This window comes from Trachurus japonicus, chromosome 16 (assembly GCF_045865225.1).
Source record: "Trachurus japonicus isolate A0001 chromosome 16, Traja_1.0".
NCBI lineage: Eukaryota > Metazoa > Chordata > Actinopteri > Carangiformes > Carangidae > Trachurus > Trachurus japonicus.
Genome location: NC_140922.1, coordinates 18,726,021 through 18,856,273, shown reverse-complemented (window position 1 = coordinate 18,856,273; position 130,253 = coordinate 18,726,021). Strand labels below are relative to the sequence as shown.

Sequence of the window (130,253 nt, the reverse complement as noted above, 5' to 3'; positions counted from 1 at the left end):
CACTGAGGCCTTACTTCCACTTTTATGATAATGCTGTAGTACCTCACGTCTTCCACGAGGTGTCACTAGAGCCCACAATTGACAATAACAGAAAGGCATTAAATGTTAACAGGTTGGTTGCAAAACAGATATGCCTATACAATTACAGACTATTAAACTCCCTGTAGGCTACATATACATACTGTTTGTAAAGAGGAAATGGTTTATCAAAAACTAAACTGTGCTTATGAGATTAAATCAACTCTTGTCATTACAACGAACCTGGGCCAGAACTCCTTAGAGAAAACAACCATTTTTACTCAAAAATAACTTCTACCCATAACCACAATCCATCCAGAGAGCATCTGCTCAAAATTAGAGTAGTTTCTATAAAATGTGAATAAGATCTTTTAAAATATTATAAATAAAAAGCCTACGCAGTAATGTCTTGAAGTCAAAACAAAGACTGCTTCTTTAGTAGACTTGATTGCAAGAATAAACAATGGAGGATAAAGAGAAAAAGAAGGGGAAAAAGAAAAAGCTAAAATAAGTTTATATGAGTTGAAAGTTAAAAGATAGACTCGTGTTCATTGCTGGGGTTTTTTGTTTTTGTTATTATACGTTTCCTCATTTTTAGTTATCTGAATAGTGTGTGGTATTGGTGTTGATGGTATCTAAGCTAATGTAATTATTACAATAGAAAGGGGCGGGTATACATTTTTCTTCTTCCTGCTCCTTTTCATTTATGGTGTTATGTAGATAAAGGAAAAAAAATGAAGTTAACATATGTAATCATGTAATGTATGCATGTATCCATGAATGGAATAAATATGAAATGAAATGTCCAAAGCAACCTGGCAGAGTCTGCCATCATTTTGGAGGGGGTATGCAGTAATAGTAAATATGGTGTTGGGTTGTTTTGTTCATGTAGTTCTCCATTAGGGTCTTTCATGTAAAATGTGTAATGTCTGTTTCATTATATAAAAAAAGGTTTATAAACCAGATGAAAAGTAGAAAATATTTCATGTGGAGGAATCTAGATCAAGGAAGTATTTGACTTTTTAACAGAAGTTGGATTTTCTGATAATGAACCACATCAATTCTTGGTAAGATTGTTTTGAATTGCTTTCAAGCCAAGAATCAACTTTGAATCCATACCTGTAGAATGAAATGGAAAGAAAGTGTTCAAAGTGATTATAAAAAAAATGTAGATGTGAACATCTTTAGCACCAATATGTCTGAGCAGACTGATGAAATACATGATACAATCAAAACCTCCAGAATCAAAACCACAACTGACCATGTGTTTATGTTGTTTTTGCCATTACCCAAATTGCTAAAAATACAGAGTTTAATTTAACTCAAACACACCAGACAACAGATTTTAATCACAGAACTTTTATTTTTTTCAAAAGGGAGAAAAATCCACGTTCTCGGGTAAAGAGTTGTGAGGAGGGAGTAGGATCGAGGTGGGAGGGAAAGAAATGTGGGACAACGTGAGAAGCAGGAGCCATTAAATACAGCTGCTGGAAGGTTATACAGAATGATCATATGAGCCAATAAGCTTTTTCTACAGCACCGGCAAGAGATTTGACACAGATCTGCTTTAGTCAGGATTTTAAGAAAGAGCATATCAACAAGGAGAAGGGGCAAAAAGGGCGGGCTTCATACATAGTTTATCTCTCAGATTCTAACTTTTGGCCAGCAGCAATAGTTTTGAAGTAAGAAATCAACTTTTGAATTAAAAACTGGATAAACCATGGCACCCAAACGGTTTGAAATGGAGGGGGAAAAAAATAGGGGAGTAAAATGAAAATCAAGTGGAGGGGGTTGGGCAGTGGAAGAGCAGCCATTTTGTGGGAGGAAGCTGGGATCTGATCCACATGAGTTCAGGAGACATCTGAAACACATGAAATGATTGATGTTAGACCACCAGATGATGCTTTTCAACTCGGCAACAAATGAACAAAAAAAGTTGACAGCACAGTACTTACAACTAGCAGGCCGGGCTCCGTATCTTCGCATGATCTGGTCTTGTGTAAATTTCACAAAAGATTCATATTGTTCTAGAAGAAGAGGAAGAAGAAGATGGGGTGAGGCTTCGTGCTGTAGATTCAAACACCAGATGGAGCAGAGGACTGAGTGCATGTCCATGACTAACTATCAAAACTGTTTTTTGTCAGAATAACTTGCATCTACATCGGTGTTAGCAGGTCTATTTGTACAGATCTCTGTCCACACTGGAACATGTGGACAACAGGAAGGAGTACTAATAAATCTTTCCCTTAATTTACTTTTCACTTGACAAACAACAAGACGACACTTCATAGTCAGTATCTCGTAAGGTAAACCTATCATCAGCCTCCTCCTACTCCCTGTGCTGACCTACACAACCACGCCCATGATATACAGTGGTTCCTTATTCATGTCGTTTTGTTTTCTGTGGTCAGAAAACAGAACAATTGCAGCTCATGAATTCTCTTGTCCAGCAGTCATCGTAAAGTTGCTGTGCTCATCTGACAGAATCTACCAAAATACAACTTAGTGAGAGATCAGAATGGACATTTTACACTCTCCAGAGACCATTTTGGACAGATTCTGTTACTGGGTCAGGACATTAGCTTAGTGCAGACAGAGGGCATGAAGACACAGAAAAATATGTTTTCTCTTAATGTAACACAATTGACAATAACAGAAAGGCATTAAATGTTAACAGGTTGGTTGCAAATTAGATATGCCTATACAATTACAGATTATAAAACTCCCTGTAGGCTACAGGACATTAGCTTAGTGCAGACAGAGGGCATGAAGAGACAGAAAAAGATGTTTCTCTTAATGTAACTGGCTTAATGTGGACATACCATCAATAAACACAGTTTTGCTTCAGAGGCCAAGAGAATTATGACTTATTTTATGGGACTTGTTCTCTCCCACTGCCATAATTCATTCTCTGCCCATTTACAGTCTTGGCATTTGGAAGCTCATATAAACCCAGAGCAAACCACGGATGCCAGCACAGCAAGTTATCGGTTGTGATGTGAAAAGATTCTCCAAGTATAAGGAGACGGATGTTTCTCATTACTGTGACACTTGAACTGATTTGCACTGTTGGATATAAAACAATGGGACCAGGTAAAATGTCACTATTGAAAAGAAATGGGGTTTTTATAGTTTTTATTCATTTCAAAAACAAGAATGATTTTTACCTGCAAGTTTTGTGTTAAGGATCTGTTCGTACTCCTCCCGGATCTTCTCCTCGTGATCTTTGAGCAGGCGCTCACAGAGGTAGCTCACCTGCCTCAGTGTGAACGAAGGCTGGTCCTTCCTTGAGGCACCTATGAAACATAAAACCAGATCAGCTTTAAAAAAAAAAGAGCAGAATTACCAACCTCTCCTGTGCAATGATAAGTCACCTAGACTGAAGTGTCCTCTCTCCAGAAATAGGCGCTCGGCCAGGTGCACATTTACAGCTCCTGGTCTCTGTTGTCCCTCAGCTCTGCAGGACAAATGCGGCACTAATGTTGTCCCTTTCTCTGACTCTCATCAATGTGTCCGTTACAGCACACCTGGAGCCGCCTTTAGTGAGGTGATTCATTACCCAGTGGTCTATAAGGTCTGCTATGTGCTGGCTGGACTAAAATGTTTCTAAATCACAGGCAAGGATGGCAGGGCAAGGATGAAGGTTTAACAGCCGTCGCAGACAGAAAGGGGCCGAGTTAGCAACAGTCCAGTCAGTGTGATGTATGAGACCGCACTGGTACGAGTAAAAGGAGAGAGGCACAGGAATCTGCAGGCCTAAGAGTTGGGTTACATGTCACACCTCGACTACAACACTGTGCCCGACGCATCAAACTGCACCACTGTTACTGCTGTACAGATTTGCTTGCAATGAGGAGCAGACCAGTCTATGGGGATGTTGATCAACAGAGACAAGCTATAGACAATGAGAAGCCAGTATACGGACGGTGCCACAGGGAGTGGGACTCGTTCACTTCAGCAATACACTGTCAAAACTAGGCATGGGCATTTCCAGTAATTTTCTAACTGAGTACCCTAATCTGGTCTTACTCGAGTAACCGATTACTTTAATAAAAATAGAATGACTCATAAATGCATTTATGCCCCGGCTGCCTCGGAGGGGAAAACTTTTTTTTTTTTTTACCCCTTAGCGGTGCTTTTTTTATTAGTCCACACTACATTTTAACTCAGAAATAACTCGGAAGGTTTCAGAATGTTTGAAGGCTGAAAGCCTATTTTCTAACAGACTTGATGATACCTATCGTCTCCCTTCCTACGGCTTACCCCAAGGAAACCACCAGAGATTCTTATAAAAGGTTTGAAAGTTCAAGGTTCGATCCAAAAATGCTTCTACACAGCAAAAAACCACGTTGCTTGATCCGAAACTGTTTAACAATACGAAAAACCCGAACCATGGCATGATTATCTTAGGTTAACCAGGTAATAATTCGTAACCGATTAGCAGATTGCCTACTCGGGTACTTGAGTACCAGGGTAACCATGGACATGCCTAGTCAAAAACATTAATGCACTAACAAGTTACCATTTATGGTTTGCGTGAACTGCCTCTTCAGACTTAAGTTAGCATGGCTGGCAGCATGAATTACATTGTTTTTAACTGTTGTTGGACTAATAATCATCATGGCCTCTAGAGTTGTAGAGCTGATTAAAAAAGAAGAAAAAAACTGTATGGATTTGTGTGCAGTCCTCATTTAATTCTCCTACCTGGTGGGGAGCTGGGAGCGTTAAGGGATGAACTGGGGCTGGGGGCGTCACTGGAGCTACAGGCCTCAGTCTGGTTGAAGGCCCCTTCCAGCTGCCGCCGCCTCTGGATCCGGCTGTACTCCTGACGGAGGTTCTGGAAAATCTGCTCTGTAGGGAGCAAACAGGAAGAAGGTCAAAAACCAAAAATGGACAGAAGGCACTCACTTACACATGTTCCATCTGGGGCTGTATCATCAGAAATTCCTCAGATATGTCCAGAGTACCGAACCACAAATTGGTCAGCACAAGTGGCTGTTCACTGATCCGATACCATGGAACATACAGACGATTTTAACCAGAATATCTTTTCTAGCTTTGCAGTGGTCACATGATCCCTCTCAGCCAATTGTTATGACTTCAGTCAGTGAGTGAGACACACACACACAGCAATATTAAACAAGAGGCATTACAAGTAATAAGTCAGAGCAAACAGTAACGGCTACAGCTTAAAATTCATCCATGTAGTTAAGTATGAAAAGGCCAAAAACACTGTTGAACCATTTCATTACTACTGTAACTAGTACATACCCTGCTGACTGTAAGCAGATTTCACTGGTATTCATGTATTTGTTCTTGTTCACTTAAACATATTGGTTCAGTCAGTGATTCATTGAAGGAATGAAACAATTAACAATCAACCTTTATTGCATGTGCTTCCAATTCCACACCCACCATTACTACATTCATACAATGTTGAACGTATTCCAAGAAGAACTGGGACTTTTACGGGAATCTGTAATCATCCACTGTTTTTAAGATAAACTACATGTGCACTTCCTCTGTGCTATCCGTCACCTAAAATGGATTCCAAAACAAAACATTTTTGACAGGAAATAGAGGTCTCGCATCAACATACCATCCACAGCTGTAGCAAACACACACAGCTGAGTTAACACACTCTGTGATCTTGTGACTGTTTTACTTTCACTTCTCTTCCTTGGTTTTTTCATGGCGATGGCATCATGCCAATCTACAGCTGGTGAAAAGGCTCAGGTATAAGCTGTGACTTAAATCAGTTCTACACTAGGCTGTTACAAATAAAAGCTTCTTATTCTTCTAGTCTGTGTAATGGATGGACAGATTCTCAAAGATTTGGTGGATGTACAGTTTTGTGTAGAAACATGACATCTGTGCAAAATCGCTGCAAAACCAGCAATGATTGGTACAAGTGTAATACATTATGAACATTCATATGATCTATATATAATCGTCCCTCCTTTCTTCCTGAAGTGCATGCCCTTAAGATCTGCTGTTACATTCAGGATGTAGAGAAACTGCAATTACAATATACTTTATTATTCTGACTTAGTAATTGAAGCTGCAGCATAATATAACAGCAGGTTAAAACACATTGTCACCTACAACTCCACTGTGACTGGCACAGATGTTTTACAGATGATAAATAATCAAGACAATTATGTTTAAATCAGACAATGAAAACGATTGCTCCTTACAGCCCTATCATTTTTAGCTGATTTATAAAGAAGTATGTAAAATCAGACATATGGATTTAAATTCATTAAATGTAGCCTACAACATGTGCATAAAGCTATGATGGGTCAGGAAAATGTGGTTTCGGCGCAACAGCCGTTTCCGCTACTGCCTTGCTGTCCACTGTGTCCAGTGTCAAAACATGCTCAAAATACAGATCACATACTGCACCACACATGTTTGATTAAAGGAGTTCACGTTCAAAAAAGTACTTTAGGAAAAAAAACGCCACTGCGTCAACAAAAGCTGATAACCAAATGTAGAGGAGGGGGCGTTATCTTGCTCAATTCACACAGGAGGTGAAGCTGCTATACATGTTACACCTCTATCTGAGGACTGTGCCTCATTTATCTTGGGTGGGGAGAGTTAGCCATATTGCCACTTCAGCTGGCTCACCAGTTGGTTTGTTTGGATAGTGAGCATCTTATGCCATATCCATGCACCAGAAAGCACTCGTACAAATACAACAATGCCTCCGTCCTACTCTTATCATGCCATGTTTTATGTGGTTATGCATTACTAAAATGGGTACCTTCACTGAGACCCTTCCTCTTGCTGCATGCGACGTCCAAAAGTTTTCAGTTAGAGCTCTAACCCAACAAGCACTGTTTGTTTAGCTACTACTGGGCTCTTAACTCTAATAGAGCTATGTCACTGCAGTGGTCAACGTCATTCCCAGCCCAAGAAGGGGCCCCACCTCGAGCTGACAAGGATTAACAGCTGGATTAAAAACCAACAAATTAAATTAATCATTCACTTAAAAAGAAAATCAAATATACACAGTTTATGCCTCCTCACTCAAGTCTAAGGATTTGCTGCAATTCTCCGTTTTTTAATAGCTCTAAATTGGTCCATTGCTGCGTTCTACAGTCCGTTATTTGTGTATAATGACCGTCATCAAGTATAACAGACCGTTGCTAGGGACGCTGCTCTGAAGCACAGAAAAGAGAAACTATGCAGGATATTTACCATATGTTTAATTTTTACCGTCATTAAACAGCTTCAGACTAATTGTGATGTTAGATAAATGACGTGTAACTTGTTACAGGGAGAGTGGAGGCTCCTTCCATCGTGGCTGGAAACCAAACCTGCATCAGAGCCTCTGACCCGCGGTGTCACAGCTCTCCTCTCGTCTCGGTGGCACCGTGACTCAGCGACACAAACGCACCCCGTAAACAGTCAAGTTAAAGCAGAAGTAAGCGGAATATTTGTGTTAATATAAGTCTTAAATAGTTATATCTTCCGACAGCAATCACTTACATAGAGTGTTTGGTCCGAAACACGGGTCTGTCAGTCCCTCTGCTCTGCTGTAAGCCGAGGAGAAAACTTCTTGTATCCTACAACCTTTATCCAATGAGGAGAGAGAACGGCATGAAGGCCTGTGTGTGCAGCCAAGGGATGCGCGTGAATGTGGTGACGTAGGGACGAGGACCAATAGATCCATGATGAGGCCGAGGGCTGGGGCTGCTAACTCCATCGGCTGACAAGAACGACCGGATCGCTTACTTCTGCTTTAATCTCTTGTTTATGACAGATACCACTACACACAATGCACACATCGTAACACGTGTGTCCATCGACCCCTTCAGGATGGATGTTCCATACAACCTGTCGGGGTTTATTTCTCCATAACAACCTCCAAACTATACATTATCCCTTATTTATTGAATGTAGACCTAGCATAACAAAACGTGAAGATGTTTCCTTTAGCTCTGGGGAATTATGATAGGTAGGTTGTCTAAAGAATGTCTTAAATATTTCACAGGTAAATTGAAAATGATGGGATTTGATTAGTAGACTAATTATATTGATCTATATGTGTACTCTGCAGTTTTATAATTAACTAGTTGGGTAGTACACTAGCTGCTTATTCCTAAATTGGCAGTTTGATCAGTTTGCACTGCAAAGGGCATCAGCCATAAAACTTAAATAGAATATAGGGGGTAATTGAGAGACCCCACCCCACCCCCAAAATTAGATCCCATAATACTGTAGTATTTTAAGCCCATTCATAGTTTTGGATACAATAGTGGGGATTTTTGTGTGTGCATCATCAGGCATTGGCAGTGTAGTCTTTTGTTTTTTGGTGTCATTGCCAGGGAACAAGGAATGGGTATTGCAGATTTTACCATCTCCTCTTTTCGTTTGGGGGAAACCCTGTATTAGATCTGGGACTCATTGTAATTGTTGGTAAAACAAAGACTCTAAGCAGGTGGGCAAGAGAGAGCATCCTGACTCAGAAACTAACTTTGTCTGTTATCCATAATTCTGTGCATTTCCATAATTTGTGTTAATAAAACACAACAGTTACACAACTTAAATCACATATTAGAGATCTCAAGTCTGTAAATGCAGACATGTCTTAGACATCAGTCTAATGGATGGAAGGTTTATCTCCTGTATGACACATGTACAGTACAGCTGCATTGTGAATGTAATAAATTCATGTTGCTGGCTTAAGCTGGTGGGACACAGTTAGACATTCACAATTATCAGTACTCCCGTGTTCAAGACAGACACATAAAAAACCCTCTCTCGCTGCCTGCCACTTCCAGTTTCTGCCAACTACTGGTGGCTCACCTCTGGGCGTTGCTTGGCAACAATGACCCTGCAACAACCAGGCCAAGTAATCAATCACAAGGACTTCCGGGAGCCACGGGAACACAGTGGAGAAAGCCTTGGCTAAAAAGGCTTAGGCACAGGCCAAACAGTGAATACGACAGGAGATCGACCAGATAGATGGGACATGGGGGAGAGAAAACAATGCTGACTCATTTCATTTCACCCTCCGCTTCTATAGGATTGAGGGGGGAGGGGGGTTTCGAGTGTCACAACTGCCACGACAGTGGTTCTGATGTACTATGGGTCGGTTTAAGTCTTAAGACTGAACACTACTATCACAGATACAAACTCAGTAATGCACTACTGCGCTTGCCTTCCCACAGAAGAATACATTATTTCCAGTCTCCCAGACATTATTGATGAATTCTGTTGGGGCTAATGTAGCATTAAGTGGTCTTAAATCTGTGAGCTTGTCTTTGTTCACCTTTAAAACCAATATCCACTAATGGGGTATATTTTTACTAGACACTTTCCCACCTCTACTTATTACATAAACTACAACATTACATTTTTGGAGGAATAAATCTTCATTTGAAAATGATAGCAACCCCCATACCTCTTGCTACATTATGCACACTTGTATAGTATCTCTAACATGTTTCATATAGGCTAATGTCTAGAGCAAAGACAGAGCTTGTTATTTTATCTATCAACAGATTATCAAATTTCCAGAAACTACAGCAAGTGATAGACAGAATGAAAGATAAGGACATTTAAATTTGGGGGAAAAAGAGGGCATCATATTGTTAAGCAGTATCAAGAGAAAAGGTTGGAGGAGACTATTCCTACCTATTGCTATTGCTAAATGAAATCACTTGTATATTTAGCTTACGCCATATAGCACAGTGCTACTTAGTAATAGGTGACTTTCTGGGTCTTGTCCAGATTTCATTTTTACCCTCATCACCACACACCATTGACTATGTTTAGCCCATCATATAATTGAACACTTACGAAGCAGGACATAGGTTTTAGTTCTGCATTACAACCTGTGCAGCTTTCTGTCCAAGCTAAACCAGAAGAGTCAGCCAGCCAAGCTTTTCAGCAATATCATATCCGAGGAAAACACCAGGCTCATCTGTCATTTGTGGGAATTTTACCAGAGAACAAGCCCAGGCTGGCATCATAAGAAGGAAGCAGAGCAGAACAGAGTGGGTGATCCCGTTTACTCTAAGAAAGAAATTACCCAATATTTTCATATCCCTGTGTTAGGGCTGCACACACAGGCCTCCTAACGACGAGCAAATCTGACTAGCTGGAAAGCTAGAGTAGGTAGAGACCAGTGGGCGTGATGACAGCTGACCTTTTGCTAAATACAAAACTGCTTTCACTTGGCAAACCACAGCAGAAAGGCAGGCTCACAGCACCAATCCCACAAGGGGCCTCTTTCTGGATGAAGGTGAGCATAATACCTGGTATCTCGACCTCATGTCTGCAGCAGACAAATCTACACGACTTCACCCCTGCAGCTGTTGTGCTTTAAGTCAGATAGGCCGTCAGGGTCTAAAAGAAATGGAGCACACTTAAGGCCTGTTATATTGACATAAAACCCTGTGAAGATAAGCAACTTCAGTCTTCAGTCCGCTCAGATAAACTAATCCTAATGATTGATTTTGTATTCTAATACGCAACATAACTACAGTGCAACTCCCCTCTGTTTTAGACATAATACGTAAGTCAGATTGCAAAAATAGCATGAGCAGTGACAGGAGTAAAGAAATATGTCTTCATCTCCTAGCAGCTATGTGGAACTGCCTTGCACATTCTTGGAAACAAAAAAGCTCCTGAAAAGATTATGACACTTTGGCTAACCACAGTGACACTTTCACCGTTCCCCAAAAGGCATAAATAAATGCATTTAGCATGAAGCCAATTGTGATGACATGAACATCTACTTCTATGCTTGTATGCCAATGCTGTCATTAGACCTTTCCTGGCTTTCTTTGGGAGTAAGGTCTTTTTATAAATGGGTCCAACTACACTGCCCCTATTATGCCCCATTTACACTTAATCTAACAAAGCTGGCACAATGCCCCCAGAGTGTGAATTTAGATAGGACCCCAGCATTTCAGAATCAGAGGTGTGACATGTAGCAACAGCGTTGGAGTCTGTCCCATAATACCTTTACACAGAAATATGGAGCTGGCTTTTCAAATGTCTGTCTGCTCTGTGTTCATACTATTTGCAGATGTGTAAAACCTTCAAATTTCCCCCGATCATCTTGCACTAATGTGCTCCATGAAGCTTATTTTTCTTACTGTGCTTAGCCAGAAAAAACAGACCAGGCTTGGCCCTTTGTCTTGAAAAACGATGTGCAAGGCACAGTGCAAATTGGGACTGTGTGCACTAGTTTGTACCAATGATAATTATCTTGACTGACAGGTTAGATTATACTTTCTTTTCTCAGGTATATGATATTACCCCCTCACTGCAAGGAAATCTTCCATGAATAATGACAAATTTAGCCAGGAGCACATAAGGGGAGCATGCTGTCTCTAAGGCACACAGCTTGCCTGACTCATGACAGTTAGAAATAAGGAAATTTAAACCTCTTTGGAGTTAACTAGTTTGTAGAGCAGGGGACACGCAGCTCAACTCACAGTGACTGGATAGTTATGGGGGATGTAACACTTCTAAATGATAACATATCTTTTCCAAGCAGTTACATGCCTGTAAAACTGATTATGAGGAATGCATAGGCCTATGTATTTTTGATTTCTTCATTGTTATTGGAATTATTTTTACTTGGTGGGAAGATGAAAGACAAGTTTAACAGAGAGTTGACATGCATTTGAGGTAACCCTGTTATGGTATGCTGTGCTACAGACACAGGAAGTAGAGCTTTCTTTGTCTTTTATTCCTCTCACATATCATCTTCTCAAATAAATTCAACTGTGTCCAGCAATTGTATTAATTAGAATTCAAGAAGTGTAAGGATTAGGCCTCACTGCTGTCATGCTGGCCGGATCTCAGTGACTGGCACATACAATAAGCTACTAGCTCGCTGTGGAGACATCTAGGTAATTATCTTGTGAGTACTGAAGCTAGTGTTGTATGCGCCCCACACCGTCCAAGCTCACAGCGGAGCTGCATTTTCAAGTCAATGGTGGAGAGAGAACAGACATAAAGGAAATGAACAATGCCTCCCGGGCCTGAAGAGGAACAGAAATGGTTATGGTGCATAATGATAATCCCCACCTCAATGCAGGACAATTGTGGCACTGAAGCAAAGGGACATTACCCAGGCAGTTCCTAATTAGCAGCCTGCAAAGATGTGCCTGCTGCTGTGATGCCATTTGTCTTGGCAGGAAAGCCAACAGACAAGGCTGTCACCCAGGTGTTAAGAGCAGAGACTGGTCTTTTGTTTAATCCAGTTTTCAATTAATGTTTAATTGAATATATCAATATATTTATGAGCCATCATAATCCGCACCGAAGCTACAGATTGATAAAGTGGACCTGATAATGGCAGTAATATAGCAATATCCAACTTTTCCAGTGTTCGAGGTGGTATGTGAATTAACTAAGCAAAAACTTCTGTTATATTAACAAATTAACATGAGCCTCAAGTTAACTCCGTCAACTATGCAACACTACAATGGGCTGGAAAGAGGCCATCAACAAATACCTTCACAGCCGCCTCTACGCTTGTGCGTCTACTGATTTATTATGAGAAGTAAAATTATCTGTGTCGGGAACTTAGCAACGACGTTCTTCTTCCTGTCGTTAGCTCTGTCGGCTAACGTTTAGCCTCCAACCCCCATTCTGATTCTCTCAACAAGCTAGCTATCCACTCCACCCAAACCCCCTCCCCCATGACACCCACCCTGAAAGGCAAAAAAAGACGCCAAATCTGGTTTAATCTCATACCTGGAGTGAGCCTGTGTTCGCCTCCTAAGGCCGGAGGGGACATCGAGTGCGTTGGGCTGTCGATGGGGGGACGGAGGTTGCATCTTTGCGGGGACGGAGTGCCAGGAGTCCCCGGTAGTGGATTGCACCTTCTCCGCTTGGGAGACTGGGGACTGAGGAGGGCCTCAAACTCCATCGACCGTTTTAACGTAGCTCCACAAGCCATGTTAGCTAAACAAAACGGGGAAACAAAACAAATTGGAGAAAAAACGACCCGCAAAAACTGGGGCTTAACGGTCGTACTTTAGGCGTTTATCGTTCCTCGAATGTGTTCGGTCTTTCTTCCTCTCCACAACAACGGGTTTTCTTCTCTGAGTGGTGAGCCAACGACCGAGCCTGCCTTCTGAATTTTTAAAACGTCACAATGGGAGAGCCTACCACTCGGAGGGAGGGGGGTGTTTAAATATTTACAACATTTTATATTACTATCTAGTTATTTGAATTACAATTGTTACGAATTCATACTTTTTTCTAACGTGCTATGAAATAAATACTAGAATCAGATGTGCTTTTGTGATTTTCTCTACCGTATTTACGTCGTGTTTTCTCAACGTCCAACCCTATTGTTGTTGTTGATCGCTTTCCGCTGAACTCAAATTGAGGGTTCACGAGACGTCTGGTGGTCAGGTAACTCAGGTAGATTACAAATGATCTCCAGTGATTTTAGTCTTTAATCTGCATCACAAAAGTAGGTTGTGTTACTACTTGTTCTTACATAGCCTACGGTCTATGAAAAACCGACAACCTCACGTTTTTGTATGTGCGTCCCTTGCAAACAACACGAAGTTTATTATTTATGGATAATAGCCGAAAACGTTTAGCACACTTGAAACGTTTCAAATAATTAAAATGTATAAGAATAATTTATTGAACAGATATGGAAAAAGCAGTTAAACCGTTTTCTTCAGCTGTAGCCTGTGTGTTATTGGTTTTTCTATATGTATATTTATTTATTTATTTATCCAGTTTCTACTGCCGATTGTTCCTTAGGTTATGCAGTTTGACTCTCTCATTTGCATTAAAAGATCTCAAAATACATACAAAAAAACCAAACAAATAAGCTGTACCCCCAAACATTGCTGTTATCAAATCAATAATGATTGCCTATCATAATCCTTTATGTTGTATTTTGTGCTGTGTGCATAACATTGCAACTGCACCCAATCTGTTCCTCATATCCAATCTATGGAAACAATTTTGAATTGAATTTTGAATTTTGAATTTTACAGGTTTTTATTGAAATACAAAAGCAGTAAACAGCCCCAAATGGAAACAAAAAACAAGTTGGTTTTACCAAAAACTGAAAAGTATTTGAAAATAATTTATGAAATAACCAATATTTTTTACTCTATAGTGACAATAAATGATGTAAATTTAAATAAAGTTGAATAAATGGAGGTGTTCTAAAGCTTTTGACCAACAGTAAGCCTATATCTTATTTTCGCTGAATTTTAGCATCACAAATTCCTTGTATCTTGTATGCCCAGTCACTCCTGGCAGTAAAGATCCATTCAGATGACTGATACTGATACTTGCATATAATTGCAAACACAAGAATGCTAGAATTGATGACAAAAGGAGTAAAACTGATTACATTTACTTGAAAACCAACACATACAGAGTGAAAACAGGATAAGGTCAAGTATTACTTTGAATCAGTTGATACAAGGGTTGAAACGTGGTAATACCATCCACTGACCTTATGTCAACAAGCATTACAAGACCTACGTGATTCTCTATGTAACCCCATGTGCAGCAGTGAATTTAAGTCAGTGTGCTTTACTGCAGCTGCCGGTTGTCTCTGTTACAAAGAGTGTTCTAGTGTCTGTGCTCATTTTCTCTTCCTGGCATGTGCCTCATTTACCTCAGCACACTGCTTGGATTCATGTGGTGAACATTGTGTGAAATCCTCCCATGCATGGGGCTTTTGTGGAGTCCTGGCATTCATGTGCAGATAGGAAAGGCAACCCACAGAATCCTCTGTTCCTGCACGCTCAGTGACGAACACTCAAACATAAGCAAGCATACGAACAACTCGTTGTAAACTCAAAAGGTAAGTCAGCAGTTCAGTTCAGAGGACACAATATTTCATAGGGGTGAGAGCTTTAAAGCAATGACATGTGACAGAGAGGTTAAAGGTTAGGGGTCAGATGGCCATATTACATCACCTCACTTAAAAAAGCCCTATATACACTAAACCTTTGCTTGACCTAAACAAATAGATATTTCCACTGAAATATATTACTAATAGTCCATCCAGACCTAGTTATTATAAGAAACAAAATCCCTCATGTACTGCTTGCAAATACACTGAAATCTCACCATGTTAGTGAACAGTAAACCAAAACCTAACAAATACCCAGTGCTATAATTATTGTGATTAAAGTACTGTGTAATGGTGACAAACTAATATTCAGGCTTAACGTTTTCTCCTCACAATCAGTGTTTTATAGATGTTATAATTGCATGTACAACACAACATATTTCCTATATTTCATAAACTCCCATGTTTCTGATTACTTATACTAACACTATTTAAGTCTGATTCAGTTTTTGCCACAATAGTTATGCCAGCTCTTATTTTGATGATAATGGATGCTACTACTGTATTCTGAATTTGATTCAATTTCTTAATGTACTGTGATATTGATTTGAATCACCATCTTCACCACCCATGCATTGCAATGAACATTCCTTAGACATTTTTTCCTTCTTTGTACTTTCTCATTTCAGTTCTCCACGTCCTTCATTCTCTGTTGTTCAGCTGCTGACCGTTGACCGTTTCTGAGATTGAGTCAAGGTGGGTGCTGGTCCTGGGCTCATTAGGGTTGTTGTCTTCTCTAGATGCTGGTCCTGGGGTTAAGTCTGAAGACGTTTTACACCTCCCAGTTTCGCACAGCTTGTGTAGGAACTGCTGCAGAGCAACTCTTAGCTCTCTGCAGCGTAGGGCGTACAGAAGTGGATTTACTGCAGAGTTCACCAGGCAGAGGGTGCTGCAAAAGGCAAAGGCCCTCTGTTGGGCGCGTGTCAGAATCACAGTGACATCAGCTAACATGAATGAAAGTGCAGGGAGCCAACACCCCACCAATATGAGCAGGATCAGACCAAAGGTACGAGCCAGACGGATGTCCATCCTCATGCGGGCATGGCCTGACCCTGCTGCTCCCTGGAGGCTGGTCATGGAGGATTCATGCCGGTGGGCTTTCCACAGGATGAGAGCGTAAGCTGCCAAAATAAGGGCAAGAAGCACCAGGATGAAGCTGGTCCAGCAAGCCAGATAGCTATAATTGATGTAGGGAAACAGGCGTGAGCATGGTGAAGTAAGGCCTGTGGGACACCTCCAGCCCATGAGGGGCAAGAAGGAGATAAAGATGGTCGTACTCCAGAGGGCCACAAGGCTCAGCAGGGCTCGTTGGCGGGTCAGCAGTGACTTATAGCTGGAGGCCTGGTAGATGCAAAGGTAGCGGTCCAAAGCAGTGAGCAGTAAGCTCCCCACTGAGCTGGTGAATGCCATAGTTACGCCACCCAACTTGAAGAGGTAGGCTGTGGGGCCATCGCTGCGACGAAAGAGGTGGAAATCCAGGAAACTGGTGGTGAAGAAGCAGCTGGCGAAGACATCAGCCAGAGCAAGGCTGCCAATGAACAGATAGGAGGGGCGCTGCCGTAGAGATGCTGTGGCAGCAATCACACCCAGCACAAGAGCATTTTCAAATAGTGTGATAGGACCTGCCAGGAAACAGATGGAGCCGATGGCTGTCTTCTCTGGTATACTCAAGACCATGTAGCAGTCAAGATTCTCACAAGACCTGCCAGCTTGGAGGAAAAACACAGGTTATGTGTCAACAAGTGAGAAGAAATTACAACTGTCATCTTTATTTCATTTGATAAATAATATGAAGGAGTAAGGTAAAATATTTACCAAAAACTGCGTACCTATTGGTGATGAGCTGTTCTCTTTGGCTTCTGTGGGTCCTAAAGAAGCAGTTATCCCCCATTCCTCCATTTGAACTATTTCCCCTTTGGGCTAATAAGATAAATTGCGATTAGAAAATGAAAGTATTATTTAAAGTTGTTGTTTGACTTGACATGGCAATAATGAAGGCATCTGAAAGAATCCATCAAGATTTTAACAAAGAAACATTAACCAAAATAAAATACAGCAATAAAAAAACTTTTTTTATCCTTAAATTTCCATTTTTACAGTAGCCTAACTGCTATAAACAAGATTATTTCTTGGAACATTGCTTTGAAATCTTAATATTTTACTGATAACGAACCTTCACCCAATTGGGGTTTTTGCTTGAAGTGGAAAAAGACAAGAAACTTCCTGTCAAGAAAAAAACTGGTGGTTGATGTGGTTAAGTAGAAAATGTGATTACTTTTTCTCTTTGTCAATATTGAACTTGGTGCTTAAAAGGAACATTAGCATTTGTGAGTCAAGACAGCAAGTCATTTGGGGGTCAGGGCAAACAGACAATGGTCATTATGGTGTCAGCTGATGACTATATTGGACATTTCAAAATGCCTGGCAAGCCATGACGTCCTACAACTTTCTTATGTAGTATATTACATTATGGGGGGAAATAATGCAACTAGGTCAAAGTGTTTTCAATGTGATCCCTACTGTTATTATTTTTAAAATAGCATAAGCATATGTTTCTTATACTTTTTATGTGAAGGAAATAGTCAGCTTATTGGAGCCAAAGCCAGAGCTAACCATTTTTGATGATCAGCCATTTTCAAATCAAAATTTAAATCTCTGTTGTGAATTTTGAATGATTCGTTTCTGTATAATTTCCCAATTTTGTTTGAATTAGTAGCAGCTTGCATTTGAAATTGCAATGGAACTCTATTTATTTGTCTAGGTTTACTTTCTTTGTACATACTGTTGCTATAAGTCCTTCTAAATGTTATCAAATTTGATAGGATGAAGACTGCCCCCTTATGGAATTAGGTAGGATTGTATTTTAACAGGGTAGTCAATGGTAATAGTGGGTGAAGGTCACCACTGAATTGAACAATCTGCTGTAAGTGCATCACCTGTATGCAATTTATAGATTAGACTCAGTGGGAGGCTGCTGTTAGAGGATGTGATTAAAGTAAATAATGCTGTTATAAACTGGAGTGGCCACCTATAACGGTTTGCACAGATCGGCTTAAACTTCTTCTTTTTTTTCTTTCTTTTTTTTACATGCAAACGTAAAAAACACACTGAAATTACCCAGGAAGAAGGGGTTTCTGGAGAAGCTGGGTAATGATGTGAAAATTTTGTCACACTACATGAAAATTGATCAAGGAAAGTAATTAAATAATGCAGCGAGATTACTCTCCTGGGCAGTAGACTAAAGGGAATGTTTTCACCCAGTCAGGTCACTGTGCCCTTCATACCCTAGTGTATCCTATTTCCAGTGAGCATTATTTCTATTTTTCAAATAAATTGCCCCCTCATTTACCCAAGAGACAATATTTCTCAATTCTACTATGAGCCATAAGGGTGCACTGTGGATATTACACCACCTCAGGCTTTCTCCTTTTCTCCCTTGTGCATTGGCACACTGTTCTGTTTTTTCATAATTCTCATAAAAATAGCAACCACAGCGCATACAGAAAACTTGTTTTATAATAATAAAAACATATTGACAATCCATTTTAGTTACATACGTGGCAGCATGTACACTGAAATATGATGTGGCAATAATCCCTTGTGTCACTGTTGCACCACGCCACATTGTTTCAAAATTTCAGAAGTCATTGTGGCCTAAGTAATAGTTACTGAGGACATTTCTGGTTTTGTTGTAGCAAGAGAAAAAGATGCACTGTGAAAAAGGTCAAACGTATTACACAAATACTTTACTAAAACTTCTAAAAACATCTCTGAATAGTATTTGCAAAGATGCATCATCCCAACAGCAGGTCAAAATTTAAACCCTTACTGAAACAAAAACCTTTAGGAGCTTACCTTATTCTCTTTTATGATTTAAATGAGCTGATTTCCTGTCTCTCAGCTTCAGTGCAACCACAGACTGCTGAGCAAGAGAAGATATGGCGGCTGGCTGTAGTGAAAGAAGAGAGAGAGAGAGAGAGAGAGAGATTGCAGGAGAGGGAGGGGAGGCAACAGAGAAAACACACAGAGAGGGGGATAACAGACGACAAATAATGCACTTTTGAAGTGTTATGACCACAGCTGGGTGTAAAATTCAAGTATGAGCTCTGCCTTTTCTTGATCTGTGTGGTTATATATCAGCTACTGTATATCCATCACAAATCCACACCATAGTGGATTTGTCAAATCAAACATCTCCATTGAGAAAAATGATCATGCATCCCTGAGTGTTGTGTCCTTCAATTGCATGTGTTTCAAACACACAAGGTCATGGACTCTGGAGAGGAGAGCACTTAGACATGGTACTAGGGTGTTGGATGCTAGGTGTGAAAAAAACATGTCAATAAATAAGGTGGAAAAAACACACCATAGCCTACATTAAGTTTTTAAAAAACTATGGATTGAGTATGAATTCATTACTGCAATTATCTTGTCATACTTGATCTCCCATTCTTAAATTCATAACCTTATTACGGGCTATTTTTCCCCACTCAGCATTAGACGTCTTGCTATTGGATTATTTCTGTTTGTGCAGCAACAGTTTTTCCTTCCACCTCTTTTGCTAATTACTTTCCACCATCTTCCATCTTCATTTACAGTAACAGACAGTATCTACCATCACATACGCATGCATGTTTGCACATACACACCCTTTCATTGTAGGATGACAAGGTTTATGCTATTTTGAAATCACTTTGCTTGAGGGATTGCAAGAACACCTTAATTGCTTTCCTTCTCTGCATGGGAGCACTGAGAGGATAATAAAAAGGGTGTTTTAATCATGTCCGCTTCGTTAGTTCAAAGCTCGTGAGTGTATGCATTAGTGTAGACGATGTAATAGTTGTTTTGTAATAGAGAGACAGTGACATTTCATTTTTTCACTATCACAATTTCTCACTCTTATGTTGATTCTGAAATCAATGTGTTTTATTCTTTCATTCACTCATTTGTTCAGTGGGATATTTAAAATTTGACAGAGTCAGACATGTTTAAGCCTGGATCCAGGCATAACGAGGAGCCCCACTCGCACTATTTTCACCAATTTATAAAATCCAAACTGACAATAACATTGTAGCTTTCACGTTAAATCATTTTTTGTTGTTGTTGTTTGTTTTTTACATATATTATACAAGTGCATCAGTAGACTAGAAAAATACACTGGATTGGAGATTGCTGTTTGATATACCAGCACACATAGGTATGAAACATGAGGGGGAGAAGGTGGATTAAAAGTTAGATATATTATAGGCTCCTGCTTCCATTTTAGAAAACACACAGTGTCTGTTCTTGTTTAAAGTCCCAAAGAGGACTGATAGATGATACAGTATCAAATTTTCACAAAATCACATTGTCAAGTGACCATCTCTTAACCCCCCTTAGATACAGAGGTCTGTATCTTTAAAAAGAAATGAAAAAGAAAGACAGATACAGAGGTCTGTAAAGCAAGCCCACATTGGTGTTGGTGCACCAGACATGACTGAAACCACAGTTTACAAGCCAGAATGCAATACTTGTCATAGTACAGTAGGGGGCAACGCTAGGCAACACTGAATTAGTGGACAGCCGATCAGAGGTTTCTATGCCATGGCCAGGGTGTATCATAGAGATGGTGTGAGCTAAAAGGTCCACCAGTATTTTGTCCTACAGTCTGCTCTGCAATTAAGGTCATTTAATTTAGTTTATGGTCCTCTGGTAAAAATAAAGTATAATACTTCAATAACTATTTAATCAGGTCACAAAAATCACATACCGGAGGCATTCTGAGATAAATGAGCAACCTACTTTAGCCTCTCAATTTAAGAACAGTTGCTGAACAACAGAGTAACTGGGACTTACAAATATTTCAAATTACATGACAAGAAAATAGGTCAAAAAGATATGCCTTGACATAATTATATTGAGACATTATCCAAGTACATTATTGATTTGAAATGCAAAAAATAGAGAACAACTGGTCCTGAAATAAGACAGTGATATCTGGTGCAGTGGCCAATGTCCCCTCTGACATGATAGATCCATGCAGACCAGAAGGCAGGAAATGTGATTAGGCGCAGACAGCACAGCTTCAATAAGATTTCTTCTCAGTCATTGTCTGACCAGGTGCAGCACACCAGAGCAGAATGAGGCCTGAAATATTCAATTATCAGCTGAATTGCATCATCCTGTTACACAATCCCTTTTTAGATATCACCCTGGACACAAACATCAGGGCACACACTTTGCTGCTTCAGATTGATTCAGGCTGAATCCATTAATCAAATTTCCTCTCCTCATTTCCAGATCGCCAGACCTCCAATGAGCAGTATCAGATCATCGAAAAGCACTGATCCAATTATTTGATACTAAATGATTTAATTAATAATGCTCAGTTATTTACTTTACTGCAATGTTTGGAATCATAAATAATGTAACTCTAAAATTAACACGTAAGGAATTCACAAAAGTAAATAAAAACATGAAAATATAAAGAGTCACAATGAAAGACACTCAAACTTTCTTTTAACCTTTATTGTACATTGATAACTGTAGGGAACTAGTACAAGACTTGATGTTTTAGCTTTCCTCATTCATCAGTTACAGTTTAAAGCAACATTTAGGGTAGGAGGATTTTGTAAAATTCTGTCATATGTCCAAGTCCCAAGTAAATTTGGATTTTCTGGTATTTTAATAATTGTATTTGCTCAGTTGTATTGGTTCAATTATATTTTACACAATATTTAAGAAGAACAGTAATACTAAGGACATACAAAAATAAGCATATGTTAATGGAGACAACTATAAGGGAAAAGACTTAAGGCATTGTTTATTTACTCTAATTAGGATCAGATTACATTGTTCTCTCTGGAGAATGCCTGAGGACATTTCAGACCCATAATATAAATAGCTATCTTCTTTTTAAGCCACCACCACCACCACCACATGAAGGCCCTGCTTTTGGCAGGCTTTTTTCCGCAGTAAAACCTAGTGTCTAAAATAGAGGAATAAAGTGCCAAAAATCTTAAAAACATGTCCTCAGTATTGGCCAAGGTCCTGTTTGGTCTGATGTAATGTGAGTTTTCTCATAGCTCTTCACTGCTCCTCTACCAAAGAGCACAAGGCGTGTGTTGTTTGGAAATTTCAAAATAAAGGATCTTTGGTTAGAGACAGACCAGACATCTCAGCACCTCAGTAAATGAGTTGAGTAAATGATTCAACAACTTTATCACTGTGCTGTAGGCCAGTAAAAAAGACTGAGGTTCCTTTATTCTTATAGGAACTGATATATTATGAGACGTGCGATAATGAGTTTTCTTTTTTCATGTTTAAAACACAATTGATAGTCTTTAAACATCAGTGTTTATTTTCAAATGTTCATGTTCAATGTTTAATTTTTCCTTATTTTCTCTGCAGTCATATGGCATTAAACCTTCAGCTGACAGACAGGCAACACAAATACAAATCCACAGCCAATAAGGGGTATTGGCTGTGGATTTGTATTTGTGTTGCCTGTCTGTCAGCTGAAGGTTTAATGTTTTGTTTTAAAACCCGATTTTGACATCTGATTTTTAGATGAGTTTGTATATTATTCAAAGTGGATGTTCCTTGCATGAGCATATTCACATGCCCCACCAAACCAAACTTGACAATGAAGAAAAGATTTTATTCAAATGTCTTTGGTAGTGCAATCGTTTGCGTATTTGCTGAGTGGTGTGAAACCATTTCTGCTTCTGTCCTTTCCAACGTCACTATGTGGGTGTGTTTCACAACACATTTCAGGCTATTGAAATTCATGTGGAACTCCTTTTATCATTTCCTTTTGACTTCTTACACCCCAAAGCAATTACAAATGGCCAGTGAGTCAGAGAAAGAGGGACCAGGAGAAGGTGTCTGATTATCTGTGTGCTCTAGAGAAAGAATGAGCCTGACCACTGTTGTTTTTAATGTGTTCCTATCCAACTTTCCATGGTGGCCTTTTATCTGTTACATGTTTACATTCCAAGCTTTTGCAAACAGTCATATATGGAAAGTTGTACATCTCCTACATTCTGTACAACCTACAGAAGCCTACGTGACCTACTTTCCATACATAGATAGCTGATCGGCACAGCCCCCTTCACATGTTGCTTTGGGGTGTGTCCTTCCATGGCCTTTAGCTGAGAGGACTGGCTGACACACTGTGTTGTGCAACTCTTTTAAAACCCAGCCTTAATACAAGGTAAGGAACACTGGCCATGGACTCTGATCTTAGTTAATCAGTCATAGTTGTTTTTGAATCCTTCAAAACTGGACCAGCAGACTCCTATAAAACCTACTAGAAGACTTTACAACACAAAAACTACTGATAATGTCCATAAAGCCATGAGAGTTAAGTAAGTTGCTTCTGTAAAAAAAAAAAAAAAAGAAGAAGGAGAAGGAGAAAACACTTACATAAAATAATAATAATGATGTGGAGTGGACAAACAACAACTCCAGAGAAATGACACAAAAGTAAAAGGACAGGTTAAACATAATTGAAACAGGTTCAGCCTATCTCCAGAGTGAAAGGTAATAATTATTTTTAACATTACCACCCAAGCTTTTGTTCTTCTTAGTAACCCCATACATCTGCTCTCAAGGACGCAGGAGTCCCCTGTAAACCATGAGGTGTTGTAGCACTAGGTTAACTCAACAAAACATCGGGGGAAGGAAGGTTCCCACTCAATTACACTCAGCTCAGCCACATGTTGGTACAGATTTATAACTACAGTAAATTTATTTTACTTTACTAGCCTATGTATTTACTCTGAGTTGGATCTTTGTATCACACTGAATGGCACAGATGTGTAAGTAATATTATTGATTTGAAAATTGATCTAATGTCAGGAAAAGAAGTCTACCTTTTTCTATTTAAATGTCACTATTCTTCCAACAGTAGGCAAATGATACAAGGGCCAAACAGTGGGGATGGGGAGTAGTAAGCAACACACCACAATTTTAAAATAGCTAAAATTAAAAGCATGTATTAAAAATCTTACTGATATAAAAGTAGGCTATAGATATATAGACAGCAAATTTAGTAACGATAAGACAGTTTAGTAGGCCTAAGTAGCTATTGTTACAATAGGCTACAAATCTGAGACAAAGTTAGTTCATTACTACTAAGAGGAACTAGCTGCCAACTCTTAGGCATCTAAACAATGTTGTAAATGGACACGTATAGCCTACTCAAGTAAAATACAAAATAAGCACCTCACATTGTAGCTACACTACAGCTTCACTCATTACATAACTTGGGTGAAACTAGCTAGTTATCCTAAATTAGTGGGGTTAAATCACCAGCTTTAGTAAAAAGGTTTTGATTTAGCTATGACGACAGAGGCTGTGGGGGATGGGCGGCTTACAGACGAGCTGTTAACATTACAGCCTGTTGCAGCTGTTTCAACCATAAAGTTCAACCCAGAAAACAGGTTTCATTTGCGGTAATAGTAAGTATGCCATGAAAAACCCGTTCCCTCGTCCTCAAAAAAGTCCGAGGACTTCAATACTTTTGAATTACGGACTTGTTTACCTGTAATTTCAAAGAGGAATTTCATTACATAACACCAACCTACCTTTAATGTTAATATAAACCTTAATACTGTGTCTTATGTAACGTTAGCGTATTTTCCCATGTACCATTATTTGGAAATTGTTGGTTTTCGCCGATCGAAAGTGGTTGTTTTCTTTCAATATCTCACTTCTCTCGGTCAGTACACACAGCCCAACAAAGGACAGGAGCGGTGGGTTGGCGATTGACGTCACTCGTCTGGCAACAAGCGTGACTGCGTCTGCCTGTCTCGTCGCTGATTGGTCGTTCGGTTCGAACTCGGCATGTGATTGGTGCGCTCTCCGCTAGAAGCAGCTACATATCTGCGCTGTAGATTCCATTTTGTTGCAATCGAGAGGAGTCGGGAGAGAGAAGTGGCGTTTGTTTGCGGCCACTGTGACCACCACATAACACCCGAGGGTGACGGATTTGTAGGAAATATAGCTTGCTGTACTTCCTACAGAGTCCGCAGGGAGATTTCCAGAGGCTATTGTCATATATTTCTTCTGACGAAAGGCTTCAACAACCGAGCCTGAAGAAGTCGGTAAGTGAAGCCGTTTTTGCCTCGTCGCCATATTGAGCACTCTTTCTTTGTTTTGGTTTCGTGCCAAAAGTAGAGTGACCCAGATAGTGTAACAGTAATTTATTTAACCAGTAGCAGTAATCAGTAGAAATCGTTCGAAGCGGTTAAAATCAATTCGGTTTATGTACTAAAAAATGTCGGCTAAGCCTTTTGGTCAGGACAAAGGGACTGCAGTTAAGCCTAGCTTGAAGCGCAAGTACAAGTGGGAAAACGTCACTGTTTGCTTATGCAACGTATTGTTATGATACTTGCCAGCAGTTATACTCTTATATGCTGATATTGCTCATGCGAGAAGACATTTAGCAGGTATTTTGCCACGTATTGATGTATTTTTGTTGGACAGGATGTGATGACGCACTCGAAAATACGCCACCCCGCCTCGCAGAGAAAATAAACGCTCTCACTCGACGGAATAACACAAAATATTGCGGACAGCGATGATTTGTGGTGTGTACTTTGCATAGTGCAGCTCTAACTGATATTTCCATCTTCAACCCGATAGGTCTAAGGCTTCTTGTAGCTTCGTGTGCCGAGGTGAATTGATGTTCAGCTCGGCTTCACGTGAAAACAACGCTCATTGGCACATGAAAACTTCAGACCTTGCTGGACATAAAAGTGCAGCGAGAAGTAGAGAGAAAACTACTTCGAGGACCTGGGGCCCGATTGGAGGCGAAAGATTGAAGAGAGATATCGGCTTCATCAACTTTCTGACAACAAAGAGGTGAGCAGTTGTTTTGCTCCGGGCTCTGTGTGTGGGGGAGGGGCGACGCAGGACTGTCTGGTGTTCCCGCACGTAGCCCCCTGTGCTTGTTTTCATTCAAGCGGTGCAAGTGTACACGTAGTATGCGTACAGTCAAGGCAGAAGCCTTTTTGTTAAATTTATGCAGATATAATATAATAATACTTTATTAAGGACACAATCCAGAGGTCCATAGGGACTAAACAGCATATCATTTCAGTGCATGTATCATAATTAATGCCGAGGTTTGCAGTGTGTTAATTAATATTTTCTTGTAGGTGACACCTAGTGCAAAAGCAGTATGGGAGGTGGAGAGAGGTACAACATTCCAGTTTCCCACCCCGAGCGCCCTTTGCCTAAGAAGAACCATCAACTTGGCCGGGCTAAGCAGAGAAGCCGTGACCAGAATGCAGCAGCAGTATCTGCAGGAGGGGCAGTGGGCCTTCACCATCATGGCCACCGCCGGAGTGACAAGGGCACAGCCTACCACAGGTCTCCAGAGGCGCGGCAGGCCGCGTCTGCAGAGAAAAATGCTTCTGTCCGTTTTGCCACCAACTATGATCAGAACTGGGAGGGTGCAGTGTCTCACCTCAACACGCTCCTGGCAACCCAGGGAAGTCCAAGCTACGCGGGGCCCAAGTTCAGTGAGCCACCCTCACCCAGCGTTTTGCCCAAACCCCCTAGTCACTGGGTGTCCTTCCCAATAGGCTCCTGTGACAACCGGGAGATGATGGCCTTCCAGCTCAAAAGCCTACTTAAAGTGCAGGCCTGAGAGGGATACCCACACTTGATAGTTAAAAAAACAAAGCCAATGCATGAACTGGGACTCTGTTGAAGGCACCCACCCACCAGGAACACCGCAGTGCTGTAATACTTTTAGCTGTTTTTTAAGATTGACTACCTTAAAGGTTAGGAGGCATTTGCAGCAATGTTTTGCTTCTGATGTTTACACCCTTTTTAAACCAATATTTGGAAATATTACAGCCCTGCAGCCTTGTTGGTCGGTGATGCCTTTAGCGGAGTCTGTGACGAATGAGAAACTGGATATCCTTTGTACTTTTTGTTTTGTTCTTTTTAAATGTTGGCTGTTAAAGCAGATGAGTGTATTTTCTTTTCCAAACAAGGTTTATAGAATAGGCCAGGTAAGATCCAATCCGTTTTACAGTCCATTTCTCTGGACAGACTAGCTTTTTATTTACATACATTTTATGGCAATCCTTTTGGGAGTCCCTTCTGAAGCTTCAGGTGCTAAAGCAAACTCACCTTTGTAGCATTTAATGACAAGAGCCCATCACTTTTTCTTATGTTTTTGTTCCTTGTTTGGGTCAGAAAAGACATTCAACTGCAATTCTGCAGGGAAAAAACGAACTTACTGTAGATGATAAGCTGTAGTCAGTAAGTACAGGTCAAAGTATAACCTCAAAGTGAAGGGTAAAAAGAGACCATGGCACACGGGCCTTGGCATGTCAACTCCTGTACCTTTTTTATTGCGCTGTGCGCACATGCACTATAGGAGTCGATCGTGTCCAAGACCCATAACACTCTATCATAGCATTATTTTGTACAAGTCCTTTTTGTTGTGGTTTAAAAACATGTATGAAGTGCTGTGTGTAACCAAAGCAATGTTTTTGCGGTAATTTTTTTCCTTTCTCTAGACATCATCTATGCGTGGTTGGCTTTGGCATTGTCACTTGGACCTTGTCAGCCAAAGTGGTGAATGGGTTGGAGTCCCCCGGGCTAACTTCTTAACTAGTCATCTGTTCCAATCAGCACTGTTATTGCTCCATAGTCTCTGCCTATTCAGGATAGTGCTGCAGCTTGAACATGCGGAAGAGGGCCAGGTTTAGATGTGGGACTATTGAGTTTCACTCTCTGAATCACATGATATGGTCCTGTTGGCTGCATGCATTTGAAAGCAAAGGTAAGGCAGAGCTTAAGATAGTTTCTGAAGTGAAGTGGCCCTTGGGACTCCACATGGGGCAGGAGGCTGGTGTTTGTGTTTACAAAATAGGTCTGTTTGACCACCCCATAATCAACAGGCACCTGCTGCCTCTTGTTTACCCTCTTGCACTGCAATCTTTTGTTTTCATAAGTTACAGGCCAAGATGCTATTGAACTGATGGAGGCGTAAATGACTATCTCCCTATGGATTCTCTATTTTTGTGATTCAATCCTCTATTGAGGCTCTATTTGCTTTCCCTTTGCAGAATTGGAGCTGTTTATTGCCAGCCTAAAGATGACAAAACAAAGTATAAGCTTGTGAGTTCAAGAGCCATGTAAATAATGAAATGTATAAAGTACTTGTAGCATATGTACATTTGCAGACCAAGTTTGAGGCCTGCCTGACAAAAGTATTTTTAGTAATAACACTGAATGTATAAGACATGCTAAGGACATGTCTTGACTTCAATACTGAATATTTTTGTTAAAAAAATCTGCCTAAAGCATTTGTCAGTACCCTGCACTGTTATCTTTCCAGAGATCTTGCACATGTTTTTTATTGTTTTGTATTATGCAGTGTAGGGTGAAAGATGCTAAGTGCAAAAGACTGCAACAAATATCAATTGGATTTTAGGAGACTTGCATATGTATGAGTTTGAGTTCTGAATGTGCTTACAGTATGTAAGCCTGATGCTTTTAATCTTGAGTTGACCTGTTTGTGCCTGAGTTGAACCCCACGACAAAAACAATTTTCATCATGTGGCACTGCCACAAATTGACCAAATGTTTTTTTTATCAGAACCACTTTCATTTCTCAGCTGTTCTTCCGCCAGCTGACAATTGAATTTGGCCCCTTACTGTTTAAGTATTACCCTTTGTTGGTTGTTCATGTAGATTTTCTTTTCTTGCCCTGATTGAGCCATGCATGGCAGTCTCCTTACTCTAAATTTGTAACTTGTAATGAATTGGCTGTTAATTTGTCCCACTGATACTATGTCACCGAAGAAATGGAAAAAAAATGTGCCCTGTTTTAAAGATTGGTATGAATTGTTTAAAAAAAAAAAAAAGCAAAGCAAATGCACTCTGAATTGACTTCAAAATTTGATACAAAAAAATAATAAATCCCTTCCCTCTCCCCCTACTTTTGTCTGTGTTTGATATCTTTTGACAAATGTTTAGCACAACATAGGATGTTTGTCAGCATTTCATTGCCAAACAAAATATAGCAATAGCAACTCTCATGCTTTACAAGACAACACAACTCAGATGTTCAAAAACAATTAGAATTTCTTTATTGATCAAGCATACCAAGTAAAACCATTGAAATGAGGATAACTATTAAGGAACACTTGACTTTGTTTCACTCACTGATGTACATGAGAAATGAGTGCAGCTTATCTTTAACATAACACACAAAATACTGAACCAAGTATAAGATAGCAACTGACAGCGTTTCATTCATCTTCCACTAACATGGTAACTACATAAACTGATTCTACAGTATACAGTTGCCTGTTGTATCAGCGTCCCTAAAACCAGGTTGGTACGGCCAGGACACTTAAAACTAGTAATACTGGCCTCAAGTTCAGTTTAAGTTTTATTCACGCTCACATAACATACTAAACTGACAGGCATATTAACAAACAAATGTAGATATTGCTAACTCTGTAAAAAAAAATATTGGCAAAGGCAAAGCCAAACCGAAACATTATCTCCTCCTTTCAACGACCCACATCACACAAGTTCCAAAAAAACCCAACCTGGGAAAACTTTCCAGGGATCAGCTGTGCTTCATTACATAACAAACCTTTTTCCACTATCCTTGAAAAAATATCTCCACTCCAGTCACTGCATTTTTTTTTTACCTTTGGCAACCATAATGTGATGATAAACAGATGCAAACATAGAGCATAACACTATAGTTATCATAGGTTTGAAAGCTGAACAGAAACATCCTCAGACTGATAAATACAGGGCTTTGGAAGACCAGACAGTCAGTGACCTCCAGACTTGCGGCCAGCCCAGGACCTGGAGCGAGAGCGTGACCGAGACATGGATCTAGAGTAGGAGCGGGATGGAGATCGCCCCACCGACTGTTTCTGGGAGTTCGAAGTTGGGTGGAAATCTTCAGCGGGGCTGTGGGACCTGGACTGGCTCTTTTTGCCTTTGGGCCTGGATCTGGGGGGCGAAGGGGAGCGGGATGCAGAGTGGCTACGTGACCCTGGTTCATGGTGCGGTCGGTGATGATCACGGGGAGGACCTCTGTACCTGCTGGGAGAGATATTATTAACCCTTAGAAGGAGGAGTAGTTATTATATAATTACTGCAAGGTAATAAACAACCCTACTTTTCATTCTCGTGGCTTCTGCTCCGTCTGTGTCGACTGTAGGACCGAGATCTGCGCAGGGAACAAAAACAACAGGGTGTGATTCATTATAAAGCTGTGGTACAACTACATAGACTGTAGCATCCGTAGAGTAGGTGGTCCTTCACTGTGTGCATCTCACCACAACAGTAGTGACATGTTTTTAAGTTGTGTGTGTTAAAGCAGAAGTAAGTGGTCCGGTCGTTTTCGCTAATGCTGCGTTCCAGGTAGGCTTTTGAAATCGTAAATTACAGCTTCAAGTCACAACTTACGACTTTGTAGCGTTTCAGGCAACCCACTCGTGTTTTTCCGACCTGTTTTACCGGTGAAAGTCACTATAACGGCCACTCGTAACTTCCGACCGGTGAACTCGTACCAGATCGAACTGGTACCACTTCACGGTCGGAAAAATACGAGTTTCCTTGAACGCACCATAACAGTCCTCGTCGCTACGTCACCACATTCACAGCGTTCCTTGGCTGCACACACAGCCCTGCATGCCGTTCTCTCTCCTCATTGGATAAAAACTGTAGGATACGATAAATGTTTTCTCTTCGGCTCAGAGCAGAGGGACTGAGAGACCCGTGTTTCAGTCCAAACACTCTATGTAAGTGATTGCTGTCGGAAGATATAACTATTTAAGACTTAAATTAACACAAATATATCACTTACTTCTGCTTTAAGTTGTGTTGGTTCTGTCAGAGTCTTGAATCAGAACCCTTGCTCAAAGCGTCTAGGGATGCACATGATTAACCGTTTAACCGATAACAAGAACGTTGACCGATTAATACTATTGGTTAATTTTTTTTAATTAGCTCCTTGTGTCGACATGGGCAGACTTCCATATGCCTTCAGTCATATTTCGCAGCAAATGAATGCAGCAGAGACAGCTCCGTGACACTACTGTGTGAGGCTGACCGCCTGTGAGTGCTTTGAGACGGGGCGGGGCTCGCGGCAGCACCGCTGCTCGTTGAAAACAGCTGTGATAACGTGCTTTCAGGTCCGAGTCTCCAAACCAGAAACCGTCGCTAGATTTGTTGCTAGTCGCTTTTGACAAAAAAAGTCGCCATATCTAGCGAGAAAGTCGTATAAAAACAGTTCAACATTGGATGATCTAACCTCCATCTGAGCGCAATTAGAGATGCACCGATCCAGTTTTTTCCGATCCAATCCGATACCAATACCTGGGCTAAGGATATCGGCCGATACCGATCCGATACTACTGTTGAATGGATGTACCGTATACCTTGCCATGTGAGTAAAGGCATCAGGCTTGACATAAACATTTAGCCTTTTTAAAAAAAAGGTAACAAATTAACACAGACAGTGTTTCCCCCAGAAAATTTGTTAGTTAAGGTGGTGTCTGACCTGTCCACGGGGGGGGGGCGGCGGCGGCGACGAATATCGCTACATTATTTATTTTTTTATGACGTTAGTTTAGGCGGCAGCTCTTTGTTGTTAAGGCAGCCGCCTTAACAGGAAAGCGCTGCGGGAAACCCTGACAGATATAAATGTACTAAATATCATTTATTAACAAATTAAGTGTACTTGTTCTTTTCCGACTGCTCTCATCCCTTACATCAACAGTTTCAGTTTTTACCATCAGGTGCACTGCTGGAAAAGGTAGTCAGGGTGAAGTAGCCTTCCCTCCAAACTATTGCGTGTATCGCGATTTGTTATTTATTGTAACTTATTATGCCATGCGTTCTGTATATTTTGCTTTGTGTGCTCCTGCTGTTGCAAAACTAATCGCCCTCTTGGGGACAAATAAAGACATTGATTGATTAATTGGATCGGAATGCTGGATCGGCCTCATTCATCCGATATCCGATCCAGCTAATTAGTCAATATTGGAGCCGATATCCGGCATCTCAAAGTGAAATTAGCTGTTGCAGAGCACAATGGATGTGGCGCTGATCAGCTGTTGCAGCGCATATGTGTGTGTGTGTTTAATAACGGCATAAAAATTGCTCGCTTGTGTGTGTGTGTTTTATAACGGCATAAAAATCGCTCCTGCGAGCGTTTTTCAATCTTATCGGTTAACGGTTAATTATCGGTAAAAAAAACAATTCTACATGTGCATCCCAAACACGCAGTCACTACAATACAGTATTTTAGTACTATTTTATTACATCTGCTGCTAAATCATTTGCTTTCTTTTTCCAAACGTACATGTAAGTCTTAGTCTGAAATAAATACCATCTAAAGTTAGTACATTTTCCTGATTTAGATTTGATTTGCATGTCTATTCATTGAATTGACATGTCCTAGTAATCTGACCAAGCATTCAAAGCCATCAATCAACCCTGTGGACACAATTTGGTTGGTAGTTAGTTAAGTATTCAGGCTTTTAGGATGCACATATCTTTCAGCAGGCTGATTTATAGTGATCAATACAGCACAGTTTTGTAGCACCAGAAATCACAAGTTCTAGTGATAAATGAAGTAACTAAAGAAACATAAATTATACATAAAGTAAGCTTGGCAACAACTCACTCTCTGGGGCTTTCAGACCTTCGAGGGCGACGTTCATAGGAAGGGCTCCGGGACCTGCGGCGCTCATAGCTGCGGCTCCGAGACCGCCTTCGGCGGCTATCCCGATCATCATCATAGCGGGAGAAACTGCGAGGGGAATGACGCTCCTTGGACTTCATCTGGTTCGGAGCTTGATGGCAAAATTCATACCAGAACGTCAGGTTACAACAAAGTGTATTTCACAAGCAAAGTAGCATTAAGTATAAGAGTGGTTATACTTAGAAATGCAAAATGTACATACTTTTGCGGTCTCCCTGGGCAAACTGGATCTCTATCTGACGTCCACAAACCCATTTACGGTCCAAGTTGTGAAGAGCATCTTCTGCATCGCGGACATCCTCAAACATGCTGTATTGTTAAGGTCTTTTATTTTGAAATTTGGGAAAGATGGGGCAGAAGGCTGCACACATGCACAACAATTACAAAGAAAACGTTGGAACAAAAGTTGACAGCTCCAAATGAAAACAGACACAGCTTCTGGATCTGTGTGTGTGTGTGGTGAAAAATCAGTTATTTAAGGTAACAATTTTAAAGTAAAAAAATCATAATGAATTTTCTTGGCATAATTTATTGTCTTCAGCAATACCTAGAGCAATTACAATAACATAAAACTGAATCAACAGGCCCAGTTGTGATTTCAGATTGTGAAGACAAGACAAATATTGATAGTGATCAGATTCAGTAGGATACAAAAAGTTTGGCTTGTTACCTTTAACATGCTTGACCTCTGACCTTCAGCTTGATCTTTATTGTCTTGGCAGAAGAACTTGAGATTTCCTGCTTGTCTTTGCCCAATTAACACTTTGCATTTCCTCCCTTTGGTAGACATATGGAAGCCTGGGTGCTCTCTTTTCTCCTCTTTGTATCTTCATGCTTTTGCTCTCTCTTTATTTTCCCAATTCCACTACTGCTTGTCGCCTGGGTGTCTTTGGCTTGAACCTACTCTATAACTTCAACTTTCTTTGGTGTGGGGTCTCCAGAACTGTATCTTTACCATTCTAAGGCAACAACAGAAGAAATATTGGTTAGGGATATGTTAAAAATTTGAATACAGTTTACTAGATAACAAATAACACTTAAAAAAATACATAAAATACTCCCATGCAATGGGATAAACATTTGTGAAACAAAAGTGACTCTTCCCCCAAAAAGTCAGTCCAGGTGTCACTGCAGCCAGACTTGACAGATTTAGTACTTTACAATTCTTCAATGAAAACACCATTTAAATGTTAAAAGAATAAAGGATATTGAATGTAAGCAAATCCTCTTGCTCGGCGTGTATAGAAGTCAAGTGGAATGTAGACATCTACAATAGGCCCATAACGACCAAACTCACGTCGTAAATCCTCTGGCCTAAAGTGTCATGAAATAAGCACATTTATTCTGCTGGCTGCTGTATGAATTTAGCCTGGAGCCTAGAGTAGAAGGTATACGCAGGTGCAGGTGCAGGTGCCAGCACAGTATATGACAACATTTATTGGCAGACAAATTGTATCACTCTCCTACTTCAAAGGAAAGACTCATTTAAAAAGGTATACCAGTAATTGTTCAAATGAAAACTGTGAGAATACATCTTTAGTAGCCCAGAATCCCAAAACCCATAAGTAACGTGCATTATCTAGTAACAGCAGTTGCAGAGTTACTCGTATGAAAACTACTTGGCTGACTTACATAATAGTAACCTCTTGAGGCTCAAAGTTATGGAAAAGGGGCAGCAAGAAAAGGCAATATGATAATAAAAAAATTATAATATAAATATAACAGAGCGCTTTCAACAGTCTGTCTACTACCAGAAAATGCAGAGTCCATTTTCTCAATTAACCTATGAAATGTTTAAGTGAGTTTAAAAAAAAAAAAAAAAGCCCTATAGAGATTATTAAGAATAATAAACAATGATTTAAAAGAAGATACAGATTTGAAAACAGACGGTTGTCAGCTTTAAGACCATTCAAATATCAAGTGTCAAGAAATTTCCATCTGAAATTAATTATTTGGGAAAATACCATGTTGTCTGGGCTTAATGGTTATCCTGGAAACCAGGAACAGTGCAATGCTAGTTTGCAAAACAACACCACAATGTGTTGACTGTTCATTTTTACATCAACTAGAAAATAGTAGGAGACAGGTATCAAATAGTTAGCTAACTCCACATACAGGCCAGTAACTTCAAACAAAATCCCATGCTGTTGTTGTAGTAACATCAGCACACGAATTAATGTGCAAGGTGTAAAAACAATTTGCTCAGACTTTAGATGCAACGGCAGTTGTTGCTACGTAGTAACGTTAGTATATATTACGTAAGAAAACGTCTGCGATAGCTGCTAATAGTTACCCCTTTCAATAATAGGTTAAAAATAGAAACGCCTACTGTGCCTCCTTGTTTGGGATCACTACTCTGTAGCCACTCTTTATGGTGGTGTCAGATGTTTGCTAACTAACTAGCACCCCGTTAGCTTGGCCATGCTCACAGACATGCTAACTTAGCAGGGTAAAAATAACACGTACCTGGACTCGTCGGCGATGTTTCTGACGAAGAGAGAAGTATTAGGAGGCCTCAGGTACCTCGCCATTTTCACCGGCCCGTTGCAACAGCTTTGGTGGCCGCAAATGTGTTTATTACAGCTGTTTTTCCACAGACTCTGACGTTTTGCTGCAGCAAACACGAGCTAGTAGCTACGTGGTCAACGCGTTACTGTCACGGTGCGCATGCGCCGCCACTCGAGCCTTCTTCTTCTCCAGAGTTTCACGGCAGGTGGATCCTCCGCCTGCTGCCGCCTCCCTCTGGCTTTAAACAAGAATATATGTTATCTTTTCAACCGGGCTCCCATCATTTTCCAAATAGTAAAAAGTATTTAGAATTATATAAATTATATATAATTTCATGTGACTGTCTTCCCTTTGTCACACATCTAAATACTAACTGGTGTTGAGGACGGTGGACACGGAGGGCCTTTGACCTCTTGGCCACCTGGGTGAGAGGATCTTTGCAAAGTAGCTGTAAATGCTTGTTGTTTTGACAGGCACAGCTATTGCATAGAGATGCAAAACAATCGCAAGCATATGCAAAGCCACTAAAAGACAAAAACAATCACTAAGAGATGTAAAATGACCGCAAAGAGATGCAAATCAACCAAGTTTGTAAGTCTGGTGGTCTATAGGTGGGGCAGGGGGCCTTTTACTCATCTATGCTAAGGGTTGTGGTGGCAAAAAAAATGTTACTTCGTTCAATAAAGAATTAAAAAGAATATCTTCACACGTCAGCTGTCTTTCTTGAGTTTTAATAAACATTCATGAATGGAGTCACACAAACACAACCGGACAGCAGCACAGTCAGTGAGTGAGTGGCCTGAAGATGTTTCTCAGTGCCTCGCTCTTATATAGTTCCAAAACACATGCCAAATAGACAAAATACGATACTCTCTCTCACGGGATTATCTCCAGCCCGAGTCTTCACCTGCCTGACACTTACCCCCCGTCACTGTAGCTCACACAGCTCTGTCTCCACAGGGGTCAAATGAGCAGCACATATCATTAGAAGAAACGAAAAGCATATTTATATGTTGTCTACATGTGTTCTCTCAGTTCACACAAAGGTTTCTTACACAACCTTAAAAGGTGTACATAGGTTACTTCAAAACTTCATCAAAAATAGACACACAGTCTTTGGTTACACAGTCTCGCATAGGCACACATGAGTTATCAAAATGTCCCATTACAGGGTCCCATTGTCTCATAATCATCCCATGCCAGGACCCAGATTAAGTGACATAGAAATAGTGAAATAATGAAGATAATTCATTAATATGTTGATTCAAATTTGGAGTTAATTCTGAGGCTTTTATGATCATTACTATGTAGGGGGCTGTATGTTTTCAAGACCTGTTTATACCCATACACAGCACCAGTGGGGGACTCAAGACAGCAAAACAATAACAGAATCCTTCATTGCAAACATCTACTCCACTGTTTGTCTGATTCATGTATGTACACTACAGTACAGTACAGTACAGATGTCAGGCACCTGAAGGGGGTAGGCCAGTGCAAACAGAGGCACGTGTGGGCATTCGCACAGACAGATGACACAAACCAAGCTTATTAAGGCAACACTTTTATTAGACATTGGTTACTTCACTGCCAAGTTTACATCTTCTTGCTCTTCCTGATGAGAGTTGTTGAGCCCATGGTCAAACTCTGAAAAGGGATGAGAGAAAAAAGAAAACACATTTAATACATGGACAGGATACATTACATTATCTAAGCTGATATGAAGAAATTAAGCAGTAAATTATCTTCTTGATTTTGTTTGATTTGTGAAAGAAAGAGTGACTGCTGGTACCTCAATCATCTCTCCTCCCTTCAGCTCTTGGATGTGGCAGAACTTGCCGGTCTTGCAGACCAGTTTGCCGCCCTCCAGATTGACGATGCACTGTTGGTCAAAGTCAGGAGAAAATAGATATAATGAATCCTCCATGACAGGCTCAGAAACAAAACAAACTAAACAGACATCTGCAAAATTATCATCATGACTGGAATTTCCGAGACACTGGCTCATTATGAAGTATTCCCTTTTTCAGAAAGACTTTTGCTTTAAATATACTGTAGATACCTCACTGTTTGAAACATACAAACATACACGGAAGACTAATACATTATAACTACATTACATTAAAGTAGTTCTCAGAGGCTCCATTATTTGCTAAATCAAAGATTATTTTAGACAAACCTTGAGCTTCTTGCCATCCATGGTGGTGATGTCAGCCTCCTTGCCAACGGTAAAGGAGTTGGTCACAGACTTTCCTGGGGTCTTGGAGGTGACAACAAAGTCATTGCCGGTCTGCTTGATCTCAGTGACTGGCTTGATGTCCTTGGCCATCTTGATGATGTCCTCTGGGAGTTCTGTTGAGAAAAGTGCACAAATTATTATTAATTCTTGCCCAGTTGAATTTAAAAACTGATCAATCTCAGTGTTGCAAAACTGCACTGCCTTTATTCTGAGGCCTTAACACAGTCAAAATAACCATTTTGTCTTAAGCGACCAAATGTAGGTTTCATTGTTTTCAGGTGTGTTTCTCACCCATGGCTCTGAGAAACTCCTCGTAGTTCTCCTGAGCGTAAACCTGCCATGTTCCATTGAAGTCCATGTTGTCTAGAGGGTCTGGATCTCCTTCACCAAAGAGGGCTGGAGGCTGGGACAGCTGTGTGAAGCTCAACACAATGTGGAGAATGTGAACGTGCCCCCAAACCTTCTTATAGTGCACGGAAAAGGGGTTCCATTGCAACGTGTAATGAGTAACAAACCCCTGTGAAGTAATCGCTGTTGTTTGAACAACCTGAAGTTCACTCACTCCTGTATGACCAAACTTCAACTTTCCCTGAATATGAAGTCCGATTTGACATATTTTCTATTTACAGCATTGTGTGCAGACATACAGCATCTAGCACAAACAACATTTGTTTAGCCTACTCGTTGCCTTTCTGCATTGCTGTTATCTGTAAAAGATGCAATAAAGAACGCAGGTGGCTTTAGCCAAGGAATAAAACATTATTGTCTTTTAGTAGTACATAGTTACCTAAGAGATCAAAGGAATAAAATACTAAACTGATTCAGTTAATATACCATTTTCACATGTATTTTATTTATAGACTTGAGGTTATCATGAGATGAATGAACTCTCATTCATGTTTGCAAGCTTCCCTGTTTGTCGTTGAACCTCCTCATGTGAATCTACCTGACTGACTGGGACTTGGTTGTCAGGTTATTGACACTACGGACTGTTTGCTTTTACAACCACCATTTCTATGAGCATGGTATTCTTTATGAGTTGTGGGACTTTGCATGGAACAAGTTCTGTCTCATCAATGAAGTGGAATTAGCTTGGATGCACAGTGCATTTAGGAACTGTTCTTTTTTTCACCTTTTGCAATCTAGCAACTTAACAAAAAAAAAAACCTCACATCAATTTGCATTGCAAAATATTAAAATATGAATAACTGGAATATCACTCATTACATATTCAGACCTTTGCTGTAGTAATTGTAACTTTGCGTAGATGGCCCCTATTTCTCTATATCATTGTTGAGATGTTTCTACACCTTGATTTAAGTCCACCTGTGGTAAAATCAGATTCAGGTCCCAGGACTAAGACTCCGATGGTCACTGATGGCCACACACTATACCAGCTACAGAGATCCCCGATAGAAAAAACTTTTGAAGAGCAACCACTTCGAAGCATCATGTCTGGTTTCTTCCAAACACAGTGTTTCCCATACAATTGAGGCAACACAACTGACCAGAGCCTTGTCCTTCAGGTGCTTCTTCTTCTTATTTATTCTTTTGCTTTTTTACAAAGTTTCGTAAGGGAGATGGTCACTTTAAAGCGGAAACATGTAGTATCATCTGCAGAAATTTCATAAAGTAATAACTTATTTATTTGGAAATGTAACAACAAATGAGTTACCAGCCTGCATTGTTAAAGAAAGATCCAATTTCTCAGTTGATTTCTGCAACTTAAAAAAAACAAAACATTTATTGGATTATGGTTATCTGATTATTTATAAATGCATCTGACCAGTTGATAATACATTCACACTGCTAAATCATTTCACTCTATATTTTATCCCATAAACGAGGTAGGTTGTCTGTATGCTGCTGCTGAGTGGACATCTCTTTCTTAATGTTTGGCTTTGGATGTAAATCTCTCCTTAACTAATAGTTCTTTATTATCTGTGTGCAAACCAATATCAATATGACCCAAATGTTAGACATGATTTCTGCTTTGAAAAAAATGTACGCAAAACGATAGTCCTCATTTGCTGTAATGTTTCTCTCTCAGACTATTTCTATTGCCCCTAAAAATGATACACCAGAGAAAATGTGTCACAGAATTTGCTTTATTCACTTCAGGCACAAACTGATGACACGTGTGACACCAAAAGCTCAGTCCAGTGGCCGAAGCATTTGCAATTTGTGTGTTTAACAGTTGTTTTGTGAGCACTTGAAGTGAGACAGTCACGTCTGCTGAACAGTGGTCACTGTAGCCAATTATCAGATAAGAGGAAAACACAGTGGGAGGCCTATAGTTACTGTATGTTATCTAACAATAGCACAAGTAGATCATTGTCAAAGTCAGCAAGCTGTGTAACTAATGTTAGCTGATATAAGCTAATGTTGCCTGAGCAGACTGTTTGGTAGCTTATATTAGCTAGTAGCAGCAAATCCTGTGAGTGTACTTAACTGAATCCATCCATCTATCTATGCAGCTATCTATCTCTATCTTCAAATCCTATAGAAATCACTTCCTGACTCAATTTGCAGCCTTAACCCATCTCCACAGCGTTTGCAGGGGGTTTGTCCCCATGTTTGTACACGCTCACGGTCACCTCGACTGTCTCAGAGCCGTACTTGTTGCGTACAAAGACGCTGTATTTTCCAGAATCCTCCATGCTGACATTGTTGACAGTGATGGAGCTGGATGTGGGCTGTTTGGTGATGGTGTAGTGGTTCTGGTCGACGAGCTCCCTGTCGTTGCGAAGCCAGAAGCTCTCTGGTGCAGGGTCACCCTCGATGAAGCATGTCAGACACAGAGACTGAGGAGAGAATAAAATACGAAATGATGAGAGACAGAGAAGATCAAATCTGCAACAACAGAACTCATACAACCACAATATAATTATACACACGCTATGACATACACTATGATATCTATATTTTTGACATCTATAGGCCTATTTCTATATCATGTGTATGAATGACATACCTTCCCCTCCATGATTGCGACCACATCAGGAAGACCTTTTGTCACTTTAGCGCGATCTGAAACAAAGCAAGCGAATACCAACTGTTGACATCCACAGTAAAAATGTTTTTGAAATTTCTCAGCATCAACACATCATCTGTCACTCACGTTTCTCAGCAATGGCCACTTGTCTGAGGGATGAAAAAAACAGGGTCAAATCAATATGACATTGCACAGAGTCTCCTCAGATGTGCAACAGTGAAAAGTGTTGAAGTACAACAACAACCTCTGTGTAGGGCTTTCTGGAAACAACCTGTTACCTCCGACTCCTCAGTGTTTTCTGTTAGTGTCACAGCAAGCCATGCTCGGTGCCGTGTGGTGCAGCACTTACTTCAACCTCTGGTACTCCAGCAAGGCATCATCAAAGACTGGAAATGATCAAGAGAGACAAAATCCAGTTGCTTTTACACTGAAATTGTGCATTAGATCAATTTAAACCAGACATGTAACAAACAGTATTATTCCCACTCACCTTGTCCGCTCAAGTCAAGATACCGCTTGTGTGTCTCTTTGCCGTCAAACATCTCCAAGGTGTATTTGCCTCGATCGTTCTCTGTCGGGTTAAATATTTCAATCCAGACCTTCTGCATAGTGCTGCCAGTCTTTGTCCTGGTTTCCTGGTCAATGCTTTTCTCCCTACAGGGATAGGAGCACAGATATACTGTTTCATACTGTTATGTACAATTTAGACAAATGCAGTTACCCTGCCAGATCCTACGGCACACCCCAAAGCTCTAGCCTTGGTCTTAGAGATGTTTTGATAAAGTTAGAGACACAAAAGAAGGTGGAAAATCAAACTGAAGAGAGTCTTACAGTTTCAGTTCAGACAAGAGTTATATTTACTGACTGTCCTAGTATCACAGTGTGATACTTTTCAGTTGTCCATTCTTACTAGGGCCCCAGCAGATGGTGCTAGTAGCCTTAGTAACGCAGATGGCTTCAGCCTTCAGCATGACTTGATCACGTTTTACCTTACATAGAGTGAGTCCTTTCAAAGATTGGTAAGGTATTTAAACTAATATCACTGAATCTTTCAATTCCATGAAATGCACGTGCATGCAAACCCTGCTTTCCCTATTTATTAAGATGTTCCCCAAAATCCAGCCTGACATCTTTGCAGTTAGATGATTACTTAGTTGATGTGTTGTGCAGCACTGAACAGATTTCAAGTACGGATGAACCACGTGTTTCAGCGCCCAGATGTGTCCCCAGGTGCTGCCACATGGGAACATTTGCGTGAAAAAAAAAAAAATCAAGATCCAGCTGCACTGTCACATTTTAGATACTGAACTTTTCAAACTGTTATGAGTTGAACTTTAATAAGAATTTCAGAGGCTGAACTTTAATCAGGAGTCTTACACTCTGCCACCAGGAAGAAAAATGTCACAGTAGATTAAAGCTGGGCTGTGGGACTTTAACATATAAATGAACGTTTGTTACATTCAGAGCTTTGCCAAATGAGTTCACGCTCTGCTGATTAAGCCTATCAGCACCAGGTGAATGTCTCTGTATTTCTTTAGAGAGTTTTAACTCTGGTGTCTGTGGTGACGTTTCTGTGCTGGCCAACTGGTAGTGTGTGACTGTAGGTAGGTCGCAGTCAAGAAAGGTTTCTGATGCTCCAGATTTTAAAAAAAAGTGTTCAGCAGAAGGAAAACAGCCAATGGAAGGATCACCATTGGTGTTGCTTTCCCCCTTGTGTTTGCAATTACTCTCACTGCCATTAGGGGGAGACAAAGTATCTGCACTGCAATTGAAATACAATATACTGTATTATTATTACTGTCAGTGTTTTTTTATTGCATCTTCTACCGATTAGTAACTTTTGGTGGTCTATGCTGTGCACATGCACGCTAGCTCTAGCTGGGTACATGTGTTGGTTGGAGCCACAACGCTAAGAGACAGCGGTTATACTGGTGACATTCAGGCTGCTGGAGTGTTGCATGCATCTTTCTGTCCTTTAATGTGGCCTTTTCTCTGTCACACGTCTGTGGCTCGCAGTAAACAAAGTGACCACACTGTCAGATAGTGCTGAAGCCCAAAATCAACTTTGAGCTACTTTTCATTTGCTCAACATTTTTGACTTTGACTTATGACAGAGACTTTGAGTAAAGTTTTGAATTCTTGATTCTCTGCACATAGGAGGTCAGACAGGTGCTGTGCATGTGGACTCACTTGAAGAGCCAGCTGTTCTTCAGGTAGCTGATGTAGTATTTGAGTGAGCAGTAGAGCTTGAAGCCTTCAGCACTGCTCTGAATGTTCAATGGTCCAGCTGACAACGCTGCAGAGACACACAGAGAGAAGGCACCGTCTGCATATGCACTACAGTTTATCTGACAATTGGAAACACTGTGTGTGTTTTGTTTTTTATCTAGGGGGCTAAACACATTATTGTTTTCTGAAACTACACACACCAAAATTAATTATCATAGCTTTCAGTTGCATTATCCTCATCCCAACCCATCAGGGCTGGTGTAAAAAAAAACAAAAGCCACTGGCAAATTTCACAAAGGTTGTTTCTTCCAACTGTGAACAACTCACCACACTGTTTACTCAGCTGCTGGAGAAGATTGTCATACTCTGTAAATAAAAAGAACAATTACGCGTTCATTCAGTGTTTTATCTTGCTATTAGAACTCAATAAATAATGCGAGATCAGACGTGGGAAGCCGAAAGCTGAGGACACATGATGAGAAATCAAGGATAAAAATAAAAACATATTACATCTCTATTACTGATAGAAGGTTTGTGTTGGCTCAAATGTAAACAGAAACAATGGTGCCAGTGTTTGTGAAGAGTTGTTGATGACATCTCACCATTATCCAGCAGCTCTAAGGTGCTGACGTCCTCTCCTCTCTTGTCAGACACCACGGCTCTGTATGAGCCTGCCTCTTTCCTTGTAACCTAAGGAAAAACAGTCATTGTATTGAAGTTAAATTCATTCATAAATTCTCAGATGAAACATTGATATCTCTGGAGAGCACCCGAATACTTGATTCATCTTTCTTTTTTTTTCAACTCAATCTTAACGCATGCCAAGGTGAACCTCAAAGAGTAAGACACGTCCAGGCTTAATCGTATAAACATCAGCTGTCTGTCAGACTGTTTATCTCATTTTCCTCTCACTGCACCGGCTGCCATTTATGAATGCTGATTCCTTAACTCCCACGCCTTGCGGCCTGGAAACAGATCGGCAGCAGAATCGTCTTGGATACCTGTGCGATGGTTAGTGTGCTGTCCCCTGACGACTGCTCGTACACGACTTGTTTTATCTCCATGCCGTCCTTGAACCACTTGAGAGTTGTGTCCTTGGTTGTGTTTGTCACCTGTGTGAAGAGAGATCGGCCATATCTATATATTAAAAACATGGACAGATGATTGTTTGAAACCGCTACAGCAGAAACTGTGCGCTCTCTCTTCTGATGATATTTTGGGGCATGTGTTCATTTCATTTACGTGGTTTCTGCCAAACTCTTATTAAAAGCTCTTTAACGCCACATAGAATCAAATTTAACACCTATTAAAAAAAAAAAACTGGTTTTAAATTTCTTCACAACACAGTCATCCAAATCCAGTTAAGCAGCATTAAATATGGACAGATTAACCAATTAAACATGATTTAATCATTTTAATTCATTTAGAGTTTTTGCTCAAATCTACACCACCAGTCAATTATGAGCAGAGGAGTTTTTCTCCACTGCAGCAGCAGCAGTGACTGTGTCTGATACTCTTTACTAAAAAAAAAAGGATTAAACAGCCTCCTGTGCTCACAGTCCAATGTCACAACAACCCAACTCTTTAATTATAAGCTCATAAAGTCTCCTGACAAACAACAATCAGATATTATAAAACAATCCAGAACTGAAATTAGTGCTAATGGTTGGCAAGAAAAAACATTCAATCTTATGTAGGATGTTAATAAACATCCTCCGGCCTTATTCTGAGGAGACAAAATTCAAAGATTTTTTTAGACCCTTGAAAACCCTGATTAAGATGAAATTATTATTTAGGTTGGCCTTGGGTTATATGGAGATATGTTGGAGATTTTCATGTGATTGTATGATTGAAATAATTTATCATTTTTGCTTTAGACTTTAGACTTTTAGTTTGACTGTGACTTTCATTGTGAAACAAAAAACACGTATAAAACTTATGACAAATATGTGAATTTTTGAATAATAAGTAGAGCATTTCCTGGATTCCTAGTGTTAGTTTTATGATTGCTATGATTTGGTTAGTGATAGCTAAAGTACAACATTTCTTGTATCCCATTAATATTGCTATTATGAAGTGTAGTTCAGTTTATTACCTATTTTATACAATATAAAAGTACTAGGCTACCTTGCACTTTATGACGAGTTCACAGTCCTCATTTATCCTCCACGACAAGAATTCCTGGAAATATGGTCCTTCAGAAAGAGAACAAATTATTATTCATCTGCCTTGAACCATAGCAACGGTGATCGTCAGACAATCAATTCACTCAGAGCAACCAATGACACTGTAGGCTAAAGCACAATAATATGTCAGTACTATGTAAACAGCATGCAGTGATTGTAAACATGTCCCACTTAGACCTAATTAAATGTCTCATCAGCATCATCAACAGAAAAAAAAAATGTGTGTATGGACTTTGAGTCTCACGTGGACTCTGAATAGTGGCCATGGAGCGAGGTAGTTCATTTAAACAGGGACACTGGCCTCTACACACAAAAGAGTTCTATAGCTGCTCCTTATCACAGCTGAACCGAGGTGGAGTTCAGTGGCACAGGAGGCTTCTTCTCTTTCTTTACAGGACAAGACAAAGCAGCTCTGTCAGTGAACGCAACATGAAGCTCAAAAAGCTTTTGCATTTGTCAGATGTAATAAATTCACCTCAGAATGACGAGAGAGAGAGAGGGAGTCATGGTATCACTCTCACTATACGACGCACTGATGCAACACATGTATTGTTTGAGCAATAGGTTCAACACCCTCAGATGATCTACTACGAAGGGTGTGACTTGGATTTGAACACAGTTGAGTTGTGCTGGAACCAGGGAGGCATGTTGGAAGTTTTCTTACCCGACTTCCTCTGATGGTCACGTCGATTCGCTTCTGCCAACGCCAGAGTCTGATGGAACTCTGACAAAGACACAAAATGTTATGTCAAAACATCAATACAGACGCCAGAGTGCTGCACAACCGCAGAGCCAAAAAGCACCGGAACAGGTGACAATAGCCTGTTGTTCCAAAAGACTCTTATTTCCAAGATAATATTTACTGCCAAAATACACATGAACATTGAGCATAGGTTGCTATAGTGGTTTTTATACAGCAGGTCACAACAGAGCCTATAATCTTTTATAATTATATAAAGTCTCACAAAATGGGGAACTTCGCGCTGACAGTAATAAAAAAGTAAAAACCAATTGCAGCGAAATAAAACCAGCGTTAGGCCTTCCATTAAATTATGCTTCGATACATGATTTAAAAGATAAAGCTTGGGCCTTGGTTTTATGTGTTTATTGAAACAAGAGTTACTGTGGTGCAAATCAGATCCTCTAATCCCTGACGATGGCACGATGAAGATGTAATTAAGTAGAGTAGATCTTTGGCCGTTGCTCCTGCGCCGATGCCCTGTTATCATTCAGTTTTATAGTTTTGAGTAAATTTAGCTTAAACCACATGAGAACCTAAATATTGAAAACCTTCTCCTCTCTGGGGTCAGAGTGGAACAAACATGCAGTGGGGTGGTGGGAAAATACTGAATCATTGATTTATTATTGATATTTCATTACAGTTATTGTATTTGACTATAAAATATGTTGCAGAATGGTTGTCAAAATGGTGAAACATTCTATTTTTTGTATGTTGTTGTTCTCTGTTGTATGTAACAAAAGCCAATATGGCGGCTGGGTGGGAGGCGACTGAACGACTTACTCTGATCCACGAAGCACAAAGTGAACTGGTTCTTGGCGCGGCCGTCTCTCATTTGAGCCGTGTACGAGCCCTCGTCCTCCTCACAGAGTCGGTCGAACAGGATCTCCACCAGACCTTTGGCCTTGTCGAAGTTGATCTTACGGTGCTGCACAAGAGCAAACAGGCATTGCCACATATACTGCACACAGACAGGGTGCAGATGGCAGGCAGACATGCTGCTTGCTACAGTGTAATATACAATATGGTTAGTCATACAGAGGGAATCTGGTGTGAAGCAGTGCATGAAAGCAGCCTCAACTGACATGCATGCTGTAGACGAAATATAATTTCTTTTTCCTGAAGCACGCACACACACACACACACACACATATGCACAATGAAACGCTGACAAACAAGTACATAGAGGAAACAGCCTTTGAGCTCATTTTCATGGCTTTTATGTTCATCAAGATAAGTGTGTGCCTTGCATGTTGATAGGCCTCAGTGGTGGATGTGATTTGTGATGTATGGCAAGCCTCGGGGTTTTAATCAGCTAAATGGCTTTTGAATTTGCAAACCTCAGCTGTGATCATTTAGAAATAACGTGTAATCAGTACTGTTCAGATGGAACTCTGATATTGGAAAATAATGGAATAAATGAAAATGAAATACGAGCGATAAATGGGAGCTGCTGAATATAAAGCAGTCGCCCGCCTCACACAAAACACAGACGTACAGAATGCAGCCGACGGAGTTGCGAAACCGTGATAAATATACTGTGTTGTATTTGTTTTTCTCTCTGTAGTGAGGACACGTTGGTTCAATAACCTTGACGACAGCGCTGATTATCTCGGTGTCATAACGTATACGAGTGCTGAGGAGGTTTGTTCACATTCAGTTTATGTTCCTCGGTCATTATATTGTTTCTTTGTTTTGAGTCATCTGAGCGCAAATTGCACCTTAAAATGGCAGGTGAAACACCAGCGTGTCTCTGTTTTCCATATTACTGCTTGCTATAGCATTACATTATTTTGTCAGGGAGGAATGGTTATGAAAATGCTTCTTGTTTTTTTTTTTAGCAAATAGCTGTGGCTTACATGAGCTGGTTTGTGAAAGTAAATGAATATGGAGGTCATTTTGAGATATATGCACAACATAATAAAGTTCAGGTCCACAAACTTCAGCATGAATGAGTGACTGAAAATTCGATTTCTCATATTATGCCTTACACGTGTACAATTTTCACTAGTTTGCACTGAAGACCCACTATTATATCGACATCCTGTTGCTTTACCCTGAAAGTTTCATGTATCAATCTCTGCCTCTCCTTGGTATCTTTGGTACCAGAATGAACAAATTAACCAGATGTGACTCCCTCTTCACCTTCAGCTCTGTTGATCCTTCTGTCTCACAGACTTTGTGAAATTAGCTCAGCTCACAGACCTTTCTGCTGCCTTGCACACCTGCTCTTCATCTTTGCTGGCAGCCTCAATTTCCTGCCTTCCAGGATATTTATTAAAACACTAATTGCCATCTCAGATTCGTACCAACTTGTCATGGAGACAGATGCATGCAGCAACACACTAATGTTATATAAGCTCTGTGGAGTTTCATGACATTTTCCTGCTTTTTGAACTTTACTCCACCAAAGGAGGGCTGTAAGGCTGAAAACAGTTGTTTTCTTATCAAAATTTAATTTAATTCATTATGTCTGAAAACTGCTGAAATGCCCATTTTTATTAGTACTCCCAAGGTAGTAGGTTCTATTTTGATTTCAGCTGTCAAAGATATAAAGATGCTGAGTTTACTATTTCTAGAAAAAGATGCTTTTTTAAAATTTATTTATTTATTTATTTTTTACAGTTTTCCTTTACAAAAATACTTACTTTTAATTATTTACCAAACTTGTTCTCAAGAAATTTTTCCACAGTGGAATAATAGATCACTGAACAAAAATGGTTAGTTTCTGGGAGCCTGGGGAAATAATGAAACTGCCATGTAAATTGGGAGCCAGTAGGCGGCCACCAACAAACCTTGGCCTTGGGGCCTCAGGTGATAAATTGCTTTTTAGAGGGTGGGAAGATTATGAGGCTGCAGTAAGTGCTCATACAAATAGAGTAACAGTAAGTAGCCTTTGTAAAACATTCATTAAAACTATAGAAAAAATAACATATTACATCACACTATCCTATCAAAAATACTTAGCTACAGTGTGCTGGCAACGAGGGAATCCGAACGTGTAACCCTGTCAGTGTTTGTGACATGCTGGGCTTTGTGTAGCACAGGACAGCACAGCCAAGGCTTCTTACCGCAGTGCTGGTGATTTCCCGGTCATTGAAGATGAGCCGGAGCTCGGCAGCGTTACTCAGACTCTCAGTCTGAAGCCAGACACGGACGTCACCTTTCTCGGAAACCTCCACCTGCCAGGCCGACTTCAGGGCTATCACTGCCAAATTGGAAATCAAACACAGCAGAGTATTGCAGGCTGAGCTGAATTAGCCAGATGATGATTAAATCAATGAGGAATACTTAATGTGTGTTTAAACTACTGACTGCTCCCAGTCAGTCCACTTATCACACAGTACGACATCTGTGGGTACATACGTGGGTTCATGATTTGCCAGCTGAGCTCTTTGAGACGTTCAAGGTCTGCAAAAAACAGTAGCTGAAGGTTAATTACACTTTGATCAGGACTCACATTTTGTAATACCTACATATTGTTAAAGCAGCAGTGAATAGAACAATGGCTTGCGCAGCTCTATTTTTAAAGCTGTTAAGCTGGAAAGTTGATTGAGAACATGTGCTTCGCTGGATGAGTGACCTTATGGAAGTGGCTGTGAGGGGCATAATTATTTGCTTGAGAGAAAGGCTTGATAACCCTTAAAATGAAAAGTTCCTTCAATAACACAAGAGACAACTGAGCTGAACTGTTCTGCTTCAGGCCAGACGTGAACTGGTCAAGACCATTTCCTAACACTAGACTTCTACTTTTTATACATTTAGGCAGATCAAGTCCTCAGTTCACCTTCAGCGGTGAAGTCGTAGCTGGACGACAGGTTGGCGTTGTCGCTCATCTCCACTGTGTAGAGACCCAGATCCTCCTCAGAGGGGTCGGTGAAGGTGAGGATTGACCTGAGGGATGAATCGAAAAACAGACAAATGCGTCTAGACAGCATCCTCAGCCTCACATTTATCCGCCCCCCCTGCAGCAAAAGCCACTGTAGGTGTTGCTTTTGCGCTGTCAGCCATCAGATCTCACTGTGCTTCCAGGCCTTAAGCCTCCCAACCAACTGGACTTAAAATGAACCTATTTTTTTGTTTTACATGCTATGGATGTGAATGTGAGAGCTGGCGGGCAAGGCAAGCCTCCCTCAAGCTCAGATATCGGATAATCCAAAGAGCCTGACATTCAGTGGGAATCCAGTTAGAAATACTCCCAAAGTGTCAACCTACAAAGTGAATCAATTTAAACCACATCTTGTGTTTGAAAAGCCTCTGTTAAAAAAAAAAACCCACTCTTTCAAAGTGTTACACAATTTGTCTTATCATGTTTTGTACATCCACAGTCTTGGTTAGTCTGAAATTTTCCCACACTTGCGAGAGCTGTGAAAGGAAAACAGCATTTGTTGCATCACTGCTGAAAAAACAGGAGATGGCACTCGGAGTGTGAAAAGCACAGAGACGCTGGGGGATTGACAGGCAGAGAGTGTCACTGAGAGTGAGAAGTTTAACTGGGTCTGAGACCAGAGATATCTAAAACCCCTCATTCACAGGCCACGTTGCGCTTGATCAACTTACTTGTTCTTCTTGGTTTGTATTTGGGCTCTGCCGGCGTCGATGGCCTCTGAGTAGTTTTTGCTCCAGAGGAATTTAGTGTCATCGTTCACCTCATTACATTCGTAGCCCAAGAATATGAAGCCATCATTATCCACACCGATCTCGATGTTTTTAGTGCCTGAGGAAGAGAAAATGTGTCACTGTGGCGGTGTGCTTCATGGGTTTCCATCAGGTGATATAATTATAGCAATATAATACAGATGAATAAAAGACAGTATGTGAGATAAAAGCTATTACCTCCTACACCTTGTCTCGATGCTTGATATTTTATAGATTTTTTGCAATCATTTTTATGAGATTTTGTCTACGAGCCATTTGCACCACCAAACTGCATGATCTGCTCGTGTCGGAAAACCACATAGACATAGACCAGTATGGCATGGGCTGGTTGGTTACATTTTAGTTATGTAAACCTCTGCATGTGTTATTGATGTCAATTTATTTGCAATATCTTATCATCAACCACTGCATTGAACTCACACTCTGAGTGATCAGCTGTAAATGTAAATCGCATCTAAAGGAAAAGTTCAACATACTGGGAAACATTACTATTTGCTTTCTTAGGGACAGTTAAATGCTGTGCTCAGAAGCCTTTGAACAGACCGAAGCTGCATATTTCCCTCTGTTTCACATCTTAGTGCTAAGCTAATGATCTCCTGTCTCCAGCTACCATGTTTATATAACAGATATGTGGTATCAATCTTTTGTTGTATTGTATTCAGTATGTCCAGAGTATTGGCCTGTTTGAAATGTTTCTACAGTTGCTGGAGCTGTGAAGGGATAAACAGCATTTGTCGCTTCTCTGCTGAGAAAACAGGAGATGGCACTTTAAGTGTGAAAAGCCCAGACATGCTGGGGGACTGACTGACGAGCAGAGAGCCTCACTGAGAGTGAGAGGTTTAATGTCAGCTTTAATGCCATACTGTATAGCGTGTCTTTGGTCCAGCACCTCCAACAAGCCTCAGGGGTGATTTTTTTTTGTTTTTATCACAGTATTTGTATATCAGTGTATTGACAGCTGACCTGGTTCAGTGTGAGCTGTGACTGGCTCAGAGGGCAGAGAGGCCATGCCCACTCCAGCCTCATTGACAGCCAATACACGGAGGCGGTAGGTCTGACCTGCCTGAAGACCTGACACCTGGATGTCAGAACAAACACATCAAATATTTACCAGTCATTGTCATAATTCATTATGATGAACAGTTACAGCCATAGGAATATAAAGGACTTAAATTCAGGACACTTTAAGTGCTGCTGGCTATGTGTGTATGATACTTGAAGTTAGAGACAAATCCTCATCATAAAAACGTTATCTCAGCCTCACAGCTCTACTCACCTTGTAATGTCTGTCAGTGACTGGCTCATCGTTTAAAGCCGTCCAGTCCTCCGATTGGTCACCGTGACTGATTTCCAGCAAATACCCGGTGACAGGGCTTTGTCCTTCATACAGCGGAGCTGCCCACAGCAGCACCAGGGAATTCTTTCTCACCTCTCTGAACTCCAGGTCGTAGGAACAACCTGAGGGAGAAGAGCAAGGGTCACGGCGTATCTATCATCGTCAGTGTTTTTGTGTCAGAGTGTGTGTTTTTCAGTGTTTTACACTGAATACAAACACTGTCCATTTTTGTCACAGTGTGAAACCCTAGCAAAACAAACCAGAAATCACAGTAAAGTCAAAAAGGAGTACAGTGACATTCCGTAATCTACCCCTGCTGACTTCATGGTGGCATATAGTAGTTAATTTGCTAAATGATTTTCAGTCGCTTTTAAATTATTAACGACATAGAGGAAAGCCCATTTGCCAAGATTAATGAGCTGCGCTTTAAAAGTGGCATGTGTGAGAGAGCCTCTCTCCATTTTCAATATTAATGTCACAAGAGGCTGATATGAGCGTGGCCAGGACTGCTGGGCCGTGTACTGAGCCACCACACACTGGAATGACTTTGTGCGACTTCTCTGTGTGAGGTTGTGTGTTTGTAATGACACAATCACGTTTCAAAATCCTATCAATGTCCCCTGTTATTTCCCCGCTTTTATTGTTTCGAAAGATTATTTTGCCTAAATCTTTCTAAATATTGTCCTCTCACTGTCCAACCAGGGACAGACCATGTTTGTTTGCCCTGGGTTTTGTCTCTCAGGCTATCTACAGCCAGCCCTAACTCATTGGTGGAGGAGGTAGCAGGCGAGTGTGTCCCTCATCAGAACACACTTAATCAACGCATGCTGCATGTCAGAGCTAAGTATCCCACAATTAACATGGTGTGCCACTCCACACCTGCTCCAGTAATGTAGACTGCCATCAGTCAACAGGCGTAATGAAGTCATGGCAGAACCTCCATGAACGGCCCATCCTGATCAGCCTCTGTATGTCTGTCATCCGATTCCATCTGCAATGTTTGATCCTTGTCTTGTTGTTTGTGTACTTCATCTGAATTTCACTGAGTGGTGTACAATATAAAGATGCAATAAAACATTATCATTTTTATTAAAGAGATTCCAGTATTTAATCTGTGACCATGTCTTTAACTATTGTTACAGCTATAAGATTACAGCATAGGTTATACTAGTAGTATAGAGTATGTTAATTGTTTATACTGTAATTACCTTGTTAAAATATACCTTATATTTAAATTTCTAAGACCAAACCCAAGCCTAGGGTCTTGTAATGATACAGTACAATAAAGGTGTGACTCTTTCCTGATTCGTGAGGTGAAATTAGTTTCAGTTTGAGGCCTTTCAGAGAAGTTTCACAGGTTCATCTATTCTACAGCGACTCTGTAGATGAATGTGGAATCAATGTCTTTGCTCAAGGACTCTTGAATAATATTGGAGGACAAGTCATACATATGTAACACATAATAAATGCCACTAACTACCTCAAACTCAAGGCTATTATCCTAGCTATTATTTCAGCCACTGTATTATGCACTTGACTGCTGACCTCTGCCTTTACTCTGTATTTTAATGGCACAATAAGCAAATAGCCTGTTTTTATTACGACACTTCATATGGTCTGTCTTTTTTCTTCAGAAATTACCATATGCACTTTTAATGGTGTCATTTTAGTGAAAATAACACTTTAGTGAGTAGCAATAGGTCCTGGATGGACAGTCTTTATATCACTCTTGCTTTCCTTTGTGTGAATTCACATCCATCTGCAGAAACTGTGAGTCAGGTGTGACATGACAGATGCTCAGTTTGAAAAAGAATAATTTCTAATGTTGTCCTCCACTCCACAGCCTGCTTTACAAGCTTTACTTGTCTGAAAGGCACTTTATTCAATATGAAACTTACACATGCACACATGTTTATAGTGAATTAGATGGCATATCATGCCTAGTGGTTAGAAATGACTCTGTATGCTCATAGCTTCTGGATTTAATAAATGAAGCAGAGGTGGTAGATGATGTTTTCTAACTATGACTAGGATTTTTTTGTGGAAAAACCACATTAAGCACAAATTGGTATTCAAAGCCGGGTATTTCATGTGTCGTAAAATAAGTCTGCAGGGAGCTTCAAATGAATATACCAGCACACAGATGGAGTTTTTTCGCCCTTATTTAAATGCCATCAGGGTTGACCTATCGTACACACTCCACACATTCAGATGTGCACAGACATTTTCTCTGTAATGTATTTGGACTGTAAAGGAAATCATCCCTCCTGAAAGAAGTGGTTCAAAAGTGGGCTGACATTTCTCCCTTTACCTGGCTCTGGCATCGTCCACTTCTCACACAGGAAAGCTTCACTGGCCTCAGACGCCACACCCACACCGGCCACATTGGCTGCAAACACACGGAACTGGTAGAAATGCCCACTAGCCAGGTTACAAACCTGTGGAAACAGACCAAGGATAAAGAGCTGAAGACAACAAATACAGATTAAAGGAGAAACGTTCACCTGAATCATTTCCAACATTTTACAAATAACTTTAGCTGCATGATTGAGAGCTGTTTTTCTTTCCCTGGCCACTGATTTTGGCAAATACAGAAGTATTCAGGAGGAAAAATAAATTGTGTGATCTGTGTGATGTGGATGAAGTGGAAAGTGAGTATTTTTTCTTTTGAACTCCACATACTCCACATACTGCTATGTGATGATATCAGAATGTCAATTTTCCATTTAATAGCCTGAAAAACTGTAAAATATTCTAGTGCACAGACGATTAAATACCAGAATGTCTGTTCGACTTTGATGTGTTTAAGTTTGCTTATTTAAAGCTCTGGAGAGAAGGGAGAATGGGCTATTTTATCTGTATTTATTTTGATATACACAACATGTGTCAGTGATCTGTCATTTTTGTTGTAGATGATTAAGGACTGACTTGAATCAGTTTTCTTTGTTACTACATGTTCCTTCTGTCAGTCTGGCTGAGTTCAAGGAAAACATGAATCCATTGTTACATCATACAGCAGCAAAAGTTTCCTGCTTGTACTTTCACACTTGTACATTTACACTTCTTGTCCTGGCTCCAGAAGGCATTTTATTAGGTATTAGCTCTGCTGCAGCCACAGCAATTTTTTTGCTAAGTCCCCAAGACATTTTTACCTCAGGAAGAGAAGGGATTCAGGCTCATTGATCTGTTCAATGATCTTCCTATTCACTGCCACTTAGACTCAAAGGCCCTTATCGCCTCTGTGAACAGTGTGAGCTTCTCCTGTTGGTCTCGGCCCCTCTCCTGACAAATAATTGACACAACCAGGGGGGTTTATATCAGAGCAATAGCAAACTCTATCTAAAAACCAATTTCCCCACACCTACCACTCACTTCATTATCTATAGATCCTTCTCTAACCACATTTAGGTAGAACGACAACTGTCTTATCAGATCAATATACAGTCCGCCCAGAGTAATGCAAAGGCCAGAATAAGTGGAATGAAGTACAGATTTCATCCACTAGATGGCGAACAGGCTGCATCCTATCAACGTGACGTATATTTGCATCCTCCTTTAGTCAACATTTGCTCAGAGATGGGGGTCCACCTTTTTGTCCAGTGTATCATACTCAGAGAAACATGAGTAAGTCCGACTGAGCTCATTAGCTGTGCTTCATTAACCTATGTCTCTGTAAAGAGATACTTTAAATTAAAAACATGTGAAACACTAATAAAATACAATCAAGGATGTCTAAGGTAAATAACTGATTGAAGATATAAACGTATTTCATAGAAATCATACATTTTTAAAACAACAAATAAAAAGTAATCATAAGACTGCAGAGTATAATGTTTCTGTAGAACCTTCATTTTCAAAGTACCTTCATTTCTGTTATTTGAGGTACATTTGGCTGATATGCACTTTTCTTGAGTGGGATTATAAAAGAAGGACTTGTAATGGAAATAAACAATGTTAAGTGTTTTATTATTACTCTGGTTTTACAGAGGCATTGTCATTTTCTTTCTATCTGGCTTTGTCTTTGTTTTTCCCAGAAGCTAAAAACAGCCACACACACACACATAACGCATTTGCACAGTGTCTAATTACGAAGCACCTGTAATCGGCCTGAAACAGGTTAAAGATTTAACTTTTCCCCTAGGTCTCCATGGACACAGCTTGTTGCCTAGTGACACAGCCGATGTGGAGGCTGTGGCCACTATTTTAAAGGCAGCTGCTTAATATAAAAATAACTTCTATTAGTATGATTATAAAGTAGGCTAGGTCCTTGTTGTTAGGGTTAGGGGCTAGAGATATCTTGCTGCTGAATTATTTTCTCTGCGTTCTCTTATGACGTGCTATTTTGAGAATCTTTTTCATCTGACAGCCTCATATCCAAAGTCATATAGCTACAGTAGCTATTGTACCTTGTGATTATATCAAGTTGTGATGGGCACTGTGCAAAAGAGCTAGTGACACTGCAAACTGCATATGATGTGACAGGAGCATTACCAGGAATAATTCACATTTAAAATCAAGATTAAGAGGCTTCGGCCTGTATTTAGAAACAGAAGTGTTTTTCAGATAGATGCTTACATCACACATGATCACAACAGTAAGTTTTATTGTTTACCCTGTTCAGTATCTTAGCTTAATGTGCTAGCATACTGACATTTGCTAATTGAGGGATTGTCATTAGTTACTGGAAATATTCTACAGCAAATTATTGGACCAACTGTAGTTTTAAATATGGGAGCATTAGATAAAAAAGTAAAGGGATCATCAAAGCCGGAGATTATCTAAATTTTGTGCCATTCCTACCAGTGGTTGTCGAGATACGTCACTGAGAGCCAAAAATGTGGAACTGCTGGTGGTAGTAGGAGAAAAGACAATGGCTCTCCAAAATCATAAGGACTCATTCTGCAGCGATATTAGAGCCTGGACCAAAAAGATCTACTGAGCGTTACATCAAAACAACAAAGCTTCACTGACCTTAAACTGCCGCTCTTTGACCGGCTTGATGTTGACCTCTCTCCACGTTTCTTTGCCCTTTTCCACTTGGTCCAGGTAGTAGCCACGTACAGGATCTCCCCCATTATAGGTGGGGGCCCTCCAGCCCAACACCATCTCTGATTCGGTGCATAGTAGCAGGGCGATAGCAGAGGGAGCAGAGGGAACACCTGGAGGAACAGGAGGAATTTTTCAAAAAAAAGAAACAGAATCTCTTCCAGGTCAATTCAACTTTCATTGAATCAAACAGTCTATATTTCCAAGAGAGAACTGAGAGCAAGAGACGATCACAAGGACATAAAACAGAAGCCCAACAATAACACAAAAAAACAGAAACAGAGTATAGAGAAGAACAGTAGCAAGAATCATAAAGGAATGTCAGATAACAAGGCTTTAAAATCTCTAAGGGAAGTGTAAGACTCTATCTAGTTTGATGGCATTTTGCTGTTAATTTCAATTTAAATAATACCGAGGCAGGACATGAAGGTTGACTGCACAGATGTCCTTTCATTTCATACAAAAAGCCTAGTTTGATCTTTAATTTTTGGAACTGTTGAATGTGAATCTTGAAAGGCTACTGCCACACCAAGAGCCTCAGCACTTTATGACTCAGCAGGAGTAATGCGGGTGCCATTTGAAGTTTTAATGGCAGGACGATCAGAGTCACTGTTGGAGGAAACTCAAACTCAAATGTGTCTATGATTAAGGAGTGATAGTTGGAAGGCATCAAGGGCAGACTGCAGGCGAGTGAGAGCCTGGGCTGAGGAGGGGTCTGTAGAATATAAAACTGTATCATCAGCAAAAAGGTGTACATTGAAATATTGATTAACAAAAATGTTATGTTATATTATGTTATTAATGCATAAAGAGCAACTGGTAACTGGGCTTGACTCAGAGGCATCAGCGACAGTCTGATTTCTGAGCTCAGAGTGAAACCTCTTAACAGAGGCCTCATCTAGACCAAGGGAATGTAGTTTATAGCCACAATAAAGATGCACACTTGAATGCTAACCAACGACTCCTGGGTTTTTGCAAAGAGGGGAAGCAAAGATATTAGATGCTAGGTATTCGGATGATAGATATCACCTCTTTTACACAAGGGCACTACAAAAACAGTTCTCCAAAAAGCTGAAATCAAACCTGTTAACAAAGTTTAAAGAGATTAAAGAAATGTGGACAGATCAATGGGGCACTTTGATGATGAGGATAGAGATAAAGATTATCTGCTGCCCCGTTGCTGCATGCTTTAAACATAAGCAGAGCTCTCTAAACATCTAAAAAGAGAATTTGCAGTCGGATGAAGCTGAGGCATCAGGGACTCTCTGCTGGATGGATATGGTAATTGTCAACAGTTGGATCAGCATACTCATTAAATAAGACCAGAGGAAATTAAAAGCTTCAACAATGACTGGCCTGTCACTAATATGGCCAGACTGTTGTTTGATTTGAGGTGCGAATAACTCCCTGACAACTACAACTAAAGTTGTTAATTATCAACTTTTTTTGCATTATGCATTCTCAAAATGAAAGAATCATTCAGCTGAAATTCTCTTTGATAAAAATGTATTCCTCACAAAGAACTGAACGTCTCTGCTAATGGCAGTCGTGGAATAGATATGAGAGTTTTCTGGCAGTCAGTGGCAACCAAAATGAGTCATCAATGTACTGTAGTGCAGGCTGCAGAAAGAACATTATCTGGTGGAAATACAACACAGGAAGTAAGAGGGTTGAGTAGCTCTTACAGCGTCACACGGCTTCAAACCAAGAACATTAGGGTGAACCATGAACTATGTGCACTCAGCGTCTGAGAGGCGGTGAGATACGGTGAAGGTTACATGACAAAACATATGGAGACTGACGTGAAAGACTGACGATGCTGGCGGCACTGAGAAGTGGTGCCACACACAAGATTAGAAATGTGACTTGCCCACACACACTTTTCCTCGTCAGTAAAACCTTTTCCCTAGAGATGCTTTGTTGTTTCCTGTAACGATGGAGACATGTGGAGGACACTCGATGACAAAAGTTCCTGCAAGGTCTTTATACCTGTTTCACCTCAGAGAGCCTACATGCTTTCTCAGCGAGGGCTCCTGAGGTGATGAAAGAAAAGTCCAAACTATAAACATGAATAAGTCTATTTGGCAACTTTACTTAACTATGTACTATGACTCAGTACATGATGGTAGTTCAGAATTTGAAGGCATCTGGTGCTAAATAGTTAAATATTTTCATCTCAGGTGCCATGAAAGATGTATTTTGTTCTAACTGTAACCTACATTTACCCAGACCACTGAGCTTTTTAGTATTAGCTCTATGAATCACAAATCTTAATGAAACCTTCAACAATAAATTGCATGTTAAAATACTTTTTGATGAATGTTTACCTCCGCAAGAGGAATTGTTTGATGCTAAGTTTGTAAAAGCATCAAACTGATTGAGTAGTCTCGGATACTTGGCTTGTGCCCTGAAGGAGAGTGAAACCTTGTGGCCACTACTTTCTGTATTAGCTGGCAGTCGCACTTACAAATGGCCGATTTGACGAGGATGGGGGCTGACTCCTCTGAGTAGCTGCTGTTTCCTGCTCGGCTCACACACTTCACCCGAAACACGTATTCTTGTCCGGTCTTGAGACCGTGCACAGTAAACCTGAGGAGAAGAGACAGAGATTATAGGCAGAGTGAAAGTTGATATCTGAAATACTTTCGCCTGCAGGGAGATAATAATAATGATCTATTGCAACCAACTTTTCCCTGATATTTAGAGACTGAGCAAAGTGGTAACGATTCTTCTTGCAGCCGACTAGAAACACAATAATAAACACATTCCAACACAAATGAATCTGTCACAGTTACCTGGTGTTGGTAATAGGCTTGTTGTTCACAGTCTTCCAGTCTTGTTTGCCAGTTTCATTGTAGTACAGGTAGTATCCTAGAATATTATCTTTGTCCTTGGGCTCCTGCCACTTGAGCAGCACCGAGGTGTCTGTGTCTCTGATGGACATCACCGAGCGAGCAGGAGCTGGGACAGCTGATGGGAGTCAGACGAAAACCAATCAGTTCAAACTATGACGGCTGAAAATCATTGATTAAAAATCATTAGAGCAGGACCATGTTAACTGTTTTAGTATCAATATTTAATATAAACCATAGGAGTGTTGGAGAGTCTGGTCACACCAGTATACAGCTATGTTTTCATGAGAGGGACCCATCTTTTCATGGTCCATTCCTACCAATGGTTTCATGTTGCTGCACTGACGGGCAGGTGACAGCAATGTGCTGAGAAATACAGAAGCCATTGTTGAAAAGTTTGTTCAACTAAAAGGGTACACACAACATGTTTGGGTAAGAACAACTGAACAATTAACATAACTTTCTATCAGCAGAGTAACAGTAAGGCTAAAACATAGTCAATAAATTCATTAGTTGGTTTGATAATTGACTGATTGGTCCGATCATTTGTAAAGCATTAGGATCTCACTTTTGGTGGTTTGCTGGCTGTAGGGTGAGGGGCAGGTTAGCATAGCTATAGACAGTATTTTGGGTTTTGGATGATGTAGAGCACTGTAAAGATTACACCTTGGCAATGGATAAATTGTCATGGGCCAATACAGAGACCAAACAATTATTGATTAGTTGAAATACATAATCAGCAGATTATTCTCTAACTCAAAAATGCAGTTGGCTGCAGCAGCCCTAACAGATTAGCTCTGAAAAATAAAATGTACTACAGGGATATACATGTGACTTAAAAACAACTTCAGTATCTGAATTGCGATCTTCATGTGAAAAGCTACAGGTAACACAGACAAACTACTGTACAGGGGGTGCAGATCAGGAGGGAAATGCTGAACTGGGATGGAGCTCTGCTCTGCTAAATCAAACTGACCTTTACAACAGGCCAAGTAATAAATGGGCAGGGGCACATGACAGAGCACATTCTGTCTCACCTTGTGGCGTTCCCAAGGAGATGGGCTCGCTCGGCTCGGAGGGGTCACTGACACCGTACTTGTTGATGGAGCGCACTCTGAAGCAGTACTGGTTGCCCTTGACCAGGTCAAACACCGGGAACCTCGGAGAGTTCACCACCGTGTCCAGACTGGCCAGATCCCAGCTGTTCTTCCCTGCCAGCGACTGATCCAAGCGCGGGATTGGAAAAAACACAAACATGATTTCAAAAGCTCTATCAACCTCAAGGACATGTTCATTACTCAGTATCCTTCAAATATGCTGGAGGATTCAATCTGTGCGAGAGCGAGGGACTGCCAGGACTGCCAAATATGTTTTTTAAAACGTCCCATAATTCATTCTAATTTTGTACCATCCCTTACTCTGTACTTAACTGGTGATTGTCGAGTTTTGGAGCGAACCACTTAACGTACAGACAAGGGCAGACAAAGAGGAACAGAGATTGGCAGTTTGGTGAGATAGGCAGAGAGACTTGAAGGGAGAAATATCAATAAATCCCCAGACTCAGACAGAAAAATGAGCAGAGAGAAAGGAACCGAAGACAGATATTCTAGTATAAAACCAAACAATGGACACGCAGGTAAATCATAGACAACCAGTGACTCATCTTTACACCTTTCCTTCATCTCTGTCAGTTAGTTTCTCTAAGATGATGACATACATAGACAGAAACATTGATGTTCTCTATTTTATATTCTGCATTTACTTTTCCTCTGGTTTGTATTACCATTATTTCCTGCCTGAGCTCCCTGTTTGAGGACGAAAACCTAACAATAGAGCGGGACATGTCAAAGAGATCAGTGATTATAGAGTGCTTGCTCAAGGGCGAAAGGGATATTTGAATGTTCCCTTCATTATATAAGCGGAAGTGTGGAGCAGCAGACTTTAGTAATTTCAGATGCCTTTGACAGATTTGACAGTTTTATTACCTCAGTAACTTATAAAAGTCCAATAAAAATCTATTTCCTGTGGCAGTTTTCTGATTATTGGAGCTTGAAGCTGTTGTGTGTCTGGGTTGATATTGGAGAGCTGAGGCCCTTTATTGTAAAGAATAGGTCAGTCCCCACACTTCGATATGTTGGAGGAAAACTTTTGTTATTTCACCATCATCCTGAACTTTGTATCTAGTCCTGGGGGAAAAACAACTACACATTTATTTAATTTTTTTGCTGTAGTTTTCTTTACAGATCTTGCTGCAATAGCGATATTGAAATACTGAGACAAGTCAAAAACCAAACATACTGTAGTTTAGACTAATCTTAAACCCACAAAACCTTCAAATCTCAGATCCAGGTAGAGTTAAATCTCCTGTTAGAAGTAAAAAAAAAAGAAAGTCTTTTAGGTATTCAAGCCAGAAAAATCAAAACCCCCAGTGTCTAAGTGCACAGCATGAAAGAGGAACATCAAGGTCTGTGTGCCTTTAATGAGTTCACAAATTCACAGTTAAACTGACACCACAGTGGTCTAAGTGTGTATGTTTGTGTGTGTGTTTTTCCTCCTGTCTCTTTAATTAGTACGGTGGTCTAGGAGCCTGCTGTTAATTTGGCTCATGTTCCAGCATCGAACTGAACAAACCCAACAAGCAAGTGGAGGAACTGATGATGCAAAAACATTGATCCCTGTATTAAGTGGAAGTGTATGTATTACTAATTAGAGTGCTGGCTTGTGTTTGAATATATTCATGCCAGTGTATGTGTGTGTTTGTATGTGAAAGAGAATTTTGTCTTTTTCTTATTCTATGTGTTCATGCTCATGTCTCTTTATAGCTTCACGTGATAGCATACAGCAGGTTTTTCGTTTTTTGCTGAAATACCACTGCACCTACAAAACCAGTCAGAGAGCTCAGAGAAAACGGACTGGAACAGTAAAGCTGCTGCCTGTTAAAGCAAAACAATTAGCTGAAAGATGTTATAAGGAGCTAAAGGGAGATGCAAACGCAAAGTATGGTTTATCACCAGAAGCAATCCCTTTTTACATACACAAATAGTTTTGTGCCCCATCATCATTATAAAAATATATTGATGATAATCTCTTAAAGGGAATACTTAGGGGCTATGATTTGGAGAAAGTGGAGGTCGAATGTTCCAGCCCATTAACTAAAAGTCATGCATTACTGCTGCTCATTTTCCAAAGCCAGAGTAAATTTTCAGACTAATTCCCCTCTTTCAAGGCTGCAATTGGTCTCTCTTCATTTCAATAAATGAAAATCAACTTGCACACAGCTAAAACTTGCATTAGAGGGATAATCAATGAGTCTGTTCTATTTTGGCTCATGGACATTTTGGTGAGGTCATGCATTCATGAGGAGAGAGTGCTTTATGAGCTGTCCATGGAGGTTTCATGTCCTCAATCCAAGTGGTCTGATGTCTGGAGAGGCTTGAATTTAAATCACTGGTGCTTTTATTTGAGATATTTTGCTGTTCAAGTAAATGTGAAAAAAAAAACTCTAAAAAAAAAAAAACTATTTAAAAAGAACAGCCCCGGGTGGTGATTTGGATTCAGGTTTCTCTGGACATCACACCACCTAAATGACTGAGATGAACCTTAATGGACATGTTGCTGCAAAAGAAAGCAGCAGGGTCCGAGACAACAAATCCCCAGTCCTCCTGAAAAGTTTGTTTGACTGAGTTCAGATGTCTGAGTTTACATGAATGCATCACCAGAACATAGAGCTTACAAAACATCATCCCTTTTCAACATGAATGTAAATGTTACAAAAAAAAAAGTGAATGACACATGATGGATTACCCGTTCCAAGCCAATTTCAAGTCCCTGCAACTTATTCTTGCAGTGTGTTGGTTGGAAAATGATCAGCAGTAATGTGATTTATAGCTAATGAGCTAAAACCTTGGAAATGGTAATTCAGGATAAAAACAAGTTAGGGTTGCATTGAGGGGTTTTGGGGACAATAAATGTGCTCTGAGATATTTAAGTACGAACATTTGCATGTGTTGTCTGTGTGTGTCGATGTGTGGGAGTGAAGACTGACCCGCTCCACATAGAAGGTGAGCGGCTCCCTGCCTCTGGGCTCAGGCTCGGTCCAGCTCAGCACGGCGTAGGTGTCACTCAACTCGCACGCGTGGACATTTGTGGGAGGGAAAGGAGCTTTGACCTGACCTGCAGAGACGAAGGGAGGAGGAGGAGGAGGAGGAGGAGGAGGATGTTGAAGATGAGGACCACTAAGGCAAAAGTTAGAACAAGGTCAATGAAAATGAAAAGCGCTGGCTGAGATCTTGCTTATGCCTCTCTTTTTTGTCAAGATCTTTGCATCAGGAATTTTCATGCTTTGTCTGCTGGATTTGAATAAAGCAGAGAGTGGGTGGGGGTTGCCTTACTGTCCCAATTTAACCTCCAGTCCTGATAGAAAAGCACACCAGATAACATATGGTAAAAAGTCTTGAGTCACCACAGACGCAGTCACACTCTGAGTCAGTCAAGGACAATGGAAGCATTTGGATCCAGTCTGAAGTCGAAGATTTTTGTGTCTGTCTCTCTCTGCAGGTCTCGTCTCTCTGCCTGCTTTCCCTGAAGAGTTTAGCAGAGCTGCAGCGCGGATCAGACACCAGCTCCAGAGCAAAGAGAGAAAGGAGTGAAATGAGAGCTGCTGATATCTGTGTTTGTGCGAGCACAGTCTGTAAGTAGTGAAGCGTTTCCCATTGTTCTATACAGAATCAAGTAACCTCAGAGATATTCAAGGCCAGAACAGAAGAACACTTTGCACATCTTTTTCATGAGACAGGTTGTGTAGGAGAGGGATGAATGGACCTGGACTGGCATACAAAATCCCAGCCTGAACACTGTGTAACTCGCTATGATAAATGTATATGTTGTGTTTCAGTGCTAGACCATCAAGTGAAGACAGGATGCTGGGACATTATGTTGTTGCTTTTTTCTGTGTGCTAACACAAAACCACTGGAGTTATTGTAAGTTAATGTTTGTATTTTATCACTGAACCTTAGAGGAATAGTTTTATACTGTGGGAAACCTGCTGAGAGGGTGATGTGAGGATCCAGACCACCATCATATCTGTATGTGAAGTGCGGCTTGAGGGCCAGAAGGCGATTAGCTTATCCTAGCATAAAATAGTCATTTACAGCACCTAATTCCCTGCAACGTGTTATTTAATAATTTTGAGATTTCTGGCTTTGTATGGAGTAAACCAAGAAGATATAACATGTTAATTGATCGACTGGAGGATCAGAGGTGGTAGATATACACACCCAGGGTCACTCTTTCCAGCTGTTTGAAGTAAATTGGTGCAGAAAGGCAGTAAAAAGCTGCTGTAAAAAGAAAATGTATGTATGTAACCTCTGAAAATATTCCTTCATGAGAGTAATGTAATGTCTGGAGTGTGTCTTATGTTATGATTGTTGAAGTGGATGAAGGCTGATGAAATGATTTATGTTTTATGTTCTTTCTCTTTGTATGCTTTCTCTTTGACCCTGAACCTAAACATATTTAGCACCTCCTGTCTTCCATTTCTTCTCTGGTTGCCTCCTCAAACGCAGATCCCTGTTCCTTTATCTCTCTCCGTCTGTGAGTTACGTTGTCAAGGTTATCAGCCCTCCTCACCGCCATTCACACTACCTCAGGCCATTATGTGCATTTGCCAGGACACCACCAGGGACTCTTCGTTCTTTTCACTTCTGTAAATGGAACAAATGCTTATCGCTTCAACCATACAATTACTGCAGCTCGTAGTTAAATATAATATGAAGATGCATTAAGCCACGAGCCAGAGGCAACCTGTGGGTGAGGAGGCGAAACCCTGGGTGCCAGAAAGACACGGCTGCAGTGTGAAATCATGGGTGGCGAGGTTGGAATGGCCCGTTTTTAATGACACAATTATACACTGGAATAAAAATACAGCTTTCTCACCTTCCAGTTCATCTTTTGTAATGGTGATGGTCCTCCCTCTATCCACTTTGACCACTGAGAATAGAGGAGAGACAGATAGAGAGAGAAATTGAGGGGAGGTTGAGGGGAAAAAGAGGGATGAGATGAATGGTGATGAAGTTATATGAGAGCCCATGATAACACTATTAGTGTTAATGTTAGAGGAGCAGACTCTGGTAAAACAGGCAAAAGCCAGGGACACACAAAGAGGTGAGAGAGAGCGACATGGAAGGGTGGACAGCCGGCTGGAGGAGAGTCAGTCTTCTGTCTGTCCTTCATCTGTGTTTAATGATCCTCAGCATCTGACCAGAGCCCATCTGTCCTCCCTGTTACACACATGCACACACACGCGCGCACACACAGACACACAGACAGACTCCTACACTCCATCATGCGCTTTACATCTCATTGGATCTTTCTCATTCCTCTACTGAATAAAGTATTTAACAAAACCTATCGCCTTAAAAGTAATATCATAGGTAACCAAGCGGTCAACTCTGGGATACAATTAAGAAGCTGTCGCAGTGACGGCACCAAGATCCTGGGGCTGTAAACAATGAGATCTGCATCTACCCACCTACTGGTATACATCTGTTTTCCCTGGTAGAGCTGATCTCTTTGCAGGTGTAACATTAAAAGTGAGGCAGATGAGGTGAAATAATGCTGTTAGCTGTTCTTTGCAGCAGTAGGGTGACAATTTAAAAAAAAAAAGAAAGAAAGAAAGAAGGATAAATGCGCAGAGAAGCATAACAACTGCAGATTTCTCCGTACTGGGCACAAGGGGTCAGTGAGTCGTTTGATGAGTGTGAAGGATGTGAATCTGATGCTATCATCTTCACAGTCACACAGTCTGAAAGCAAACTGAACACCTCTCTGAAAGATTAGTGTCCATTTCTCCAGTAGAGTTTCAGAGACTCGCAGGTGAACTTTTTGCAAATATAAAACCTTCACGGATTGAAAGAAATCACAATAGGAAGCCGTTGTTTAAGGTGGTCTGTGATCTATGAGGAAAGAGCATCTTGGGATGCTGGGGGATTTTTGTTGTAATGCCATCGGGTTGCCACTGGGGTACTTTAGCAGCAGTAGAGGAATGGCCTTGTAGCAGGGCCATGCTGATGCTGCACAGTTATGACACTATTTGTTCATTTATATTATGAGCTCTTGAAGAAATTATTAAATATGTGCAGTAAAGACTGCAAGTGGATCTCAAATATCATTATGAACAGGTGGAAATGAGAGAAGAAAGATGCATCAGATCAGCTATGTGTTACTGTGTGTGTCCACTGCATTCAGTCAGTTTTTAAGGGCTGAGGTTATACACAGAATTGAACACAATCTCAACTCAACTGTTTTTCACTTTCTGATTGATCATGTAACCATGGTTACCACACGATACTGCACAAGTGTATAGCTTTATTTAGGGTTTATGATCAGTGTATAGATTTAAAAGTGCCGTATCTTCTAAATTTAGACTTCAATTCAGGTATCCTCTATCAGCAAATCCTGCAGTTGTTTGTCTGTTTTGTTAGTGTGCGTCAGCCAGTGCATGAGATGCGTTACCCATGCTCCTGGTGTGCTCCAGGGGGTCTGCAGTGAGGACTGGCTCTGTGGCCTTGGATGGGCGCCCAGGTCCAGCCTTGTTTACAGCACGAACTCTGAACTGGTACAGAGTCCCCTCCTTCAGCCCAAACACTGGGTAGTGGCACATCTTCTGAATACGCACATTGCAGCACACCCACTCGCCCTGACCTACGTCATATCTGAGAGAGAGAGAGAGAGAGAGAGAGAGAGAAATAGGGAGATATTTCAGTTCTGCAGATACAACATTATTGCAATAATAAAGACAGATAAAAGAGAGAGAAGTGTCTGAATGAGAGGTAAACAAAGAACCAAATGCGGAATGTTCCAACCACTTTAGGTGCAGTCTGCTGGGTGCAAGATTATAAAACCAATTGTAAAACATTTTAGCCTCCACAGCAACACATCAAAGTCAGTAAATACCCTACCAAGGCCTATTATTGTGACCGCAGACCATCATGTGAAAATAATGGGCCTTCCAACACAGTAGAAACTGATTTTAAAATAGACTACAAGCTCAGATTATACAACATCAATAACAAACTGTTGCCATTCGCAGTAAACAAAGACAGAAAAGGGTGCAGTTTTCTAACTATAAGGGGTTGCTAGGGAACTGGGAGCTATGCTACATTTTTCTTTGCACACCCAATAACCAATAACACAGAGGAGCATCTTCTACACTGAACAAAGGACATTCAAGAGCAAACACACAAAAAATACAAACGTAAACACAAGTGAACACTGTTTAAAAGAGATGCACACACTTACGCACAATTGAACATTGACACTGACAGAAAACGCTTTCTCCTGCTCTTTCCACATGATAATCACAACACACACACACAAACACACACAAAGCCTACAGCATGATCCAGATTGATTGGAGTTGGTGATAAGTGCAGCACCTGTTCTCCTGTGGGAGTCTTTGACTCTGCTGTTAACATAGTGTTGAGGGCTGATAATTACCACGTGTACCATCCATCTCCTGTGAACTCTGCCAAAGGGATGTTACACCACTGCTGGTTGCTACCACCACCGTTGTTATCTCCCTCAATGCAATTTCCTCAACCAGTAGCACAGAGACCTTCAACACTGTAATCTCAGTGTAGGTCTATTGTTGGCTTGTAATAAAGGAAGTTGTTCTGATTAAAAAGTAAAACAAGCCAATTAAATCAATGTAATCTCATTCTAACAGGTTCTGGATATATGAAAAAATCAAATGCAGTTTAAAACAGTTTTAATACAACCTCTTTGTTTCTTTAGTAATGATCTCAATTCACTAAAAGTTTATGAGGGGGGCCGTAATGATAACACAATGACAGTTTATCACTGCATTCAACATATTATACACCAAAGGATTATTTGGCTAATCAAGAAGTAAACATGATCTTGTTAGCTGCTATTACTGTTATCATTATTCAGCCTTTTTCTGCCATTTTCAGAAGAACATTTTAGTCTTAATTTATCTGCTGATCCAACCTCTAGTCTAGATATTCTCCAGATGTTACAGACGCTGTCATTGGTTTAAGGTCGTGCATTATTGAAAGACTTGAAGCATATGAAATCATGAGAAGTAGATTGAATGGAGATATATATCTTATCATCACCTCGAGCGATAATCAGACTTAATTGACTCAACATTGACATTTTTATGATAACTGAGGAATCTGTTTATCATATGATCAAAAGCTACTCAGCAGCTACTGATCTGGATCGTGTGGTGAGAGTGTTTCATTTCCAAGATTGAGTATCGACCTTGAGTCTCAGTTACCATTGTGTTCCACCAAACCAATCCTCACCTTTCCACATAATAACCCTCCACAGGTGAGGCTCCATCAGCGCTGGGTGGCTGCCAGGTAAGGAAGGCATAGTCCTTGTTGACGTCAGATACCTGGACTGACAGAGGAGAAGCAGGACCTCCCACCACTGCAGCTGCTGCATCTGAGGACAGATGGGAGACAGTCTATTAGAGAGGAGAGGACATTAACCCAAGGTTGAAATGAGGAGGAGAAAACTGATGAGGCAAGATGAAGAAACAAGACATGATGATGGAGGGAAAGTGTGATGAGGGAGCAAGTTTTCTAACTCATGCAATCACAGATAGTTAAATAACAATATGTTAGCCAGATAGTGGAGGTGATGGCTAAGACAAGAGGAAGTAGAGGGGACTACAGGTCACTGCACACTGATGGAGCTCGAACAATTAGTCAATTAATCAACTGGTTGACCTGCAGAAAAGTATCTACAACTATGTTACAGCTAGAAGTCATATTTTAAGAAAACATTGGAGTTTCTCAAATGTAAACATTTGCTCCTTTTTACTTTGAGTATATACTGTACGGTCCAGAGAGACCTGAGCCCAGATTTTACAAAAGGAGCTTTGCAAGGAGATTTATTTTGCATTAAAGTATGTGTGTGTTTGTGTGTGTGTGTGTGTGGGTGTGTGTACATGTGTGTTAGGTCTGGCACATGTTAATGTTTGGTGTATGCGTAGACGATGCTCATGAATGATTCATTTCGCACTATTCTGTGGCAGATAAAACACAGTATATACATGAGTGCGCACTGGTATTATACTGAAACACATACACGTGCCAAGCATCCCTGCTGAACTGCTCTGACACATTTCAAATGTTTGATGAGTCAAGTGGGAGTTATTCTGTGGTATATTTGCATGCGGCAAACAATGTACAAGATACCGCAGACTGGCTTGATTGATGGTGCAATTTCCCCGTATGAATCAGGGTAGTTTGCTGACAGGAAATTAAAGTAGAGCCAAAATCTGCTGAATGCAAATAGTGTTTTGAGCAAAGGTTTCAGTCAAAATACAATTTATCCAGGCTGGAGGAGGAAATGAAGATTCTATCCTGAAAATCACAAGGTACTTCTCTACGCCAGGGTCTCAAGGTGACTCCTGAGCATTCGCCAGGTTCTTACAAATATAAAATGGATCATTTCAGGATGAAGCATATCACTTAGACGGCCGGCTGACAGGCTATTAGACAGGATATTTAGTATCTGAGGAGTTTCTGATATGATCTGACAGATATTTACAGGGCTGACATAATGTCTATGAGCAGGTGTGTAAAGCAAAGCACACCTGTTCCTTAAGCAGCAGCTTAAGAAGCAGTAGTAAGGTAATGCATCCTCTATGTAGTACTGTTTGCAGCAAAGCTGCATAAACTCCTTTTTTATTATTATTTTGTTTTCATTGGATCCCCAAGAGATGAAATCTGTATCTCTTTCTGGAATACACCGAAAGAGCACTAAAGCAATGTAATGTGATTATGTAAATAGAATTGAAGTAATATTTCATTCATATGTATGTAGAGAATCCAAGTAAAATAAACATGGTCCAGTACTAGCTTGAAATATAATCTGCAGGATACACATTGCGATAAACATACAGTTTGTGGAATTGATCATGTTTTTATATAAAATATATTTTAAAAATGTAGTTTGAATAATGTAACATTGTGATGTTCTGAACTCACTGTTTGTTGACAATCGATGTCGATTAAAAAAATGTGAAATCTTATGCAAAAATGTGGATGCCTTGGGGTTCTTGTTACCAGCTTTGGTACCTTTTGACAAGCTGGAAGTTTACCTCTGGTTTTAGCCTTTATGCCGAGCTAAGCTAACAGGAGGCTGTATATCCTGAACTTTCCGACATAACTCTATGACAAAACTGTAATTTTTTTAAAATTTTAATAATTTTTGAAAAACAAACCTAGCTCAAGGTTTACTTACTGGCCTTTACATTGTTTACATTGTACTAAACATTGTTTTGTCAGACTAGGCTAAAACTGGTTCAAAACTGAAACTTTACACTCAACACATCAAACATTTTATTGTGTACGACGTTAATATCAATACAATTTGGTATGAAAGAAAATGTTGAATGAAACAATTCCTCTTTTATTATTCTCTTTCAAACGCTGCATAATTAAAAGGCCAAAATAGCCTCGGTATTCACATCAAAAGCATTCACACGTTGTTTCTAATTAAATGTCAGAAAGGTTTGAATAGAGACTCACCTTTGACGTAGACAAAAGCACTGTGTTCCTGGGTTCCATCCCAGGTCTTCAGCCGGGCGGTGTAAACTCCTTCATGCTCCTTGTATGCAGCCCTTAAAGTGATGGAGGCCTTATTGTTGACTGACTTGATTTCCACAGAGCTGGACTGGTGCAACCTGATACCTGGAGAATGAAGAAAAGGAAACCTACAGCACCTGTCTATATTGCAAAAAAAAGTCAGCTCATGTGATTCATTTTTTATAGAGCCTACCATCTCTGAACCAGCTGACATCCTGCTGGAAGGCCAGCAGAGCTGAGGTGAAGGTGCACTGCAGGGTGAGGCTGTCACCCTCCTTCACCCACGTCGGAGGGAAGGAGGTGCCAAACTGGGCGTCCTCCTCAAGGGTCAAGGCTGGAGGAAGGAGGAGGTAAGCGTGAGGTTAACTGAAGGATCAGAAGTGGCATAGAATTAGAAAAAAAGAAACATGTTAAACAGAACAGAAAACTGGCTGACTAAAAGTAAAAAGAAGGTTGAAGAAATAAAAATGAAAAGGAGAGGCATCAATACACTGTTCACATATTCACTTTCCTCTCTGGTGCAGGGCAGAAATAAAATTGATTTTGAAAAAAGTTGGTCCACTCAAGACCCAGCCACACTTCACCGAAATATGTATATATAGTCCAGACGGTAATCATTCTGGGAGCAGATCTCCTTTGGATCACTATAGAAGCAAGAAGCAAGAAGCATGGCGAGTTAAGAGGAATCATAGAGCAGTGGATGGGCAGACAGGAAGCAGTATATTGATTCCTGATTATAAAAAAGAGAGCATCTCCCAAGATATGTCCCCAAACAAAAAAAGAAAAAAAGTCTCTTCACCAGTGAGTACCTTTGTGCTATAGCATCAGTTTCTTATAGTTCTCTGCAAGCTTGCAGTAACAAGCTCTTCCTTTACTCTTTTTCTTTCACAAGTGACAGGAAGTGAAACTGAACAAAGCAATTCATAGGAGCTTGATTAACTAAAAGAGACTATCTTATGCAGACTGGCATGGCTATAATAGACAAAGACCCTCTGCTTCATCCAAGAGAGCACGGAGACAAAGGACAGTGAGGAGAGGCAATCCCTGGAGGAAATAACCGAGGACAGCAGAGAAACTGAAGTTCTTCTTTTTTTTAAGTGAACAATTCCTGACAAGTTAGTCTTATACCCTGCTATTCTCTCACTAGTCAAAGCACTGACGCAAACAGAGTCTGAAAGTGACAGATACATGTGCCAAGAGGTCTCGTCAAACCCCACTCTCAGGGATGACTCCGAGAGACTGTGACATTTTTCTTATAATGATCTAGTCGTGCCTAGCAGGCCAGACCATCGCAGGAATGTTGCGTAGCTTTACAAAAACGCAACACTTAGATCTTTGTTTCCCATCATTCAAACGCACAAACTCCTGCTTCCCTCAGCACATATGGCGATTATGATAAATTTGCCACACTTTGTGCTTCTGTTTATTGAGCGAGCGATTTATTCTGCAAAATATGATCTGCTCCATATGAGCTCATCAATTATCAGTTACATAAAAATAGGCACATCTATGCAGTGAGTATAAGCGTCATTCAAAATGACGACGAATGTATTTGCTGGCACCTACACAGCACTTCTGAAGAAGTCAGCTCAACCATGACTCCAAAGACGAAGCCAACCAAATAAACTGTCAAATAAAAAAGCCACCCTGGCATAAGAAAGTATAAACTAATGAGATGTAGGTCATTATGTTCTCAGCATTTTTAATCCACCTCTCTTAATAAGTAGACTTAACGTGACACTGCAAGACGCAGTTATGCAAATGATAATCCATTAGGGTAAACTCTGCAAGAGGTCAAACAACCAGACTAACATTTAACAGATCTCTACTTTAATCCAGTTATGTAATCCACTAATTTGGACGTGAAAATGAAAGTGACTGCACCCAAAATGCATGTGATACAATGAACCAGAGAGATTAGGGAACACTGTAATGGTTGTTTTCCCTTCGAAATACAAGTAAGTGCAGCAAATTATATGCTTCAACAATGGCTATAAAATATTGTCTGGTCAGATCCTCTGGTTGTCTGCATTGAGCAATGAAGCTGGTGAGTGAATGTTTTATAATCACAATCATGAATTGTCAGGAACAAGAGCTAAACAATTACCATAAAACCCAAATTGTTAATAACACCCTAAGTAATAAATGCCTTCCAAAATATCAGCATCGTTTTTAATCTATTCAATCACTTCATGTGACACTGCAGTGTGTTTGGTTTGGGCAGAACATTCTCTTGGTTGGGTTTAGTTTAAATCAAAGAGCCACATTTAACTAAAAACCTGTTTAGTTAAATTAACCTGTTGTGTTCACTGTCAGAATAAATTACTGTTGATTGCTGACAGGAGATTGGACATGAACAGCTGTCTCCCCTGTCAAACTCTCATGCTTTGCTCACCGAGCATCAATCCATCCTGAGGATTTGGGCACGGTGACAACATCACACGCCTCTCCCACCCTCGCCATTGGGGGACCTTGTCAGGTAAACCAAATATTGTTTTCTGGTGAAAACTGTGCTTTAATCCTAAAATCAATAGCAGCATAGCTTCAGTAGGGCTATGAACAGCTAGCATGATCAGATACTGACCAAGTTTTAGATGAAATGTCCTGCTCCTTACACATGGTGGAGGGTAATCTAGGCCAAAAAAATCCAACGGCCAATATGGGATTCACCACAGCTTGGTGCAAAACAGAATAAATCCCCTTCTGTCCCTTGAACAAGATATACAGGACTGTCATGTCTGCTCATTTGGACACAAGTCTCTCTCTGCCTCTACAGCAACTATCCTCCATCTTTGTCTTTTTAAGACTAGCTACCTGTTGTGTGGCTGCTTTGCTTCCTGGCCTTGTGTGTTTTGTTCTGCCTGTAGGTTTTGGATTTTCTTTGTGGCGACACCTTCCTCCCCCTCATGTGTGTCTGCAATTGAGCCCAAAAATCATTGAACTGCCAGTCCCTGTATATCCACCAACACCCACACAGAAATATAAACTCAGTCTCCTTATCTTTCCATCCCCATGTCACAGTGTTGTGTCCCTATCTTCAAAGCCAAGCGGCCCACCCTCGACTGCTGGTGGGGGGAAGAACTTCAAAGGGTGGCGGAGGAAAATGAAAGGGGACACTTTTCATTAGGCCTTGGCGTGAAACTTACCGGGGGTTTGCCAGCACTCTGAACCAGCCACGGCTCCTTGATGCGCTGAATCGCAGAGCGACGGAGCACGACAGATTGGAAAAAGGCAGGGAGGGTCAGAGATGGAGACAGAAACAGAGAATGATATTGTGAAAGTGGAGGAGAAAGAGATAGAGAGAAAGAGCAGACAAATCAAATCTGATGATGCCACATGTATGCAAGTCACATCTAATACTCCCTTTAATCTATTTTTAACAGCTAAAAAAGCCTGTGAAATATAGATGACAGGGAGAACCCTTGAAGTGTCTCATTAAGGCCCTGACCATCTAATTGATTTACAGCGTTAGGGAACTTTACTGCCTGGCACTGAGCATGTTCAATGTTCATGTTGGTCATTTAACAGGTGCACTGAAAAGAAAACAGCATTATTATGAACGTATCTGCCAGAGCTGTAAGGTCACGATGCTCACAGTAGATGTTATTAGTCACCACTACACCCACTGTCCTCATTATAATTCATTATGCATGAGTGCTGTAATGGGATCTGTTTTTCTGATTATTTTAGTCTGGTGTTGATGCTCATCCAAATATCACATTTAAATAGAAACAAGGATAATGGGGGTAGAGAATGACACCATGCATGAGGGACAAAAGGAGAAAATAGCATTCAAACTAGAAATCATTGCCGTTGGGCGTTCTTAAACAAGAAAAATATATCTGTCTCCAGTGGTGACAAGATTGGAGAATATGTGATCCTATTTGGCCAAGACAGCATCAGCACCCTGAGGGCATAAATGAATGTCTGAAAAGTTGAAATGCTTATTTAATAGTCAGACTGATACTGGATTTTTGAGGCCATTACTAATATTGATATTTGAAAGTTAGATTTTTAAAAAATAAAAATCTGACAATATATCAGCTGATACTCCCATTTCAGAACTTAACGCATATAAAACTGTCAGACATGTTTGATTGAGAGCCTTGAAATGTGATCTGACAGGATTTGATATCTACTTAACAGACAGTTCAGAGATGATAAATAAACTCTGATGGACAAACTTTCTATTGCCAGAACCACTTCTGAATTATGTCAACTATATTTCTGTACTGCATTATTTACTGGCTAACATAGACTGTAGACTAAACTGACAGTCTGACACCAATACATTGCAGATAACCCGATTCCTCAAAAAGTTATTTTCCTAATGATTCATTTACATAAAACCAAAAAGCAGCAGTGGTGTAAATCACCTCTGCTATAAAACACTTTGGGAGACCCAACATTTAACTTACAATATGGACAGAAAATCCCTGGGACATGTTGCAGCTTTCTTGTTCCAGTTACTGTAGCCAGGGGCCTGGTAGTGAAGGGAACAGTGATAGCACCAGGGCCTCATTTGTTTGTATGTGCAGTTTTTAAATTTTACATTTGACATCTTTATCATTAACTATGTTGGCTGAAAAAAATGGCTGCAAGGGTATTTCGGGTTTCAAAATATGTATGAAAGCTACAGTCAGTTAAACAGTTTTCAGTTCAAATACTGGACTTTATATGCATATAAATAGAGCATTTAGTTTTTTAAAGTTTTATAATGCTTCTGTGTTTCAGCAGGGTGAGCTGAGCACTACTGGAAACGCTTTAGTTCTGTAAAGCAGTTAAGCTGGATCAGTCAGTCGCCCATTGTTTGTAGGGCCACAGTAAAAAAGGGTTTCTGCCTTTGCTTTATGCTCAGGGGATAGGTGCACACTGGTCTTCGAAGAACAAGGTGAAGTAACCTTTGTAGCTTGACCCAGATGTCAGCCACAATCAGCAGCAGCAGCAGACCATGAAAGCAATTTAAGAACAAAGTGCTATTATAAAAAACACCATTGTCATAATTCAGTCAAATCTTAACAGACATGCAAGACATTTATTATTTAATATCAAGCGTGACATACAAGTAGGCCAATTCTGATTTCCATGGCAATGTCAATATAATCAAAGCTATCAGATCATGGACCTAATGACCCAATCAAAATGTTCATTATAACTGCTGAACTTGCCTCATTATCATCATGTCTTTCGGTTTTTATCAGAATAAAAGTAGTTTTACCTAGTCTCATATTATAAGTGTATTATGTATTATATTACATAAAATATAACAAAAACAAAACATACAAAACACAGGTTCAGTGACCACCAGCTTGCAGGCCGGCAGGAGGCCGAGAACCTGGAGCTTCTGCTGGACATAGAAATAAAGGCTCATGCTGACCATGTGATAGAGGACATGCTCCTGGAGAGTAACCTGAGGGCTGCGATCGATGCCCTCTGACACCAGATGGCTGAAGAGATCAGCCCCCCTTGCTCAACAAAGATCATCAGGACCTGGCCCTGAAGATTGAGCTGGCCGAGCTAAAAACTCAGCTCAATAATCAGCTCTCACTCAACCATGAGCTCACTCTCTGTGTGACAGAAAAAAACAGCCTCCATAAGACAAGATCATCAGCCAGGCCAGCCAGCAGATCAGCCTGCGGACCATCCAGACCAGCAGGAGATGCCTGCAGATCAGACCCTGACCACCAGACTGAGGAGAAAGTCAGTGTGGAAGAGAGCTGCCACCTCTGGGGATTAAGGAAACCATAGGTGGAAAACACCAGGGGGCACCCATCCAACCAGCCTATCTAAACTAGCTTTCTATTTGACAACAGGACAGTTTTTTTCTCTGTCTTGATTGTTTTCATTATTTCGTTCTGTATTTCTTCAAATTAAATAGAAACAGTTAGTCTTGATGTATTTCCTGTTGTTGTACCTTTAACGTTTTACAAGACCTCTCTGTCAAATGTAAGATTGAGGGAATACCTAAATTAACTTTTTATTTCGTCATTCTTTCGTCAAGTCTATTTTCTGGCTTCTCGTAACTGACTGTAGCCTACTTGCAGTTGGGAGATGAGTGCAGGAGCGCCTATGGACTGAGTTTTGAGGAAACCCAGCAGAGTTGCTGCCCCTGAAGCTAACACCTGAGCGGCTAATTAACGGTGGACAGGTGCAGCTTGTTAGCTCCACTAGGCTACTCCCCGACGCCATCTTAAACCTGGAACATGTTTGACGGTTTTTATTTTTATTTTTGCACAAGTTAAAAGAGTGAAGAAGGGCGCTGAGGACTGCGGTTGTACAGTTTTGAACATTTTCTCTGGACATCAGGATCTGTATTCACTTACCTGTTAGTCGCCGGCCTCGGACCTTCTCTGACCGAGAGCTAGCCTAGCCTACTGCCCTGAGGCTTCAGCACAACCATCCACTCCCTTGAGCAAAAAGGTAAGACTGTTTTGATTATTTCGGCTACTTGTTTGGAACTGGTTTTGCTCTGGTTTGTGTTATGCCTACTGCAAATGTGCGCTGCCTGCTTGTGTGCACACATTTCTGCATCTCAGCAGATAGCAAGTGTATTTTTTGTTTCGTTTTGTTTTGTTTTTCCCTGGATGTTGTCAGTGGTGTTGAGCTGTGGATGACAGTGCTGCTGCTGCTGCTGTGTTGTGGTGGATGTCAGCTGTGATTTGGAAATGTTTTGGTCAGTGCTCTTGGTCACTGCGTTTTTATATGAACCTTGTTGGTCATGCAGATTTTTGATTTGCTTTGCTGACTTATCATATTGATATAGCCTATGTGTAAAATAATAGTGGCATATCAAGACAGTTTCCTTATGTTCAATCATAAAATCATAATTGGTTTTCGTGGATTTATTATAAATGAATATGAAATTTAGCTTTAAATTGAGTTTTCTCCATATAAGTTAATAATTCTAGGTTGTGTTAACAGAAATTTTGAGTTTTTGATTTTAAAAGTATATGGTCTCAAATATGAAAACAAACTTTCATTATTAATCATGTGTAAAATTACTGTTTTTTATGCTCGAATGAAACCTAAGCCATTTGGAGGTCATCAGTAAAGGGATTTGAGCTGTGTCTGTTGAGTTTCAGTGAACCAGTTGTCTCTAGTTGAAATTCTGTGGCATTTATATTTTGGCCTCCCATCCCATAATACCCCCCAGATGATTTGTCCCACTGACACTGTACGTGAGTGTTTCAGTGTCCTGTTACCATTTAAATGTATTAAACCGAACTATTTCAGTCCTTGGAAGGAGTAGATTTGTGAGCGGATCGCTGTATTATTGTTTTCCGGCCAGATGAGGCTGATATGAAAAAAGAAACTACTCACAGTTCACCACCAGTGTTGCAAAGGTCATAGCTTCACCCAGGTGACTCTTGGCCACTGCTTTATACTCTCCAGCGTCATCGGTAGAGCACCTGGAGGGTGGAGGAAGTAAATTATTTACCTGTGAGAGGCGATAGTAGTTGAAGGTGTAGCTGACAGGATGCAGAGTTACAAAGCTGAAGCTCTCACTGCATATTTGTCTTGTGCTGCTGAGTTGCACATGATGCTGAATGTTGGAGCTTGATAGCTACATTATATACAATAACATGATTTCCAAACTCAATCCACAAGCTTCTCAAATATGTCATTATTTTTATTTCAATCTAAGCCGCAAAGCATTGTAGTTTCAGATTTCCAGGCATTTGACTGGAAGGCATACCTTCTGATCTCCAATGAGATAACACCAAATTTGTCCTTAAGACTGTAGTTCCACGGTTGGCTAGACAGTCTCAGTGGCACACCATCTTTATACCTGAAGTGAAAAGTTAGATTGAAACATGATGAAAAGCTTGTTTTCTTAATATCAAAGCAGTAGTGAAAAACAGGCTGCACTTGGGTGGTTCATGCACTTGCCTACTGATGACTTGGGCACGTCTTAGACTAATCAAATGTTAGTTTGGCCCAAACTATTGTAGCCAGAGGGGGCCTTTGATCACACATTCTGTCTTGTGCGTGGCATTGTTGAGGGCAGCTTTTTGCACCTCATTGAGCTTGATGGGTCCCATATGGGATGGTGAAACCCACGAGCTGCAGGTTATCTGGGTCTCAGTTTAGCTTCATGAATACCGAGCATGCAGCCTTTTCATCAGCAAGTCTCTCAGCTGCTCAGGTATCAAGGTTGACAGTTTGGCACGTTGCTTGAATTAACACAGGTGATTTCATATTAATATGGGGGTCGGTATTCAAGTCAGGGTTCAGAAGAACTGTAGTGTCATGATACTTTTTTGGGAGTTTGACTCTTTACATTCAACCATCTGCATACATAATGCTCCAGCGTACCTCTCACATGATAGTCTTCTAAAAACCTTATTACATATTTGGCATTATTACACTAGTAGTATTCCGTTATCTATTTTCATTATCAACTATTCTATTGATTTAGCTTTTTGTCAACACGAGATCAGAAAATGGTAAAATTATGTGAATTATAATTTTCCCAATGTCTTCCAAGTGGCATTTGCCAGATGTCTAAAATATCTCAAATATAAAAGCTATAGTAATCATAATCAAGAAGCTGATCAAATTTTGTTGTTGATTACTTTCTTGTTGATTTGACTGCTTGGTGGATCATGTCAGCTTGGTGTTAAAATAGGATGTACAAGGAGAGTGCATCATTATGCGCCATAGTCTCTATAGTTGTCGTCTGACAGATAGGCTATAACTTTTGGCCATTAAATGTTTTTTGCTCTAAACCTCTCCAACCAAGCAAGAGCCCAAATTAAAAATGACACTGGTCTGTGCTGTAGTGCGACCCCAGCAATAGAATTTAATAGAATTTCTTGAAAAGGATTCACAGAGGGGCAATTAAGGCCAAGAGAATTGAGTGCTTCAAAGACTTTAGCTCTTACCACGTGACCTTCGGGGGTGGACAGCCCTGCACGGTACAGGAGAGCTTGACTGTCATGCCCTCCCAGACAGTGTGCGGTCTGAGAGGGATCAGAAAGTCGGGGGTCTTCTGACTCAGATGCTCCAGGTACTTCATATGGGCAGATGCCTTCTTTTCTGCCTGGAGCATAAAGTTCCAGGAAAGATGAAGTTTATAAATAATAGTTCAGACAGGATGAAAAGAAACATACTGATAAATATATACGGTGTCTCTTTATTTTGTGCTACAAGCTTCACAAGGAATAAGAGAAACAAAGAAAGTAAGGAAACACAAATGCAATGTAAACTGTAAATAACCCTGAATAATTGGATTGTGATTTTGAACTGCAGAAACATTCCAGCAAAGCATAAATATTTCTATTAAATTAGTCGATTAAACTAGGTCACTAACGTGACCTTGTTTTCCATGCTGTAGTTTCCAAAAAATCCACTCAGCTCATCTCAAATAAACTGCAGACACTCGCTCTGTATTTAATTTAGTATTCATGAATTAAAAAGGCAAATATCAAAACAACCAGTCAAAACAACAAACCTTGAAGATTGGACTTTAAGCTAAGTCATCAACACATATTAATACAGTAAGGTAATAAAAATTGAAATTGTTGATGCCAGATAAGGATCTAGATAGATTTATTTACCAGCAGGATATAATGTAAAGTACTGTAGCTCACATGATAAACCAGATAGTAATCAGACAGAACAGAAGCAGAAGAAAATGTCATTGCATGAGCTTGTGTTTGGTTTAGCAGGAGCAAGATGTAGTTAGTGGTTCAGTTGTCATTCTCAATATGTTACACTAATTGTGCAAAACTTTTCTCTGCTGCAGTGAACATGATTGTTGAACATATGAACTAAGCTGAGAATCTAAATGTTACTCTGTCGACTAAATTGAGTACAAGTGAACCCAGAGACCAAAACTTGACCTGTACCTGTATGCGTAGGGCCATTTTGTCAACTCGTGTGCGTAACACATGCTGGTTCCTGATAACGTCTATCTCCACCTTCTCAACCTCGTTTCCAAACATAGTCCACTTGTCTCTGCAATACTCTTCCTCAGCAGCCAGAGTCTCATCCAGAATTTCCCTGGTGGAACAGAGGGCAAAGTATTTAATACAGTCACTAGGAAGTTTCTGAATTGGTCATAAAATGTGCGCTTACAAACACAGTGTCCCTAAGCTAATATTGCACAATATTATCTTCCATGTATTTTTATTGAGGACAGCCATTTAATAAGTGGTTAAACCTCGTTTGGTGCCAATAACCTCAAACCGCTGTGGATCAGAGGAGGGATTTTGGACTGCTCTTCCTACAGAAGTGCTTTAGCTCATATATATTCTAAGGATGTCTGGTGTGAACAGCATCTCTTCAGAAGAGACCGTTCCACAGCAACTCCTCTGGATTAAGGGCTGGCCTCCGACTGGGTCACTCCAACAGGTGGATTTTCTTTGATTTGAAGTCTGTAGCTTTAGTTTGAGGCTGAGGGTCATTGTCCTGCTGCATCACCTAGCTTATAGTTTTTTGGTCGTCCCGTGAATAGAGATTTTAATCAGCTCCAATGGTTCTTTTGAGCTCTGAGCTGTCTCTCTCTGAGCTTCACTTTCATCTCACCCATCATCCTGCGTTGGGCATTTGCACTCATCCCAGCTGGATGGCTAATTCAAGGGAGAGTACAGACATATTGTCTGACTGCAAACTGTTGAATGTCTAAACCCTGAGATGACTGTGTAACCCCGTCAGCTCTTGTTTCATTGACTGCACTCCAGGTTCAATAGAGCCTGACTCCAGTTAGCTTTTGTCAATATCATCAGGAGAAGGGTTCACATACAGTACTTCTCCCTATTCCACACAGAACATTTAATGATTTTAAATGATTTGTGCTTTATTCGTTAAAATGGATTCTTAGTTCATTAAAGCAGAAGTAAGCGGAATATTTATGTTAATGTCTTATATAGTTATATCTTCCGACCGCAATCACTTACATAAAGTGTTTGGGCCGAAACATGGGTCTGTCAGTCACTCTGCTCTGCTGTAAGCCGAGGAGAAAACTTTCCTTGTATCCTACAAGCTTTATCCAATGAGGAGAGAGAGCGGCATAAAGGGGCGGTCCTCTCTGTGTGTGCAGCCAAGGGATGCGCGTGAATGTGGTGACGTAGGGACGAGGACCAATAGATCCATGACGAGGGCGGGGGCTGCTAACTCCATCGGCTGACAAGAAGTTAGCCAAAACGACCGGATCGCTTACTTCTGCTTTAACTGAAATTGGGTTTGAAGATATTTGGATTAGATTTAGACAAATTTATCTGTAAGAACTATACTTTTTGTGTAGCACTTGCGCATAGTTCTTTCAGATAAAAAGGATAGACTTAAAGGATAGACTTACAGTTGTGTAGCAAAGTGCATAAAACTAAGTTATAGATATTGTTGTGTGTTTGCTCATATACAAATTCAAAGTGTTTTCTGAAGCAGAAAATATTTTTACTGAAGCCTGACAGGAATTAATTGGCTACATTTGACCATCTCAAGCAGGCTGTCACAAAAACCCATACCTCCATCAGAGGAGGTGGCAGGAGCAGTTCAAGACGGCAGTTCAAACAAAGGTTTGAACATGGATTGCAACAAGAGGGGTCAACCACTTTACGGGAAACGAGCAACAAGCAATTTCACATTGTTTGACCCTCTCCCAGTCTATTTACAGACAAATGTCATTTAAACGCCTCTGCCATGCGGTTGGTGGTTTGTTGCTCCATTTGTGTCATTTCACACGAGCGCCACCCTCGCACGCGTTGATGAGCAGAATATTGAGCCTCTCTGCCGCCGCCACTGCTGATTCACATCACGGTGACGACATGCAGCGCTTGTACTCTCACATACGCCACTGCAGTAATCCTTCAGCTGTGGACAGTTCAAAGCGACCCTGTGTCTTCAGTTGTGTGACATCCTTGACTTCTCTTTCATCTAGCTTGTTGTCACGGTGATGGCAGGTAGCTGTGTCTCTTCACTCAGGAGAAACAAGTTTGTATTTTTCTTTGTTTGAGCATCATTGGAAGGTGCTGTAACTGTGGCCTGAGGTTGAAGCCTGTTTTTGATTTACATCCTCACTATATAGGAATGATTAAGCTAGACTGTGAATATGTCCTAGATCAACCCTGTAGCAGTCTGCAATATATATTTCCGATATATTATAGCTTTGAATATTCCCATCTGTCCGTGGAATCGCATGCTGTCATGTGTGCACATATTTCATCCATATGTATGCAAGTGTACACACATCAGCACTCATGAATTTTGCCTGACTTTTAAATGCAACGTTTTATTACCCCTCTCTCACATCGCCTGAGGGGTGTGTATCTTCAACTGCCTTTTGATTGACGGTCCCCAGGGCTTAATTATTTGAACACGTACTTCACATACACACACTGCCACAACAAACAGAGACAGAATCTTAAATATTCACAAACACTTCTCTGCACTTTGATGGCCACTAGAGCATGAATGGTCCGACAAACGCTTGTGATAATTCAGTGAAATGTACAAACGGCATGAATAAATATGCAAATAAATATGCACATGCATGGATGCATATGTAGACAACTGCAAGTCCACACACACACACTTGTACTCTGGGGCACCCAGAAACACAGTGTAGACGTTTTCAGCCACGGGCACGTTTTGTAAAGTGTGTGCGCCTGTCTGTGTTTTTAATCTGTGTGGGCTCAGAGATTTTAAGCCTTGAGGGAATGAACCACTGGAACACATCAAGTCAGCGGGTATGAGAGGGTTTACAGCTTAATTATTGCTCTAAATGGAAATTTTAATATTTCTTATTGGTATGAGGAACAGCAAACCCCTCCTGCCACGAAAAAGCAGGCAAGCATGAGTCAGCGGGATAATTTACGTTACCCCGACGAGGAGAAGATAGTGGTGAAACCATTATGTGAATCTGATAGTAGATATGCAATTGGCACCACACATGCCAGCGCACAAAGATGTAGCGCATTCATTTCCACACAAATCAAAACAAATGTCATGCTCCCCCATCTTGCAGCACTCAGGCCCTCCAGAAACAGTGTGCCAATCCTCGAGAGCTTTCAACTTCATCCTTCCGTCCTTCCTCCCTCATCCTGGGAGGAGTCAATCATCTTCTGCATCACTAGGTTTTCAGCCCGAAATATCCATCCACACCATATTCGTCTCAGCACTTCAGAGGGAGATGAGACTTTAGAATTAGAGCTAAGTATGTTAGCGGATGGGATAGACAGTCGATGATGAGATGGAGGGATATGGTGGTGGCATGGGAGAGGGCACCCTAATGAGATGCCAATTTGGCAGGGGCACATTGCCGCAGCTGAGGCTCATTACTGTCAGATGTGTTTTGTCTTTTCAAGAGGGGGTGATTTTGCCGTCGATGACTTCTCCCCTTTTCACTCTCCCTCCATCTTCTCGTGTTGCTCATCCTCTTCAGCTCTCATTGTGACCTCTTGTCCATCCATCTACTTACTGTCAAAGCCAGAGGTTCCTTTCACTGCTTGAGGAAGGATATATCAGTGGTATTTTTAGCAATGATGAAGAAGTCAGTGAGTCACACACAGTAGAGATGTCAAATCCTTTCTTACACAACAAGAGTCTAATCAGGTTCTGGATGAATTGGAGAGCAGGAAAGCAGCTGCTGCTAATCCTCCAAATGTGAAAGTGGTATTGAATTCCAGCTCAGATACTGCATGACCCAGACAGGACAAGGTGCCCCTGCAGTAAAAAGGGGATTTTGGTGAAGCAAATTATGTCATAAGAGGCTTCCTGTTCTGTGTGACCTGAGCATCCCTGTTCTGGGACTTGTTTTTAGATATGACAGCCTCCTCATGACAGCTCAGTGCTAATCCTGTCCTGGCAACATGATCCTAAGACACTTAGAAAGTGAAAGATGGCTGCTTCATGTCCCTAACAAAGTCTTCTTGGATTCTGATTCATAATAAGTTAAAAATGCTTTGCATATCCACCAGTCACATGCTGACTTCTTTATATGTCTGGTGAACTTATCCATCCACCTAATGATGATGAGATCAGATTTCATAATCTGTTATGTACTTAATTTCTTAATTTGGTCTGAAATTAGCTGTCACCCCTAACCAAAGCCAAAGCTGATGTCTTTGAATTGATTGATTTTGTCTTTTTGTCTAAAAACTCTTGCAAAATATCACCATTTGAAGCACAACCGGAAAAGTCTGGCCTTTGTGCTTGAAAGAGTAGTTAGTCCTCTGTTGATTGACTAATTGATGCAAATTAACTAATATTTTGGCTTTAATGCCTTTCTAGTGAGATGAAAGACCCCATCCTCTGCTCCATCACTACAAATGAACAAGGCTCTGCTGTAATGGCCCAGCTGAATGGTTATGGCTTATTGGCTTCTTGACGTCCGTGAGATGGCATATGATGGGGCAAGTCCCCAGCTGGCCTTTTACTGACAGAGGAGAGAGAAAAAAGAAGCTTGATTTCTGTTGCTTATTGAGACTCTGTTGGCATAAAAGCTCTTGAGCTGTCAATGGCTTGCAGGGAAAAAGCACCAGTGAAACTTGACCCACCCCTCTTTCTCAAATAAAGTGCAAAAAAAAGGATGTGGTAGTGGCAATGAAGAGGGAGGACAGAGGGTTTTGAATATGCCCCGTGCTGGCTGTGATTTGTTGTTGTGAACCTCAACCATTAAAAGTTTGTCAAAAATGTTTTAATAATCTGAACGGGTTCTGGCAGCTGTGAGGTGCAGTTTATCAGATGAATTAATTTGACTGCAATGGTTTCCTAAATTGGTCTGAAGTATGCAAATGTGTTGCCCTTTAGAACCAACAGTTGAACCACATTTGTTGGCTGCCAGCATATTAGTCTTGTCAGGGGTGGGTGACATGACAATATTATACAGTGTTATGTTGTGAATTTGCAATACTGAGCATAGCAATGTAGTAAATCCTTTAAAATCTCCATGTTCTTGGTCGCATGGGTTCCACAAGAAGTTTACACGTTGTTTCATGTCTTTTTCGTCTTTAGAATATGATTTGTTGGTCACTGTAGCAACACAACACTTCAAGTGCAAACAATGCACAACAATGTTGTACCTTTTTATCAAAAACTGCAGCTTCTGCCATTTGGACATTCCTTTTGGTTGTGATTTTTGATTATGTTGTGATTAATTGCACAGTTCAATTAAAACCACGATTGACTGGGGCTGACCGATTAATCTCATTTTAATTGTCATCGTGATATCAACATGCAAGATAAACACAACGCAAAAAGTTACCTGAAATGCGATGAGTAAGTTTTACTTTCAGATTCCATGCCTTCACACTCATTCATACACCTCATACCTGTAACCTGCGCTACACTACATAATGTAACAGCAACAACAACAGCAGCGGACTTCAGTCAGGAAACGCGTCCACATGGCATCAATCTGCATATTTGTACTGGCACGTCTTCTCGTGGTTTTCTGCAATACTGTTGCGTGTAGTGGGGTGTCACCTTGAGAACCCAACGCAAAGTATTGTGCATTCCTGTGCTCTGGAGGCGTAGATGCGGGGAGAAGTCCGAGGAAAGGGGCTTGGACTTTTGAATTGTGTATTTTCAAAATATAGCCTGCTCAAACCGTTTGTCCAGGATCTCTTACCCTTACCTTTAATACGCACACCTGAATATCTGCTTATTTATCGCAAGTCATATCGTCATCACAATATTGAACGGTGTCATCGCACATTGGACATTTTGCTGATATCGTGCAGGCCTACTCGTAGTCTTACAGTAGTATGCCAAACAGACATTCCCCACACCCACCACCATGCTGACACAAAGTAAGTTGGGTTCATGGATTCATGCTGTTGATCCCAAATTTAGACCCAACCATCTGCATGGCTCAGCAGAAATTGAGATTCATCACACCAGGCTGTTTTTTTATATATATAATGGAACCTGATGTGATCTTTTGTTGTTGTAGCCCATCCGCCTCAAGGTTCGACATCCTGTGCATTCTGAGAGGCTTCCCTGTCAGATCCAACCAGTCAGGGGGGAACGGGGTGTTTCCGTCCATTTCCACCATTCTTGGTAAAAGCTCCAGATGCTGGGGGTGGTGTTTAGCTCAGTTGGTGGAGAAGCCGCCCCATGTGTTGAGGCCACAGTCCTCACTGCAGGCTCGAATCCCCATCGAGTGGCCCTTTCCTGCATGTCACCCCCCCCCCCCGCTCTGCCTCCCCATTTCCTGTCTCTCTCTTGACTGTGCTTTCCATTAAAGGCAAAAAATGCTCCAGATGCTGATGCCCTTGAAAGTCTTAGCAGGTTCAGTCCAGACTTAAACCAGCCTGTCTGGAACAAGCATCATCACATTTTTTCGTTTGATGTGAACGTCAACTGAAGCTCCTGACCTTTAGCTGCTTAATTGTGTGTATTGCACTCATGCTACATGATTGGAAACGAGGAAATGAATATGCAGGTGCACATGTTCTTTTAAAGGTTAGTGGGTGGATTTGACTGGATTTCTTTGCCTCACCATGTCCTGTGGCGTGGTAAGTTGTCCATCTTCAGGATCTCCTTGACAGACATCAGGTCAGCAGGAATGATGGGATAGAAATCGGAGTAGGAGGCTTCCTCATCACTGTCACATCCAGAGAACGTTGAGGTGAGGGGAATAAAACAAAGCCTGATTAACACAAGATATCTTGCATATCATCAAATGACACAGGTGAACGATTAAAAATTAGATATCTTCCCTTGTCATCCTTCACAGTTATTTATACTATTGATGAAAGGATTTAGTGATCATACTTGCATGCCTTTTCATTTTGTCACAGTTTATGGCACATTATCCAATCTCAAGTTCATCACCATTACTCTGTTCTGCCACTAGAAAGCAGCAGTGACTCTCCTACTCATATACATGAGGTTTAATTTATTCACACACTTCAGGGATTCAGTTAAAAGCCGACCACTCTGATCTGAAAACTTTAATGGATATTCTGTCTCTTCTTCTCATTGTGAAGAACTAGAGCGATGGAGCCAAAAATCAAACAAAACGACTCAAACTGCAAAGAGGTGGGAATCCATGAAAGGCAGCCGCTGTTTGAAATACGATGTTGGTATTGTTTGTCACACTAATACCCTCTGTCAACGCAGCTCAGGGGTAAGCGACCAAGTGTGCTTCATTGTGTGGCAGAGCAGATTTGTCACTGCTCAGTGTAAACACACACTCCTGTGTTGTCTAAACTATTACAATAGGATTTAGAGATTCAGATTCTGCTCATATTTAAATTGAAAAATGCTGTACTTTTATGTGGATGTTTTGTAATCTCAGCCATCATCTTTGTACAAAAGAGTCTATATGCAAAAGTGCCTACCGGCTGTCTGAGCAGTTTACCCCTTGTTTAGCTATAGCCCAGCCTTTTATCTGTTCAATCTAGTTGCCTCCCATGTGGAAGGTGCTAATCCAGCTGACCTGTTTTCTCTCACCAGTGTGAAATGTTATGACCATAATCAGCTGCTTCTGCTCTGTGAATGTTCCCCTTTTGACTGACTGGTGAACAAACTCACACTGTTGTCTATAGGGAGCTTATTAATCAAGGGGAACAGGGGTTGCTGATATGAGCTCTGCCAATGGTGACAGTGTGGTGTTTATGAGCCAGTGTTTTGGACCCAATCCAATGGGTTGATACAATAGCAATTGTAATTGCTATGGTATCATAGCATAGTCCACAATGTGTCTGGGTTCACTGGTAGTCGAGCTGTTTGTGTTCTACTTGATATCACTGGGCACACAGTAAAGTCAATCTAGTTACTGTCTCTTTACACTTTAAATAATCTCTTCATCGGCACACACACAGATGAAGCGCTCCGTTTAAAGTGCCAACAATAAACTGGGCTGACCTTTTCTGTGTGCAACCCCATGAAGACAAGGGGGTATGTGTTGATAGCGACAAGGTCACTTGAGGCAGTGATGTTGAAAGACATGTTGGTAACAGGAGAAGCATACATTTTTGTTCTCCATTTATCCACACTGTAATGCACTTTAACAGGAGTAATTATGACAACTCGGCGACGGATATTTTAAGTGTGAATGTTTTCCTTGCTCTTTGTTATTAGAGCTATATTTACAATATTTGTTTAAGTATAGTAGTATGGCAATAACAAAGCAACACTGCTCATTTGGAAAGGATGAATACAAAAATCTCAAAGTTTGAGTGTCAGCACTGCACTGTATATTTACCCAGGTGTGTATATACACACCTCCAGTTACCGTTGCTGCTACTACTTAGCCTCAGGCATTACTTTCAACAAGCCATGGCAATGCAAATTGACATGACTTCTCGTTTTCTTTTGTTTGTAAGCTGGAAAATTTCCCCGTTTCACAGCACTCGGAGGACAACTTCTGCTTTTCTTGTCGTCTTTCTGTTTTTTCCCCTTTTGTTTAGGTTCCCTGAGTGTGTGCTGAGGGGCTTAGGCCATTGAATAATGTAATGTAGTGCAGAGCCTGCAGCTGCGCAGTATCACTCAACTACAGCCAATAGCGTTACACACACAGGGACAGAAACAAACATGCATATGAACAGGAACATACACACATGCGCTCCCACATGAATGGACACTTTTGTAAGAGATGATACTGTCACTATTCAGGAGAATGGGGGTTGTGTGTTTATGTGTATATAAACAGCTGGCTTCCTCAAAATTTTAACTAGCAGGAGGAAATGAAAAAGAGGAAACCTCAGAGAGTCACTGGACAGTCTGTCTTAATGGTTGCATGGATGTCAGCAACTTTACCTGTGAGCAATTGTATGAACTAGCAGAAATACATTCCTGAACTGTTTTGTTTTCTAAACCAGCCGGTGGCCACGCTTCAGTCTCACATGAAGATAATTTTGATTAGTACTTTGTGTTCTGTATGGATTCATTTTACAGTGCACCTACAATCTCTTGCTTCTTTTTTTTTTTTTTTTTAACAAAGCAGAAATGTGACCTCAAAGGTCAACTGAGCTAAGGTTGATGGAATAATAACTTATTTTCATTGTCCCAGAGGATAGAAATGGATGCAGTTCTGTTCATTCAGTGATGAAGATTGCAGACCCACAGGTTATAATAATTAAATAACTCACTGCAGACGGGGACAAATGACAATGATACTGCACTTAGGAGCACTGGTGTGCCTGCTGTGCAATTATTAGGGCCCGAGCCTGTGTCAACGACCCAGGGAGGTCCCTATTGTAATTCGACATCCACACCGATCACCGACAAGCAACAAGTAACCAAGCAAGTAATCAAGTAATCAAGTACTCAAGTGACCTGGCAGGAAAAAACGCTACCTTGAAATGCAAATGTTTATTAGGGCCCGAGCGGCGACTGCAAGTCGCCCAGCGAAAGCCCTATTGTAATTGCTATGTTTATTATTATTATTATATTCTCCCTAAAATCGCATTTTTGGGGGCCTCAACATGCCCCAAAACGCGTGAATTTTGGCATGCACATCAGGCCTCGCGAAAAATTTGATATTTTAAAGTCGTTGGAAATGGGCGTGGCCAAATGGCTGAATAGCGCCCCCTACAAACACGTGTCAATGGCATCGCCATCGTCTTACTTTGTCATACACACACAAAATTCGGTACACATATGTATTATACCCAGATATACAAAAAATCCTCTTGACCTCATGACCTCAACACAACAGGAAGTCGGCCATTTTGGTTTTGATTTTTCCCGCCTAAAATTAACTCCTCCCAGAGCGTTCGCCCGATCAAGTTCAAATTAGGTACACCACATCTCCAGACCTAGCTGAGCTTATCTTGTGCTCCGTGAGTCCGTAGGTCAAAGGGCGTGGCTGCCAGCGCTCAATTCACTTTGGCGTGCTCGCCATGTCCATACGAGTGGCTCTCACGCCCACATACTTCATCAAATCAACTTCAAACTTGTTGGTCATGATGATGGCTCCGCCCTGAACGTCCCGATATATTAACTTCCCACGTAACTCATAGCGCCCCCCGGTGGTAACAGGAAGTGTACTAAAATTTTGAAAATGTACATACTTTGCCCCATCAACTTCATTCCACTTCTAAAACATGCAGAACCAGTTGGTGAAGCTACATTATGAAGACTGTGAAGCTACGAGTAATGGCATCCCTGTGGGGGCGTGGCTATCATTCCTCGCCATGACAATACGTTTACCCTTTGGATGGCTTTATTGAACTCGTATCAACATGAAAATTGGTACACAGGTCCAGGGTCACGACCTCAACGTTTCCATATGCTGGTAGGCGATCTCACTCATTTGCCCCCTAGTGGAAACAGGAAGTGGCATATTTTACATCAACATTGTCCGATTTCCACGAAACTTCACATGTGTGATGAGGGACTGACCCTGAACACACCTGCACGCATCCCATTACTGCCCCCTGGTGGACGAACCTTTAACTGCTCATAATTCCTTCATGCTTTGTCCGATTCACTCCAAACTTCACATGAGTGATGAGGGGCCTCCCCTGAACGCACCCACCCACAACTGCTTAGCGCCACCTGGTGGATGAACGAAGCATTGCAGCCCCGACATGCCTCAGGCCCCGCGGTGGCATGGGCGAGCGAGGGCCCGTCATCGCCGCTTGCGGCTTTAATTATTATTATTATTATTCTTGCGCTCTTAAAACGCCATTTTGACCCCTTTCCCAAAGGCGAAAATGCGTGTACTTTTGCATGGGCGTCCGGCCGGATCCGAAATTCGATATTTTTGAGTTGTCACACACGGTCGACGCAAAATGGCGGAATAGCGCCCCCTACAAAGTCCAAAAATGCCCATAGGGAATTTTGCTAACTTTGGCCTACACTCACAAAATTTGGTACACATATGTATTATACCCAGATATGCAAAAAAGCCTCTTGACCTCATGACCTCAACCCAACAGGAAGTCGGCCATTTTGGTTTTGATTTTTCCCGCCTAAACTGAACTCCTCCCACAGCGTTCGCCCGATCAAGTTGAAATTAGGTACGCAACATCGTCATACCTAGCTGAGCTTATCTTGTGCTCCGCAGGTCTGTAGCTCAAAGGGCTTGGCCTCTGGCGTGCCCCCAAGTGTGGCGACTGTTTCGGTGCTCGCCATGTAAATACGAACGGCTCTCATGCCCACATAGTTGATCGTAGACGCTTCAAACTTGGTGCAAAAATCTATGGCGAGACCCTGAACGATCCGACATATTATTTGCCTACGTCGCTCATAGCGCCCCCCGGTGGTAACAGGAAGTGAACTAAAATTCATTAAAAATACATAGTTGACCCCATCAACTTCATTCGACTTCTAAAACATGCAGAACCAGTTGGTGAAGCTACATTATGAAGACTGTGAAGCTACGAGTAATGGCGTCCCTGTGGGGGCGTGGCTACCATCAATTCCTCGCCATGAAAATACGTTTGGCTTTTTGATGGCTTTAATGAACTCGTATCATCATGAAAATTGATACACAGGTCAAGGGTCACGACCTCAACGTCTCCATATGCTCATAGGCAATCTCACTCATGTTGCCCCCTAGTGGAAACAGGAAGTGCCATTTTTTGCATCAACATTGTCCGATTTCCACGAAACTTCACATGTGTGATGAGGGGCTGACCCTGAACACACCTGCACGCATCCCATTACTGCCCCCTAGTGGACAAACCTTTAACTGCTCATAACTCCCTCATGCTTTGTCCGATTTCCACAAAACTTCACATGTGTGATGAGGGGCTGACCCTGAACACACCTGCATGCATCTCATTACTGCCCCCTAGTGGACAAACCTTTAACTGCTCATAACTCCCTCATGCTTTGTCCGATTTACAAGAAACTTCACATGTGTGATGAGGGACTGACCCTGAACACACCTGCACGCATCCCATTACTGCCCCCTAGTGGACAAACCTTCAACTGCTCATAACTCCCTCATGCTTTGTCCGATTTCCACGAAACTTCACATGTGTGATGAGGGACTGACCCTGAACACACCTGCACGCATCCCATTACTGCCCCCTGGTGGACGAACCTTTAACTGCTCATAACTCCCTCATGCTTTGTCCGATTCACTCCAAACTTCACATGAGTGATGAGGGGCGGCCCCTGAACGCACCAGACCACATGCGGTGACTGCCCCCTGGTGGATGAACGAAACATTGCATTTTTGGCCTCCTTCCAGGTTTTTTCTCCATTTCTGCTCCGCGCCACGGCCCCGGCGTGCCTCAGGCCCCGCGGTGGCATGGGCGAGCGAGGGCCCGCCATCGCCGCTTGCGGCTTTAATTATTATTAGGGCCCGAGCGGCGACTGCAAGTCGCCCAGCGAAAGCCCTATTGTAATTGCTATGTTTATTATTATTATTATATTCTCCCTAAAATCGCATTTTTGGGGGCCTCAACATGCCCCAAAACGCGTGAATTTTGGCATGCACATCAGGCCTCGCGAAAAATTTGATATTTTAAAGTCGTTGGAAATGGGCGTGGCCAAATGGCTGAATAGCGCCCCCTACAAACACGTGTCAATGGCATCGCCATCGTCTTACTTTGTCATACACACACAAAATTCGGTACACATATGTATTATACCCAGATATACAAAAAATCCTCTTGACCTCATGACCTCAACACAACAGGAAGTCGGCCATTTTGGTTTTGATTTTTCCCGCCTAAAATTAACTCCTCCCAGAGCGTTCGCCCGATCAAGTTGAAATTAGGTACACCACATCTCCAGACCTAGCTGAGCTTATCTTGTGCTCCGTGAGTCCGTAGGTCAAAGGGCGTGACTGCCAGCGCTCAATTCACTTTGGCGTGCTCGCCATGTCCATACGTGTGGCTCTCACGCCCACATACTTCATCCAATCAACTTCAAACTTGCTGGACATGACGATGGCTCCGCCCTGAACGTCCCGATATATTAACTTCCCACGTAACTCATAGCGCCCCCCGGTGGTAACAGGAAGTGGACTAAAATTTGGAAAATGTACATACTTTGCCCCATCAACTTCATTCCACTTCTAAAACATGCAGAACCAGTTGGTGAAGCTACATTATGAAGACTGTGAAGCTACGAGTAATGGCGTCCGTGTGGGGGCGTGGCTATCATTCCTCGCCATGACAATGCGTTTGCCCTTTGGGTGGCTTTATTGAACTCGTATCAACATGAAAATTGGTACACAGGTCAAGGGTCACGACCTCAGCATTTCTATATGGTCGTAGGCGATCTCACTCCTTTCGCCCCCTAGTGGAAACAGGAAGTGCCATATTTTACATCAACATTGTCCGATTTCCACGAAACTTCACATGTGTGATGAGGGACTGACCCTGAACACACCTGCACGCATCCCATTACTGCCCCCTAGTGGACGAACCTTTAACTGCTCATAACTCCCTCATGCTTTGTCCAATTTCAACGAAACTTCACATGTGTGATGAGGGACTGACCCTGAACACACCTGCACGCATCCCATTACTGCCCCCTAGTGGACGAACCTTTAACTGCTCATAACTCCCTCATGCTTTGTCCGATTTCCAAGAAACTTCACATGTGTGATGAGGGACTGACCCTGAACGCACCTGCACGCATCCCATTACTGCCCCCTAGTGGACGAACCTTTAACTGCTCATAACTCCCTCATACTTTGTCCAATTTCAACGAAACTTCACATGTGTGATGAGGGACTGACCCTGAACACACCTGCACGCATACCATTACTGCCCCCTAGTGGATGAACCATTAACTGCTCATAACTCCCTCATGCTTTGTCCGATTCACTCCAAACTTCACATGTGTGATGAGGGACTGACCCTGAACACACCTGCACGCATCCCATTACTGCCCCCTAGTGGATGAACGAAATATTACTTTTTTTTTGCCTCCTTCCTGGTTTTTTCTCCCTTTCACCTTCGCGCCACATCCCCGGCGTGCCTCAGGCCCCGCGGTCGCATGGGTGAGCGAGGGCCCGTCATCGCCGCTTGCGGCTTTAATTATTATTATTATTATTATTATTATTATGCTTCTCCGCGTTTGAACGCGATTTCGACCCCTTTGCCATGCTCGAAAAGTCACCAAATTTTAGTCGCAGGGGGGGAAGCCCGAAAATTTCGATTCTGTGGTGGTCTCGCATGTGGGCGTGGCCAAATGGCACCACAGCGCCCCCTAGACCGCGCATAGGGAATGAGGGTCTGCGACACCGATTTGTCCGAAACTTGGTAAACATATTCATCAACCCGAGATCTTCAAAAAATTTCATAAAATGACATACCCTAAAACCAACAGGAAGTCGGCCATTTTGCTTCAAAGTTGGTTTACGCAAAACGAACTCCTCCGAGGGGTTACGCCCGATCGGCTCCAAATTGGGTCCAGAACATCGCCAGACCTAGCTGAGCTTATCTTGTGCTCCGCAGGTCTGTAGCTCAAAGGGGTTGGCCTCTGGCGTGCCCCGAAGTTTGGCGACTGTTTCGGTGCTCGCCATGTAAATACGAACGGCTCTCATGCCCACATACTTGATCGTAGATGCTTCAAACTTGGTGCAAAAATCTATGGTGAGACCCTGAACGATCCGACATATTATTTGCGTACGTCGCTCATAGCGCCCCCCGGTGGTAACAGGAAACGTACAAAAATTCGTTAAAAATACGTAGTTGACCAAATCGACTTCGTTCCACTTCTAGTACATGCAGACCCGGATGGTGAAGCTACATCATGAACGCTTTGACCCTACGAGCAATGGCGTCCGTGTGCCGCCGCGGCGACTGACGATTTTTTGTCGTAAAATTACGTTTCCCAATTACGCGCACATACTTCGTCGTAGCCACTTGAAATTCAAAGGACATGACGTTGGCTCCGCCCTGAACGTTTTGATGTATCGACTTCCTGCCTGGCTCATAGCGCCCCCCGGTGGTAACAGGAAGTACGCAAAAATTCGTTAAAAATCCATACTTCACCCGATCAACTTCATTCCACTTCTAATACATGCAGAACCAGTTGCTGAAGCTACATTATGAACGCTGTGAAGATACGACGAACGGCGTCCGTGTGCCGCCGCGGCGACTGACGATTTTTTATCGTACAATTACGTTTGCCTTTTTCCTGGCTTTAACGAAGTCGTGTCCTCACGAAATTTCATCCACAGGTCAAGAATGGCGAGCTCTTTCAGCGGATAGAGTCGTTTCCCATGGGCGTGGCTAAATGCCTCAATAGCGCCCCCTTGAAGTTTTTCCGAAATTCTCCATAGACAAATTTCGCTTACTTTGTCGTACACATACGAAACTCGACACACACGTGTATCATACCCAAACATACAAAAAATTGAATTGGAGCCACGCCCTAAACCCAACAGGAAGTCGGCCATTTTGGTTAGCATTTCTCTGACGCAAAACGAACTCCTCCGAGGGAGTTCGTCCGATTGACTTCAAATTGGGCACGGAACATCTCCAGACTGAGCTGATTACGGCTTGTGCTCCGCAGGTGTGTAGGTCAAAGGGCGTGGCTACTAGGGCACGGCCAAGTTCCCGAATTCAGCTAAAAAGGTTTAAATGCTATCACGCCCACAGATTTGATCGCAGCAGCTTCAAACTTGGTGCACATGATGATGGCGTGACCCTGAACGATCCGACATATTATTTTCCTACGTCACTCATAGCGCCCCCCGGTGGTAACAGGAAGTGCGCTAAAATTCATTAAAAATACATAGTTGCCCCCATCAACTTCATTCCACTTCTAAAACATGCCGAACAAGTTGGTGAAGGTATTTCGTGAACGCTATGACGCTACGGCTAATGGCCCCCTTGTGGCGGCGACAGGAATAGCGCTCCATCGTGAACTGCCACCTCCCACGGATTTTGCCCGATTGACTTCATATTCGCTACAGATCATCAGGAGACCGAGCTGGTCAAACACTATTAAAAGCTTTTCTCTACGTGAAACGGCGTGGCTGCTAGGGGGCGACAAAGTTGGCCAACTGCTCGTTTAGTCGCCATGCTATTACGTTTGCCTTCCACGCCCACATACTTGGTCGTAGTCACTTCAAAATTTCAGTACATGATCAGGGGCCTGCCCTCTACCCCTCCATTTGATCGTACGCTAGCTCGCTCAATACGCCCCCTTGTGGACACAGGAAATGTCGCGTTTTGCATCGACATTGTCCGATCAGCTCGAAACTTCACATGTGTGATGAGGTCACGACCCCGTACGCAACGGCCCACATCCCGTTACCGCCCCCTGGTGGACGAACCGTAAACCTGCCATAACTCCATCGTACTTTGTCCGTTTTGCTCGAAACGTCACGTGTTCGACGAGGGGACCGCCCTCGACGCGGCCGCCCACGTCCGGTTGCGCGCGGGGGTTTTCGAAGAGCGGCCCGGGGGTAGCGGGGACGCCGAGTGGCGTGGAGCGAGGGCCCGTCATAGCCGCTTGCGGCTTTAATTTGTTTTTGTTCTTTTGGACACTGCAAGTGGACAGGTCTGTACTATATATACGAGGTGTAAAGATTCACAAATATCCATTACATGTGTTGTTACACATGTTTTGGTGGACCATGTAAGATTAAAGCAGAAGTAAGCGATATTTTTGTGTTAATATAAGTCTTAAATAGTTATATCTTCCGACAACAATCACTTACATAGAGTGTTTGGACCGAAACACGGGTCTCTCAGTCACTCTGCTCTGCTCTGAGCCGAGGAGAAAACTTTTCTTGTATCCTACAATTTTTATCCAATGAGTAGAGAGAACGGCATGAAGGGCTGTGTGTGCAGCCAAGGGACGCCGTGAATGTGGTGACGTAGGGACGAGGACTGTTATGGTGCGTTCAAGGTAACCCGTAACTCGTGTTTTTCCGACCTGTGAAGTCGTACCAGTTCGATCTGGTACGAGTTCACGGGTCGGAAGTTACGAGTGGCCGTTCTAGTGACTTTCACAGGTGAAACAGGTCGGAAAAACACAAGTGGGTTGCCTGGAACGCTACAAAGTCGTAAGTTGTGACTTGAAGCTGTAATTTACGGTTTCAAAAGCCTGCCTGGAACGCAGCATTAGCGAAAACGACCGGACCACTTACTTCTGCTTTAAGTCATGGTTTCCATCACCATCACTGAGGGTCCCTGTAAATTTCTACACCAATGCTGAAACCCCATTTGCTATGAATTAATCTGCATGTTCATCTTGTGTACTGAGCAGTTCCTATTCTTGTTGCTAATCTTGTAAAGTGGGCACACACAGTTTCACACAGCTCTTTCATGCTGTTTAACCAACTGTTGCTGTGTCCAACTTCTCATATTTCCATAACGGTACTAGTGGACTAATATAACAGTAATCCTCATCTTCTGCCAGATTCCTGAAAATCCATTTTAAAGTTTAACCAAATTTACAGTGCAAGTTTGAATTTATGCCTTGCAATTGTGAACAGCACTCTCTACGTTCATTGAGTGCATCTCCTGCATCTGGAATCATCAGAGTGAAGTTATGAAAGGGCAAAGACTGAAATGTATTAACGCTGACTCATTGAGAACGGTGCAGGTAGTACTTTTCTAAGTGCACATTCAGGCAGCAGCTATAAACACTGTAGAAGATTCATTAATAATGTTTTCTGATTGTAAAATGTGGACACACTACAATGCAACTTCTGTTAATGTGTTAATTAGTCCTTTTTTAATTAATAAAGACATTATCTATAGTGTCACATAATCTAACCTAGTTGCAATATTAATCAGCCTGTTAAATGACTGTTTTGTTTTTGTGGCCACAAGTGTTCTTTCTAATAGCAGCACAGTGGCTTGACTTATTTTGTCTTGTTTCAAGGTGGTACAAACTATACACTGATACACTATACACACTTGAGAAAAAATGAATTATCTCTATGATTTCTTTCTTGCGTTAATTAAAATCAGTATTGAGGGCTGAATATGAGACTTCATGACCTGTGAAACAATATAACTTCACTTTTCTTTACTGTTGTAAAATTAAAGGTGAAAGTTTGGAGCTGCGGTTGGAAAATAATGATTATACATATTCTTATTAGTCTTGTCCCATAGGTAAGGAGACTGTTAGGGATCATAAGAAACACTATATGATATTGGTGGTAAAACTAAATGAGCCATTGTCTTGTCTTCCCTGACAAACACCTTTCATCTGTCACTGGCTTTTGTACTTTGTCACTAACTAAGTAAATCTGTCAATAGTGAATTATCTGCTGTAGTTGTAATTTTGTTTTTGTTAGTTTATCAAAGTGAAGCAGTGGTTCAAAGGCTTCTGTTTTTCACATCTCATTAATTCCTATTCAGGATACAAGTCATTACATTGATATGTAGTTATATTATTTTTAATGACTGTATTTCCTAAACCCCCTGCATACTGTAGTGTAGGTTTTATAGCAAATGTTATTTCAAACGTAGTAAATATTTATTAGGAAATGTTTTTCAACTGTGGATTTGTGCACTGAGTATTTACAGCAGCAGGACTGTGTGTGTGGGGGTGGGGGAGGGGATACTGTCCATGGGTATATTGTTTGTGACAGCATCACCCTGTGCATTAGCGAGGCTTTCTGGTGTTTCACAATGAATCTCCATGACTCACAGGAACCTTATACCAGACTACACAGACAATGCTTGGAATTACAGATATTAATAATACTATATTCTTGTTATTATTGTTCGTAGTTTGTTTTGTGCGATTTGTTGAACATATCCAAAGAAAGAAAGACTTATATGTAAAATTACCAGACTTACCCCTTGAAAAAAACATTTACAGGGATAAAAAGGATAATGCTCTGCTACTGTGTCCTGCTGTATGTCAGTAGTCATGTTTGCACCTGGAAGTGAAGGTCTTCTTCTTGATCTCTGAGGACAGTTGCATGCTGTGAGACATCTGCGACGACTGCTCCTCCTTCTCTCTCCTCATCACCGTCCTGGTTTCCATAGTAACCTCCAACCGGCACCTGTGGAAGAAGGGGAAGCTAGGAGTGGAGGGATGCAAAGGTGTATACGTAGGCAGGCAGTGTGATCACAAAGTCAGTGACAGTCAATCAGACACCAAGGGCTAAAATATGACAAAAAATAATAATAATTATATTAATAATCAGTGTTGAATCGTTTTGTTCAAAAGAATGAATTGTTTTGAGTGAACAAACTGAACAGAATAACTTCCTGGACTGATTTGTTCTTTTCTCCGTTCAGCTGAGCTCAGCAGCGAACACGCTGTGGTCTGTGAATCACTGAAGCACTGAATCACTCTTGGATCTGGTGGTGGAGACTGTCATTGCGAGGGAATGGTGCATGTTCAGTGATGTGTTCACTGAACGTACTTTCACTCAGGGCTGAGGGCTCACGTTGAACGCACTACTCAATGTAGTGTTGTGTCATTTGCTAAAGTGTTGCTGTCGCTTGCAGTATTGTCATGAGTTTGTTTATAAACCTACTGTAAGTAAGTAGTGATCTTTTTGAAAAACTGTGAGGCTTAGAAAATCAAATGCATGAACATTATTGGAGTTGTTCACATGTGTATTAAATTCACCTTAGAGAACAACTCAGTCATGTTTTAAAAAACAGGAAACTGCTAAAAGCTGTTTGTTTTGGGGTAGCCTCGCCCAGAAGCATAACAACATTATCTTTGTAAGCAGTGAACAAAACTTGTAACAAGTGAAAGCTGTACTTTTCATATTGAGTGCAGATGACTTGCTAAATTAATGGCCACTTTACACTGACAACACTTAAGCTTTGGCAGAGGCACAACTATTTATTTTGTGCTTTGTACTCAGAGAAGACCTTAGAGCTACATTTCTGCTTCTTTGCTCAGCTGAGAAGGAAAAGTAATGACTGTTCCACATTGTCAGGGTGCTGAATTGTTAAATCATTCTCTAGCCCCATCCCCAGAGAGTTGCGATTGAGCCAAAGGGTGTGCTAAGTGTATGCAAAATGTTAACTGCACCATTAAGCTCTTTGGTAAATTTGTGCAATCTTAATGGACACCAGTCTTCTGATATTTTAATGAGTCTGACAACTGAAGTGCATGAGAGAATAGAGCAGGGTGCTATAAAAAACATAATGTTTCTTAATCAATATCTGTCGCCATTACAACCTGGAAAAGAAACACGACACATCAAGCTGATGTCAACTATTAATTTCCATTTACAAAGTGCTAAACACACCTGCCATAAGTGGCTTTCAACACAAAATACCACTTATGCACTAGAATTGGTGTCTTAAATTCAATAGTGAACATTTAAAAAAACAGATGCAGGCTTTTACAACAAAGTGTTTTCATTATTGGTCTCATTGTCCTGTCAAGTAATCAGATCATCGGTTGAGTAGAAGAAGAAAAGAGTTTTGAACTGTTTGTTGGCCAAACCAAAGATATTCAGTTTACTATAAAGAGCAGCCGGTATCCACATTCAAGAACCTTCAATTATAAGAATTGTTGCTGATTATTTATTAATTGACTAATTGTCTCAGCTTAAAGGGATAGTTCACCTTAGAATGATATTTCGCTCATTATCTACTCACCCTCATGTTGACTAAGGGCTGGAAGAAGTTTCAGATTCCTCCGTGGCTTCTCTGAGTTACAGGGGGTCTCGGCATAGCAGTGCATGTCCATATAACGGTTGCAAAGGGACACCGGAGCTCTTCGTAAAAAAACACACACAAAAAAACATCCAAATCTCGCGTGATTTGCGCCGGCGTCAGCATGCGTCAGTGCGGTTACTGCGAATCACGCGAGATTTGGACGGACCAGGAAGAGGAGCTTCGAGAAGCTTCCGCTACAAACAAGCTTAAAATATAGACTTATTTAATTTTTTTCGGGACAATTATGCAATTTGGGGCTTCAGCACAAGACGGACATTACATACGAGCATCATGGAGGTATTTGGATGTTTTTTTGTGTGTGTTTTTTTACGAAGAGCTCCGGTGTCCCTTTGCAACCGTTATATGGACATGCACTGCTACACTGAGACCCCCTGTAACTCAGAGAAGCCACGGAGGACTCTGAAACTTCTTCCAGCCCTTAGTCAACATGAGGGTGAGTAGATAATGAGCGAAATATCATTCTAGGGTGAACTATCCCTTTAAATGGTATCCTACAGCGCTTTGTCAGCAGTCATACTTTTTGCACAGAAGTCTCTCTGTTATGTCGATATGAAATGGCTCAAGTTATATAAACTATTTTGTGTTTATGTCATGGTTTTTTTTGCTTTTTCATTTGAGTTCAGTGTAGGTTTTTGGTTGCAGGTGTGGTGTGTTTCAGTCCCACGTAAAATGAATCACCCCTTTGTGGGCCACTGAGGTGCTAATAATTCATCAGTCGAGGTCCACCATGCTGCTGCCCACATCCTGCTCATCATTAATCATGTGGCTGCTCTGGGGAAGTGAATGCAGAATGCGCCCAACAAACAGAATCAGGTCACACCTGAGTGATGGCTTCATTCAGCCACTCCCAATAGCAACCACCTGTGTAAGTGCCACAAACAAGTGCAATGTGTTATTCTTTCTCATCTCCTTCATTTAAACTGTGCAAAACAATGGCACGTTAGCTAACAGGCTAACACGCTAGCAGGCAAGCTGATGCCTCTGTCGCTTTCTCTGCCTTTTTATATTTCACCGGCGAGGTTTGTTTCAGCACTGTTAATGGAAGGTCGAAAACTGGCACATTAAAATTGATCAGTCTTCATGAGAAGGCCACATCATGGGCTCCTGCAGGGAGGAGAGCAAAAGCAAAGCACTGTTCTTTTCCACACACAGTGCAGATTTCAGTCTCAGGAGTGAAATGAGAGCTCAGTCTCCTGGTCTGTGATGTTTACAAAAAACACTGTATCAACAGAAGAAAAGAGAAAAATAATTTACTGTTCTACTCATTGAAAGGGAAAAACGTTCTCTAGACTTGACAGGGTCTTTCTTCATGCCATCCCCAGAGGGTAATTAAAAGCTACATCCACAGAGGCCATCAAAGGACCAAGACCATTAAGAAGCTGAATGAGCTGGAGAAACGATGAGAACAGAAGCATCTCTGACAAGACAGACTAAAAATTCACAGCATTATGCAGATGCACTGCAGTGATAGAGTTTGCACTTTATCCAATCTTCGCGTTGTGGTTATGTATTTCATTGAGGTTTATCTGGTTATTTACTGCCTCAGTAACCTGTAAGTGATGAAAGGCAACAAAAAGCTGTATGCGATTTGTGCTAGATCTAGCTGTAGGCTGAGTAAAGGAAATCCCACTCACGCTTTCTTTAAAGAAACAACTGAAGTCCTCTGCGGGTCAAAGATCTGTAGGATGGAAATATCCCACTTCCTTTTCTGTCTGCCTGTCTCTCTCTCTCCTTGAAGATACTGTCCGGTCTCACTTCTCCGTGTTACCTGTTGTTACCCGTCTGCCTCACTCTCTCTATGTCTCTCTTAATGAAGCCATGAGGGTGACCCTGAACACAAAGTGTCCTTCAGTGCCAAGTTATGTGGACAACACTGCTCTCTCATTCTTAAGTTGGTAAATATAGACCAATGACACCCCCCCTGTGCACACACTCAGTCCTACATGGACACACATAACCACCACAGGGACACACACATAGACACAGATCATTACCATCAGCCAGATCGATTTACAGACTCCACGGACAAGCAGCTAGGAGATAACACAATAGCTCCCTGTACAGTGAGAGAGGCTGGAGCGAGTGCCTTGCACAGCTGAAAGGAACAGCTGGAAGAATAACTGGCTGTGGTGGAGCTACAAATGTCTGCTCAATAACTGTCACCAAAAGAAATGTATATTTATATTGGCCCTCTGCACTATTCCACCTGGGTACAAGTGTTAAAAAATTAAAGGTTGAAAAGTGACAAGTGAGAAGATGGAGGGGACAGAGGGCTAAAGGGAGAGAGAGGGAGGATGCTGAGAGAGATGAACAGGGAATCAGAATGGAAAACAAATGGAAGGAAGCAAGACAGCTGTTCAGTAGATGTAGGAGGTATTTTGAGAATGAGACATGAACCATCTGGTTCCTCCTCATTAAAAGTCTGACCCTTGACTCTATTTTTAAAAGGCAAGAGGTTAATAATGGTGGAGGCCACACCTGAGACTTCCTGCCTTTCAATATTTTTCCTTTTTCTTTTTTTTTCTTTCTCCTTTGCCCTCTGCCTTCCCACATTTTCTATATTCCTACTATACGGCTCCTCTAATGCACCATAATCCAGCCTTAATGCTACCTTTGGTATAGATGTGTATATATATTTTATATATAGTCATGCGCCTTTGACCCATGCTAGCAGCATAGCTGTGGAGGTCAAGCTACCACTTTCATCCAGACTTAAATGTCTCAACAGTTATTAGGTGGATTATAGTGAAATTCTTCAGATATTCATGGTCCCCAGAGGTTGAGCCTCGCTTGCTTTGGCGATTTCCTCCTATGACTCACTGTTAGAGACGTTGATGTTTGAACAGCTATTGACTGAATCGCCTGACTTGTCATGAGACAAGGTACTGTAGTGCACACTCAACTATATGAACAAGGTAAACATAACACACACACAAAATTTGCATGTTAATAATGTCACTGCACGATGTTTGCATGCTTTCCTGTGTGCCTGAGCACAACCTCGGTGCACACGCTTACATTTTGTGCCTTATCCACATATGATGCTGCTCTTTTTATATCCTCCACCGCACTTTACATTACTGCTTAATTACTGTGCCTTGGCTCAAGGTATAATGGTGCTTCGCAGTATAGGCTTCATTAGTCATTGTTGTTGTAGGAGTCGTACTTGATTTGACTCGAGCTGTTTGTACCATCACATTTTTTTGTATTCCCCTTGTGCTTGTTTCCCATCTACTTTTACAGTGATCTTTGATTAGTTCCTGCAAGTTGTACTCTTTTCTATCTCATTAAACAGGGCACTCAGCCTGGCAGAGTTCATTAGAGCTGTGTGTGTCTGGGTGATATTTATTCTGTCCCCCTGAAAAGATTTTATTTTTTATTTTTACTACTGCAAACAAAAACTGGAAGGAAATATAACAGTTTCTCTGAATGTATTGTTTTGTTTAGCATGTGTGCTGAAAGGTTGTGTTTTTTTTTTTTACTTTTAAAGCCCACATTTCACTGTAACTATGTGTTGTCATGGTTGCATGATTTTGTCTGTATGTTGTGTGTCCAGTAGTTTTGACTGACGGGACTAAAAGAGCACATGGGCAACAAGGAAAGAAGGCACCACTCAAGGCCACTGCATTGTATGAAAGGATGGGGGGGTTATTTATAAGCCTTTAGTGGCCACACCTGCCTCTGGAATATCAGAGCACAATACAAGCCAGCATTGCCAGGCCTTCTCTTCTCATCATACATCAGCAGTGACTGTCAAACTAAGAATAACTACTCGGACAAAGCAGCTGAGGTCCACCTTTATTAGTTCCTCTTCATTTGGAAGACTCCTCAGCTTGCACTCCCCCAGAAACATCTCACGTCATGCTGCCCTTTATTTCCTACAGTGGAGAGGGGGAACACTGTTGAGCGATCTTGAGAGCACTGAGAGAATAGAACGTTTTTAATACTTAAACTCTGAAGTTTCTGAAGTACTTACCAAGCTTCAACCAGTGGGCTTTCCCCCAGTTTAGTGCCTGATTTATTTACACCACATATGCAAATCAATTTCCCAGAGCACCTGAAGCAGAAAATATGTAATGACTTTGTACATGTAGCAGGTGCAACATGCATGGCAAGCCAACAAGGAATAAATATTTGCTGCACACCCAGGACAACTTAACATGTTTAATTAATCATTAATGCTTATTCACAATTCATGCTCACTCTGTGCTTTTACTCGCATTAATTATGAATTAAAGCGGCAGCGTCAGTGCGACTGTGTGGCAGACATTAACTCCTTGTTAGATGTTCTGTATTTTATCTGCACCTTGCAAATGAACAGCATATTATAGCCTTAATGTATGGGTCACTGTGGAGACTGTGATTGCTTAACTGTATTTGATTCAAACCTCTTTGCATGACATGAGTAAACAAGTGTAGAGCCGAACCACATAATTTATAGATTAAGAACGTTAACCAAAGACAATAAGTAGCTCTTTAACTCTAAATTTACATTTGTGTAACCTTGAGCTTATGACCTGTGGGTTTGATGCAATGTGTGCAGCCAGTCCTGCCGGTTTAGTGAAAACAAATTCTGACAATAAATGTTAAAGCTCATGGCATTAAATATCCTCATATATTGCATTTGTAAATATGACTTGGAGGATAGGTTGTTTTTTTCTTCTCAGCTTATATTTACAATTAATTTGGAATGACATGAGCCAGAGGCCCGGGTATATGAATGGATACCACCAGACATTTTATTATTGTAGACGTCGTCATGTTTTGACAGCAAAAATATCAGTATTTGTATGTATAATGACTATGACTCAGTTTCTATCAACTATATCCTCTAACATTAAGTTTCTCTCATGTCATCAGCCTTTTGTGCCTTTGAACAAATACCACAGCAGCCATGGCCCTCTTAGGCTGGTATTATATCCTGTGTGCAATTAGGGATGGGGCAGATCCGATCCAGTATCGGTATCGGGTACTGATACGAGTGTAATTAATGGATCGGAAAATTCCGATCCCACCTGCGCAAATTTCCGATCCCTGAAACACATGTGCTTTCATGGTTGTCTGCTGAAATGATTCCAAAAGTTACTCCTGTTGGCTACTCTGCTAGGTGGCTGCAAAAGTGTGGAACGGATTTCCTGAAGGAGGCGTGTGCCGTGTGTCAGTGAGGCCGATGAGACACACCCCTGTTCAGGAAATACAATCAGCTGTTTGCAGCCTGCTGAGCCACTAGCAGCAGCAGCCGGGTAGCATTGAGCAGCACACATGTCCGCTGTTTGTAAATATTTCATGCTCGTAACACCGCAAAGCAAGACAGCAACGTGCAGTGTAGGGCTGGGCAATAAATCAATTAATTCGAATTTGTACTTTACATCGATTTATTTTAAGAAAAACAATTTTCTCTTCAACATCCACTACCAACGTTCCCTGCTGGGCTCCCGTAGTTCAGAGTGCGCGCCCCCCGCAACACCTCTCCCGTGTTGTTGCTCCCTATGAAAGGAAAGCACCGGCACCACCGTGTACCAGCTACCGCTAATGACGGCGGCGCCCCGACGGTCAGGCCGGTGTGTTCCGTGGCAGCGACAACGGGACCGCCGGTGCGGCGCCGGCCACCCCCAGGACAGGGCGCTGTGTGTCGGGGAGAGAAGTAGGGAGACACGGGGTCTAAAGCTCGCGGAGCCGCGGTGTGCTGTGTGCAGAGCGACCCCGCTGCAGCGGCGGTGCTGATAGAGCGGAGTTTATGTTGAACAGGTAATCTTTGGTTTTATTGTGGAAGTTGTGAATCCGACACTGTTACTCCGCATTCAAAGCCGTGTTCGGTTTCTGCAGGCAGGCTTGTTGCTCTGCTCTGCTGAAGGGGGTGTGTCGTTAGGAGGCTCCGAGGGCCATACGAGCTTGGGGGGGAGGGTGTGTGTGTGTCTGTGTGTGGGGTGCTTTTTTCAAAGTTTTCTCATAATTTTTCAGATTGTAGACCAGGGGTGTCAAACGTGCGGCACGCGGGCCAAAACTGGTCCAGCAGGGAGTCCAATCTCGCCCTCAGAATGAATTTGCCAAGTGTGAAAATTACATAGAAGACAGAAGAGGCATATTATTGTTGAAATTGCACATGTATTTTTATGAAGAAATTTCAGATTGTTCATAATATGTTTTGTAAAAGAATAGTTCATTAACTGTAAACATCTTATAATACAAAGGGAAAAGTTCTTCTTTTTATTTATACCTTATCATCACCTATTATTCTACTGCTCTGGCCCACTTGAGATCCAGTTGTGCTGTTTTTGGCCCCTGAATGAGTTTGACACCCCTATGTAGAACATAGCTTTAGGTGGGAGCGGAAAATCTAAAAAAATAATTGAATAAAAAAAAAAAGCTCTGGTATCGGAATTGTATCGGTATCGGCAGATATCCAAATTCTTGTATCGGGATCAGATCGGAAGTGAAAAAATGTGGATCGGTGCATCCCTATGTGCAATAACACATTTTTGGCTCAGGAAAAAAACCTCCACACTCCACACATTATTGGCATTCTTAGACTGGACACACCTCCCAGTGTTCATCAACCATCTGTCAGTTTCAAGACTGAAGTGACGGTTGTTCCACAGGGAGTTGTCTTGGTTGAAACTAAATATTACTAAACTTTCTTTTCATCCTCCCACCTACAAATGATTGGGCCCAGAATAGACCTTAATGGACACCAAAGTCTCAGTGATGATCCATCATTTCCTGGCCAGCCTTGACAGCTGTTTTCGTGCCTTTTTCTAATCAAGGACCCATTAAGACCTCATTAGAATGCAAGTGAGGAAAGGGAGGGGGTGATGTGATTGCATCCAATTACATGCACACTTCAATTCATCAAGTGATTTGGTCAGGGAGAGAGTTGCCTTTTCAATAGGGAAGGTAGGGGAAAGGCTGCTTGTTGTGATTCACTTATGTCATGTCAAAGTGGAGGAAACAATGATGTTTATCTGCAACTTCATATTGCCATTGTCATATGTGAGGCAAACTAAGATGCCCCGTTTCATGCAGAATCACCAAAGTTGTGGTACAGAAAAGCGTCGATGATGCTAAATGAAGCTTTTATTCAACAGCAACTAATAGACACCTTCTGAATAGGCAACCACATCTTTGATACTGTATGTTTAGGGATTAATCTAGTGTGTCTTGTGCTAAAAAAGATATCACTGTTGTTTACACGAGTCAGAAATGGTTTTCCAGTCTGACCTTATAGGTGAGATTGAGAATGACAACATCATCTTCCTCCATAGATTGCTAGCCTTCTGTTGCCTTAATTGCTGTGCACATTATACAGCATTTGGAGTAAATTTAAATCTGCTACTGCAACATCCCTTGTTATGGGATGCAATTCCTTGCATCCCTGCAAATGTGATGTTAATGACTGACTTATTGACTAACCGGTGAAGTACTCTACTGCTGAATGCTGTACAGTAAGTTTCCACACCCCATTAGTTGTTTTTCTTTCGAAATGATCGGGTGTGTACAGTTTCGAGTCAGTCACCTGGGGTGTGTTGCAAGTGCCTGTGTTTATAGATTTCTCACTTATTCATCATCACATTACATGTTCAGCCTAACAATGTCCTCATGTTAGTCAACATCTAGTATGACGTTACACAAACTGACAATCAAATCAGATCATTGGGTTATTTAGCAAGGGCTTCTTAACACCAAGTATATTATAAATACAACACTGTTATCCTGAGCCTCATGTTGCCTCTTAATTCTTTTCCTGAATGAATCATCTATTTGTTCTTACCCCAATGAAATTATATAATGTGACTTCTAAAATTGGCAACAAGAGCTTAAGATCTGGCCCAAAAAATCCTCCTGACCCAAGCCCATGCATTTCAGTCCAGCCCGACCTGACTCATTAACAGGACAGAGCCAGATTTAGACATTTTTTGTTAAAAAAACAATTCTGAGTCATTTGAATGTAGGAATCTGTTCTGAAGAGAGTTTCAGTTTCATGGAGGAAATGCACCACATGCAGTGTTTTAAATACTGTAATGTTGTAACCTTGTTATAAAGTTATGTTGCTAACATATATAATTTTACTGATTATCAAACAAATATCTTACTGCCAACTCCCAGTCAGCCACTAGTCTAATGAGCACAGAAAATCTGACCTCCTTTGCAGGTCAAAGTCAAACTCATCTTTATTGTTGATTTCCATGATGTAAATGACATACAGAGTAATGAAATTATTGTTTTGATGTTTGCACCTTGGGGTCAAAGAGAAATGTAGAGTATGAAAAAAAGGTAAAATAAGAACTTGACACTATAAACAACTAGGCCTGTAACGATACACGTGTCAAAACCGAAACCGCGACACTCTAAGACACGAACCTGTGTCGCCAATGAAATGGCAGAACCGCGACACACCCATTCCAACGCTCCGTCGGACACGTTCCGCCATAGTGACTCGCGCGCGCACACGCACACACACACACACACACACACACACACACACACACACACACACACACACACACACACACACACACACACACACACACACACACACACACACACACACACTCAAAGCCAGATCACTCTGCACACAGCTTATGAACTTGATTAGTTTCAACAAGTCGGTTGGGTTTTACCGTTATGCCCGTTTATCACCAATAAACACAGATGAGGAGGGTGAGTGACTGGACGGGAGGGGGGGGGTGATTTCTCACAGTAGAAATGGGACAGACTGTACATTTGTCACTCCTTCAATAGTTACACATTTTCTTTCCATTACCTGAATGAGAAAGTCATCAAGCCATTTCATGGTGCCATATTAAAGAGATCATAGTACAGAACTGTTAGTACTGTATGCATACAGTTCAATGGATCTAGTTCTATGCGTCTTATCATTTAAGATACATTAAGAAAAAAAGATGGGGGTGCACGTCGGTTGGTTTCAAGACATTCAACTTATCCTTGTGAAATTCTTGCTGTGTCTGCAAACTCTTTCTAATGTGGGTATTGTTTCTTCAAAGGATATTTGTCTTTTTCCTTTGCTCTATTACTTTATAAGTGTCTCTCCATGCTGGCACTTTGTCTCAATAATGGATAGAGTATAATAAATTAGGCAATCATAACTGCTTATATCCTGAAATAGCCTTTGGAGTTTAAACCTCAAAGAAGCCATTAAATTTTAATGTGAATCTCTACAGCAATACGCTGCTTGGAACAAATGTCAAGGGCATATGTTTCAAGGACACAGCTGCAGCATGTGTGATTATTTTTTCTTCTTCCTTGGAATAAAAAAAAAGTATACATTTCTGGATTTCAAACCAGTCTTTAACTTTTCTGGCAGTGATTGAAATGAGCGTTTCCCTACAAGGGTCAGCTCTGGTTGCCTCCCTTGTGCTATAAATTACTTAAGTGGCCAAGACTCTCAGTCCATCAATATATTCATTGATCCAGGGCGGACACACACCCCTCTGCTTTGATTGAAATTCTATTTGTGCAGAAGCGTTGTTTTCCACCCCAAGTACTTTTCCCCACTCAAAGCCCTATCATGCCTTTAGCAGTCGAGGCTTTGCTCTGCGATCTCCCAGTCAATCTTCTCAGGACTTGGAGAGTGAAAAGACAACCTTCTGGCACCCAGAGAAAAAAGAACCTGTCGGTGCTGCCAGCCAAGTAAAGAGTGTTTTCTTTCTGTCTTTACACCTGTCCGAAGAGTCGCCCGATGAGAAGATAGACGTAGAGAACACAATGAAAAGCTGGACAACATGCCCTGTGCCATGTCCTCCCTTTCCAAACATGCCAGAGACTGGAATACTCTTTCCTTTTGCATGCAGTGTGTTGTCAGGATGGTTGTTGTTTCCTTTGTTCACTCCTCTTTGCTGCTTTACAACCTGTTTGAATCTCTCGGAGGTAGTTGTCCCAAATTGTTTTTGACTGGATCTCTCCCAATTCCTCTGTCTCTCTACCTCCCACCTCTCCACCTCACTCCCACTGACAGGAGCCGTTTCACATATTCATTTCTTTGTCTTGTCTTTTTCTTTGTTGTTCGTGGCAGTGAACTTTGCTGGTGCGCTGCCAGTTCCGCCCCTCTCCCCTCGTGTTAAATCAACCTTTGTTATGCCTACTTTCCTCTCTCCACTTCTATCAGCACTGTTCTCAGTACAAGCACAAAGCTCACTCATACTAGATGTTCAGGGCAGCGTATTTGACTCAGAAGCATCATGTTTATTGACATGCTTGGACTTTGAAACGGGTCACAGAATGCCTAAGGGCAACAAAAAACAACATGCAACCATCTTACACTGGATTATACCGGTTTTCACAAAAGAAGATTCGATAGAATATCTACAGTACTCTGACTTTTAAGACTGTAAAAAGAATTGAACAATCATCAATCTCAAGTTGGATTTTCAATCCAATTTTGCATTGAAAACAAACAGAATGTAAACAGTATTATAAATACAGTGATTGTCAGACCCTTGAAAAATCTCTGTAGCTGCCACTGAAGGTCTTATGATAAGGTATATTTATTACTTTTCCCCTTTTACCTTTATATGGGTCAGGCTTTTACCGTAAAATACTCCATTGGAGTATCTAGTAGCAGTTACATAATCTACCGCACAATGGGCGTTACAAAAGGGATCTTCCCAAGGCTTATATTATTCCTTGAAAAACACCACATTATTTCCCACTCTGTGTTGAACAGTTTAATGGGAGGATCACTTCCCCGTTTAGCTTTTTCAAAAGGGGAGGCAAAGAAAGTAAAGGATTTCACTTTTAAATCACATGAAAACCCTCTGCTTGGATACAAAAGCTATTGTGTTTTTGTTTTCGGAATTTCATCCCAGATTCAAAATTAAGACATTTTTTTTCTCTTAGAATAACATATACTGTACAGGATGATCTAAAGATGCAGAGGCAGTAAACATGTTGTAGTGAACTCTCTAACCATTTATCCTTTCACATAAAAGACATTGTGAGTCTCTGTGGCTGTGAACAATGTCCTATAGGGGTGGAAATGACGCCACACCACCTGAAGGCATTTAAACAGGCAAACAAAGATGACCTTTTGTCAGGCCTCTTCCCTTGACTGAAAACATTTACAACTACTTAGTAGCAAGCTGTTGGGTTGTACTTTGTACTGCGCAATCTACCTTACTGTACCTCTTTATAGTCAGACACAGTGAATGTCCGTATAGTATGTAGTGTAGCAAGGGTCATTGCCTTTTTAAATACAGTATTTGTATTTATCATAGCTTGTAGGTTCAAGTTTATTATTCTGGACAAATTTATTCACCTCTCCTGGGGACTGATTGTAATATTTTAGTCGGCCCAAGCAATCGTTTTTGTGCCACTGCTCCTAGGTCAGATTTCATGACTAGCTACTTCCCTTGATTAGGCCAGTGAATAGTTAGTTAGTTATACAACTCAAAACTTATGTGACAATGACATAGATTTTTTTTTTAATTTTCTTTTCTATTTTTTGGGGGTTTTGATAACTTATCATGTAATGTAAGTCAACCCTTTCAGCTGGAATGTCACAGTCTTTAAATACAGAATAAAATAAAGTAAGAACTTTTCACAACATTCACTGATTCACATTCATCCAGCAGACACACACGTCCACAGAACAGAAGTGCTACACAACTGTTCCTCTCTAATGTACTGTACAAAGTGTCCATGACTCAAATTGTAGTTTCAACACACCAGACATTATTACTTTACAGCCGTGTACAACAGATTGTGTTCAGGCTATTAAGACCTAGACATTATCAGTGTGGCTTAGGTTGTACCATGACCCCACCTTCTAATATATTTTTACATGTCACATTTTCTTACCATGAAAGGACGGCAAACAATGAGCGGAACAAAACAAGTTCATGAACTTGAACGTGAGTTTAAAAAAAAAAATGTACACAATCTTTTGTAAGATCTTACGTAGAGATGCAATCAGTTTATATGTTTCACATTATTGATTATACTGACATGTTAGCAGCGCACAAATATGAATGTGTTAAATTCTTGCAGAATTTCAGTCATTTTAGTCCCATTTGAAGCAGTTTAAAGCGTGACGGCAGGCGTTGGACTGTTTGATGCTTTGTTCAACTACAAGACAATCAGAGTTATCATATCTAATCTTTAAGGCCAATTGTACACATTGTAATTTAAAGGTAACCAGATGGGGTTTGTGTATTTAGGGAGTGCAATAAGTTGCAATCATGTGTTGTCATAGTGATGACTCACATTAGACATGGTGGGTCTGTGAGGAGTTTGGGCTGTTTAATCTAATCTACATGTAGCCTCTTCCACAAGAAGCCTTTTGTCCAGCTGCACGTATACAGGCCAAACCCATGTATACAACTGGGCTGCGTCACAGGCTATTTGCAGTAGTGTCATCAGGCCCTTTATCTGTTTGTTTCTCTCCTACTCTCTGTGCTCACATGCATAGGGTTTTAATACAGCCCATGCAGTTCCTTATACAGCTGACCTCATGTTTTTTTTTTCTGTTTCTATTGTTGGACAATATAACAAGTTTGAAATAGTGACTGACGCATTAAGTTAAAGACAACATGTAAACTAGTGCAGACCAGAAAATTGACCAAAAAAATTTGCCTGGGTTTTTTTTTTAAAGAAGAGAAAATGTTGGTGAAGGAGTGAAATGGTGTGTTGACTGACTACGTCAGTCAACACACATGTTTAAAAGTAGCAACCGACTTCAAAAACTGATCTGAGCAGCCTTGTCTTCTAGTTACACTGATACACTCAACTGCAACAGCAAATATAGTATGAAGTAAACATCTGTTTTGCAAAAATAAATAACATTTTTATTACTCTAATGGCAAGTCTCAAATACAGTATGTCGATACCATACAAATTGCTGTCTGACCCAGCCACCTCCTGCTGATTTTAGTCCTGTCAAATAATGCCGTGCTTGATGCTGAAACAAATCCAATAATGGCTGTCAGAACTTGAAACTTTCATAATGATATCCAAAGAGTTGTTTTGAAATTAGATGCTTTAGACTATGATATTTTTGATGTTAAGGCCACCACTGATTTACACCATAACAACAAGAGGATAATTTATGAAAACATGATTTTAAAAATCAAACCCATGTGGTTAATTTGTTAAACAATGACTTCACACAGTATGAAAAAAATCCTCAAATGTAAACCCATAACTTCAAGACTATCAATCGTTATATTTTAACGTTTTACATTTGTGAATTAATAAATAAAACTAGTAATGAAATGAAACGGTCCAGAGGAGGTTAGTGATTTAGTTCAGGATAAATGTATGCCTGCACTTGAAAGGAGAAATTATGAGTCTGTATTGTCAGCTTCCTCCTATCTCTCGTTAAAAAGACTGCCTCAATAGATACATCTCTTCTGTCCCAAATGAGAAAAAGCAAGTTTAGGATAGTAGTTCTCCTCTCTCCTCCTCTGCCTTAATCTCTCTGAGCTTGCTCCTCCTTGGGTCCAGTCCATGCAGCTCTGCAGTCTGTCTCTCTGTATTCACAACTGTCTTTTAGATGCAGCCATAAGAGCCATTGCAGGCAACCAGTTTTCTTTGTAACCTGATTCAAATACAGCATCACTAGATAGTGTGTTCTGACATTGCTGGTGGAAGTCAGGAACAACTTTCTGAGATGGGAAATAATGGCTGTTACAGTACTGCAGGGTTGGTGTGTTAACAGTGCTGTCATCACAGCCAGAGTCTGACCACTCAGAGCCATCAAAGCTCTGCAGTGACATTAACGTTGGTCCGTCTTTCTTACCGACTATGAGGTCTGATAAAAGAGGTTTTCTCTCTGGGTTCAGAGGTGATAGTGTGTCATCTGTCCTGCTCTCAAACTGAAGATTGAGAAAAGGCAAAGTGAGTTGTCCGTCGGCATCGCGCACTGTTTGTAAAAGCAGCGGCGTGTTGCTCTCACAGTCATCCAGATCAGGTGAAGCTAGTCCACAAAATGGAGGATTTGGACTTGTTTCACCTTTATCCCAGGGTTCTTCACTGGAAGGTGATGGTAGGCCACGTGTTTCTCTGTGTTCAGTCATAGCCTGCTGGAAGTCTTCCCTCTCATCAGCAGGGATGTGGACGACCACTGCACTGTAGGACTGGGCGCTGGTTCCCTGGGGACTGGGACTCTGTCCTCCTGTGCCCGCAGAGGAGAAAGCGATGTCTTCTTGGATGGGAATCTCCTGGGGGGCATAACCTCCAGGTGTCACTGTAGGAGGACTGATTTTGGCGTAGGTTATTTGGTCGCTTGGTGGGTCACCGGTGCTGAACACTGCTTTGGAAGTTATTTCAGGGCTGAATGCAGGTTGCGGTGCTTTACCCAGGCTGTCAGAAGGGTAATTCTGTGGCAAAGATAAAGAGGAGAGAGTTAAATAAGTGCTTGTCAACAACTTGTGCAGTATGAATATATATTGTGAGTACTGAATGCGCCATGATTGAACTGGATTTTTTACTTTACTAAAATAACATCACATGTTGGCTCACATGTACAGCACACTGAACATACAACGGTGGTTAATGTGCCCCAGGGCTTGCGTTTCCAGTAACACAACATTTCCTTGTTGTTACCTGGACACACCAAAGATAGATAGATAGATAAATACTTTATTAATCCCGAAGGAAATTCATCAAAGGAAACCCAAGAATAGTCTTACCAGTGCCTCTGGCATTTTATCATTCTTTCCGCCCTTCACATAAATGCATATTCCTGCGACGGACACTGCAGCTATGGCAGCCAGGAGAACAGCACTTGTGATAAGCCATGACAAAAGCATCCGATGATCACCTGGGGGAGATGAACACTGGTGTCAAGTACTTGTGCAATGTGAGAAAAAAATCCAGCAGATCTGTGAAATAGATATCCTTAAGCATTTTAAATCATTTAACAACTTCCCATCATGCCACGCAAGCTCAGGCATGTTCTAAGGGAGCAGCACCGGCGCATCGTGACGTAGGGCTGTTGAGTACACTGTATTTCTGGAAGTACCAGTACATACTACATACGAGTAGTTCTGGGAAGTAGGAACTTAATTTTTAGGTGTGAGGTTATCTGCATTCATTGTTGACAGGTTTGCATTCATAATAAACAAAAAGGTGAGAAGAACATCACCTTTTGAAACAGACCATGAAATTGTGTCTATTGTCATCAGTATGAAAACAATAGAGGAAAGTTGGGGCAGGGTTTCCTGCAAAGTCTAATTTCATGTTGCTGTAAACATAGGTATTTCAGAGTTATGGATGCGGCATCTCTCTAGTTGCCACTGGTGGACTTGATGAGTCTTGGTACAGATGCCGACATGTAAAAAGGGACTAATTTCTTAGACAAAACTATCTTGATTTCTTCCCAAATGCTGCATTGTTTCCAAGTGGCTGTAATCACTTGAAGCGATGAGCACAAACGGCTTGAAATAAAATTTTCTGCACAGCAGGTGGGTCCTTGAAAGCGTCCCACCTACTGTAAGTTTGCTGAACATTGCACTGTTTCCTCAGTGAAATCAAGTTTTTGTAAATATAAGGCTGTCTGCTCCTTTCAGTTTCAATTTTTTTATAAAGATACATGAGATTTCTATCCTTATTTATTCATTTATTGTCGAATGTTTTTTACATTATACAGAAAGAGCTTACTGGCTAAAATATAATATTTTTATATGAATTAATATTCTATGTGTTTGAAGAAGAGAAAATGTTCTTACCTTGCAATGTGACACAGAACGGAGCCTTGTCACTCTCCTTGCGACCCAATTCAAAGGACGGCTTGTAGAACACATGGCCGCAGACCTTTATTTGGTTTTGGTTGTTCCTCAAGCTGATGACAAACTTCCCAGTTGTGTCGTCATGGATCTGGAGACACATACAAGTCGATTGATTTAGTCTGTTGAAGGTTGTGCAGGTCAGACAAACAAGGAAACTGGAAAATCCAGAAACATTTCATACACGGTAAGAACAAACAAAACCTGGGGGCACACATTATGGATACTGGAAAATAACTCCATAACCTAAACATTTAAGGGCCAAATTACATACTGTAGATAATTTAGGTAACTGGCAAATTTGTCAATTTATAATATGAAAAAATGTAGGTCAGATTATTGGGGTGCATGCACACAGCAAAACATGAGGTGGATATATCTGTACCAAATACTGTTAGAAATTGCATCAGTATTGGCCTGAAGTGGGTGGGTCTGGGTTCAGGGGATTTATTGACATACTGTTGTACAGTAAATGTCTTTTTTCCACACTGTTAGATACCACCATATGTCTTGAAAATCTCAATTAAAAGATTTGGAGAAAAAAAAGAAACTGCATCAGTATTGATATGCTCTTTTTTTGTTGCTGTTCCTATTTACGTACATACACACAGTGGCCCTCATGCGTCAGATGTGTGTACACCAAAAAAGGTGAGCGTATAGGGTACACAAAAAAGTCGGACCAGGTGTACACACATTTGAATAAGCCTATAACATGCAGGACAGAGTATGGCTGTATTGGCTAATTATTAATAGATCATACTAATACAGTGATGCAAACTTCATGTCGTTGCTGTTCTTATTAGTGAATAAATATGAACATACAGCCACATATTCATCATTTAGTGGGAGGTCCATGTTGAAAACTTAACTCCACCTTTATTTTGAGCAACTGAGGTGAATTAGAAATCATGCGTAACATGACAGATACTATATGGTGTAACTGGACAGATGCAATCAGCTGTTTAAACAGAAACAGCCAATGACACGTCTATTATTGTTGGATGAGTACACATCATTGAGGCGCCAGAGAAACATGCTCCAGTGAGAAGATCTTCTGCAGGAGTGAACAGCTGCTTAGCCGCTTTCTCTGCCACACACTGTAGCCCTGATTGAGGAATGTCCTGTTGCTGGTGTCACTGGGAAATGTCAGTGGAAGATCGGGGATTGGGCCAGTGTTTCACAACCCTTCATCAGTCGAACCATGCCATCACTGCTGATAGTTCTAAAATTGCTTTCATGGCAGTACATTATTAATAATAATAATAAAAAAAAAAAGAGCATTTCATTGCTATATTGTGATCATTACGAGAGGATTGTACGCATATGTTCGTCTTGAACCTCCATCCACCAGTGATTACACCTTTAGCAATCACAAACTATCACTCTCTAAATGTACAGGTAATTTGTGGTGCCACCCTCTCCCTTTTGAATATGGTAATACAGTAAAGTCCCTCTTCTTGGCCGTCTTCCGTGTATCCATGTCGTGAATGGGGTTGGACGAGGCCTCTAAAGCAGGAATATAACGGGGCATGCCATTTAAATTACGAGTGTTTTCAGTCGCCAGATTTATCAACGCCATGAGGGCCAGAGGGTGCGATAATAATATACCTCTAAATATAAAGCTCCCCAGTGCACTGCAGACTCACCTTTTGTCTAGCCCACTCTGGTTCAGTGATTTCAAAGTCATAGTAGATTTCAGCTTTGGAGGGCCCATTTTTGCTCCTGGCGATGATGTCTGCAATGGAGACTCCATTCGGCCCCACGGGCAGCATGACATCAACATTCAGGGATGACACCGTCGTGTCTGTTGACAAGATAGGTGCACCAAAAGTGGCTTTGGGGACAAGGACATGAGTGAATAAACATTGCAACAGAATCTGGCTGGGAGGAAATAAACAAAACCAAAATGTTTGAATGAATATGGAGATTCTTACTGTCTGCTATTGGCTTAAATCTCAGTGTTTTGCCAAGCGAGGCACCGTTAACTAACACCTCAGCCTTGTAGTGGACATCGGGAGCCGCTGGGGTTTCTGCAGTCAGGTCACAGGTCAAGGCAGTGATGTTCTGACAGTCTTCTTTTATCCGGAACTCCTGGTGCATGTCGCTGCAATGAGTGACTGTAATGTGATCAGTTGGCTTTGACAATAGGTTCACAATTTTTCAACTCTGTCTTTAAAACAGTCTGAGTCAGGCAGCAGGCTGAGGCGATAACAATCATTTGGATGTCTTCCAAAAGTTACAGCGTTTTCAGTTCAGAATTTCCTGTGCAGGGTTTATTATCGAGGTGAAGTGCAGTGCAAAGGAAGATTTCCACTTTATTTGCTGAAGTCACATTAGCTTCAAATAAGCTATTGAATTCATTTTAACACAGAACGAGGACAGTGGATTTCTTTCCCCCTCCATCACTCACATTGCATGAGAAGTGGCTCTTTTAATAACCAGTCTGGACAGGAGGAATATTACAGCAAGTAAAGTCTCAGTGTTAATATGGGCTCTTCACCATTGTTTTAAGACGGATGGGATTGAGCATATCCTTTAAACTTAAAGTGCTGCCCAGGGGCTGAAGCTGTTCTGCTCAGTATATGGCTCCAATGAAATAATGACATAAAAATAGTCATGACCTGTTCATCACACAGTGCCTTATTGAAGAACACAACATAACTGGCAGCATTTTTGTTTTAACAGGGAACTGGTATTGAGCGGGCATAGTTAAACTTCTGCTCCAGCTGATTTGATGCTGGAAGTCGTTCCAAAAATTTCTGGTGACAGTCGCTGGGAGAAAAGTCAGAAGGATAGGGGTGGTACTTGACATTTGTCTGGGAGCCTTTGTCGCGGGTAATTAGACAGGATGGCATTTTCAGTTTGTTGAGGCTGTTTTGTAGCGACTGAGTGAAAAGAAGAAAGAAAAAAGTTCCCCTTGGAAGCCAGTAAAGTGCACACTGACTACTCCATCTCCACTAGTGAGGGTAGCAGAGTGCAGCTCATGTCAAGAACTGGAAGCAAGCTGTGTAGCTTTTCTTTCTTGTTGCTTCTCAACTCTAAGTTGAGCTGAATCCAAACAACCATGCGGTTCACTTATGTCTACAAAGGCCAAAGCCAACAATATGTTAGTTAGTCATCTTTCCCGCACTAACTCTGAGCTCTTCTCTTATAGGCACAAGTCCATTTTTCCTACTTGGGCCTTTGGGTGGCTGTGAACTTCCATATAGCACATTTTACACCATTTCCTAACTGTAGTCTCTTGCTGGTTTAAAAGGATTTGATGAGTTGATGAATATTTATGAGACAGGACCTATAGGGATTTATTTTAAGATGCACTACTGTGTCTGTGTGCTATGTGGCTAATAATTTATGAATAATAATGTTATTTTTATGTTTGGTCAACAATTGAGGTAGATTGCACAGAGAGGTAAATTGATAATTTGTAGTCTGATCAATTCAACATCTTTTCATAGGGTGTGTAAAATATATACTAATCCTGCCATCGGTAGACCAGAGTTATATTTCCAATTAGTAACAACCTCCACAGCCTTGATACAGTATGAACACTGATGCTGAGTTTTTACCCTGCAAACAGATGTGTCCTGCCTTGACTCACTTCTCTATATGTATCTGTAGATAAAGGCAGTGGAGGTAAGGGTATAACAATCACAACAATGACATTAAACGCTCATCTGTCATCTTGGGCCTTACTTCCAGAGCCGGACGGTGTAGAGCACATCTTCCCCTGGGGTGACAGGCTTCACAGTCTTCCAGTGGAGTACATTGTAAAAGTTCTTGGAGACAAAATACACTGTCCGATTTCTCATCGAAAGACAAGCTGAAGGAAAGAAAAAAACATATAATTTTATCATAGATGGCTGTATAATATTTGAGACTTTTTATGACGGAGCTGGTAAAGGTACTGTCCTCTGTGTTGTTGTTGTTGCAGCCCAGATTTCTAATATCACTGCTTACTCTACAACCATGCAAGCTCCAGCATCTGAGCTCATCTCCCTACATACTGTATGAAGCCCACATGGAGATTATGCAAGATGGACTTTGTTTCTGCTGGTGCTAACTTTACCAGCTGTATCTTTTACACAAGGAAATAAACGCCATCTCTCGGGCTGGCGTACAGGAAAGGGATGCGGAACACAATCATTTTATGCAAGAAATACAATATCATATAGCATACAGAGTGATTCAGACATAAATCATTTTCTCATGATGCCATACCATAAAACATTGTTGGTAATTTACCAGCCCAGAGAATATAACAGTTGAGATATTATAGTTATTGAAGATGTGAAGGGCACATGGCCAAATTCAGAATTAGCATTTTTATAATGCACAAAAATCTAGTCAATATTATATCAACAGGAGAATGAAATAACATTTTCCATCGATCACTATCATTTAATGCTGGAGTCCTCAATTTGTTGTGCTCTCTCCTTCACTCGCTCTTCATCCACTCTCGCTGTCAAACGTATTACTTGGTTTATTGCTTTACATATTTCTCCTATTAAGTGTAGTTTGTAGAAATGGTAGTCTATTAAACATTTGACTGCGATCATCTGTAAATCAAAACAAAGATCCATATGAACTCCTCTGGACTCACCATTGCACAGCAGTAGTAGGATAATGATGATATTCACAGGCCGCATCTTCATCAAGTATGCAGGGAACAAAAAACCTAAAATTAAAACAAAGTCCCGCTCTCTATGAGCTGCCACGATGTTGTGTAAAAAAGTCAAGCAATAATCATATAAAAAAAAAAGCACGCAAAAAAGAAAAAAGTAAACTCCTTAATCTCCACAGTCCGCCCAAACAAAACCAAAGTAGAAGGCAAAATGGCTGTAAAATATAGAAGTTATTCTGGATTTCAATGCATTTTCGAGCCTCCGCTTCTCAATCATGTCTAATGTGTCCTGAGAAAGGAGTGGCTTCACACAGGTGTGCAGGTGTACTTTGGCATGTGTTATCACTTTGTTCCTGTTTTCACTATGTTACGCCTACTTGCATTCTTTCTCTCTCTCTCTCTCTCTCTCTCTCTCTCTCTTGCTCTCTCTCTCTTTGCTCTCTCTTTGCTTTCTCGTCTATCAGGTAATTTCTGGTTTCAGCGACTTACGGGAAATGATCTTGCAGACTAAAGAAAGTGAAAGAACACTCTGACCCACTGGATGTCTTGATGTGTGTGCCTGGTTTTCACACCACTGACTGCAAACATACAGGCTAAAACAACAGACACTTTGTCAAAGCAGCAAATGAAGGGCACGTTGTATCATACAGTGTCTGCTGGTCTGGCTCCATTCCTGTTCACAATAGTTTGTTTCTCTATAAAACCAGGATGGGTAACAGCTTTACAGTATAGGTGGTGCTGCATGTTGCCTTTGCCCCTTTCAATGACCAAGTCCACTCGTGGTAAACTGGATCAACAGCTCCACTGAAACTTGAGACTTTTGATGGATGTGCTCTTTCCAGGCCGTTAGCTGTGCAAGCCAAAGATTGTTTATGGATGAAACAAGAAATTATGTTTATGAAAAAGTAAACTCTAACAGAAAATTCATTGTGCAGGAAGGGAGACATTAGATATATCAGGACGTGCTGTGAATCCAGTAGTTTGAGAAAACCAGTTGTGGGAAGTTACATGTTACAGGAAGTAACGTGTCATATTGTACGGTACATGTTTGTACTCTTGATATGTAATGTGTTGTCATGGAAGCACATATAAACAAATAACTGCCCAAGTCACAACAAAAAAATTGCATAAGAGCCAAAAGATTAAAGTTTTCCACGGGATGTTGTCAGGAAAGAGGAAATACTACATAGAAATACAGGAGTTCACCCAAAACTCAACTCGTTGCCATCATCATCATGTGGGACAGAGTTGACTGGTGGATAAGGGAGAGATATGAGTTGGATCCTGGTGGCCATTGTAATTTAACTGTTACTGCTGTAACTGTAAACTGCTGCCATGCACAATTTATTTTTCTTGTCAGTTACCAAACAGTCTGAGGTTACTAGCCTGGGGTCAGGGCCACCCCTTATTTGCATTAAGCTCAGTGCACTTACTGAAAGCACTGCAAATAATGTGAGGGGGAAAAAACAATGCCATGAATAGTTTTTATAAACAGAAAACAATCTAATTCAAGACTTGATATTTGCTCTGACCACTGTTTGCCTTTAAAATGGCACCAGCCCCTGCTTTAGGGACACTTTGCAGTTTCTCAGTTACTTGGCAGGTAGATTATTTGAAGCACCTTGGGGAGCTGTGGGTTTAGACTGTCTCAGTGTCTTGTGTCTCTTCATGTAATCTCAGACGGACTCCATTATGTAAAGATCGAAGCTCTGCAGGGGCCAGAGCATCTGGTGCAGGACTCCTACTGTAACTCCCCTCGTTGCTGAACGCAGTTCCCTGATGGCTGCATGTTTGAGGTCGTTGTCTTGCTGCAGAATGAATTTGATGCTGATCGGATATCTCCCAGATTGTATTGTATGATGCAGCTAAATCTAAATTTAAATTAGTGTGGTCGCTCATCTGGGTTTTATCCAGATACAAATCACTCGTATTGAGAAGTTACGTAACTGATTCAGCTGTTGTTGATGTTATTACAGTTGGGTGTAAATGGGTGTAAACGGGTTTATTGTTCAAGAAGGGAAGTGGATTTAGTTCTGGATGCAATGACGCAACTCATGTTTGAACTCTTGAGAGGAATTTGCATAAATACATGTACATGATGCTGCTAAATGTTTGTGGACACCCACGTATTGCATCAATACACTGAGCTGTCATCAGCTTGCAGGGAACACCCAGATCAAACTAGGACAGTCTAAGTTCCTTCAAGTGTGTGGTAATTTTGGAGGTGGCACAGTTTGAAGCTGTTGAGTTGTATCGCAATAGATGTTTCTATCATTTTGTCCATCCCATTTGCATCAGTGAGGGTAAGGTTATATAACAGAAAAGAAGCTCTTTGTGTAAAGCAATAAAACTTTACCACAAAGTCACATCCTTAAAAAATGATTATGCAATTGAATCAATAGTTTGATTGTAACACCGAAGTAACATCATGCTGGTTCAGCTGTAGGTCAGTTACTCAACATGTTTAATCACCTTAAACACTTAGCATATCTGTATTTGAGAGTTGTGTTTGATGATTACAAAGCTGCATGTTTAGGAGCATTAAGATAAATGACGTTATAAATAAAAAGTATCGCCTGCAGGCAGATTCACCTTCACTGCAGCTGCTGCCAGAATCATGTCCTTGAATTACTGTAGACGCTTACTAGCTTGTGGCATGTTGTTTTGGACGAGAGAGCGAATCTGAATGCTATTGACTAAATTAAATGTAGTGGTTTAAGCCAGAACACTAACTCTCCTGTGGGTAAAAAAACTAATGCTATTAAAATATTTTTTGCCTCATCAGCTTGAGACCTCGACACTTAATGTTTATTTCCTTGGTAAAGAGCAAATTGAAATCAAATTTACACAAACTACGCACATTCACACATTAAATTTAGGAGAGTTGAAGTCTGAACTCAGGGAGTTAAAAATGAGCATCAGCTTGTGTCAAACACCCTGTTCAGCCTTCAAGGGAATTCTTTTTTGTATTTTGTTGAAAAAACAATTCTTGAATCACTTTACTCAACCTGCCACCCTCACCCTTTCCCAACTTTAATACAATTAGATGAATTATATTTGGTGGTGGGAGCCAACTCAGGGCAGCGGTTTGCTCATACATTATGCATGCACTCAGAATCTGCTCATTTGTACAATCACAAGTGGAAGAAGTGAGATGTGATTGTGTGGTTTTCTCTTCCTTTTGTGCGCTCTCTTGCTACACTCTTAATTGCTCTCAGAGAGGAGACGTTGACACACCTGACAAGCAGATTGAAAAATCTATTCCAAATTATTTATTTTTTTCTCTGGCAAAAATCTGTCCCCTGGTAAATACAGACAGAATTGTGGCAGCTGTTTTCTACACAAATCTGTTCAACGACTCCCTGAAAAAACATCTTCAGAAAATAGTTGTTCTGTGAAGTCACCTTACTTTGCTGTTTTGTTTTAAAGACTCTTTGTCATTGAGCCTTGAAATAAACTTTAAGACTTTATTGATCACCTTAGGCAAATTTCCACACTAGCCAGCTGTATGTATAGTCATGAACAGCTGCACAGTTTCCCAACTGGTTTTACCAGTTTACCTGTGATGTACGTAATAAGTCATAATTATAATCCACAGAATGATTAGGTCTACTTTTACATGAGACATATTTTGGTATATTTGGATTATAGTATTTGGATTTGTTACTGTCACTTGTAACACAATGGGAGTATGCTGTGATTTTGCTACTTTAACTTGAAGGTAGAGAGCTACTCAAGCCTAAATAGTTTGAGTGAGTGAATATTTGTGTCAATATTTAAATGAGAAAAGCTAAGGAAAATTATATCAGCTTCTGACTTTTAGTCCAATATTAAAGCTTGAAGAAAAATGACCAGAGAAATTTGTTCTAATTCATTATAGGATTGCAGTTGTTCCAGAACAGCTGAAATAATGTGAGCTCATAATTCACTGTCTAATGTGAGATGATTCAACAGTCGGATACAAAAACGTAAGAACAAAGGAGTGATCAGACTCGGTTCTAGTTAAAGATAAACTTTCTACGACATACTTTCTAAGAATAACGTGTGAAGCACAGATTGATTTGTTCCACTAAAGCAAAGATAATAATACTAACAGTAATCTCATTAAATCCCTTATTGATTTGTCTTTTCCTAATATTGCATGTACTGATCTTTGTGTACACAATCTGTCCATAATCAGGTGTCTGCTTTCAGTGAGTTATGGCCAGAGACGCCTGATTACAGACAACAGTATCCTGCCAGTGATTTACTTTGATGGTTCATTTTAATTAGGTGCTTGTTTGACTACTCTGCTATAGCCCGAGTTATTACAATCTGCCACCTGGCTCCATAAATGATAAAAAAGCCCTGTCTCCTGGCTTTGAATGGAACACACTGTTTCTTACATGAGATGTTGACGATTTGATTTGGATGCTAAGAGATTGGGGGGGTGGGGGCAGATAACACACTTGTGAATTGAAGAGTTGTCAGACAATCACAGGATGATCCTCTGACTCGGTCTGAAACATGAAATGAAACTTAATTGTTCTTGTTTGTCAGGTTGTGCTTGGTGCCAGAGTACAGACAGTCATATGATCTGTGCTTTTGTCTCATCAGGTGCCTTTTTACTATTTTCCTCATGATAATGTCTTTGCACGATCTATCTGCCAGGAGACACTGGCTCGGTTATTTTGGTGCAGATATTAATACAGTAAGACTGACCGCAGCCGTAGGTTTTGTTTAATGATGAGCAGCCTGTAACCAAATAATCCTCTCACCATGACTTCTCAGTCCCAGTCAAAAAATTCCCTCTGAGGCTCAAAGTGACTTTAGTTGGAGCAAAGTAAAATCCAATAATCAATTAAATCTATGCTTTGCTCCTCAGCTTGACACAGTCTCCAGTGCAGCAACTTGTTTTCACGTTACACTTCAGTGAGCCTTTCCACCATTTCCCCTTGTCGCCAAATGAATTCACAGTGGAGTCATCCCTGAGAGGAGGAGAGGCTTTGATGTTATTGGACACAAACTGAGGAGATGAGATGTACCTCTGTAGGCTCTTGCACTTCAAGAACATCATCAATGAATCATTCTTTGCACTGTCGCAGCAAATCAAATGTATCTTGCATCTCTCACTTCACCAGCCTGTTTGAGTCACAAAGACTGAGTCAAAGCTTTTGATCTAATTCAGTAAACACAGGTTGGACTGTGCAGATTCTGACTCCGGATCAGGTCTCAGAGTGACGAGACGCCATGTAATCAATTTTTTATTTGAAATCTAGTGCAAGAGAAACATTTTGGAGAATCCCCAGTAATACATCTTCTCAGTTTAATTTTAGAGCTGTTGAATTTCTGTCCAACACAAACCACAGCAGTCAAACAAATCGATTTTTATTAGAAGGGAAAAGAGCTCGATTAAAAACTGATGGGTTGAAAAGTGATGATGCATTGAGCATCAGTATTCAGTAACATCCTTTAGCTATCAGCAGTGTGTTTCATATACTGCGTCACAAACACACAAGACAGTGAACAAGTTTTAGTCAATGCATTTCTTTCTTTTCAGGTTCAAGGTGTTGAGTTAAGCAGAGAGCTCCACACTCCATTGCTGTTACGATCTGTTTCTGCATGTCTCCTGTGTGGTGCCTTTTGAAATGAATATAACCATTAACACCTCGGAGGGCAAAGTGTGCAGTGGGATATGAAAAGATGAACAATGCCTTGAATAGAAGATGCACAGTATTTTGAATTCACTTTGATTTTAGGAGTGACACTCAAAATGATTATGGTTATGGGATGTGGGTTAGGGTTAGGGTTGAGATTTCGGAACAATGGGTCATTTTCGGACTGTTGGGATGATGGAATAATGGCATTGAGTTTATTGTGTTGTGATCTTGTTGGGTTAGATAAAATGTAACTTGGTGTTAAGTACTTTATATTTTTATAATAATCTAGAGGTGTCAGGGTTTACCAAAAATTCCACAAAAACTGATTCACTTTTTAAAATCCATAGTTAATAACAATTTTTTTTATTTTATTAACCTAGTGACCTCCACACTTTTGGTTGGAATGTTTTATTTTTTGTTTTTTAAATAATAGTGTCAGTCAAAAGAAAACACAAAAAGCTGAAGGAAAACTTGAGAAAACAAAATCATAATTGTGTAGCCAAACTTTTGACCCCTCAGATGCATCAAGTCATTCAAAGTAGCAATCTGATTATGACAACAGAATTAGTCACCAAGAATTTCTTACCTAAAAAGATATTCTGCTGAGATTACACTCACTTGAATACAATTTTGATTGCAGAACTGACATGTTTCTCATTGTGAGTTATTGTCTCATGTTTCTTATTGTTTTATATTTATGTTTTGCTGCTTTTTTACCTTCATGAAAGCCTGTCAGACTCGCATTCTTCAGGACATCTAAGTTTAGTTTCATACAGTGTCTGAGGGAAGACATCACCGACATGCTGATGGGTCACAGACAGACAAGTTTAGACCAACAGAGACACATGCAAACAAAAGAGCTGCTTGATTTACAGACAGGCAGAATGAGAACAAGATAACAATACAGATCTAAAGATAGGCTGGAAACAGATGAGCTGCCCTCATTGACAGGTAAACAGATCACTTCCTTAAAGACATGCCATGGAATTTGAATCAAGGTGATACCCCTTCACAACAGATGCTGATCCTCCCATTTAAAAACACAGCACAGCCATTACCTGATTGAAATGACTCTCTTTATGCTTCTGCATGGATGCATTTTAAATACATGAAGCTACAGCTTTTGTGGTTCATTGGGGACATATTGCAGATAAATCTAAACAATTAAATTAAGCACAACAGGGAGGATTATAAAGAGACAAGAATGAATGTGTTCTGATCCAATGTAGTACAAAATAGTTTGATTCCTCTGAACAGCATGCTCGCTAAAGGCCACATGATGCTGTTGTGAGATGTGCCCTTTTCATAAATTAATGAGGAATGATTTTTTCCCCTTTTTTTAATGTAAAGCTCATCTACCATGTGTCTTGGGGCTAAGACCCTTTGTTTGATTACTAATGTGATTTGTGCGGCACATGTCTGACCTTATGCCATGATATTATCCAAGCTCATCAATTAACACAACACCAGATCATTATAATTTTAGCAGGGGATGGAGGTGATTGTGAGGGCACGGAGTCAGAGCTGACTGAAGGAACGGCAACACCGACAACTGCATCTATGAAACATGCATTAAAGCTCCGTTTACAAACATGTCCGCTTGCTTGAAGTATACAAACCCCTCGGTGTATGTTTGAATAGCCATCTGATGCTGTCTGTGGAAAATAAATGCAGTTTTGTGGGATGTAAACAGCCTAAACAGCGTAAGATCGGTCTGCTTCCACTATACACTGCCGTATAATAAAATCTTTAGATTTCTTCTTTTAGATAGGAAACTATAGCCCCAGGTTGAATTTGCCCAGAATTGTCCTTTAATTACTTCCACATCATTGCAGATAATAGCTTTGCCACAAGATGTTAGTGCACAGCTATTAACCAGTATTTTCCTTTTTGGTTTGTGACCCCTCAAGAAATCCTATCTATCTATTTGTTGTGTCTTTCTAGGTTAATTTAAATAATTGAAAAATGTAATATCCAAAGTATCCAGAGGATCATATAATGGAAAAATCTTGAAAATAAATACTACTACAGAAATCTTCCTCATATTTCCTTAAATTGGCAATGACCTTAGTATGCATCTCTCTGCAACAATGACCAGACACAGTTCATGGGGTTGCATCATTGAAGTGCCTTTTTCTCGACTCACATAGCAGACAGAATAACACAACTCACCATTTGTCCATTTTGAGAAACACCAGTGTTTAATTTCACTCTTGCAAAATGTTATTCAACTGGCTGAGGTCAGAGCAGAGACACACTGGATAAGTCCACATCCCAAAGCAACCTGCCGCCAGAATATAACAATGATTTGACGGCGTCCTGGCAGGCTGTGATTAGCTTGCCAAAGTGGGTATATTTTTGTTGTAACAAAGATACAGAGATGAAAAGGGCAGCTGACAGGAGGTGGAGGCGTGCTCTGCCCACTGGTGCCACTATCAGTAGTGCAAGATGTGTGACTACACCAATGAGGTGGGCCTCTAGGGGACCGGCTAATGCCTCCTGTCCATTCAATCACAAGGTAGCAGTATTGTATCAGTTGGAGAAATATCAAATGACATGCTTGAGTCCTGTGTTCGATTCCTCACCAGTGCGACAACCTATTCGACCTCCATCAAAGGTGAAGAATAAGACCTGTGTTCAATTTGCGCCTGCAGCACCTTGTTGAAAGTTTGAAATTGATTCACGTGGTGTCAGATAGAAAAGAAAATTCACCAGAGCCCACAG

General features: G+C 41.0%; 7 protein-coding genes across 10 annotated transcripts; 1 reads left to right on the top strand and 6 right to left on the bottom strand.

Annotated features, from left to right (window-relative positions):
• Positions 1-1,361: 1,361 nt before the first annotated feature.
• Positions 1,362-13,100, bottom strand: akirin1 (akirin 1). Its single transcript, XM_085802381.1, has 5 exons — positions 12,745-13,100; positions 4,723-4,869; positions 3,186-3,314; positions 1,974-2,045; positions 1,362-1,879 (listed from the first exon to the last, which is right to left on the bottom strand). Exons 1-5 carry the CDS (start codon positions 12,947-12,949, stop codon positions 1,869-1,871), a joined length of 564 nt encoding a protein of 187 aa, XP_085658507.1. The 5' UTR covers positions 12,950-13,100; the 3' UTR covers positions 1,362-1,868.
• Positions 13,101-15,507: 2,407 nt separating this feature from the next.
• Positions 15,508-16,950, bottom strand: cnr2 (cannabinoid receptor 2). Its single transcript, XM_085803349.1, has 2 exons — positions 16,717-16,950; positions 15,508-16,596 (listed from the first exon to the last, which is right to left on the bottom strand). Exons 1-2 carry the CDS (start codon positions 16,784-16,786, stop codon positions 15,530-15,532), a joined length of 1,137 nt encoding a protein of 378 aa, XP_085659475.1. The 5' UTR covers positions 16,787-16,950; the 3' UTR covers positions 15,508-15,529.
• A 7,828-nt stretch (positions 16,951-24,778) lies between these two features.
• pnrc2 (proline-rich nuclear receptor coactivator 2) lies at positions 24,779-26,560 on the top strand. Its single transcript, XM_085802374.1, has 3 exons — positions 24,779-24,975; positions 25,517-25,735; positions 26,032-26,560. Exon 3 carries the CDS (start codon positions 26,055-26,057, stop codon positions 26,523-26,525), a length of 471 nt encoding a protein of 156 aa, XP_085658500.1. The 5' UTR covers positions 24,779-24,975; positions 25,517-25,735; positions 26,032-26,054; the 3' UTR covers positions 26,526-26,560.
• A 2,403-nt stretch (positions 26,561-28,963) lies between these two features.
• srsf10a (serine and arginine rich splicing factor 10a) lies at positions 28,964-35,277 on the bottom strand. Of its 3 annotated transcripts, none has more exons than XM_085802371.1 (6): positions 35,100-35,277; positions 33,843-33,947; positions 32,836-32,939; positions 32,556-32,724; positions 30,042-30,092; positions 28,964-29,965 (listed from the first exon to the last, which is right to left on the bottom strand). In XM_085802371.1, the coding sequence occupies exons 1-6, from the start codon at positions 35,162-35,164 to the stop codon at positions 29,689-29,691; spliced, it is 771 nt and encodes a 256-aa protein (XP_085658497.1). In that variant the 5' UTR covers positions 35,165-35,277; the 3' UTR covers positions 28,964-29,688. The 3 variants fall into 3 exon arrangements, with proteins under 3 accessions (XP_085658497.1, XP_085658499.1, XP_085658498.1); XM_085802373.1 differs by having other exon boundaries at positions 28,964-29,962; XM_085802372.1 differs by having other exon boundaries at positions 32,836-32,949; positions 33,853-33,947.
• Positions 35,278-36,686: 1,409 nt separating this feature from the next.
• fabp10a (fatty acid binding protein 10a, liver basic) lies at positions 36,687-37,753 on the bottom strand. The gene is made up of 4 exons (XM_085802370.1): positions 37,669-37,753; positions 37,318-37,490; positions 36,931-37,020; positions 36,687-36,785 (listed from the first exon to the last, which is right to left on the bottom strand). Exons 1-4 carry the CDS (start codon positions 37,733-37,735, stop codon positions 36,735-36,737), a joined length of 381 nt encoding a protein of 126 aa, XP_085658496.1. The 5' UTR covers positions 37,736-37,753; the 3' UTR covers positions 36,687-36,734.
• Positions 37,754-39,476: 1,723 nt separating this feature from the next.
• myom3 (myomesin 3) lies at positions 39,477-103,377 on the bottom strand. Of its 2 annotated transcripts, none has more exons than XM_085802369.1 (37): positions 103,164-103,377; positions 99,759-99,884; positions 87,489-87,593; positions 80,896-81,049; positions 79,930-80,087; positions 78,741-78,833; positions 78,365-78,453; positions 74,191-74,235; positions 71,238-71,378; positions 70,988-71,149; positions 68,750-68,891; positions 66,933-67,132; positions 65,355-65,408; positions 63,465-63,592; positions 60,457-60,640; positions 59,363-59,537; positions 59,035-59,156; positions 56,493-56,680; positions 53,833-53,959; positions 51,462-51,643; positions 51,149-51,263; positions 50,087-50,243; positions 49,314-49,420; positions 48,893-48,937; positions 48,598-48,734; positions 46,310-46,454; positions 45,452-45,511; positions 44,729-44,796; positions 43,603-43,713; positions 43,204-43,291; positions 42,929-42,967; positions 42,563-42,668; positions 40,863-41,026; positions 40,722-40,758; positions 40,499-40,521; positions 40,352-40,407; positions 39,477-40,181 (listed from the first exon to the last, which is right to left on the bottom strand). In XM_085802369.1, the coding sequence occupies exons 2-37, from the start codon at positions 99,863-99,865 to the stop codon at positions 39,912-39,914; spliced, it is 4,284 nt and encodes a 1,427-aa protein (XP_085658495.1). In that variant the 5' UTR covers positions 99,866-99,884; positions 103,164-103,377; the 3' UTR covers positions 39,477-39,911. The 2 variants fall into 2 exon arrangements, 1 of the variants encoding a protein (XP_085658495.1); XR_015037866.1 differs by having other exon boundaries at positions 40,140-40,181; positions 40,651-40,758.
• Positions 103,378-114,845: 11,468 nt separating this feature from the next.
• Positions 114,846-122,006, bottom strand: ifnlr1 (interferon lambda receptor 1). Its single transcript, XM_085803348.1, is given in 8 exon segments — positions 114,846-115,033; positions 115,035-115,862; positions 116,175-116,305; positions 117,213-117,360; positions 118,916-119,103; positions 119,204-119,373; positions 120,963-121,089; positions 121,870-122,006. Coding segments are annotated over 8 exon segments (1,725 nt in total). The 5' UTR covers positions 121,922-122,006; the 3' UTR covers positions 114,846-114,952.
• Positions 122,007-130,253: the final 8,247 nt, after the last annotated feature.

Excerpts from the sequence above, each read along its gene's own strand:
- fabp10a (XM_085802370.1), bottom strand. The coding sequence starts at position 37,735 with ATGGACTTCAATGGAACATGGCAGGTTTACGCTCAGGAGAACTACGAG. Across the intron at positions 37,491-37,668 it reads GGAGTTTCTCAGAGCCATGG|AACTCCCAGAGGACATCATC; the intron begins GTGAGAAACACA and ends TTTTCTCAACAG. Across the intron at positions 37,021-37,317 it reads TGGATGGCAAGAAGCTCAAG|TGCATCGTCAATCTGGAGGG; the intron begins GTTTGTCTAAAA and ends TTTGACCAACAG.
- akirin1 (XM_085802381.1), bottom strand. The coding sequence starts at position 12,949 with ATGGCTTGTGGAGCTACGTTAAAACGGTCGATGGAGTTTGAGGCCCTC. Across the intron at positions 4,870-12,744 it reads CGAACACAGGCTCACTCCAG|AGCAGATTTTCCAGAACCTC; the intron begins GTATGAGATTAA and ends TGCTCCCTACAG. Across the intron at positions 3,315-4,722 it reads CGCTCCCAGCTCCCCACCAG|GTGCCTCAAGGAAGGACCAG; the intron begins GTAGGAGAATTA and ends TATGTTTCATAG.
- pnrc2 (XM_085802374.1), top strand. The coding sequence starts at position 26,055 with ATGGGAGGTGGAGAGAGGTACAACATTCCAGTTTCCCACCCCGAGCGC.
- cnr2 (XM_085803349.1), bottom strand. The coding sequence starts at position 16,786 with ATGGAGGAATGGGGGATAACTGCTTCTTTAGGACCCACAGAAGCCAAA. Across the intron at positions 16,597-16,716 it reads GAACAGCTCATCACCAATAG|CTGGCAGGTCTTGTGAGAAT; the intron begins GTACGCAGTTTT and ends TTTTCCTCCAAG.
- myom3 (XM_085802369.1), bottom strand. The coding sequence starts at position 99,865 with ATGGAAACCAGGACGGTGATGAGGAGAGAGAAGGAGGAGCAGTCGTCG. Across the intron at positions 48,938-49,313 it reads CTACGACTTCACCGCTGAAG|ACCTTGAACGTCTCAAAGAG; the intron begins GTGAACTGAGGA and ends TGTTTTTTGCAG. Across the intron at positions 46,455-48,597 it reads GGGAAATCACCAGCACTGCG|CACCGTAAGATCAACTTCGA; the intron begins GTAAGAAGCCTT and ends GCTCTTGTGCAG.
- srsf10a (XM_085802371.1), bottom strand. The coding sequence starts at position 35,164 with ATGGCGAGGTACCTGAGGCCTCCTAATACTTCTCTCTTCGTCAGAAAC. Across the intron at positions 32,940-33,842 it reads AGAGGATTTGCTTACATTCA|GTTTGAGGATGTCCGCGATG; the intron begins ATATCCTTTATT and ends ACAATACAGCAT. Across the intron at positions 30,093-32,555 it reads AGGTCTGAAAGCCCCAGAGA|ATCTCGGTCCTACAGTCGAC; the intron begins GTGAGTTGTTGC and ends TTCCCTGCGCAG.